The sequence below is a fragment of the Onychomys torridus genome, chromosome 14 (assembly GCF_903995425.1).
Source record: "Onychomys torridus chromosome 14, mOncTor1.1, whole genome shotgun sequence".
Classification (NCBI taxonomy): Eukaryota; Metazoa; Chordata; class Mammalia; order Rodentia; family Cricetidae; genus Onychomys; species Onychomys torridus.
In genome coordinates, this window is record NC_050456.1 from 71,628,644 (window position 1) to 71,772,822 (window position 144,179).

The 144,179-nt window shown below is 49.0% G+C and overlaps 1 protein-coding gene across 4 annotated transcripts; it reads right to left on the reverse strand.

Moving 5' to 3' along the window:
* Positions 1 to 9,469: 9,469 nt before the first annotated feature.
* Clmn (calmin) lies at positions 9,470 to 105,693 on the reverse strand. 4 transcript variants are annotated; one of them, XM_036205484.1, is made up of 14 exons: positions 105,536 to 105,693; positions 41,753 to 41,814; positions 37,060 to 37,155; positions 34,573 to 34,656; positions 29,715 to 29,807; positions 28,421 to 28,611; positions 25,995 to 26,188; positions 24,912 to 24,994; positions 19,392 to 21,032; positions 15,298 to 15,494; positions 12,155 to 12,215; positions 11,445 to 11,515; positions 10,894 to 10,986; positions 9,470 to 9,675 (listed from the first exon to the last, which is right to left on the reverse strand). In XM_036205484.1, the coding sequence occupies exons 1-14, from the start codon at positions 105,615 to 105,617 to the stop codon at positions 9,504 to 9,506; spliced, it is 3,120 nt and encodes a 1,039-aa protein (XP_036061377.1). In that variant the 5' UTR covers positions 105,618 to 105,693; the 3' UTR covers positions 9,470 to 9,503. The 4 variants fall into 4 exon arrangements, with proteins under 4 accessions (XP_036061377.1, XP_036061376.1, XP_036061379.1 ...); XM_036205483.1 differs by having other exon boundaries at positions 19,392 to 21,035; XM_036205486.1 differs by lacking the exon at positions 10,894 to 10,986.
* Positions 105,694 to 144,179: the final 38,486 nt, after the last annotated feature.

The window sequence follows — 144,179 nt, forward strand, 5'->3', positions numbered from 1 at the left end:
TAGCATGGGCAGACTATCTGCCTGCCATTATTCCCCAAACAATATGACAACTATTTATATAAGCCCATGTCATAGTATCATAGTAACCCTGAGGTGGGCAAATATCACACCACTGTATTTTCAACCTGTGCATCCAAGGACTGTGGCCTCTGACCAAAGTCCGAGAACCAGCCTCACACAGACACTTGGGCATGCCACACTGTTGTCTTTCCTTCTTGGAACTTTGCTCAAAAAGATTCAGGACAAGTGGATACAACTGAACGTCTTAGTTAGGATTTCTGTTGCTGTGAAGATACACCATGATCATGGCAACTCTTATAAAGGAAAACATTTCATTGGGGCTGGCTAACAATTTCAGAGGTCTAGTCCATTATCATCATGGTGGGAGGAAGCATGAGGGTGCACAGACAGACATGGTGCTGGAGAAGGAGCTAAGAGTTCTACATCTTGATCCTCAGGCAACAGGAAGTGAACTGTGTACCACACTGAGCATAGCTTGAGCATAGGAGACCTCAAAGGCCACCCCCATAGTGACACACTTCCTCCAACAAGGCCACACCCCCTAATAGTGCCACTTCCTATGGGGGCCATTTTCTTTCAACCATGACAAAAGACAAGCATGTTTCCTGTGAGGGCAGATAGTAAAAGGACTACTTTTAGGAAAAGAAAGATAGTGTCATTTCTGGTTGGAAAGTACACATGCACACACATGTATACACATATACACAGGCACACAAATATGCATGCACACTGTGTGCACACATGGAAAGAAGTCATCAGAGAAAAGTGATCAGTTCAAGAAATTTATATTGAAAAATTTTCTTAAGAATGCATGTGATTTTACAAGGTCATTCATCATAGCACCAGGCCCAATATTCCATGATAGAAAACTATCAAGTAACAAATACTCCAGGGGTTTTCCCACATGTATAAATTACTCAAATATCCATTTATATCTTCATTCACAATAATCAATAAATAAGAGTGCACATTCACACAGCATTTTTTTTTTACAAAGATCCCTTTGTTTTTATAAAGCTATAGCTATGCACACTAAATAGACAAAATAATCCTTGTACCACAAAATAACATTTTGCTTTTGTCCCACTCATTAGTTCTGCAACTTTTAGGTACAAGCCATGAGGTCTTCCGCCATGCCATTAAGAAAACATTAATTCTGTTAAGTATATCCCAGGCTCTGAAAGAACTAAACATCCATTCCCATGTAAGAGGTATTCAAGACAGAACACCATCTTGTCTCCAGGCTTCACAACTTGTCCCAACAGTGCCGGGAGGGAGTAACATTTTCCTATTTGTCTTTGGCCGATATTATCAGCACAAAAGTAAATAATGCAGGTGGTATTGTAAGGTCCAATTTCAAGGGCAGAAGGCAGGTGTGTCCCTCACTGTAGAGCCCACCCTCCCTCCCTACCACACCCCTTTGGGATGCTCTACACAGCTCTCTTAGCTAGTGTAAGAGGAAAATGCTGGGAGGAATGGGAAGATCCAGGCCGTTGCCTATAGCTACTTATTCCTACAGCTAAATTACCGACTTCCAAGGAAATTCCTCCTGGGACACTGTCTAGGGTGTTGACTTAGAACTACCAGGTTCCACTTCAAACCTTGTAACAGTCAGGCCACCCCCTGGCTTACCATGCCCCCCAAGGCACCTTTCTCAGACATCAAACTGATGCAAGCTGTAAGTTTTGGCAGTTCATTCATTTACACAAGTACATTTATCACTTACAGGGACAAAAACAAACAAAAAGACCTTGCAAAGCCTAGAGCTTCAAACCCTGAGAGGACTTTTGTTGTGGTCCTCTACCCTTCCACCCAGAGGGGTAAGTGCATTATCCAAGGTGTTTGTGGCTGAGCCAGGGTGGGACTCCCAGGCCAGGGCTGTCTTAAACTTGGGAACTCCCCAACTTTCCTTGAAAACATATCTCAATCCTCACACGACTCTCAAGAACACAGGCATTTTATGGCTGCTCTTCCCTCAAAGCCTTGCAGTCTCAGTTCCTACTGACTTTTGATGTGCTGGGGGGAAAAAAGCATTCATTGTCACAAATGAAACAAGCCTCCAACTAAATGAGATTTTTCTATTTCTTTTTTAATAACAATGCAAAATTCATGACTTTCAAGCTTAAAGAAAAAAGGATTCTCATGTAAGAGGACGATTATAACTTTATCCAAAGAATTCATCCTCCTCACCACCCACCCTGAGTTTGAATGCTTGAAAAAGTTTATTTGGGGGGCTTGAGAAATGACTCTGTGATTCAGAGCACTTGCCACTCTGGAAGACAACCTGGGTTTGGTTCTCAGCAACCACACGGTGGCTCAAAACCATCTGTAAGTCCAGTACCAGGGGACCCAACACCCTACTCTGGCCTCCATGGGCACTGCACACATAGTACTAACACTGACATGCAGACAAACCATTCATACCCATTAACATAAAAATGAAATCGATTTAAAGTTGATTTTGTGGGTTTTTTTTTGTCCAGTTGTTGTTGTTTTTTTATTTGTTTGTTATTTTTATTTTCTTCTTTTGAGATGGAATTTCACGCTTTCTTTCATCCAGGCTGGCGGCCTTTCTGCCCCAGACTCCTCAGTGCTAAGATTGTAGGTGTGCACCACCATGGATGGCTTTCAATCCTCAATCTTTACTGTGTTCTTCTAAATCCTTCTTTCTCGAGGTTTATGTTTGAAGGAGAAAGCCTGAATTCTTTCTCCAAGAAGCACACGATGGAGGTGGAGACGGGCAGCAACTGGGGGCAGGACACAGTACTGACTGATGCTACTGAGAGGCCATGTGTCTGGTTTTGGATAGTGAGCTTTTACTGCTACAAGCTAGAGGCCAACACTTTTTTTTTCTTGCCATAAATTTACATTTGTAGGTTCACCATGGATTTAATGGGATTTAAGTGGTTGTGCACAGGTTGAGTCAATGTGTGCAAAAACTTGGTGGGAAGGCAGTGGGTAGGGGTAGAGTACAAGGTAAGGAAGGGCTAGCTCGGAGAATCCCACCCACAACTCCCAAGTAGACTGGTGCCCCAGAATCAGAATGTCCTCCTTTGTTTTTCTAAGCAGTAAATCTTACCACAAAAGCCAGAGTTAGTTAGCTGTGACAACCTTATCTCTTGATCCAGTGTTTTGAAGGAAGTACTTCCCTGGACTGTTGGCCAAGTGAATTTACAAGTATACAATGGCTTAACATTTCCTCTTGTAAAAGCTGCTAGGTGATAAGGCAGCGTGGGACCAGAGAGAAGCCAGGCAGAAACTATACTCAAGTGATTGTCAGGGAGGGGGCACAGTCCAGGCAAGGCTGCTCTGTCACTTTGGCTAATGGGTCAGGGAAAATCTCCAAGCAATTTTTAGCCAATGAAAGAAAGACACCAGCACCAATCCTTCAGCCACTTAACCTAGATCCTAGATGTGCTCGTGAGAACACACCTTCTCCAGAAGGATAGACTAGGAGACTCACCTGTCACTTGGCTACAGACCCTGCCTCTCCTTGAGTCCAGATAGGAAAAACAGTGGAGATCCCTAAGGACAGAGTCTCCAAGCAGGAGGGAGAGGGAGGCTAGGCCTCAGACTCCACTCAGCCCTCTGGAGTCTAGGGAAAAGATGAAATCAACATGAAGGCGTTCATATCATCATGCCAATGACATCCATGGAAAGAGACTGCTCTCACTGTGGAACCCAGGTTTTGTTCTTCCAAGGTGCGCCCCTACTCATTGGCTGACTTCTGATGGTGAGATGCACTCCAATGGTGTTCGGAGGCCTCACTGAGGGTGGCTGGAGTTTTATACAAACCTTAATTGGGAAGGAATGACCATCCCAAAGTCACTGGCTAGAAAATCAATGAGGCTTTCTTTCCTCATTTTTTTTTTTTTGCTTTCTGTAGGTTTATTATTATTATTATTATTATTATTATTATTATTAACATCTTACTGGACTGGTATGGCAGCTAGACTCACATGATCCTCCACCTCAGTTCCATCTCTAAAGAAGGCGCTGGACCTTCACATGATCCCCAAAGCCACCAAACAGACTATGACTTAGAGAATCCTTGCCTTTTCAATGCAATTGTTCACAGTGCAGGTAAGCGTTGCTGGACCTGGGCTGAGCCCAACAATGGTCAAACACAGGTCCAGAGAGAGTGATGGAGCACATTTCTCCACTCAGGTCACATCTGTCCAGCAGCCCCCAGACTAAAAGCTAGGGAAACCCACAAGCTTTTAGGGGGAAATTCTGCCCAAACTCCAAACACCAACTGGTGGAGAACCTTGACCCTACACCTGTTCCCTACATGGGAGTCAGGAGTCAGGTGGCGGGTACAGAAAGGCTAGAAACTACGTGACCACACCATGTGTGTCTTGTGAGGATTTTGGAGATCTACGTGTTCTGTGGGAGGAGGTGGTAAAACTGGAAAGGAAGGAGGAGGACCGTGCCAAGCCTCGAACTTCAAACAGCTTTCTCATGCCATCTGATGCTCTCCTGCCCTTGAGGTCATCACAGAGCCTCAGCAGAGTCCTTCAGGAGCCACCCAACCCACCAGCAAGAAAACCCAAAGGCATTCGTGGATCGGGATGGCACACCGAAGCCAAGCACGGTGGTGCATGCCTGTAACCTAGCACTTAGGGGGATGGGGCAGGAGGAACAAGAGTTCAAGGCCAGCCTGTGCTGGCCCATGAGAGGACCAACAAAAACAGAGGACAATGAAACTAAGAGTGTAGAACACATGTGCTTACTTATTTCACCTGTCAGAATAAGTGCAAAGGAAGAGAAAGTCCCATAGCCATGGATAGGAAAAGGTAGACGGAAGGCCACAGACACCACCCATTCAGAGCTGAAATAGAGCCCATTAAGAAGGAAGCAGGGAATGGTCCTCACACCACATGCCTGCAGGGGGCAGCACTGAGGAACCTCCCACTTTGGCACCTTGGGAGTTGGAATGGTGAAGGTAAGGTACAATACAGTGCTAATTCTTAGGTCACCTGCCCCTCCCACACGGCCAGATGACGGCTTTGCCTCCTACTCCTAGAGAACAAGAAAAGGGCAACCCAAGGATGCAAGACTAAGAAGTCAGGATTAACTTCAGGAGGTCACAGGGTGATTACTGAGGCTGCCTTCTTCAAGGCCCAAACTCAGTACTCAGAGATCTCTGGGTCCCATCCTGTGGTTTGTGCACCTGGCCAAGGGAGCATGTGGGAGTCCAAACCCAGCCTTTGTCCTAGCCAGGGGCTGTATCTGCACAGAGAAAGAGAAAATAGCTGTCCTCTGGCAATTAAACCAAGTGTGTATGGTGGGTGGCTTCTGCTTGGAGAGGACAGGATTACTGATCCCAAACAAGTGCACTGCCCAGGCTAACAGCAGCCCTGTGCGAGTCCCTCTTTTCCACACAGGAGTGGTGGGAAGATCCGTCAGGAAATGGACTAAGCCCCAGAGGAAACAAGCAGCTGCAGATAGGGTCAGCGCTCCATAGTTAGGCCAGACCACTGGGAGACACTGGTCTCACCAGATGGTTGTCAGAGCTTCCTGCCAGTCCCCGAATGCATCATCCTTAAACACGAATAGACACAGGTATTTAGTCATAACGTGATGGGTGGAGACTGACCCCAACCAAGAGAACGGAACTTAGAGGAAACAAAGGCAATTCTGAGAGCAGATAAGGCTCCCCACTTGTATCAGCCACAGAGGAGACCTGCACCCCGACTCATTTAAATATAAACGAGCCAGGGAGGCCCAACATTGGCAAAGCCAGGGATTCAGAAAGCAAGCAAGCAAGCAATTGCCAGAGAGTTAAAGAAAATTTCCTTGAGGATTCAGCATAGGTACCAGAGCAAGGACACAAGAGCATCAAGTCAGGTGACCGAGAAGAAACTGGGGATGTCTCCAAGAACGGGGAGAGTTCGTGGCACGGGGATAGGAATGGCATCGGAAATTTTAATAATGTCATTGGGAAGCAGTGGTGAGGGCACCATTTCCACCTGCAGATCTATGCCCAGCCACATGGTAAGGGCAGAAGACAAGACACTTTAAGTCATGAAAAAAAAAAAATCCAAAAATAACTACATTTATTTCTTATATTCCATTTCTCAAAAAGTTGGTGAAGAATGGATAGAGGGGGATGAGGAGGGGACACAGAAGGAAAAGGAAGAAAGGAGGGAAAGAGGAGGGTAACAAGCAAGGATATGTAACCACAGCCTACAACTCAGTTCAGAAGTACAGTCCCCACATGCCCAAGACAGCATTATCACGAAATAGGGATGCATCAGCCACGTGATCTAACTATACTGGGAAAACCCGTATGGGTATTGGTGAGAGGGAATCCCAACTAAGGTATTAACAAGCCTGTAGATGTTTTTAAACTAGTAATGTGTATACATACATACATGCATGTATATATATATATATATATATATATATATATATATATGTGTGTGTGTGTGTGTGTGTGTGTGTGTGTGTGTGTGTGTGTGTACATACATATATATATACATCAAAGTGTTGTATGCCACATAGAAACACAGAGGAAAATATTAGAAGAAATGGCTGAAAGTGAAAGGGGCTACCGCCACAAGCAAGCCTCAGGGGCAGCTGTCCTCATTGCAAACCTACAACGTTTTCTCAATTAACAGATGCTAACAAGGCAGGAGACAGGACTCAGTGGTGGTGGGTGCACACTGCTCTTGCAGAGGACCCTGATTCGGTTCTCAGCACCCACACAGGGGATCTTCTGATTCCTTCTTAGGGCTCCATGGGTACCTGCACACACACACACACACACACACACACACACACACACACACACACACAATTTAAAAATAAATCTTTTAAAAAGGATGTCAAGGGATCGGATGGCTTTCTCAGCAGCTTTCCATATCCACTTTCTTCTATACACCCCTACACTCAAGATTTTTTTTCCCTTCAAAATAAAGTCAACTTCCTGCTGGCCTGAAACCAATGACTCCTGGGCATCTTGCCTATAGATGGTTTAAAGGTTAGAAGCTGTAGGGGGTGAGAAAAGCAGCTTGCAGAGACGTCTGACCATGGTCCAGTCCCATAAAATCATAAATGATTCATATTTGGGTCAACTCTTCTTTGGTACCTCATCTGGGTGAGGACTGCAATATTCGAGGTCATGAAACATCACACGTATAACCTTCATCTGTACTTTTGAACTTCCAATAGGACCGGGAGCTCATTAAGTAATTCACTTTTTATGGAGCTTTGGGCCTTCAACCTGGAATTGTTCCAAGCTCCCCAAAGCTCCCAGGAATGCCTCAATTCTTTCTGGGAGAGGAGGCAGGTGCCAATCAAAATGGTTGAGAGGCCAGGTTTTTGGCTGTCGTGACTCAATGTGCTATATAAATTGCTTAAACATACAAAGTGTTTAAAAATAAGCAAGTCTTTTGCATGCTACAGGAGAATGATTCCCGGACTGAGAATGGTGCTCACGTGTCCAATGCAAGATGGGACTTCCCATCTCCAGTGTCCATTTGGCGACATTTAGTATCACCATGGAAACACACCTCTGGCTGTGACTCTGAAGCTCTTTCCAAAACTAAAGAGACAAGACCCACCTTGAATGTGGTCAGCACCATTTTGTGGGCTGGGGGGGGGGGGGTGGTGGTGGTGGTGTCCAAACTGAACAAAGAGGAGGAAGTGAGCTGAGCACCAGCGTTCATCTCTCTCTGCTTCCTGACTGTGAGTCAGTGTGAGCAGCTGCCTCACGGTCCTGCTGCTATGAACCCCCCCCCCTTATCATGGACGGTTACCCTGGAACCGTGAGCCCCCAACCCCCCTTTCTTCAGCTGTTTCTGTCAGTTTTTCTGTTACAGCAACAAGAGAAGCAAGCAGCCCACAAGCCTTTACAGTTGTCCAGAACATTCTAGAAGGAGCTAGGGATAAGCTTGAAGGTGAGATAAATGGCCTGAAAGTGATGCCTTTGAGTGAGGACATTTTACTTAGGTTTTTCGGGACACTTGTGTACCTGGCTGCAAGTCTTCTACAACAAGGTGACAGTTCTGGAATGGGGGTCACGTGGCCGGGGAACTCATGGCCAGTCTGTTTCTGGTAGGTTGTGTGACCTAGCTCTTGACAGCCTGCTCTGCCTCTCTGAGTTCAGCTAAATAAGATGTCCCCTGGGGCCCCCTCCTCCTGACTAACAGTTTATGATTTTGTTTGTTTGTTTTTCCTGGTTTTTTGAGGCAGGGTTTCTCTGCATAGCCTCAAACTCACAGAGATCCGCCTGCCTCTGCCTCCCAAGTGCTGGAATTAACGGCGTGCGCCACCCCCGCCCGGCTCAGTTCACTGCTTTAGAAGGGCTGCCAGTATGTGGTTTTTGAGAGGCATGCTGAGGGGGGGGCAGGAACCTAGAGACTGCGAAGACCTGAGCCTTTGCACAGAGGAGAGGGCAATAGGATGATGAGCAAAGAAACCATTCTCTTCACAAGCTGCCTGCCCTGGCCTACGCCCTGGTACTTTCCAGAAAACCTTTTCAAGATCTCTGTTACGGTTGACCACAAAGGATGCTGGTGCCAAGGTGTGCATCCTGAGCCCAGAAACCTGCAGCTCCACCATTCATGGGAGCTTATTCTGACCCAACCACTTCCAGCACCCTGGGGCTTCTTATGCTGCCCTGTAAGGACTTCAGAATCTGTACAGAAAACTCAGCAGAATGTGAGGCAGTCTTAGGGCTATCCCAGGCAGCCAGAGCCTGGCTTTTAATGCAAATCTAGACTGACCCCTTTTCCTCTTTCATCTGATGGTGGAGAAGGTTTGAGAAGTACAGCTCTACCTCGATCCAGTCAATGCAAAAGTGAATTAAAAGTGCAACCCTCCAAGAACGTCAAGGTAAAAGAATGTGCCATGGTTCACAACAAAGCTGGCAGAGTGCCCTCTTCTTTGGAGCCTGCCAATGCTCAGGCATAATTTCTGGGGAGCAGGCAGGTGTGCTATTGAACTCCCTCAGGGAACACAATGGGTCATCAGGCTGGGACCAGTTCATGGGAGCCGTATCACCTTCACGCAAACACTCACACATGGAGGAGAACAGGGTACCTTTCTTCCTAGTATGACTCTGTTCTTTCTTGAAATCAGGCAGACCCTCCCCTGAGATAAAAGTAAGTAACTTAAGCTCCATTAGGAGCTCAGAAACCTGCATGTTCACATGCTAAGACCCGGGTTTGGAGTACACATTCATAAGGACTCGCATCTGATCAAACAAGGCACGTACGGAGGAATCCTGTCTGCAGATCCAGCCTCAAACCTGAGCTCGGAGCACAGTCAGGGAGGTAAGCATGCTCTCAAGTCTTAGAGAATCAAGGGGAAACGTGAGCAAAGACTGAACCAGACAGCAACAGGAGGTGGGGCCTGTGTTCCCTCTGAGGTCTTCCATCTCTGCAGAAGCAGCTCGACCCTGAACAGACAGTAAGATGCAGGAGGCAGACTCCACCCTGGCCAGGGTCCTGTCTTTTATTCTCCAGACACATGTTTCAGAGCCGGCTGACATCAAGCTGGGGGAAGAGCAGCAAGCAGTAGACCAGGAGCCAGAGGAAAAGAATGAAATATATCACGTCAGGCTGCTGTACGAACTGTGTCAGAGAGTCGTTGGGTGGGCTCTGGCTTCCCAGGGGCACAGCTTCTCCAGAGGAGTTGGTGCCAGTCCTGCAGAGGGAAAGATAGGGGACAGGATGGTCACTGGTGGGGTCCCTATGAGGGAGGACCACATCCTAAACCTCAACCCAACCGCCCACCTGCAGATGAAGGTTCCCATGATACATCAGGAGGTTCCCATTGTGTGTACATTCCAGGCAGGGGTCCATCCGGGTAGCCCTTGGAATACACACACAGACCCCAGCTATCTCCATGACCCTTAACAGAAGGAACTATCGGGGCCCATGTCACAGATGGCTGCAGTGACAGTTTGGGGGCAGCAATTGTCACAGGCCACACAATTACTTTGTGATAGAGGTACTCCTGAGCCTGATTTCAAAGCAGCCACCAGAAACCAACAGAGTCACCCCAAGTTTAGTCTGTGAAATATTACTTTCAGAAGAGCTGCTAGCTTTGATTTGGGGTCAGAGTTACCTTTCTTTTATGTGGTGGAAGGCAGCGTTTAACACGCCATTTGGCTTTTGCCCGGCAGGTAATGGACAGGGTGTTAGCACAAGAGTGTGGGTGGTGGTAAAAACCAAACCGCAGCCCCAAATGTACCAAGGGAAAGGGGGGAGGGGGCCGACACATAGAAGCCTGAAATATGAGCTTCTCAGGGCCATTTCCAGGCCTTGGATGGGGGCTGCGAGAAGCCCAAACCATCTCCTGACAAGTGACGGGTGAGCTGTGACATCTGCAATAGAGTGATTTATGCCTGAATAACAGACACTGGGCAGAATTCCTCTGGCTTAAAGTTGTCTGTAGGAAAAATAGAAACTATTTGTTGCTGGAGGTAGGAAACACCCCTGCATATGTCAAGTTCTTGTTTCTATCAGAGCCCTACCTGATCAAAGCCACAAGCACTCTCTCCCTAGTTGAAAGCTCCCTTTGGCAGAAATTGAAATTAGCATTTTTATTTTAGGCCTGGGAAGAAAGCAGGGTATCTCACTTGTATTTGTTTTTAGGAGCCAAAAGAATAGAGGTCTAAAGCCCCTGTTCAAGGGGTTGGGCAGAGACTACCAATCCCATCATCTAATTTTTCCAAGCCCATGCAAACCCACAGGGGTGGGGCAATACAATCAAATACTCATGTGACTTTAAGAGGGGTAGGGCCACATCAGAATTAGAGAGATTCTATTCCCATCCCTCAGGTTCTAGGTGGACTGGTTTACGGTAACTTGAGGACTATCAACTAGGGAATCTAGTTCTCCACCAGTAATGAATACTTTCATAGACAGCCTGGCATGTTTGCTTTCCCGCTTCATGTCTGCTCTGATGCCGTAAAACTGTAAAATCAGCTCAGTGAGCTTCTGAGAATTGTACCTGCAGTGGGACAGAAGGGACACAGGGTCAGGTGCTATATATAGGATGGGACCGTACAGCTCTACCTCTGGCAACTGGCTTCTATCTCTGAAGTCTTTGTCAAGCACAGCCGCAGACTCAGAACCCAGACCCGTCTTCCCACTCACACATTCTGAGCTCTGCTCTGCCCCTCTGCCCCTCCTCAAGAAGATCTAACTTGATTCATTTCATTTGGAAGAGTTATTTCCTGGTATTTTCCCAAATTATTAGCAACATGATAAAGAAGCCATAGTAAAAATAATAATAATAATAATAATAATAATAATAATAATAATGGCCCCTGTGATAGGACACACACACACACACACACACACACACACACACACACACACAAACATACACACACATTTAAACAAAGACATATGTTTATTTAGCACATATATATTTAAAACCCAGACTTAGGGAATGAAGCCACCAACCTGTTTAGCACTCTGTTTCTCCTCTCATCCAGATCGGCTGCGTTCCTCAATTGAACATAGCTAAAATGGTCCTACAGTGAAATTTATAAACAAAACCCCGCAACCCAATTAGTAAAGATGAAATCTCTGAAACAGAAAACAAGGTGGTTTTAAGCTTACAAAGCCGACCATGCCACGCTTTTCTCGATACTGCAGACATCTAGTTTCAAAAATCAAATTGCTAAACAAGAAAGACCACCCTGCCCCCCGCCCTTGCCCCCCAGCCCGAGGGTGACTGGGAAGAGGCCCACCCACCACCTAGACAGGCTCTGAAGTAAGGGCCACTGCAGGTCTCAACACTTGCCGATGTCACAAGGATCCTCTAGTGACTGGGCAGCCTTGGTTTAACTGTGATCTTTCTAGAAGTGGGTGTAGGGTTGGGGAAGTGTCTTGGGTCCATTGTTTTTTTTTTTTTGTTTTTTTGTTTTTTTTTTTTTATGACAAAGAGGCCTTTGGGCTTTGAAATCAATGCTTTATTTACACCCCTTCATGCCCCAACTGGATATCCAATTGGACTGTGCTTAACAAGTTTGTTAAGTATGTCTGTCTTCTATCCCAGTGTAAGGTTGGTGCAGGTCAATAATCCCATAGCTCAGGGATGGGAGAGGGAGGATGGACCGAAAAGTACTGAGTAGCAGGGGCCATAGGGAAGAAGAAATTCACATACTAACCAATTCCAAAGACCTATTAGCATGTCGCCGAATGTAAATGCTGGAGTCACTGTGGCTATTCCTGAAAAGCAAAGACACATTTTGAATGGGCACTGCTCAGGGCACAAGTGGTCCAGTCATACTGTCACTCAAGTTACCCCAGCCCGGGACTTTCCACAGCTGGGTTAAAGCACAATTGTGACTTCAGACCCAGAGACGGTTTGTACCTATGCATTCATACCATTGAAACACACAGCCAGGTGTGGCCACAGACACTGGGCCCTCATCGACACCAAAATGCAAATCAGGGTTTTTAATAGAAAGCATATTTCTAAAAATCCTAGAATTTGAGCCAGGACTGGGGTCTTTATATACAGACATCCTCAGGTTTAGGGCCTCATTTGTAAGTCCTCTATGGTGATATTTTATTTGTACTGAAATGTGATTTTATTTGTATGTTAACAAATAAAGTTGCCTGGGGGTCAGAGTTAATAGCAATCCATAGCAGAAGCTGGGCTGTGGTGGTGCACGCCTTTAATCCTAGCACTTGGGAGGCAGAGCTAGATGGATCTCTGTGTCTTCAAGGATACAGCCAGCATGGAGACACACATCTTTAATCTCAATACCAACCATAGAAGACCTGGAGGTCTGTATAGACAGGCAGTGACGAGGAGGTCATGTGGTTGGGTTTACAATCAATGAGAAGGCAGAACAGAAAATCAATAAAAAGACAGAGACAAAGGAAGTGGGCCTCTTGCTGAGGGGAAGGACAGCAGCAGCAGTGAAGGGTAAGAAAGGGTTTTTAGCTCTTAGATACTGCTTTGACCTCTTGGGCTTTGATCTAGGCTTTGAATTTGGCTCTGTGTTTCTATTTAATAAGATGGTTACATCTACAGTCCCCTGCAGGTTAAGGGCAGGTCTGGGCCCAAGGCCTGGAGGTTGGATGTTCTCTCTGCTGCTCTTTGCTATGTGGCTACTTCCTGCCAATCAAGCCCTAGGGAATACCGTCATTTTTCCTTTCATGCATAAGGAGACTGATTTTATCACCAAAGCTTTGGGGCCAACATGGAATGCCCCTCGGTCTTTCGAGCAGAGCTGATACCCTGAAGTGGAGGCAGAAGAATCCTGGGCCATCAACTATGGCTCCTGGGTAAGAGCTGTCAATGCTAGTTGGTATCTGACATCCCTCTGTAGAATGGATCACCCCATCAGCTTCAGGATGCCTTGGGTCCTGGCTTACTGCCCAGCAGAACTAGGTATCTGGTGGGTGCTATGTACCTTCATACAGAGTCATCTCAGTGTCCTTTAAACAAGCTCACTACATGGTTTGCAGGAAGCTGGCACTTTGCCTATGTACACATTCTCAGAAAGTCCCTGTAAGGCAGCTTTGGTATCTTTCAATCTAGGCAGTGTGACATAGTCCTCATTGCTACCACAGCACAGGCATGAAGCAAAATGCAACCTCAGAGTCAAAAGGGACCCTGGGGCCCAGATCTCAGCAGTGTCCAGAGTGACCTGATCCTCCATGGTGCAGTGCTGGGTGCTTTGCACCCCCTTCTTGCCCTCATGTGTGGGTCATGCTTCCTAACTCAAAAGCACATTCCTGGTGGGAGGGAACGATCTTTCTCTCTTTGCTTTGCTGCAGCAAGGTTTCTCTCAGGTATTTTTACATTATAGTCTGCCAATGTGAGCCTTATAGTGAGTGTGAACCTTGACCTTCACTGTCCCAGCAATCAGGTGCTGAGGACCCATCTCCTGACCTCCAGAAGACAGGAGGAAGCACAACTGTTCATGCATTCATCTACCCAAAGACCTGAGCGCCCACTGCTAGCCAGGGCTGTACTAAAATGAACTCCATGCCTTGCCTTTGCCTGGCCTACAGAGTGAGTTCAAAGCCAGCCTAGGCAACTTAGACACTTCCTCAAAATAAAAGCCAAAAGAGGGCTGGGGAAATAGTAGGTAGCCATCCCAGCCTTGGCCTGGAAGTTCCAACCCCCATTGAGGCTTCGGTAATGGTCACGCCCACAAGGCAGAGCGGAGGAAGGAAGCAGGAAGACCCAGGATCGAGAGGAGGTCGCTCTTGGTTCTGGGACCCTGGACGCTGGAGGTAGACCGAACAGAGTTCTCCAGAGAACACCGCCGGACTGTGCCATACCTTTGCTAGACCCTGTAACCTATCCCTTCATTTGTAAGTTACCCCACAAAATAAACCTCCCTTTTAACTACGTGGAGTGGCCTTAATAATTTCACCAATAGATCTGTGGTAGCCTAGTTCACTTGCCTAGCATGCATGAGGCTATGAATTCAATCCCCAGTGCTGCCAAAAATTTTACAGGAAAGAAATGACTATTCTGTGGGGGAAAAAAAAAAGATGCTACTATACAAGAACATATCAAAAATAACCTGTGGGAAACCCGAGATACCTGCTTGGAGGAGGTGTAATGGGGTTGCCCCCCAGAGGCTGAGCTGGAGTGACCCAGTAGACAGAGTTGAATGCAGAGCGACAGCCCTTCAGTTTGAAGGAGCCTAAAGCAAAGTATGAACTCAACTGAGGGTAGATGGCCGGGGCCAGAGGTGTGTGGTATAAGCATGAACGGTCACGTGGGTCCTGTGGGTTCCCAGGCCTCTCTTCCTAGGCCAGTGGAAAGCTATGTAGGGAGTCCAACTGAGCTGTGGCAAGAAAAGCATTTGTAGCCAAGAGGCACACAGAGAGTGGTCCCACTCTGTAACCTCAAGCCAGGGATCAACCTCCCGAAAGTTCTGTTTACCCTGGGGCCAGCAGGTAGAGGCTCCAGGACTCCCTCACATAAATGAGCTCACTTCAGTACTGCCTGCTTACCATGGAGCTTTGGAGGTCTCTGTGCTAACTAGGTCTACCCATACCACAGTATCCTTAACCACAATGTGCCTGAGCCAGATGGGAAGCAGGACCCTGGAGGTAACTGCTACCTATTCTATGACCAGTGACCAGACTCTGTAGGGTGTGGCCAATCAGACCTCATGCCCACGGACACAGACATTTCCCTGTTCTCCTCAGCCAATATCCATGGCTTGGGCTTTGCTTGCACCCTCTGCTGATGCACTGTCTACCCAAGATGCTCCTTCACCCTAAGAGAGTAAGCCCTTGCCTCAGTTTCTAAAGTGACAAGATCTTAGTGACATACCTGGAAGGGATCTTGTGTTCACAGGGGTTTTCTTCAAGGTCATCTGAGGAGCGGACAGTCCCAGGGGCTATAAATAATGAGCTTTCTACTTGGTCCACATGTTTCCTTTTTTCTTTCTTTTTACTGCTAGTTGAGACTTCTGTTAACTTTTCTTCTATTGGTTTTCCGGGGTGTTCTGGATTTGGGGGTTCTTGGGGCTAGAACACAAAATAGCCAAAACACAGGTCAAATTCCCTACTGAAGTAGATGACATTATTCTCCGGGCTCTACTCCAATCCGGCCAGTGTCCCTTCCAATGCTGCTCATCTTACGAACTCCTTCCAACGTGGACGGCCCAGGAGAGAAGCCCATGCCCAAATTCTGCTCCTTGTGCAGAACTCAAAGGCCTCAAATCAATAGAGAGAAACATCGAGTTCTGGAGTCAGGAAGCTCAGTGATATGAAATCCTGTCTGACTCAGCTACTTGACCTTAAGCCACTGATTATCTCTCTTTGAGCCTCAATATCCCAGCTGTCAAATGGGTACAGTCACCATCACCCTCTTCCCTCTTCAGCACGTTCCTTCAAAGGCTATCCCTTATACCAGCCAATGGCTGAACTTTGAGGTGGCCAAGTGCAAAGGTGCTCTATGGTCCTGCAGAGGAACACACACGAGCAAATGCAGAGTCTGGGGCAGGACACTGACACCGTGCCTCTGGTAGAAGGGATCACAGGGCTACATCCAGTATTTACTGCAAAGGGGACCTTCTAGCCACTGTCGTACTGAGCACCTGTTACCCATCAGCCACGCCCCCACTGAAATCTAGAAGTGTGGGGACAGCAGGGAGAACCTCCACACCAGGGGCCAGGTAAGGGATTTGGAGGCCAGGCCAGCTACCCTGAACAAAGTTCAAGGTAGGAACCGAAAGTGCTCTTAGCCTCATGAGACCAGTGTCCTTCATGACTGAGCCTTTCCTAGAGAGGAAATGATGAGAGGATTTTACTCACGTTATTTTATTTTTTTAATGATCAGAACAAGAAAAACTTGCCATTTTCCAGTCTCTGGCTTGCTCAGCCATGGACTTTGCACACCCCCAGGGTGAAGTAGGGGCTGTACTTGGGGACCAAAGTGCAAAGCGGAGTTAGAAGCAGCAGGCAAACAAAGCCATGGGTCAGAGCCACAATGTAAGCTGCGTTGATATCGCTCCCTCTGGATGCAGGGAGGCTGTGCTCAGAGCTAAGGAAGGAAGCCTGACCTGCCCTCCCTACACTCCACCCCTGCTGGCCACCAGTAAGTCTTGGGGCAGGATGAGATTCTAAAACTTCTGAGTGATCATATGATTCCAACCCAGGGCTGCCCCAACTACTATCCGCTATCTAACTATCCACTCTGCACATAGCAGGTGCTCAATCTAATTTTGGCAACTACTGGCAGAAAGCCCATAAAAATGAAGGGCCGGGCACTGAGGATGTGGCTCTGTGAATGGAGAGCTTGCCCAGCATGGAAAAAGACCTCGGTTCTATCCCCAGCACAGCAAAAACCTGGCATAGTGGTTGGTACTTAGAGATGAAAACAGGAGGATTAGACGTTCAAGGTCATTCTTGGTTATAGAGTGGGTTTGAGGCTAGCCTGGGGTACACGAGAGCCTGTCACAGCCAAACAAACATAAGAACAAAGGGCCAGACTTGCATTTTCATTAGCTGCTCGCCCAAGGCCAAGGCCAGGATGTAACTTGCATTCTCATCCACCTACTCGGCCTTTTGTCCCGTGGAGAATCACTCCAGCTGTACTCCATATCTCCAGCTTAGACATCAGATCTGATCTCACTGAAGGTCATGGCCACCCCTGCTGGCTTCTGACAGTTTCCCACAGGAGGCACTGCTGGGCAGAACTGGCAGCCCACATCAGGTTTATCTCCTTCTCTCTGATTTCCTCATGATTCTCTGACTCTTCTTCACTGGGCTCTCTTTTTGTTTGCAGGACCTGCCTAACCTCTACCTGTCCAGCTATTGGCCAATCAGCTTCTTTATTAACTCAATCACAGTGATACATATTCACACAGTGTAAAGGAATATTCCACAAAGAAGTGTGTGGATGGAGTTGTTCTCAGCACCAGGAGAAGGGGACAGCTGTGTCTGGCACCCCTGGAACCACCAGCCCTCTTCTCCGGATCTGCCTTACAACTAACTGTTGAGCACATTGCTCCCTGCCCTGCCCCAATAAGCCATTCATGGCTAAGGACTGACAATCCTCCCCATTGTTCCAGATTGGCAAACCGAACCATAGCAAGCTCTGACGATGGCTATGTGCCATCTCAATCCTAAGCATCTCCAAAGTCTCCCCAGCCTCCCTTGCCTGCAGCCCCCCCAGAGTGTAAGGCTTTCTTAGCCCACCCATGTCTCCCCATTTATCTGCCTGTTTCATTCCCAAAGCAATATGCACTTGACCCCTGCATTTGGCAGACCCTGTAAGGCACCACACTGGTCTCTAGAGTCCAAGGATGCATATGCAGATGCCTACTTACTCTTGGGATAGGGAAAACAAACAAACAAGGAGACAGGAAAGAACTGCCAGTGTGGTTGGCCCCAGCTAAGGCAGCAAGATCTCTGTTAGGGCAGGAGCCGGGAAGACGTGACCTTGGTACAGAGCTCTGAAGGGCGAATGACCACTTGCTAAATGTTGGGAATTTTTATAACCCAGGGCATGGTTATCTGGGAACCAGGGGAAGCTGAATTTGCTGGAAGGAAGGAAGAGAAGGCTGGACAGGTAGGTGGGAGAGGAAAGAGTGTCAAAGCTCATGCTAAGGAGGTGGGAGTAGGGGAAAATGAAATGACAATTGGGGTTTAGGGTCACCCCTCTGTGAGGCAGTTCAGGACTTAACTGGGATAAGAGGTGAAACACTGAGGAAGAGTTGAAGAAAGAGATGGAGCTGATCTGGAATAAGCTGGTTCCATTCCTAGCCTGATTCTGGCACTCAGGGAATGTCTCCCACCCAGTAGCTCTCCCACACCCTCCAGCTTCTCTGGGCCTGAGGAATTTCCCTCTGTGGAACCCTCGGCAGGGCCACCTCCACATTTGATGCCACATTCTCTGTGTCCACCACACTAGGGAGGGTGGCACACCTCCCTTTTTGCCCTCACTTTGCTATGATGCTGGTCATGATGCTTCTTCCAAAGGGCTGAGCCGGTGGTTCTCAACCTTCCTAATGCTGTGACCCTTCTAATACAGTGCCTCATGTGGTGGTGAACCTTAATCTATGCTACTTCATAACTGTAATTTTGCTACTGTTATAAACCGTAATGTAAATATCTGATCTGCGGGACAGGGATATTTCATATGCAACCCCTGAGGAAGGGTCGTTTGATCACACACACACACCCCCCCAACACTGGGGTCACGACCCACAGGTTGAGAACCACTGCTGGCACATGAACTGCTAAAGCCGAGCACAGGTGCTTCTCTTAACCATCTCTGCATCCTACCAGGGCTTGGACACCACCACCTTCCCATACCCCCTCCAGGATTCCCAGGGCTGCAAGGTATTTCTTTGTAGGAAGACCTTCCCTGCTCCCGGGGGCATCAGCCAGGACTCTGTGCACCTATCCCCTCTTGTCCCCTCTTGAGCCACTGGCTAGATAAGAGTAGAAACACAAGAGGCTGACAAGTGTGTGTTCAGCTGCTTGAGCTTAGAATGAGTGTCCCCTTTCCTGTCTATACGATCCCTAGCAAGTCAGAGGAATCAAGAACATGGCCTGACACAGCCAAGGCTTCTAAGAACCATGCCGGAAACCAACGTGAGTTCGCCCTGTTCCCCAGGTGGCCGCAGGAGATGACCTGATAGTTCACCGTGAATGGCTCCTTTTATACGATCATCATAGCTACTCTGCTAAGGCCCTCACACACAATCTCATTTGTCCTAAGAAGACCTCTGAGTAGGGTGTGGGCTGGGATAAGATAATTATGCCTGGGTACAAAATTTTAGAAATGGCTTCCATTTGGGTGTCAACCCAGTACTTGTTGGAGCCTTCTGGAAGGACATAGAATTCTATGTCTTCTAGGTTCTGTAAGGGAAGGCTTACAGTGGGAGAAGCTCTGAGTTCCCAAACCTCAAGTACCTGCTGGCTCTCCACAGGGCCATTCTCTTTGGTTTCCCTCTGTTGGTGGTCCTTGGGGGAGGGTGGTGAACCAGATCCTGAGGCTGATGTGGGCCCCTCAGAATTCTCATCAACATGGGACACCTGGTCACCAAGGCTGGGGTGGCCGTTGTCAACAGGCAAGGAGAAACTGCAGCTGCTTTGGGAGCTGTGGGCCTCCTCCTCCTCCCTGGAATCCTGCAGATAGCCCTCTTCTGGCTCCCCTAGATCGGCATCTTCATTTTTCAAATCCTCCCCACCTTCTGAGTAAGCCTCCAGCACTGCAGCCAGGGGCACCTCATAGTGCGGGTAATAGAACAGGTCATGCGGGATGACGGAGATCTTGGAGAGTGGTGGAGAAGGCTTGAAATCCAACCCTTCTTCGCTGTGACTCCTGAGGGTTTCCAGGCTGACGCTGGCACTTGGAGGGTTGGATGGCATTTCTCCACCGACTCCAGAGAGGTCTTCCACTTCTCCTTCTTCCTCGCTGCGATGCCGGGTGGACTTTCTCTTGGCCTTTTCAAACACTTCGGGTTTCTTATCTGCTGGTGTTTCTTCTGAGGTTAAAGGATGGTCTTGATCTTGTTCAGGGTCCTTGGGAGGAGACTCATGTTTGTCAGGCTTGGCTTGAGATTCGGGGGACTCTGTCTCTGCATGGGGAGACTTTGACTTCCTTTTCCCCAGTTTCTCAGCATAAGTCTCAAAACCCTCCTCCTCCTCAAGTGTCTTCTCACGGGGTGATGGCTCCTCACCAAAAGCCTGGCTAGTAGAAGCAAAATCTGCGAGGTCTCTGTTAAACTTGGAAGCCTTCAGGGGGATGCCTTCAAAATAGTCATCTTTATCCATAGGCTCAACAGTTAGCAGCTGAACCTTGAGCTCAGTGGAGTTGGCCAGGATAGTATGATCTCCAGGGGATGGAGAAGAAGGGCCTTTCTCACCTTGGCTAGCCGGACTCTCTACAGCGCCATTACAGAATGTGGGGTCCTGGGAAGGCTGACTGTGATGAGGCATGCCATCCACACCAACAATATCTCTAGGGCCCTTGTCGGAGGCAGCCTCCTGTGCTGGCCTGGCTTCCTGTTCTGTCTTCTTTTCCTTGGCAACCTCAACCACTGAGACATAGCTATCAGGCTTCGATAGCTCCTTTGCCGCCCTTGGGCTCCCCTCAAAGCGGAAGTCTGAGCCGTAGAAAGGGTCTTTGCTACATGAAGCATCCTTGTGCAAATCAGCCTCAAAGTGGACGGATTTCTTGATTGGCAAGGAGTTGGACCTCCGGCCATCCTTTCTGGTTGATAAGATGGAAGACTCTGGAGCTGGCTCATTGGTCTTCCCTGGGCTCTCCTGAAGGACTTGGTCAATGATCTGGTGCATGAACTCAGTGGCGCTGTCTGACAGAATATGGCTGGGCACACCACCCAGATAGAAACCCTTTGTGCTCTCAGGCTGGTCACAGACGAAGACTTTGGCAGGTGGTGGGTGGCTGCTTTCATGGTTGATAGTGTAGGCCCGCTCTCCGTTCTCACTGAGGAGGAGGACTCGGCTTTCCTGCTCAGAGGGGCTTTCTTTGATTCGGACAAAGGTGGACTCAATGGGGGCTTCTTTGTCTGGATTCACAAAATCTTCCTGCTGAGAAACACAGGACAACATGAAATCACAGGTTCCACCTTTAAGTACGACTTCCAAACCACAACAACCACAACAACAAAAGCCACTTTAACCAGAGTTTTCACAGTGATATCAACCCCTGTCCCGCTGAGATGCAAACATGGCCAGGTAAATAAAAATGTGAAAGACTTTTTTTTTCCCGAAATTACAGGTGCAGAGAGATTATCGACGCACTCAGTGGGGTGTTCAGTGTACCTCAGTGAGCAGTACCTCAGCTGCCTCACTCCTGTGGACCCTACCAGTTGAGGGAGCTAGCCTGCCTGAGGTGAGGAGGGACCAGCCATGTTCTTACTGACCACGTGGGTCACCACAGAAGTCTGAAGTTAGAAGCAGTGTAACATCAACTCTCATCGGAGCCTTGTGATTTTACCCAGGGGTGTCTTCAGTGCAAGAGCCCAGGCAGGGCTGAGAAGCAGGGCATAAGTCAGGGCTGGCTGGGCTTCCAGTAAGTGCAATGGTGGGTGGAGTGGACTGATGTCACCCTCACAATCTGAAGCCAGATGGTAGAAATGAACTAGCATCAACATGCCTCTAGGTTCCTGAAATGGTCAGAATGAGCAACTCCCATCTTGGGTTCAGGAAGGGGCTATATCCTCTGCATGGCTGTATTTCCCAAGGACTCACGTGTTAGAAGCTTGGTACCCAGTATGGCTACAGGAAGCATAGAGGGACCTTTAAAGGGAGAGGCCTAGTGCAAGGTGATTGGGCCACAGGGAGTTCTAACCTCAGAAGGAACTAACATACTTCTCATAGGTCACCAGTTCATTGCAGAGGGAGTTGTTTTCAGAGTGAAGAGCCAAGTGGTTCTCTGGCTTCCTGTCTTGCTCTGTGACCTCTCTGTCTCTCACACACTTTGACTATAATGCCCATGAGGTCCTTTCTAGAAGGTGCTAGCGCTAACTCAAACATTCAATGCTGAGTCAAATCTCTCTCCTCTCTCTCTCTCTCTCTCTCTCTCTCTCTCTCTCTCTCTCTCTCTCTCTTTTTATTTTATGTGTATAATGTTTGTCTCTCTCTCTATATATATGTCAACCATGTGTGTGCCAGGTGCCTACAGAGGCAGAGAGGGTGACAGATGGTTGAGAATCGCCATGTGGGTGCTAGGAACTAAACTTGGGTCCTCTGTAAGAGCAGCAAGTGCACTTAACTGCTGAGCCATCTCTCCAGCCCCAGATCTCTCTTCTTTATATGTTATCTAGCATCTGGTATCTTGTTGAAGCAATAGAAGACAGATCAACATAGAAAAAGAAAGCCATCTACCTCAGTGGCTACTCTTACTTTGCATAATGTCTCTGCCACCAAAGAAAACAAAGTTCAGGAAATGAGAAAGCAGGAGAATGAAGCCTATAAACAAGGGAAGCAACAATTACCAAAAGTAGACCTACCTATGACTCAGGTTTGGAATTACAAAAGAGAAGGCTCTAGAATAACCAATCTAAACTAAAAAATATACAAAAGACATTCTTTGGAAGCAACTGCAGATAGAAGCCTGGACTTGAAGAGGAGATAGAAAGCTCTCTCCAAGGGTAAAGGTACTTGTCATGTAAGCCTGAGAATCTCAGTCCCATCTACACTCACAAGCTGTCCCCTGACCTCCATGTACTCCCCTGAATACACAGACCCCTGACCCTCCCCTACAATGTATACAACAACAATAACAAAATAGCAATAATAATAACAATAAAATATATCTTACAGTTAACTTTAAAAGCCTATTCCTACTGACTACTTAGGGAAAAAAACAAAACAAACAAACAAAAAACCCCACAAAAACACTAAAGACTAAGAAAGTAAAATCACTAGCACAAAATAATGTATCCCACACACCCCAGGATGAAACAGGCTGTTATGCGTGAACCAAGACCCTTGCTCCAGCCATCGTGTCCTCCATCTCTCTACTCCCAGTCCTGGAGAAGCCACACTTAGGTTTGCTGAATCTTGACCATGACCTTGAATCATACCACTTACCATCAACTTTTAATTCAGTGGTTCTCAACCTGTGGATCACAAACCATTTGGGCAAACCTCTATCTCCAAAAAATATTAACATTATGATTCATAACAGCAGCAAAATTATAGTGATGAAGTAGCAATGAAAATAATTTTATGGTTGGGGGTTGCTACAACATGAGGAACTGTATCAAAGGGTTGGAACATTAGGAAGGTTGAGAACCACTGTTTCAATTGTTATTAGATTCTGCCACTGGATTAGGAGCTCAGGCCTGGTGAAAATCCTGCTACCTAGTACCCCCAACACAGAATTCTATAGCAATTACTGCTACCACCTCTTGCTGAATGTTCATTCTGAGCCACAGGCAAAACTGGATTCTTCACACAGGTAGTTATTTTTTGCTCAAGCCTGAAATATGGGTGATGCTTTCCACTTTAGAGAGTATCTGATACATCTGTCAGATAGATTAAGGAAGCTGCCTAGGGTCACAGAGCTTCAAGTGGCAGCCCCAGAAACTCCTCTTCAAAATACCATGGCGCCAGAAGGAGTGGAACCACACACACAGATCAGGCAATAATCTAACCCACAGCTCGGAGGGCCACTGGGAGTCACTGCTGCGTAAAGTAAGACTCCAGCCTCAGTGGTATTTTTAAGAGACCCAAGAAGGTGCACTTTGGAGACACAGAGCTCTGGAGTCAGCCGCGGTCCTGTATTAGATGGCTGTGTGACCCTGGAAAGACGGTTAGGTCTCTTTGGGGCAGTGGTATTCTCATCTGAAAAAGAGGATAATGGTGGTGAACCACACAGGATTGTCGGAATGACAGCTGCAGACACGGTCTCCAGCTACAAGATGGTCCCTGTTCCCTGACATTTTTTTATTTCTTCACGTGTGTATTTTTTTCTACCAGTCGCTTAAATCTGCTGGGAATTCCGATGCATCTACTGATGTGTTGACTGTCTTCTGTACTAGAACAAAGCTGCATCACGTTAGGCACCTTATCTGTCCAGCTGATTTTGTCCAATCTTTTTTAAATTAAGTTTTACATAACTGGAGACCAAACCCGGGGCTTTGTGAGCACTAATCAATGCCGTAGCACTAAGCGATGGCCAGCTCCAGTCCAGCTTCTTGCTGATTCCCCGGAGCTGGTGCTAGGCATTCAGTAAGTGGAAGATGGTTCCCACCAAAGGCTGTGGTTGTTATTCTTACTGTCTCAAGGTTAAGTGTTCAGTGAAACCATGACAACTTCCTTCCATGCCCCAAACCTATTTTCAACTGTTATCTGGGGTTCTAAAAGGTAAAAGGCATGGTCAGAGAATAGTGGCACATAGTTGTATTCCCAGAGTGAGGAGGCTGAGGCAGGAGGATTGCCACATGCTCAAGGCCAGACATGACATTTTGAGACATGAGATCCTGTCTCAAAAATTCAACACCCTCCCTAAAATACAAAACACACACACACACACACACACACACACACACACACACACACACTCCACACACACACACGCTCCACAAGCATGCTTTTGAATGGTCATTATCTATTATAATTTTGAGCCTTGGTAAAACTTGGTGAACTGGGCTATTCCACTGGGCATCTACTGGGCATCTAAAGAGTGAAGTCTGGGTGACAAGGGAACATCTTCTGTCCCCTTAATCAAGTTTGGAATGGGAAGAGGTTTGGGTGAGATGTGACGGGCTTTCTGTCCCACTTGGGAACTTGATGTATGTCACAGATGGTTTAGAAACTAAGACAAGGCAAGGGACTTGAGGTCACTTTGCTACCATCAACCACACAGAACGATGCAGCCCAAGCCCCAGCTGTGTCCCCGGGGGACCCAGTGCAAATGCATAGTTTGTGAATTAAAGGTAAGGGAAAGAAACATACAGGTTCCAACTCCGGAAAGCGCTCTAGAAACTGGGCCACATAAGTCACAATGGACTGTTCATCCGGCATGTCCACCATGATGTCTGTTGAGAAAGACACAGCATTAGCAAAGACACATGCTTTCTCCATAGGACCCACAGGGTGTTGGTGAGGAAGGGACACACACATCAGCAAAGGATTTTCCTTTTCCTTTTCTCCTTGAAGAAATTTAGGCTCAGAGAAGGGGACAATACCTTTGGCTAAAGTCCCACAGCTGGCTGAAGGACAGAGGAACCAGAATGGAGAACCCTGGGATCCTAGGCTCAGGATTTTGCCCCTCCTTCCTTGAGTCTTGGTTCACCTCACTGTGAGCAGTCAGCTCACTGCTGGTTCCATGAATAAGTACATCTAGGGACCATGACATCCTGCTACACGGGGTCCCAAATTAATCACCCAATGAGGAACAATGTGACAAAACATAGTTATACACCTTCGAAAGGAATGTACTCTCCTAACTCTGACATTCTGCAGGTGGGAACTGGTCCTTAAGGGATAGTCAAAAGCATGCTGGATAAGTAAGATGTTTACAGTCATACTGTATTAAAAAATGATCCTTCCTTCTTCTCTTCTCGTCCCCCCTTTTTCTTTCTCTCTCACTCCTTCCTTTCCTTTTATCCCTCCTTCCTTCCATCTACAGAGTTGGGGATCTAAGCCATGGCCTCACACTTGCCACTAAGGTATGCCTTTAGCTCCCAAAGAGATCATTTCTAAAGTAACCTCAGTGACTCAAATATGGAAGAACTAGGCAAGTTTAGAATGCCTACAGGTGGATTATTATGCAATATAATATATATAACAGGAAATCATAGAAATATACTACCTAAATATATATATATATATATGAAAAAGAGACAAAATTATATACAAAAATGATATCGATTATGTAAAAATACTATAATTAGATGCACAGAAAAAAGACTATAACATAGGAAATAATTTTTTTCTTCATTAAGCTTTTATTTTTATTTTCTGAGTTTTCTACCTGGAAGAGCAGATGGTATATCTGTAATAATAATAATAAAAGGACAGAGAGGGTCACTGTACCTTCTGGCTCCAGAAGTCTGGGGATATGCAGGATATCATGTGCAATCCTGAAGGCCTTCTCTAGATTCTCCCGGGTAGAATCTTCCAGAGCCTGCTTCATGTCCACCAGGCTGGGGTCAATGGCTTTGATGACAGCCAGGAAAGCCAGTCCACTCCTCCAGCTGCCCGCAAAGTCCTGGACTGCCACGCCATACCTGATGGAAAGGTTAGTAAAGGAACTGGAAGAGGAGGTCTGCACACAGTAGCCTTGCTGGCCTGAGGGGGTTGGGTGCTGTTCATCTCACCCTGTGAAGACACCCCAACCCTGACCACCAGGAGGACCACCCTGAGAATTTTCCAAGTGAAGCATGAGGTATATGTTATCCAAAAGGGCAACAAGACCCTTGGTTCCTAAGTTTCTAAATACATAAAGGAGAGATGTTTACACAGCACACATCACAGATGATGATGAGAAAGGGACATGTGGGGAAGTGCCCTGTTATAGACAGAGCCAGAAAGATCCAAGTTCCTATCTCAGCTGCCCCTCTATGCTTCTGGCTCTGTGGCCTTGGCCAGGTACACACCCTTTCTGAGCCTTTAACACTTAAGTTATACAACGGTGAATATAGGATGACCTCGTGGGGTACTATAATTGGGAAGGGTGACGTTCCCACAAGAATGGTCTCATCTAAAGGTGAACTTAGTGTGTGAAGCAAGAGTACAGAAGCCACATGATGAGTGTCATCCACCAGCATCATGAATACACACAAAATCACAACTTTTTTCCTCATGTGTATATATGTGTGGTAGGCATGTTCGTGTGTGTGTATGTGTGTGTGTGGGGGGGGGTAGGGGGAGGTGCTTGTGTGTGGAAGCTGGAGACCAACATCAGAGAGTCTTTCTTAATTGTCCTCTGTTGTATTCACCGAGGCAAGGTCTCTTACTTGGACCCAGAGCGTACCGACACGGCTATTCTGGCTAAGCCGGCTTGCCCTGGGGATCCCTCTGTCTCAGTCTTCTGAGCTCTGGTATTACAGATGGGCTGCCAAGCCTGTGGGTGCTGGAAATATGAACTTTGGTCCTCATGCTTACCCAAGAAGTGTTTTAACCACCGACCCATCTCCCCAGCCCTAAACCATAACTTTCAAAGTGAGGGGCGAAGAGAATCATGCCAGGTGTGGGTTCTCTTTAGAGTCCATCCTTTCATGTCTTATTCTGCTCATGGAACTAATGAAAATCTAAGACCTTCCAATGCAGAAACAACTTCAGACTCCCAACAGGTTACAAACTCTCTAGGCAGAGCTCTTGCAAGCCTTGGCTCATGTGACCTGATCAGAGTCTCAAAGCCAGGGACCCCAACAGTCATCTAGACAATCTTTAGGAAGGCTGTAAACCAAGCCAAAGCCACCAGGTGCCACATGTACATGGGTACCCAAATGGGGTCACAGAATGAACATTCCTATCTCCCCAGATGCCATGTCTCTTTCACACTCGCACGGCCCCTGGCAATAAACTCTTTAGTTTGATTTATTTTTAAACATTTCTTGGTTTTTCACAGTAATCTATTCTAATCATTCACACTCAACTCCCTCCATCAATCCCCCAAAGGTCTAGCCTCTTCCCAGCCCCTGGGAGGTGTGCAGAAATGTATTAAGTGGCTGTTAGGAGAGGTCCAAGCTGCTCTCCCAAATTCTGTCATGACTGTCTTGGAAGGCAGTGAATGATGTCACCACTTAGCAGGGGGAAGCTTGGACAAGTAAGTGAGACACCAGCAACTACCCCCTAGGGTGTTCACAGAGGAGCTGGGATGTCCCCAAGTGGGTGTGGCCTCCTCTACACTAATCTGGCACCTCTGATGAAGTCCCAAAATCTGCCAGTAAAGGGTCTGATGGAAGACTGCTTTAACTGGGCCTATGAAACAGTAAGAGTGCTTACTGCACAAACCTGGGCACCTGAGTTTGAATCCCCAGCACCCACACAAACACCAGGCATAGCTGTCCATGCGTGTAAGCCTATCCCTGGGGAGCAGAGACAGGAAGGTGCCAGGGCTTGCTGGCCAAGCCTAGCAGACATGGTACGCTTCTGATTTAGTGTGAGACTTTGTCTTAGGAGAATAAAATGGAGAGCTGTAGAGGAAGACACCTGATGCTTGCTCTGGCCTCTGTGTGTGCATGCATGGGCATGGCCCACACACTCACATGCACACACCACACATGAACTGGAAAAGCACATCACAGCCCTGTTTTGACGTTTTATGTGAAACATGGGGCCCATAGACACCCAGCACCTTAGCAGACAGAGTTTGATCTGCCTTACCCCCCCCCCCAAGGTCCATGTGTACCACTCCCCAGGCCTGCAAACAGTCTTGTGGGGTGTGGTATGCCCATGGTGGACACCAGTGGGCCTAAGGCAGGGGAGAGGTTAGGGAGGGAGAGACTGCAGCTTACTTCCTTGTTTTCCTCTGCACCCATGCCAGCAGGGTCTTGATGGCCTTCCTCTGGTCTTTCACTGATACCGCCACACTCCTCTCTGTGGTGGGGGTGGGTGGGTAGGAGGAGTCAGAGTCTGTGCCCCCCGAGCCAGGTGACAAGCTGGAAGATGGGGAACTCCTGCTGAGGTTGCCCGTGAGCTCCTTTATCTAGAGAGAAAAGGGCAAATCAGACCCAGTGATCCACAAGGGACTCCTGGCCAGATGGTCCCTCTGACCTGCATCCATGAGAGCCTGGTTGGAGAGTCCAGGTTGTGTAGACATGGTTCTCAGTATATGAGAAGCTTCTCCTGAGATCCCTGTGGCTCTCACCAGCCACACACACTGGTCCTGACCAGACTCTGTCTGTTCTGTTCCGCTATAGCCTGGCACTCCCAGAATGCATCATGCTCCTTCAGGCTTCACTGTCCCTGTTCACTCTGGGCCCGCTGGCTGGCTGTCCCTTTCCTCCAGCATTGAACTGTTACCACAGTGTCCACGTGAGGAATGCAGGGGCTCAGGCCTGCCCTGCAGATTTAGATGGCATCTCAGCACCATGCCCATGCAATTCGTGTGCATAGTACATCTGAGAAGCATTGCTCAGAGCACACTCCTATTCACACTTCAAAACCCTGCCCTGGTCACTTCCTTGGGTATGTTTTCCTCACTCTGGTCACCCATTTGTGGTAGCCGTCTCTGATTAGAGCTCGTACAAAGCCCTGCTCACACCTCAGTTGTGACCTGCACCGTAGAGTGATATGGAATCCATGTATCTTTGGGATTCCTCCCAGAAGACAGAGCCCTATCTCTCTAGCATCTGCGGTACTGAAGAAACTCAACAGACATCTAATGAACGAATGAAGGAAAACATTTAACACATTTCCTGATGTCCCCAGTGTCTCTCAGGAAGCCAGGTCACAGAGTGACTGAGTCCTGTGTGAACTCGGTACAGTGGACAAAACTCTCACACGCAGCGTATTTTGTGACCACAGCTGCATATAGTGAGGCTCACACAGAAAGGGATCCACAGCTCCATACAGTGCTTGTACAAGTACCTCTGGGCAACACCGGCCCCAAAGCCCTTCTCAACCTTCCCCGTGTGGCTTGCCTTTGTAACTAGACCATGACCCAAGTCTTCACTCCGTGGTTCTCATTCAGAACATGGAGAATCCATGGACACTAAGTCTCAGGGTGTCCCTTGCTGTGTGCGTGCTGTTCTGATGTTAGAGCAACGTTCAATATGATGACTGTGGACCAGAGCGTAGCGGGCTTACCTGGAAGAAGAGAATGATGTTCCATATCAGCCCGAGAACCAGTGAGGGGTTGCCATCCGCTATTTCTGCTGCATCGATGCTAACCAGCTTGACCTGGGAAGAAGCGATTGATGAGCACAAAACTCCAAGGAGTCCAATCTACCACCTCCACTGCCGTCCAAAGCCTGATGCTGCTGACTGCCTGGTGCCATGTGTCACTGTCAAAGATCACCTCTTGGGGGACACCCAATGTGTAAAACTATATTTGATAAAAATTATATATAGTGCTTACTATGTGTGGACCCGGCCCTTAAACCTTACAAGTGCTTATGAGTACTGACTCAGTTTACCCCAACCACAAGCCTATCGTGTAGGCACTTCTCTTACAACTGTGTGTCAGGAGGGCATTCAAAGTTTCTACCATTCTCTTCCAAAAAGGGTGGGCCCAGGATGGCTGCATGCCACATGAATGCCATCAGACCTCTTGATATAGCATACCCTTGACCACCTCAGAGCACCAACACCAGCCACCAGAAGCACAGAAACAGTGAGACCACCACAGCAAGGAACTCTGCATCTGTACAGAATGTTCTACATCTGGCAGTAACATGCCAGCCTGAGAAACTTCCCAGAGGTGACTCATGTATTTCACCTGTGTCTGACCACACAAAGATTTTCCTGGTGAACCCCTAAAGGCTACTTGCAGCCCCTGAACCTGCAGCACCCCAGTACCTAGTTAGGGAGGTTCATTTCCCCAATACCCACAGTCTGCATTTCACAGTCTGTGCCTGTGGAGGCTAGAGGTTGATGTTCTGTCTTCCTCTACCAGGCTCCACCTTATTTTTAAATGTTTATTTACTTACTTATTTTTCATGCAAGTTTTAGCTATCAAGTATCAAAACTCAGGTCATCTTAAGCAGCAAGGGCTTGACCCATCAAGCCACCCTACCAAGCCCATTTCTGCATTTTAACACACACAGGGTTTCCTGTGTGGGCTCAGGATGGAGGGTCAGTGCCTGCCTACAACCATCATTTCATTCTGCAAACAGCATCTGAGCCCGAGGTTCAGCCTTCTGCCAACCTCTCTGGAAAGGGCCAGAGAGCGAGTGGGGTGAGAGAGGGTATGCAGGCCACACAGGACTCTCCTCCGTTTCCTATTGTTGAGCAACACTTCACAAATGTACATAGCTGTCTTCAGGGGCAAGGGGGATGAAGTGAGCTAATCAGAGCAACCTTTTAAAAGCCACACTGCAAACTTTATCCCGGGACACTTTGGGGAGTCAAAACTTAGAGAGGTTGTCATACAGCAGTTTTTCTCTCCACTTTCCCTCTCCATCACGGGTCTTTAAACTGCCTTGGCTCGGGACTCTGATCTTATCGGTTTATTGGGGGCTCTGACAACACCAGTTAGGCCTGGGGTAGCCTAATTGAGACTGACTGCCCAGCTCCCTGGTTGACGGGCCGTTCACAGCCGCTGCCAAGAAGGTAATTGAGACAACACGGGCTCATCGCCGGCAGACCGGAGGCCAGGAAGGAAGTTGTCAATACTGAGAGGAACACAGCCCATCAAACTCGGAGCCAATATTCAGTCCATGTTCCTCCATCATCATTTAAGCCATGTAACCAATCACTTGTCGGGATGCTCCTGTCTGCTCTCCTACCCCCAAGTCCTTCCTGGAAATATCCTCTGGTTTGCCGAGACAGAACATTCCAGTCCAGTGAACCGCAAGAACTTAAAGGGACTGTCATCCTCACCTTCAGGGGACAGTCCTCCTTCTTCCATGGTGGACAATAAAATCACCACACTGCTGCTCTCCAGGGATACCGTCCCCTCCTCTTCCCCCTAACTCAGCTTGTTCTGCCACACTGCATACCCGTGAGATCACTGGGTTAGGGGACCATCCTTTCTCTCCTCTGAGCAGGACAGGTTTAGAGAGGTGACTCGGGAGCTTTCATGACAATGGCTTCCCAAGTTAGTTCCTTTAATGCTGTCAGTGTCCCCATTTCAAAGGTGACAAAGCCAAAGCTTGGCCTGAGTAACTTAACTGGAGAGCCCAGAGCTGGCCCCAGGGGGAGGCTATCTGTAACCCACAGTTGAAGGGAGGGACGGTGTACACTGGCTGGTCCCAGGACCCCAGAACAGCAGGTTTGGTTGCTGTTTGCACCTACTTCCCACCCAGCTGTGGGCACTGCCACCAAGGACCCAGCAAAGCCACTGAGGCCTGCCCTTCTTGGAATCCAGGCAGTGGCACAAAGTGGGGCAGACGAGGCTTCCCAAGTAATTTTGTGTATTCTGGGAGTGGGACACAGCATGCTTCAGGGAGATTATCTTGTCCTTTCCATCATCACCTTCCTCCTAGGTCATCATCCTCCTGCCTGGGAAATGCAGCCAAATGAGGCACTGTGCTACCATCCATCCACGCTGAGATATTTCTAAATGTTGCTATAAAATAAATAAATAATAAAAAGGAAAGTGGGGTCAATGGTCCGTGGTGCTGTGAGGGTACTGGAGCAGACAGCCTGGAAAAGGCTCACACGTGGAGTACAGAAGGGCGGGCCTTCTCAGCCTCTGCCACGCTTCCCCATGGCACCACGTGTACTTTGATTCCTCTATGGCAGGAACACCCTCGTGTGAAGACTCCTCGGGCCACATATCCTCATCTCCATGAGGCTGAGGCTCCGCTTTGTGCCTTGGAGTACCAAATAGCATGTTGCCTGCATGAATGCTCTTTCCTCTGGACCCCAACCATGTCCAAGGCTCATGTGCATCTTATTAACTGATTCTCCCCAATGCTAGGTATAGCCCACATCCACAAAGACGCTCACATGGAAGCCTATGACATGCCTGGGTAACTGTGACCAGACCCACCCATGTGGGCATTAACAGTGGGAGACTATCTCACGGTCAACTAAGGCAGAAGGAGGAGTAACCGAGGCAGGTGCGTGAAGGCCCCGCCCATCTCCTCCCCAAATAAGGGCTCCTTTGGAATTCAGAGGGGACATTGCTTCAGGATGGAACACAGGTGAGTGTTGTCACAAGTCAGTCAAGCCAGTAAAGTGGCAGAGGACAGCCACACCACACTTGGCGGAGGTGGGCACACCATCTCCTCAGCAGCTCTCTGAGGAGAGTTCTGCTTCTGATCCTTCTATTTAGAGAGGTGTATGATTTCCCCACAATCCCTAGAAGTGAGTGGGGAGGCCAGGATTGGAAACTGAGGCCTAGTCACACTCAGGCAAGGCTGATCCTCGCTCAAGTAGAGGCTGACAAGTGTTCCCTCCCACAGAGGGTGCCCTTAAGTGAATCTGGGAAGGACTTGTATTCTAAATGACTTCACTGAGATGAGGCCGACGTTGTTCAAGCCCCCCATTTAGAGCATCCAATTCAGTGGGTTTGGTATATTTGCAGACTTGTGTGAACACCACTGCAGCAGACTGTGGACCACATTTACCATTTCTAAGAGCAGCCCTGGACCCACAAGTCATCATCCTGCATCCCTCTACCTCCTTCCAGGCCTAAGCCACCACTAATCAGTCTACTTCTCCACCACAGGAATTTCACATGGATGGAATCATGTAAGAAACTCTCTTCATGTCGGCCTGGCTTCTGTCACTCAGTAGTACACTGTGCTTGAGCTCCTATGCCATAACACACCCCAGCACCAAATTATTTTTCACAACCAAGTAATATTCCACAGGAGTGCTGATCCATGCGTCAGCTGATAAATTCCTGGTCTGTTTCCAGCTTTAAAGACTCTGATATCAAAGGTGCATGGGGTGTTTTGTGGTCACCATCATCTGAACCTTTGGCATCCAGGACTTTCTCTACTGTGTGGCCACTGGGAGACAGATTCCCTCTCCTCTGTTGTGGCAACTGTTCCCTACTCCACTTGCATCTGGCCTGTGGCTCAGCCCCAGGCTTGACATCACATCATCTTGCTCAGGACAACACTGCAGTGATGAACACCTTCCCCAGGCTGGAGGAGAGCAGTCAGAAAAGCAGGGTCATGCTTGTTTCTGTCCTTCAGCAGGTTCTGAGATGGTCTAGGTACCCAGCTTTTTCCCAGGCTCCATCTTTGATTCTCTGGGTCCCTTCATGAGCTACTGGACATCCTTCACCTGGTTCCCTTTCTGCTGAGATAGTAGTGTACACCTGCCTGTCTTAAACACAGAACCTCAAAGGATCTGCACCTTGGGGAATGTTTACTCTGTCAATGGGTGAGACAGGCTGAAGACTGTTTTTACTCAGATCAATCCAGAAACAAACCTAGGGAAAGGAGGTTTAGCCGGGCGGTGGTGGCACACGCCTTTAATCCCAGCACTCAGGAGGCAGAGGCAGGTAGATCTCTGTGAGTTCGAGGCCAGCCTGGGCTACAGAGTGAGCTCCAGGAAAGGCGCAAAGCTACACAGAAAAAACCTTGTCTCAAAAAACCAAAAAGAAAGGAGGCTTTGGGGATGTCACTCCTGGGCCTCCCCTTCCCACCTGTGAAGGACAAGAAACAGTTCCAAATGCGGATCCAGAAATCCTCATGACAAAGCCAGGCTGCTATCATTCCCTCTGCCACACTGACTGCCATGTCCTCAAGTTCCAAGAGAAAGCTACATTCTAGCAATGAATCCCACAGCTCTGGGACCCTACCAGCTGCTCTCCTCCTCTCAGACTGCCTCCCCACAGACACAAACAGGGTGGGCAGGACATTGGGAGCACATGCCAAAATGGAGCTTCTCCAAGTGCCTTTCCTTCACCCCAAGCTTGGGAGAGATTGGCTATTTCCGCTATTAAAACTTTCTGTACTTCCCTCATGACCACACCAAACTTCTCAGTTCTGCCCTTGCTCCCCAGGGCAAGCTTGTGTTATCGAGGCAGGCTTCAAATACTTACATTGCTATCTTCCAGAAACTTAAGTGCTTTTGCTATGTTGTTCAACCGAAAAATACGATGTGATGAGGATTTGTATTCATGCAGCTGAAAAACAAGAGAAGACACCGGCTAAGCAGGTGCAGGAGCGGTAGCGCCCCAGGACCACAGTGGGCGCCTGTCCTTTACCATTTGCTTTTGGAGAAGGTTAGGGATGGTGCTGAAAACACCCCCACAGGAGGTGTCCAAATGCCATTGTGACACAGGGATCCTGGGGCCTGACTCACTGGAGATGGTGAACACGGAATCTCGACATGGGACATGTGTCTAGTTTTCTCTCCAGCCAGCAGCCTCCCTCTCTAGGGACCTGCAGTAACGTGCTCTCATAGCACACGTGACTCTTTGGTGAGGGAAGCGAGCTTGCTGTCTCTCATCACCGCTCGGCTCAGCCTCCCCAGCAGCAGCAGATGTGGCTGGTTTCTGGCTAAGAACTTTTCCACACAGGGCTTGGGGGAGAATGCACAAAAAAGCCAGCTGCAGGCTGCAGCTCCAATCCTGACAGCGTGAGTTCTGCACAGAGTGCCACAGTGAGCTCATCTCCAGAGAACACACATGCCAGCTCCACCAGAAAGGACTCGCTGTGCTCTACCAAGAGGCAGCGGAGGACTCTTTTTTTTTGCTGAGCTGCAGGGTCAAAGGTCAAGGACATGAAGGTTGTTGCCATGTGCCCTGGCTTCAAAGTGGGAGCCTGACTATTGGGAACATAGGACAAGGAGCCAGAACACGCTTCCTTACGAAGTCTTTGGGGAGCCCCGCAGCTTGTTCACTGAGACCTGCCAAGACGACCTCACCCAGCTTTGCACGGCTGTCTGCCCTGAGTGCACTCATGGCATCTTCTACTTTGTGAGTGTGAATGGGTGTGACAGGCCTCAACCCCATGGATCTGAGAAATTGTGCCGTTTGTTGTCTGTTGGTTTGTTTTTCGAGACGGTTGCTCTGGGTAGCCCTGGCTGTCCTGGAACTCATCATGTAGACCAGGCTGGCCTTGATCTCACAGAGATCCTCCTGCCTCTGCCTCCCGAGTGCTGGGACTAAAGGAGCATGCCAGCACGCCGTGTGAGAAGTCTTGCTTTTCAAGTCAGGTCCAGAGCCAGAGCAGGCTGTATTGTGCTGCATCTGTCACGGCACCTGCGCCCAGCATAAAGGACCACCAAAGCCCAATTAAACACTCAAGCCTTCAGCCAGTTTCTTAACTTAAGCACATCTGGCCTTAAAAAAAGAGGGGGGAGGGCTTTATTTTTATTTATGTGAGCATGTGCGTGTAGGTGCAGATGAAAGGGGAAGTGGAGGCTGTTGGGGTACTTTGGATCCTCTGGGGCTGGAGCTATAGGCTGTGGTGAGCCACCTGATGTGGATGCTGCCAATCAAACTCCAGCCCTGACCTGAGTTCGATCCCAGGAACCCATAGGGAAGGAAAGAACAGACTTCCTCAAGTTGTCCTCTGATCTCTGTATGTACACCTTATTACCCGCATAATCCCCCCGACGTGTGTGCACAAATACACAATAACAAAATAATAATAAAAGAAAAACAGATACTACTCAGTTACATATGTTCATACCATTCATTTTCTTTAAGTTTCATTTGTTTTTATTTTATGTACATGAGTGCATGCATATATGTGCATTGTGTGTGTGTTGTGTCTGCAGAGGCCACAAAAGGGCTTCAGACACCCTTGAACTGGAGTTAGAATGGTTGTGGGCGGCCATGTGGTGCTGAGAATTGAACCTGCATCCTCTTGCAAGAGCAGCCAGTGTTCTTAACTGCTGAGCCATCTCTCCAGGTCTCATGTCACTCTTTATTTATTTTCAATTTATTTATGCATATGTGTGCAGGTGCCCTCAGAGGGCAGAGAGGAGTACTGGCACACTCTGGAGTTGGAGTTAGAGACCATCATGAGCTGTCTGATGTGGGTGCTTGGAACAGAACTTGGGTCCTCTGGTCCTACTGAGCCATCTCACCGGTCCCCCACCTCACATGATAAAGGAATGTCACCCTTCATCATTTCCTGATACTGAATTACACTCTGTGTGGATGTGTGCATGCATGTATACCGATGTTATGGTTGCCTAGAGCCTTCAGGTATTATTGGCCTATACACATCAGGCTATGGGGCTATTGGATGGTGATGGAACCTTTAGGAGATGGGGCCTGGTTGGAGGAAGTTAGGTCTTTGGAGCTGTGCCCTTGAGGATGATATTGGGATCCCTGGTCCCTTTCTTTTTGCTTCCATGAGATAAGAAGCTTCCCTGCAACACGTTCTTATGATGTGCCGTCTTTTCTCAGACAGGACCAAGTGGCCACAGCCACTTCTGAACCCATGAGCCCCAACAAACCCTCCTTGAAATAGCTGACTGGGGTGCTGCGTCACAGTGATGAAAAGGTGACGCCCAAATGAAAACACAGCCTTTGGAAGTACTTCCTTTTGCTTTTCCCCGACACACCACATACCAGATTTCGCCCGGAGAGGACTTCCAGCAAAGCCATCAGGATTTTGCCATCTTGGATATCAACGAACAGGTCCGTAACTTCTAGAGGTGGGTCACACTGTAGGACAGGGGGGACAATCAGCCGATTAGTGACCTGGGTGATCAACAGAACTACTTCACCATGCAGCTCTTGCTCAAGGGAGAAACTTGTGGGACCGGAGAGATGGCTCAGGGGTTCAGAGCAGCGGCTGCTCTTCCAGAGGGCCCGGGGTTCAATTCCCAGTACCCACATGACCACTCACAGCTGTCTGTAACTCCAGTTCCGGGGGAACCTATCACCTTCACACCAATGCACATAAAGTTAAATAATTTTTTTTCTAAAGAGAGAGAAACTTGCAGGCAGAAGGATCGTCTGTGGAGCCAGAAGCCCATCACCCTGGAAGGGACCTCTGGCCAGCAGGTGTGGGGCAGCTCCGCAGGAGAGCTGTGTAAGGGATTCGGCAACAGGGAACTGATTGATTGGCTTCGGAGGCCCACCTCACACGAGATCTCAGACCCCAGGACTGGATCACATTCAGGCTTCTGTTTAAGGAGAGAAAGAAATGGCACGCCCCCGCCCCCCTCAGGCTTCCAAAGCATAAAAGCATTGCAGGTTCAGGGTGATGATAGCTCAGTTGATAAAGTGCCTGCTGCTGCACAAGCATGAGGATCTGGGTTCAACCCCTGGGTGCCCACATAAAAAGCTGTTATCTCAGTGCTGGGAGGGAGGCACAGAGGGACCCCTGAAGCTTGGTGGCCAACCAGCTTTGCTGAAACAGTGAGCCTGGTCCCAGGCAGAGATGCTGTCTCAAAAAACAGGGTGGGTTGCTTCTTAGAAACAATACCTGAGGTTAACCTCCGGCCTCCACACGTACCCATTTTCTACCCATATACATGCATCAGCAGACCCATTTAAAACACACACACACACACACACACACACACACACACACACACACACACATACACACACAATTAGGGCTCATGGGAAACTACCTAGTGCAAGCCTTCACTTCAGATTTGGGGAAACTGAGCCTCAAAGAGGCTGGGTGATCGTCAAATAGCTATTTGGTAAAATCCTGTTTCCTGCATCTTGCTGTCATGAAATGAATGCAATGGAGATCCATGTAAGAGCCAATCTGAAGCCTGCATTTTCCTGTGGCCTTGGTTGGAATTCCCCCTTACCTTTTGTCCAGGTTAAGGGAGTGACTAGATGCTTCATGTATCCTCAGGGACAATGGGAAACAGGATGCAGTGCCCCTTCATAACTAGGCCAGTGGCAGCTCTTCCCAGCACACACCCAGGGGTAAGGAAAATCTCAATACAATGTTAGTTCAGCCAGCACCTTCTGGGAATGCCTCCTTCCTTCTGTGGCCCCTTGGTAGGCCTGCGTTTTACTATTTATTAAGGAAGGTGGCACTTCCTCACCCTTTATATGAGTCCCAGTTCCCTGCCCTAGTTAGCCAAAATATAGGATGAGGCTACCTACAGGTGTTACCCCCCCCCCCCCCGACAAAAAAAAGAAGGTGCAGCCTCCAGGGCATCAGTGAGTCTGAACCAAAAGGCAATGTATTTTCTTTGCAAATCCTGCAGCCTCAGTCACATTCCTGGCCCGGCAGACGGCTTCCTTTTAAAAGACCCCAACAAAACACCCCTGATGAATGGGCTAACAGAATTTCCAGTGAGCCGCCTAACAGGGGTAGAGTCTGACCCCAGGCTAATTTCCATGGCTGTGCCTGGAAGGGTTGCTGCATCGAAGATGACCTTGGCCAGAGTCCACTGCTGGACAGCAGGCAGCTAGACTGAGACCACTGCAGCCCAAACACTCCCTGGACCAACATTGCCCAGGCTTCAGGAGTCTGCTCCGGCAGTACCTCTCACCTCCCCAGGGTTTTCTGCATGACCAAACTCCTTCTGTAAATTAAGGAATTTTTTCCAGAAGCCAGAGACTCTGTAAATATTCCTGACAGCCTTCAAATTGCAGTTAAGCCCAATTCACCAAGGACTTCCTAGGTTTCCTTCTCATGAAGTTGTTTTTAGAAGTCTCGGGGCTGGAAACGGGGCCGTTAATTTCTCTCTGCTTATTACGCATCACATTCAGGTGCTGTCTGATTTATCTTCAGAATGGGTGCTACATGCTACCTACCTGACCCTGCCCCCCATCAAAAGGGACAAGGGAGAGCCTGGCCAAGGATAATGTCCTTGACATGACAAATGCATGTTCAAAGAGGTTCGCACTGGGTGGCAGGTAAGTGTGGGGCATTTGTTACACGACTCTCTGCTCTTCTCAGTATTTATTTATTTTTACTATAAAAAGAAAGAAAGAAAGACTTTCTGGCTCTACCCTGTCCTCTGCTAGGAATTCTCAACCAGGCTGACATGCATCAGGCATTAATTTAGGAGCTCACCAAGCTCAAATTTGGGGACTGGTTTTCCTTTTTTGTCATGTCTCACTATATGAGCAATGCCAACAGTGTACCAACAAAGGATTTACCATATTTCAAGTGTGACCCTTGTCATTTTTCATCTCACAGCCAAGATGCTCGCAGGTGATGTGACAGTGCCATGTCACCCATGCTGAAGGAGGGATGGGACACATGTACCTGCTCAGGACATAGTCAAGTGTGAAAATGAACTGCTTCCGTCAGGAGCTCCACTTCCTGCTTTCTCATAACTGCACTGGTTTCTTCCAGATCAGTGGTTCTCAATCTTCCAAAAGCTGTGACCCTCTAATACAGTTCTTCATGTTATGGTGACCCCCAGCCATAAATTATTTTCATTGCTACTTCCTAAGTATAATTTTGCTAATGTTATGAATCATGATATAAATATCTGATATACAGGATATCTGATATGTGACCCTTGTGAAAGGGTCATTCAACAACCCCCTGGGGGTTGTGACCTACAGGTCAGGAACCACTGGTCCAGGTCATCAATGGTTGTGCTCTTACCTTTGAAGAGGAGAGAAACTCTTGAAATTCCCTACAGTGGGGATACAACTAGCTTCCAGAAGCCTGGGGAGACCGGTGGGGGAGTGTAGATGGAGAACAAGAGAGTGCCCATAGGGAAGAAGAGGTGGTGTTGGTACAAGAAGCATCAAATCATCTGACTTTTTTCCCAAGATGGTCTCATGTAGAACCTGAACTTCTGATTTTCCTGCCTCCCAAGTTGCTGGATTATAGATGTGTATCACCACATCTGGCTTACGTGGTGCTAGGAATCGAACCTAGGGCTTTGTGTATGCTGAGTAAGCACCCTACCAACCGCTCCCCATCCCCATATATCAGCTTTAAAAAAAAAAGTCAAGAAGTATGCTTGCCTCAGAACACTTGGGACAATTATATTCCCAGGGCTCACAGGTCCAGCCTTACGTGCATGGGGAGCTCGAGTTTCTGCAGGCATCCCTCCCTTCTCTCACTGAGTGTTGTTCACTTGTTTGCCTCTTCTTTCCTCTCCTCCTCAGCTCCTCCTGCCTGGAACTGCATCAGCTGCCTTGGTGCCATGTGTACAGCAGCAGCTTATTGTGCAGCAGCAGCTTGTGTGTGCAGCTTATGTGTGCAGCTTGTGTGTGCAGCTTGTGTGTGCAGCTTGTGTGTGCAGCTTGTGTGTGCAGCTTGTGTGTGCAGCTTATGTGTGCAGCTTGTGTGTGCAGCAGCAGCCTGCAGACACAATGTAAAACTCAAGCTGCATGGCCAAAGAACATGAGGAGGAAAGGGAAAGAGAAAAGCCACCGAGAAGCTGTAGAAGAGCTCAGGAAAGCCTTGGGACGTCTGGGCACCCATGTCCTCATCCTCACAGTCTATTCTGGGCTAGGGGAGGATTCAGGGAGACCTGGCAGTGTGTGGCATGAAGCTGGCTGCCTGATACAGAGGATGGCTCTTAACTGCAATGGTCAAGTGGCTTTGCTAAAGGATGTTCACAGCTCTTGCATAAGTCAGTTCAGATGACTAACAATGGCTGCTAGCAGCCCCAGAGTGCACAGCTGCATCGTGTCTGAGCTGGAGAGTGATGGTCTTCTGCCCACGGAAGCACTGAAATTGCTCAACATGGAATACCCTCTACTGTTCACTCATGGTTCTCTTCCCCACCTACCCCGGTAACCACACAGCAGCTGTGTCTGCTTCCCATGCTGAGCATGGACAGCAGGGAGAGGACACCCATAAAGACACAAATGCACAGAGCCACAGGCTCGGGAGACTGCTTAGTGCACAGAGCCCTCGCCATAGAAGTCTGGGGACAGAGTTCCGACCCCCAGAACCCAGATGTGGTAGCATGCATTTGCAATCCCAGTGCACCTAGGTTGCGATGGGAGGTGGAAATGGGAAAATCCACAGCAGCTCATGGATGGGCTAGCCTAGTGTGTACAGCAGTGAGCAAGAGACCCTGTCTCAACAAGGTGGCAGGTAAGGACTGACACCTAAGGTTGTCCTCTGACTTCCACACACTTACATACATGAACACAAACATGTCCACACACATACATACTATGTAGCACACAAAGTCACACACACACACACACACACACACACACACACACACACACACACACGCAGTGTGCAGAGTGGGGTGGGGAAAGGGGAGTCATATCTCCTCTCTGCCATTTTACAGAACATCCGTGTAGTTGCAGATGAACACAGGTGAAAGTGTCACTCCCAGGCTCCCAGACCCTCACTTGCCTTTTCGAGGTGCAGGTTTATCCATCGTGTAAAAGTCCTCTTCTGCACATTTTCCCTCTCAACTGAAAACAAAGAAAGGCCATTAACCAGGGTGCCGAAGAAATATGGGCAAAATCGTGCCCTCCCTTCCCAGGGAGATTCCACATAGGCAGATGGCAGACTGTCCCCTGAAGGGTCCTCTCTAGGGTCCCCAGCATGAGCAGAATGCTTCACAGAAGTGGGGTACCAGGGCCTTATGCAGCACCTCATCCCAGTTTTCCAGCCCAAGCTTGAGCCTCTAAGTACCCTGTGGATTCCCACTGACTGTCAGAGTCCATCCACTTGGCTCTAGGTGAATAAGCTCTGGTGGGAAATGCAATGGTCACACAAGACGTGAGCTACGCAGCTGCTGAGAGGTAGAGGTCCAGAGCCACGGGACGCGGAGATGGTTCAGTAGGTAAAGCCCTTGCCAGGCAAGCATGAGGACCAGAATTAGGATGCCCAGAACCCAGGGAAAGCCAGACATAGTAAAGTGCATCTCTAATCCCAGAGCACCTCTGGCTCAGTCCCAGGCTGGGATGGAGCCAATGGTTAGGGATTGGGATGGGAGCTCTGGGATGTGCTAGGGTGTTGGGAGAAATAGTCTCCCAGTCTTAAGGTCAGACTCCCTGTCACTTTCCAGCTTCCTGGTTCAGGCCTTTCTCCCATCCCCACTTCTGCTCAGCAAGCTGAGGATGAGGGGTCCACTCCCAAGTTTCCAGGTGTTTTGAGATAAGGTCAAGGATGGCTTCCAACCTCGGACCCTCCTGCCTCAGCCTCCATAGTTCTGGGATTATATGCATGTGTCGCCATGCCCAGTTTTGTAGCTTTTACTTTTAGAGCTAAGAATAGAAGATTCTGCAGACACTTGATGCCTAGCCGTGGTGAGTGGACACACCTAAACCGTGGATCCCTTCTGGAAGGGGACAGCACTCTCTCACTATGCTTCTTAGTAAGGAGTGTTCATTGTGCAGGGCACTGGCATCCATCAATTATGTTCTGTTGCTTATTAAACCGTAGGCATTACAACACCCCCTTAGCAACAACAGTTGCTAAGGAGAAACTGTCCTAAGGATGGACAACAGGAAGCAGAGCTGGGAATCACCCCAGGTCTGCCCCCACATCAGCCATTACCCTGGAGACGGGAAGTGTGTGTTCAGTTCTATCACTCCCTGGTACCTGTAACAGCAACAATGGCTTTTAAGAAATTCACAGGCCAGACAGTGGTGGCACACGCCTTTAATCCCGGTACTTAAGAGGCAGACGCAGGCGGATCTCTGTGAGTTCGAGGCTAGCCTGGGCTACAGAGTGAGTTCCAGGAAAGGCGTCACAGATATACAGAGAAACCCTGTCTCGAAAAACCAAAAAATACACACACACACACACACACACACACACACACACACACACACATACACATATGTATGTATATATATATTATATATACATATATATAATATATATATATACATACATGTATATATATATAAAATAATAATAAATAAAAGAAAGAAAAATTCACTGAGTGGGGCCTGGGGAGATGGCTCAGTGGGTAAAATGCTTGCTCTGTAAGTATGAAGACCTGAGTTCAAATCCTCGGTGCCCATGTAGAAGTTAGGTGCCTCAGTGTATCTCTGCAACCCCAGTCTGGAGAATCAGAAAAAGGTGGGTCCTGGGGGACCCTTGGCTAGCCACCTAGATGATACAGCAAGCCTCAAGTTCAATGAGAGACCATGTCTCACACAGGGTGAAGAGTAATAGAGGACAACCTCTGGTCTCCACATGTGCACATCTGGATGGGTACACACCTATTCACACACATGCATTATACACCCCCCATATATATATGTATGTATACACACACACACACACACACACACACACACACACACACATGAACACACATTTTACACACACTTTACAGATGAATAAACTGGGGCTAAATGCCTCTTCCTTCCTCCCCCTCCCTCCTGAGCTCTGTGGTCCTAGCCATTCCAGACCCATTAAAGATCTAGGTGGTGTTCCTCTGAGGGTCATAGCACCAGAATCTATATCTTGATGCATGGTGGCCTACAAGGGCTGCCATCTTGGTGTCCAGCCACCATGCCTCTCAGGAAACTTCACTGGGGTGCTGAGCCAGACAACTCCTAATTTACCCCAGATTACTAAGTTCCGGATTTCAGCACAGTAGAACATACTGGAGATGGTAGAAAACATTTTACATTCCTTTAGCCAGGAGAAATCGAGAGCCAATTTGTCTGCCGCCCAAGAAAAAGGCTTCGCTTTTCCATAATGACTACAGTGCTTTTGGGCTCTTGGCCACATTATTAGGTAGATAGTGGCACCCGTAAATCAGATTTTAATATTGTGCTGTTCATGCTTTTTAATTGAAGAGCCCGCAGACAGTAATTATGCATGTAACTGCTTTCCTCTCATCCATCTCCTTTTCTAAGGAAGGTCACTGACAAGTAGGCTTGAGGTTTAAAGCTCTGATCCCGGCAGGCTGTGCTTCCTGGAGAGGGAAAGGAATGGTTGGCGGAAATAAGAGTTAGGATAAGGAGGCACTTGCTGAGATGCCTGAGTCCCAGAATCCCAGAGACTTCCGAAAGCTGGAGTGGCCCATCTCCAGCTCCAGTTGAGAATTGCCCAGCTCTGTACATAGATCTTGTTCTTTTAGGTGGCTGAAGTTTTCCAGGGTACTTTCTGGGCTGCCATCCCCTGCTCAGTGGACGCTGTGACTACTATTAATCTGCCACTAGCAGGAGTGACACCCCAAAGTGCAGCCTAGCACCAGCACCCTGGCACACAGCTCTTTGTGCACAAGCATGTGCATGCATTTCTCATCCTTGACAGCTCAGAGTGGGGCTGCTGGGTCTTAGTGGTAGGCACATTTAAAATTTTAACAGCCACTTCCAAACTGCCCTCCCCAAAGGGTTTATACTTTCACCCTCATCTGTCTTTAAACAAGTTTATGGGGATTGTAAAGTATTTACACACACACACACACACACACTCAAACACCCAGGCTAGCTTCTCCAGCTGGTCTCAGAGAGAGTGAAGTATAGTCCTGAAACAGAAAAGCATTTAGTAAGAAGGCTAAGAGAGAACTCACAGCTTAACTGCATGTGGGGGTACAAATGTGAACAGGGGTGTCTATTGGTCTACACATGCCCTACCCACTGATCCACAAGCACATAACCTCTTCTACTCATGCATGCATTCAACCAACCACTTATCTCCTTCCATTCCTCCATCTGTCTAGCCGTCTACCACCCACATAACTACCCACCTATTCACCTGCCCAACGTGGCATCCACTTACCCACTCGACCAGCTACCTGCCTATCCATCCACTCACCCGTCCATACCCCCAGCTGATATTTACACAAGGATTACTAGACGCTGGAGCGATGCCAGGCCCTGTCAGCAATGAAGAATTAAGCATTCACAGAATCTGCACTCCAAGAATTCAGACAAGTAGGAGAGAGAAACAAAGATACCACGTGGTATGAATGAAAGGGGAATGGATTAGAAGAGCCCAGGGTGACAGGGATGGGGACAGGGGACGTTGTATTTCATGGCGTACCCTTCGCAGGTCCTACAGGAGAAGTGGGATGCAGGGGGAGTCCTGAAGGCAAAGGCTGTGTATTCTAACACTGCCCTGATTTAGAACCAACCCTGAGGTGGCTTTGCTTCTGTCCCCAACCATCTCTATGGGCAAACCTGAACATAAATCATCTTCTACAAGAGGGGTACGGTGATGACTGATGGCTAGCAGGGGACAGTCAGACACAATCATAAACAGCAGACACATTCCAAACTGAAAGAGGATATGAAGGCCATATTTTCAGTGTTTACCACTGGGACGCATCGCTCAACACACAGGAGAAGAGTCAGGGATCTCCAGACTGCCCACTTCATGTCACACTGCACCACCCTGGGCAAGTTGACACTCTACAGAATGCGGACAGCCATGCCGAGGAAAGCCACGGGAGTGCTTGAAGTCACCCTGAGACCATCCCTAGCAGCCGCTGCCTCCAGGCCAGGTTCCCTGGCCCTAGCTCTTACAGCACACCCTGAACTTAGGGACTTTTGTCTGGTGTCTTGACAGAGGCCCAATGCACTTGCATGGCAGTCTCCATTTCAAATTGTGCCCCCCTCCTTCAGGCATTCCTACTTCAGGCCTGCCAAGACTCCATAAACTTTATATAGTTTCCATAAATCCAACGGCCCCTTTCTTCCTCTCACGTTGTAAAGGCGTAGGAAACCGTTTCTCTGGAAAGGTCTGGCCGGCGCTCAGAGTGGCTGTGGGGCCCAATGTGGGCAACAATGAAGTAATAACAGCGCTGTAAAATTGCTGTCGCAGCTCTGCCTGGCCAGTGGCGCTGCAGGAGAAGCAGGGTGGGGGGCAGAGGGAGAACTCACCAGGCTCAGGACCCCAAAGACTAGGCAAAGAAGGGGCAGGAGACAGGGGAGGCCCTGCTGTCTAGCTCAAGGCCACAGGCCCAAATACCCAGATACAATTCTGCCTCTGGCTTTGCCAAAAATAGATTATCTGAAAATGGAAGGTGGGGCATTCCTCCCCGTCTGCAAGCACCTAGGGGTAGGCAGGCTTAGGAGCTGGTAGCCACTGAGAAGAGACATGTTCTAGGAGTTAAAATAGACTGCTTCACATATCAGCGTGGTCCTCACCCCTCATCAAGGAAATTTCTCTTGGCAATAGACAGAGACCATTACGGAAAACCACAACCAATCAAAACTCGGAGCTGTGGAGTCCAGTTCCAGAGGATATATCTACAAAGCACTTTTGCACCTAGGCTCTGGGATCACTGCGGAGGAAGGGGTGGAAAGACTGTAAGAGAATCACAGAGTTTGATGTTAAATTGTGTCTCCTAGGAATGTGGGAAGCTACATCCGTAAAGTCTCATCATTGTGACTGCCGAAACATGAGCAGAACAAGGATATAACAAAAGACATGCTAACATGGATATGGGGGCAGGGGTGGGGGAGCCCAGGAGGCCTCAACCCTGCACAGAGAACTACAGACAACTAAGGAATGCCAAGAGGGAAGAGAAATAATCTTCCCCAGTTAAGAGCAGACCAACTGGTTATCCAATACCAAATGGTCAACCCTGAACACACACACACACACACACACACACACACACACACAAACAAGTAATATTTTACAGACTGAGAAAGTTGTTTTGTGTATTCAGGAATATATATCTCTGTGTGTGCATATACGTATGTAACTACTAATGAAAAAAGAGGCTATGGATTTGAAAGAGAGAAAGAAGAGGTATATGAGAGGGCCTGGAGGGAGGAAAGGGAAGAGAGAAATGATGGAATTATATTAATCTCAAAAATACAAGAAATAATTAAAACAAAGAGATTGTCTCCATGGTCATATTTCTCCAAAACTTACTTCACATATAGTATTTCCTCTGAAATATATCTGGGAAAAATATTCCTAACCTAAGGGGAACACTTGATGGCTTTTGCTACTTACATAAAATTATAAGATCATTCTAAAAATTTAAAAGTACAGAGAAAATGAAAATCTCTTTAAATCTCATTATTCCCAGACAAAATACAGAAGCATGCTGTGTGCATACACAGCTAACACAGAGATCCTCACTCAAAACAATTTCAATGTGATCATGACTCAGTTTCTCAAAGTACTGCCTATGCTCACTGACAGAGCCCCTGGGGTGATGGTTAAAATGGTAATTTCTGAGCTCCATTCAAAACTTTAAAATTATTATTATTTTTAATGTGTAGTGTCTGTGCACATGTGAGTATGGGTGCCTGTGGAGACCATACAAGGGCATCAGATCCCCTGGAGCTGGAGTTATAGGCAATTGAGAGCCAACTGACTTGGATACTGGAAACCAAACTACGGTCGGCTATAGGAGTAGCAGACACTCGTAACTACTGAGCCATTTCTCTAGATCAAGACGTTTTTCTTTTGAGCCAGGATTCCACAGATCCCAAATTGGCCTTGAACTCCCTATGTAAGATAACCTTGAACTGAGAAAATGGGCATTCACTGTCACATCTGACACTTGTGATGCTAGAGATGGGACCCAGGGTTTCATATATGCTTGGCAACCAGCCCATCATCTGAATCACATCCCAAACCCTGTTGGAGACCTTCAAACTCACATGCTCTGAGGCAGGGGCCTGGGAGTCTGCACATCACCTGCTCGGTGGTTAGAGAGCCTGCATCTGGGAAGAAGAGACAATCATAGATGGCATCTTGTCTTTGGATGATGCAGGAAACACTAATAGGTGTGCCAGGCTGGTGGAAAAGATCCAGAAGTTTCAAGCCTGGCAAGCTGTACCAAAGCCCTTAAGGCCATCTGGCTCTTCCATGGCTCCCAGGCCCACAAGCTCAGGCTTAATTGCCATTTAAGCCAATTCAATGTGAATAGCACCTGAGGAATGGCTTGGATGCACCAGGCAAGGGTCTCTTTCTTCTTCATCCCTGGGCTCTTATGATGATGAAGATGGATGTCTTTACTGGTAAATCTGAGAGATCCCTGACCTGGGGTGAGAGGCAAAGGCTGTGGATGCAAATATTTGTAGGGAGACAGGCTTTGAGGTCAGAGGCAGTGCTGGACAGAAAGAAGGAGATAAAGGGGCCAGCTATAATAGCGTTGTTCCACTCAATGTCCTGAGCAACCTATATGCAGGCAGCTGGGGGATCTGAGCAGGACAGAGTTCAGCGGGAAGACTCATAATGCCACTTGGAAAATACAAACCAGCTTTCCCTCTGCCACAGAGGCTGCTACAGAGGAAGAGATGTATATTGTGGAGCCCACAGATAAGGAATGTGAGGCTCAGGGAACTGAAGTACTGTGGCCACTCTGTGGAACCCCAGGATTCAAACCTAGCCTACACCTTGGCTCCAGGCTGATGCTCACCTATGACTGCATGTGACTGGAAGTTCTGGTTCACACTCACAAAACTGACAGGGCATCAGCTCCTTGCCAAGCTTTGTCTCAAGGCCCCATTTCTCTTCTTCGTTGGTGTCCCTCAGCCATGCCCATGGCCAGGAACATCTGATAAAGCTTAGAATTCTTCAGGTGTGGCTCTCGGTCACTATAACCAAGGAGACTACTCTCAGGAACACACAGCAATGTCTGGAGGTAATTTTGATTCTAACAACTGAGAGAACGCTTCTGGCATCTTCTAGGCCCAAGGGCTGTTCAATATCCCGTGATGCCTGAGACAATCTCCCCAACACAGACTTGTTGGGTCCAGAATGTCAGCAGTGCTGAGGGAGCAAGCTCACAGCTGGCAGCATCAGGCTAAGACATGTGCAGACCTTAGGACTGGCCTTGCTTTTGCCATCCACATAAGCCCAGAGTTATTTTTATAAATTGTGGAGGCCAGAGAGGGTAGAGCCAGCCCAGCTGGCGGAGAGCTTGCGGGAGGGTGATTTGGGAGTCCAGGTCCCTGCGACTCTCTATCTGGAAGGGGAGGGAGGACAGGAGGGTGAGATGCTGGAGTGTCTACACCTGCACCCTGCCACTGTTTCCCACAAATTGCTGTAGTCTGTACAGAGAGTTGGCTCAGCACTAGATAACAGAGATTCTGTCTATCAGAAACAATCACCAGGTTTTTTCTGATACTCCCTGGACCAGAAATCTCTTGCCTAAATGTATACACATTCTGCATCCTTGGGGTCAATTATATTAAAAAAAAAATAGATATTTTTAAAATTCTGTCCATCCTAAACACGAACAGTCTTTTCTTGTCTATACAATACAGTAAAATGACTGCCGACATAGACCCCACATACAGGATGCTAGGCACTACAAGTCAGCTAGAGATGATTACAGAGCATGAGGATATGTTTGCCCTGTGGGAACAAACACTAGACCACCTTATACAAGGGATTTGAGCATCTGACTATTTTGGTATCCATAGGGATCCTGGAACCACCCCCTTAGATACTGATGTACAACTGTATCCAAGATCCTGACGCTCAGACCCTCTCATCACTAGGGCTATTCTTGGTTCACTGCAGACACACTTCCTCACCCCCTTGGCTCAGGTTGGCTTTCCTCTCTTGGGCCCCTTGCCTAATTTGCTGGGAACCCCAATGGCGACTCCTGTCCACGGCAGTGTGTGAGCAACAGTCCTCTATCAGCTCTGCCTCCCTCCTGTGCTCCATATGCTGACTCCTCGAGAGCCCATACCACTTGATGAGGTCCACACCCGCTCCAGATGAGACCGAGCCTAGCTAGCTCCATGGTCCCCCCCCCCCCGTCTTTCAACACCTCCCAAAAACACAACCTCATTACGGGGCCCCATGCTGGTTCGCTTGAGAAATAAAACTCAGAAACAAATTAAATGCCAATTTCTTTTTTAAACAGGAGAGAGGCCAGGCTTTGGGAATACCAGGCCAATGTCCTTTGGTTCCGACTCTTGGGAACTACTTCCCCCAATGGCTCTGGCAGTATTAAAGTCAAGGCCTCCGTGTGGTTTCTCACTAGTCACAACTTCGCATTTAATTTCCTTTGTTTTTTTTCCTCCACGAACATTTGCTCTGACCCAAGTCCCTTTTATCCAGGCTGGTAATAAAATGCGAAACCCTCGTAGGGACCACAGGCCAAGAAGCACAGAAATACTACAGACAAGGGCGCAGGCAAATTTCGTACAAAGGTACAGGGCTCTGGGCACCCTCTCTCAGGATGCTCTTGCTGCCTCTGTCTTCTGTCCCTCCTGCATGCTGGGGACCGTGTCCACAGGCAAGAGAGCAGAGAATAACCGGCTCCAGTTGGTGCAAACCAGTGGTCTCTGTATACATGCCGCCTCGGACTCAAATAAAACTGCCAAGCTCATTCTAACTGGGGACTTAGATCTAATTCTCTCACGGGTCCCAGAGGCCACCAATTAACATACCATGTCCTGCCCTGCTTCGCCCCTGTTTCTCAGCTACTCCAAAACACATAACCTAGGGCTCCAAAGAGCTAGTCCAATTACACACCAAATTAAAATTTAAGATATATATGTCTCTATATGATATATATGTTTTTATACAAGATATATATGTATATATAGGACCAGTGCCTGTAACTCCAATACAAAAAAACCCCAGTTTTCTCTGAGTGTGATTCTGTCTAAGCTCAGTACTAACCCTGAATGCACCCTGATTTATGGCCAGTGCCACCATCATAAAACTGTAAGCAGACAAACAGGGATTTTACATTTGGCCAGATGGGCAGGCCTGGGAGACGGGCCCAGTGCAGGCAGATGACCCCAAAGTGTCCAGCTGTGACCCAGGCAGTCACGTAAGGTAGAGTCAGGCAGGAGCAGACACAGATGACTGAACTCAACCGTAAATAATAAGGCATGGACCCTGCCCTCATGGACTCTCTCTGCAGCTCACGTCTATGATTCCAGCACTCAGGATGCCGAGGCAGGAGCATCACAAGTTCAAGGTGATAAAGTGAGATTCTTTCTCAGTAGAGTGAATGAGGGGAAGGAGGGGAGGGTCTGGGATGGAAGGAGGGCAGGGAAGAGCCGGAAACTGAAGGGAACGCTCTGGTTTGATTTTACTTGTCCTCCCAAAGCTCACATGTTGAAAACCCGGTGCCAGTTGGTGATGATCCTGGGAGGAGACAGGCTCTGTAGGAGAAGGCGGGCCTACTTGAAGACAGTTCATTCACTGAGGACAGGCTCTTGAAGAGAAAAGGGGGACCTTGGCCCTCTTCGCTTTCTGTTTGCTTTGTGGCCACAATGAGGTGGGTGGCTTTCCTGCATCAAAGGATCGGGCTATGAAATTCTGCCTCCCCACAGGTCCAAAACACAGGATGATGTAGCAGGAATCTTAAAATGTTCTTATTAATGAAATTAAACCCGAGGCCAGTTATTGGGGTGACTGCTGGGAGATCAGAGAGACAGAACAAGCCACAGCTACCTCACCTCGCCAGTTCCTCAGCTGGTCTTGTTTCCTCAGACTGGAAGCTTCTGAGTCCTCATCCAAATGAATCTCAGCTGAACTGTGCTGCTCCAAAGCCTGAATGCTTAGCCAGCCAAATGCTTCTAGTTTCTGGTCTTCACGCCTTATAAATCTTTCTGTTTTCTACCATCACTCCCTGGGATTAAAGATTCACTTTCTGGGATTAAAGGCATGAGTCACCAAGCCTGGCTATTACCAATGTGACCTTGAACTCACAGAGATCCGCCTGGCTCTGCCTCCTGAGTGCTGGGATTAAAGGCGTGTAGTACCACTGCTTAACTTCTGTGTTTAATATTGTGGCCATCCTGTTCTCTGACCCCAGATAAGTTTATTAGCATGCACAGTATTTTGGGGAACACAATGCCACCATATTTCCCCTGTTTTTGTCCAAAATTTAAAAAATCTTATAACTAATACAATAAAAACCATCCAATAAGTATATACAATACATACATAGCCAAGATTACATTAACGATTTCTAGTCCATTAACATTTGACAGATTCAGACAAAAAATTTCACTATATATATTTTGACAATGTCCAGTCCAGTAACATTTGATAAACTCAGACAAAAAAATTTTCATTACTTACCCTATTTTTTCCTGTTTTTCTTTATCTATTTATTTATTTATTTTTGTTATTAATTTTTTTCTTTATTATTATGTGTTTTAAATTTTATACATCAGCCATGGGTTCCCCTGTCCTCCCCCCTCCTGTCCCTACCCCCACCTTCCCCCCAGCCCCTCCCCTCCATCCCCATGTCCTCCCGGATCAAGGCACCCCTGGGGATTCATTTACACCTGGTGGATTCAGTACAGGCAGGTCCTGTCACCTCCTTCCAGACTGAGCAAAGTGTCCCTGTGTAAGCCCAAGGTTTCAAACAGCCAGCTCATGCACTAAGGACAGGTCCTGGTCCCACAGACTGGGTGCCTCCCAAACAGAGCAAGCTATTCAATGGTCTCACTTATCCAGAGGGTCTGATCCAGCTAGGGGCTCCACAGCCTTTGGTTCATAATTCATGTGCTTCCATTCGTTTGGCAATTTGTCCCTGTGCTTTTTGCAATCTTGGATTCAACAATTCATGCTCTTGCAGACCCTCCTCTTTCTCAACAGTTGGACACCTGGAGCTCCACCTGGGGCCTGGCTGAGGATCTCTGTATCCACTTCCATCAGTTATTGGATGAGAGTTCCAAGACATCTGTTAGGGTGTTTGGCCATCTGATCACCAGACTAGGTCAGATCAGGCTTTCTCTCGACCATTGCCAGCAGACTACAGAGGATATATCATTGTGGATTTCAGGGGACCTCTCGAGCACTCTGCCTATTCCTGTTCTCATGTGGTCTTCATTTATCATGGTCTATTATTCCTCATTCTCCCTTGTTACTTATCCTATTTAAAACAAGTATTCTTTTTTAAATGTAGAATCAATAATTGACCTTTTATCTTATATCTGTATTCCATCTTTTTTCTTTTCATAATAGATTCAGTAGTCTACCTTTTGTCATTTTTATATCTCCCCCTTTTTCTTTTTACAGTAGATTCAGTGATCTACCCATTTATCCTATTATTCTTTATCTTTTTTCTCAGAGTAGATTCATATCTACCTCATATCTATATTCTCTTTTTTCTTTCTTTTTTAAACAAAAACTCTGAATCTAATCTCCTTGTTCAGCATTTTTCCTGACCATTAAGAATTAACAACTTGTAACCAACCATTGTAAACAATGACAATATCCATAACTCATTAAACGGCCGAAAACCTCCCATCCCACCTCTTGGGAATGTGGGCGTTGCTTTTACTTCCATCTCTAGGGGATTCTGAAAAGAAAATTTTTGGGTTAATTGTCAAGTCCTGTATCATTTGTCCAGTCTGTGCATAATAGAAAGTTCAGGGATTGTTACAAGTCCTTGTTCGAGTAGCCTGTCAGGGTGGATCATCTCAGCTAGCCATCTGGAAATTGTCCTGAGTAGTTTGTAGTCCAAAGTCAATGTTAGTCAGCTTAATGGCTTTATCATAGTCCATGTGGAATCATCATTGTGGGATCCTGTCATCCTTTTGAAGATTCCAAAGTCACTGTTAGGCGTGGTCATGGTTTTATTTATTTATTTATTTTCCCTCCTTTGTGATTTGGAGCAAACACAGTCTGATAAATGTCTGTCTTGTCTTTTGGAACTATGAACATTCTTCCCTAGAAGAGAAAATCTTCACAGCAATTTCTCCATACCATTTGTCTTACCAAATTTTTCCAAACTGACCTTTGCCAATGCTTTCTTGTAACACGATGGTCCTGGCAATTCTTCTCTGAACAAGCAGTAGTAAACCCTCTGTCCCAGGTAGCAGCACCAGCACAATGAGAAGAAGCCGGTAACTCGGAGCAGCAGCTCCTCCCAAGGAAGCCTCCTAGGCCAGCCTCAACTTGGGATCCTCCTGCCTCTGCCTCCTTCAGCAAATCCAACAAGAGTGCCTCCACAACTGGCTGAAGGTAGCTTGGGTCTGAGCAGGGGCCGGCAAGACCACAGGCAAAAATTTTTTGCAAATTTATACCACGAACGTCGGGTGCCAGATGTAGCAGGAATCTTAAAATGTTCTTATTAACGAAATCAAACCTGAGGCCAGTTATTGGGGTGAATTCTGGAAGATCAGAGAAGTAGAACAAGCCACAGCTGTCTCACCTCGCCAGTTCCTCAGCTGGTCTTGTTTCCTCAGACTGGAAGCTTCTGCGTCCTCATCCAAATGAATCTCAGCTGAACTGTGCTGCTCCAAAGCCTGAATGCTTAACCAGACAAATGCTTCTAGTTTCTGGTCTTCATGCCTTATAAATCTTTCTGTTTTCTACCATCACTCCCTGGGATTAAAGGCTCACTTCTTGGGATTAAAGGCATGTGTCACTGTGCCTGGCTGTTTCCAATGTGGCCTTGAACTCACAGAGATCTAGAAGTATTTCTGTCTCTGGAATGCTAGGATTAAAGGCGTGTGCTACCACTGCCTAACCTCTATATTTAATATTGTGGCCATCCTGTTCTCTGACCCCAGATAAGTTTATTAGCCTGTACAGTATTTCAGGGAACACAACACCACTACAGGATGGAGCTGGCACAGTCTGTAAACCTTGCTTCACTTTTCAGATGACTTTCTCATAGCAACATACTCCCTTTTCCCATCCCATGAAGGCTTGTCCTTTGGGCCTCTGACACCATGATCCCCGAGGGACTAAACTTTGTGAAGGCACAAACTTTGGCAACTTGTTTCAAGCTAATGTTTCCATGAAAACCCCATGGCTTCTGAACAATAAAATGAGAAACTTCTAGGTCAATGTTTTCCAAACCACGTCCTACAGAGTATGCCCTAAAATGCCTCTTTCAAAAGAGACCCAGTAAGTTCAGGACATAAGAAGTAGTCTCCCTTACTGTATACATTCATGATCAGTATGTTTACAGCCCCGATAAATCTTGAAAAAATATGGGGCTGGGGAAATGGTTTAGTGGCAAAGTGCTTGCCACACAATGGCCTGAGTTCAAATCCCCAGAGACTATGTAAAGCCTGACATTATAACACGTGCCTGTAATCCCAGGGCTCCTACAAGGGGAAGGAGGCAGAGAGAGACTTCCCAGAAGTCAGTGGGCCTGCTAATCTGGCATAGGCAGTAGAGAACAACAGAAACCCTGTCTCAAGGTAGGGGGAAAGTGTACCCTTGAAGCGGTTCTCTATGTGCTATGGCATACATACATGCCCTCACACACACACACACACACACACACACACACACACACACACACACACACACACAGATATTTAACTCCACTCAAACCGTATTCATTTGAGGCTAGACTTTTCTATATAAACCACAGTGTCCTCACAGAATCTTGCTTTGGGGGAGACACCTCCTCTGGATCCTTACGGAGTACAAAGTGGACGACAACATATGTGGCAGCAAAGTCTACTCAGTGAGCTTCACAGATCCTTTTCCTTTTCCCTGGGACACATTCTCATTCCAGCATCCGCCCCGACCCTTGTGCATGTGGGGTCACATGGTTAGGTTCTGGCGAATAGGATGGAGTTGGGCTGAAGGAAAGCCATTTCTAGACACCAGCTACCCTGCCCTTCAAGGACTGAGAGAGAGTGTAGACCCACAAAGAAAGGGGGCTCTGGAACCCCGAGTCTCCCCATGGGAAGAGGAGAGCTACTGTACAACAGCTGAGTGAAAGGGATGTTCAAACTTCAAGCCCTGGTGTGCCTTGGAAGGCTGGAGTACCTGCTCACCCTCCAGCAACCTCAGACATGTTCCCCTGTGAACAGGGACACCGAGTCTCAGCTGGAAGGGATGGTGGTCGAGTTTGTCACCAGGTGGGAAGGGTACCACACTCAGGCCTCTTGAGACCCTTCAGAGCAAGTGTGTCAGTAGGGGCCCTTCCAGAAGGGCCTGCTTTGTGTGGCTAATGCAGTCCTAGAAGAAAAGTGTCCTGCTAGGCTGTCACTCAAGAACAGAGCTCCACGGGCCCAAAGGCGAGAATCAGCTTCACGTCTGCATGGTCACTCTTAAAAATGGAGATTGAACACACAACCCTGCACTTGCACGTGCAAGCACACACCTTAATTTGTGTTTTGAAGCCCCTGTCCTCACAGGACTCAGGGTATCTCAGCAGGACGTTAGGTGCTAAAACTGGGGAAGTGCCAGGCACCCTGAGACAAGTTTGTATCTAGGACAGCAGACCCAGAGGGGGGTTGGTGGGGAAGGGGAGGAGCGGGTGGGGCAGGCAGAACAGGTCCATATGGAGCACAAAGACAAGCTGGCAAGCTGGCTGTAGTCACTTGAACGACAGAACAACAGTGACCCGGAACTTCCCATTCACAGTTTCTGCCTGCTGACAGAAAGTGACAGGCAGTGTGAATGTAAAGACTACAAACTGTGATGGGGAAGGTGAGAACTGTCACATTTTCCTCCAGCTGAGACAATTCTACATTAATTAGCACAAGACAGGGCCGCCGGACCAGAGGCAGGAGCATGCAGAAGTTCACAGGCTGCAGGTTCCTTTCTGGAGTGAGGTCCTCTCAGGCTTGGCATTCCCTGGGCAGATGCTCACAGCTCACACCACTTCTCAGGCTGGTGATGTGAGTGATAATCCCAAGAGGAGCCTAGAGAAGACAGAGCTGGTGTGGGGCCTGGCCCTGTAGCTGCTGCGGCCTCCTCCTCCCTCTATCTCCTTTACTGCTACACTTTGATTTTTTGAGACAGAGTCATACTCTATAACTGAGGCTAGCCTTGACTTCACTAGGCAGCCCAGGCTGGCTTCCAACTCACAATGGTCTTCCTGACTTAGCCTCCGGGATGTTAGAATAACAGGCATGAGCCACCACATCTGGCCCAAGGCAGATGGGCTTCTGCCAAGCCTCAGTTGAGTGAAGGATCGCTGTGGCTACATCACTGGGAATCTCAGCTGGGACTGAAGTCCTCTATGCTGAGTCTATTGAAGTCCACTGCTGAGCCACCATGAAGGAATTCTTCCTCACCCAGTTTCAGGGAGTGTGGGCACAAGCCTGGCTTGCAGACACTATATCCTTATGCACACACAGTGGCCAGGTAGAGCTCTAGGCCTAGGCTCCAGGGTCTCTGAATAGAGCTTAAATAAATGACCGTCTTCCGGGAGAAAGGGTGGCCTGCCTTCTAGCAGGGTTGCACACAGAGTAGCGTCCCCTACACTATTGTTCCTTTGGCTGTTGGTTTTGGAGGCTCATTGTGGGATCCTTATTGTGTGCCTCACACCTTCTCGAAGCTGGCTAGTCTAGGAGGCAGGTATCATCGTGGTGGGATATATGAGGATATCCTCTCCTTGTCGTGATCCATGGGATAGAACAGTGGGGACTCAGAAGCTGAGATCACTAGATCAAGATTAGGCCTGAGAACCTGGGGATTCAGGCGGAGCTGGATTTCTGGCTGGCCCTTGGGATGGAGGGGTGGTGTGGAGGCCACTTACCACCCTGTGGACTACAAAGCAGAAAGACCCAAAAGGATGCAAGCAAAAGAGAAAAAGATGAGGTGGGAAGATGAGAACCCTGCAAAGGGGTCACGGCTCTGGCCTGTGCCCAAAGCCTGCCACCCTGACCTGGGATGCCCAGGGACCCTGCTATGAGAGGAATGCCAGCTTTTTAGCTTAAACATGTCATTGTTGGTTCTGACAGGTTACAGTGAGAACCATTCTAGCCAGCTTCTTCAACCAGTAAACTTCATGTGGGCAAAGATAAGAACAGCAAGAGAGTCCTGGAGACAGAGCCTGCAATATTTGGTCCTTACTGGATCCCGACTTAAGGCATCCAAGAAATAATAAAATGAGCAATTGTAGTCTGCAAGCTTGCAACTGAAACAAATACCTAGGCTGTTAAATGCCCAAACTAGGGAATTTAAATCAAGCAACAAATGTTAAAGCCAACAGTAAAAAGCCCTTGACAGGAGTATTCTGGTCACCACTTTGAAACTGTGCTAAGGAAGGCAGGGAGAAACAAGGTCACTCATTTAGTGAGTGACAGAACCAGGTTCTGAACCCAGCAGGGCCCCAAAGCTCATATCCCTAACCATTACACAACACTTCCTGCCTCACAGCCCCTTCCTACCCCCACTGAATCAAAACTATCCCAAGTCCTTCCAAACTAGGTCACCACACCCAGCGGTGCCACCAACGACTTTGGTGGGTCCCTCTGGATAGGACGATGTTTTTCAGTCCTGATGTTATCAGCTATCCGAACTATTGCAGCCAATTCTGCAAGGCAAGAGCCCCAGCTTCAAGGCCTAGATGCTGTCAGGGGAGTTTCCTGGGAGACTTTAAGGCAGAGAGGCCTGTGGGAGGGACATTCACCTTTTATTGTAAGCTTGCCTGAGTACTTCATTTTTGTGTGTGTGCATATATTTGATATAAATTTTAATTTGTATTTAAAAATTAATTACTAAGCCAGGCCTGGGAGTGCAGGCCTGCACTCCCAGCTACTAGGAAAGACTGTCTGAGCAATTTAGGGAGACCCAAATTCAGAAAAGAAATGAGAAGAACAGGGAGGAAGCCCAGCAGCAGGGCACTTGTCTTGCATGCATGAAGCATCAAATAAATGAATAAATAATAGTTACTAGTTACTATTCACTCACCCCTGTGCAATTAATTCATTTGTCCTTAATATCACCTATGCAGAAATATTTACATACGTGCGTCTGACAGGAGAATTTTTCTCTTCGTTAAATTGTTAGATAGCTATACTAGAAAAACCCAGAAAAAAAATCCAACAAAAACGGGAGGAAAAAGTCACAGGACAATTTAATCCCTTCCATTCTTCCCTTGATATGTTCCTTATTTTTACTACTTGGTTATCACATATGCAAAGGGATCCTCCACTCTAGGCCTTGCTCTCACCCTTCCTGAACGGTCCATCTCGCTGCCTCTTCATCACTGTATTATCATGGTCACCCTGGAACTTTCTTTGACTTTGGAAGTACAGCAAATGACCTCGGCTTTTAATCAAGTATGTCATCCTGAAGAACCAGACACATTCCAACCTAGTGGGAAGCTGGCATGGTCTCTCCTCTGAGCTGGGCTTAGCTCCGGCTGCAACCCCAGGGCGAAGCCTTCTGCTGTTCTCTCCGAGGAGGAACGTAATTGGTTCTGTGCAGGGGGCAAGGAGGGTACTCAGGGCTGCTGGGGAGCAAATGTAGAGTGGGCTGTGGCCCACGCTGCTCTGGTATCTATGTCTGTCTCCTTCCTCTTCCGAACAGAATTCTAACTTTAAGTCTGCAATCTTCTCAGTTGACAAAAGGATTTCAGGGTGGTGACACACACCTTTAATCCCAGCAGCTGGGAGGGAGGTGGATCTCTGTGAGTTCGAGGCCAGCCTGATCTACAGAGTGAGTTCCAGAGGAAACTCTGACTTGAAAAACAAAACAAAACAAAGCAAAAGATAATAATAGACAATAATAACAATAAATAATAAAATAAAATTTCTTAAAAAAAAAAAAAAAGGAAAGACAAGAGAGAAGGAAGAAAAAGCACTTCCTAGCCTCCCCTGAAGAGGTAACACATGACGATACATCGGAAGTGCAATTGAGGGCATGGAGCTTCCTGGAATGTTCTTTACAGAGAGAGCTGAGGACACTAGGCATCGTTGACTCTAACCTTGGCCTTCCGAGAGCAGAACTACAGAGACAGAAAACCCAGCAGTGACCACTACGGATGAGCAAGAAGAAAGCAGATGGTCCCTCTGTAGCCCTACTGAGTGCCAGGGCCCGCCCCAGGCTGCTCATCTTTGGGCTTCTGTCATGAGATCAACGTTCTCTGAAGGAGCCAGTGTGCTTTGTAACTCACCACTAGACACAATCCTGACACGAGAGAGACTTCTGCCATCATTACAAGTCTATCATTTGTGACTAACAACAGGACTCAAACCAGCCATGTGTCCTTATAACCGGATATTTACATAAGTGCCCCTTGCTCCTTGCTGCTATTAATGACCCAGTAATAATCATTTTGATGCACAAATGCCTGTGGGCTCTTATATTTCACTAACCCTTTAACATCTGCAGACTTCTCACACCTGCTTTTTTCTCACAAAACCAGAGGAAACTAAGATAAGATTCAGCAGTCCAGTCACAGGCAACAGGCTGTCCCTCTCTTAAGTCCCCATAACGTCTATATTCTGCTCAAAAAGCCAGCAGCTTCAGCAAATCATGAGATGAAAGCTATTGGATACAAATAGTGACGGATCCTGGAGGTTGGTGGGAGGCAGCGCCCGGGTTCTAAAACTACAGATCAGCTCTGTCAGAGGTCATCCTCTCACCCCAGGAATTCGGCCTGTCTTCAGCCTCAAGAGCAAAGAACAGAGGAAGGAAGGAGATCCCTCATATGTAAGACTTGTAAATCCTGGATTATTGCTTGGGACCTCAAGAAACACAGGGCTGAGCCAGCATCTCACGAGCATGACCTAAGGCTTGTATGGGGTCAGGGTAAGCAGGCAGGGGTGGAATGGAAAAGGCAGGCAATGGGATAGGTGGCAAGCACCAGGAGATTGTGAAAAGGCATTAGGAGAGGCTGGTCCTCAGAGACAGCACAGGAAATCTGCTCGAGGGACCCCGGGAAGCCAGACGTCACCCCTGACCTCTAAATTTCTGAATGTTACTTGCTGTTTGCCATGTGTCCAGACACGTGCATTTGGTACGTTGCACTAAGTTGATCTCACATCAGGGAAGGGGGTGCAGGCCAAGGGACAATGTCATCTTGGGTTTTAGAGGGTGACGATAAAACACACCATATTAAATTTCAATAAGGTTTACAACTGTATTTGACGGTCATTTTGTGGATGGAGTCCCACTGTTCTAGCGGAAAAAATGACTCTTGTATATTCCCATGACCACCACAATAAAATCAGATAAGGAGCAAAATGGGACTTGCCTCCTAGTCAAGAAAGCTTTTCACACTTTTTATTTTAAAAAGTGTGTATGTATATTCGTGTGTATGTGTTTGTGTGTTGGTGCATATGCATGTGTGGCAGCCAGGGGTCAATGTCAGATACTGTTCCTCAGATGATTATCTACCTTGTTTTTTAAGACAAAGTTTCTCACCTTTTTTTTTTTTTTTTTTTTTTTTTTTTTGGTTTTTCAAGACAGGGTTTCTCTGTGTAACTTTGCGCCCTTCATGGAACTCACTCTGTAGACCAGGCTGGCCTCGAATGCACAGAGATCTGCCTGGCTCTGCCTCCTGAGTGCTGGGATTAAAGGCGTCTACCACCATTGCCCAGGAAGTTTCTTACTTTTGACCTGGGATTCACCAATTTGGCCAGGCTGGGTGGTCAGTGAGCACCCAAGGATCGCGTCTGCTGTCCTAACAGTGGGATGGCAAACATACACCACACCTGTCACTTTTTATAAAGTGTGGGTTCTGATGCATCGAACCCGGGTTCTCATGCTTACGTATCAAAGACTTGGCCAGCTGAGCCAACCCTAGACTAGTCTTTGCCCTCTTCAGAACACATTTGCTCCACAATTGTCCAATTCAGAATATCTTCATGTTCACAGACAGAATTCATCTATAACAGAGTAAGAAGGACCTTGAATATAAACTCCAAATTATCTAAGAGCCTCAGATATAGAAACCAGAGCCTGTACGTAAGTGATGAGATGTCCACTGTGTGAGATGCATGTTTTTAATATTCTCTCTCTCTCTCTCTCTCTCTCTCTCTCTCTCTCTCTCTCTCTCTCTGTGTGTGTGTGTGTGCGCGTGCGTGTGTGTGTGTGTGTGTGTGTGTGTGTGCGCGCGCGTGCGTGCGTCTGTATTGAACATAGAGCCTCACACATGCTAGGCATGCACTCTACCACTGAGCTCTAGCCCCATCCCTGAAGTGTGTATGACTCTCTCCATGCCACAGAAGCAGAAACTGAAGCATGGAGCTGGAAGGGAACATAACATTCAGACCCACACATGGAAAAACCTCTAAAGGTCTTGGACAGACTTCCAATTGCTGGAGGGGTTGGTGTCGCCCAGAGGATCCAGGGCTCCTGCTCGCAGTCTCTCCTCATTTCATTAAGAGCAGCTGGGTGTCTTCTGAGACACAGTCTGTTTATTGTCAGATTTGGGGGCTGGGGTCCCAAACTCAAGGCCAAGGCTGTCTCCATGCTGGAAAGAGATGTCTGCCCTCAGCCCCTGCAGAGGAGCGGGATTAGCAAGGCAAAGTCCAACTTGATTGAAAAATAACTTCCTTCCAGCCTGTTCTCTGGCTTCAGTCCTTTTTCAGTTCTAGCCAACTACGGCCATGAGGCCCAAGACCTGTGGACTCAGGGTGGTCTTTCCTTCTCTGAGGGGCCGGAAATTATCAAACGAACACCAGGGGTGCTGAGCAGGCCATCTGACAGAGCAGCCACTAATTAATGTTTTTAAAATTGAACAAGAAAATCAGGCAGGTGTGAGGAAGGGGTCAAGAGAGCGGGCATTCTGGAGCCGGGTGGCCTGGCTGCCACAGTGATGCTTGGCTGGTTGCTTCCCTCATGGTCCCTGCGGTGCTAATGACAGCCTAGAGCATCAGGGAATTGTCATAGGGACAGAATGAGAGCTGGTGCCTACACATGAGTTCAGAACAGACACATAGCTGTGCATGGAGAGTGGCTGGCTCAGACCTGGGCCTAGTCAGTGCCTGTGCAGCCATCAGCCAACCAAAGGCCATCCCTACAACATATCTGGATGGTGAAGAAGTGGGCCTTTCTCAAAGAGAAGCCGGGCTAATGTGGGTCACATCTAATGAGAAGTTCCTGCTCTGGGTGGCTGATCACACTGTATGCTACAGAGGGACTGGCCATTCCAGAAAAATCAACTATGGGATTAGGGATGGAAGTTTTGTGTCACAGTCTTGGTGGGCCTGGAGTGGCAGTCAGTCAGTCTGTCAAGCATGTCTTATGGGCAATGCCCTGATAATAACCTCCGGTGAGCCTCAGTAGCTGCCAGTACCCATGGGCTGTCACATACTGATGGCAGGAGGGCAGTGCATCTGCCTCATCGGGAAGGGACATGGCAGTTCTCCATTTGGGGTACTCCCTGCCTCTGCTCCATGCAGTCTCTTTGGCTGGCTGGAATTTTCTCCCTTCCCCACAAAGAATCATGGCAGCAGGAGGAGCTGTCAGTCATTCTGAAAGAATTTATAGTAAACTGAGGTTGATGCCAGGAACTCTTACACCTGTCTCTGGTGTCAGAAATGAGGGTGGCGTGTGGAGACTGTTCTGAACCAGGACAATCTGGCCAACTCTAGCCCACTTCCTGGACACACACTTTCCCAGGTTCCACACACCAACCACCAGAATTGGAAAGAACAAAGGAGCAGAGGCACTCACCATTGCATTGAGTGATATGCTTTCCAGGTAGGATCTCATGTGTGCCTTGGTTTACCACATCTGAAAAATGGAAGCCACAGTTGGGACCCACCCAAGATGGGATAACCATTCGGGAGCAAGAATGCTCACAGTTTAACTCCATGGCCTGGACACTCTGCACAATTCTTGTGATGTCTGTGGGGCTCAGGTCAGCTTGGAGGTGACAATTGTCCCTTTGGAAATGTCGTTTCATATATTTCAGGTATTATTATGACAAAGATGGATGGGACTCTCTGGCAGGTGGGAGATGGAGGGCAGTGTTACCTAGCATTGCCCTGTTACATCAGAGAATGACTTAGCTGATAGTTAATACAGCTGCTCAGGCCCAGGGATGTGGAAAGATCCAAAGATGTACTACCAGATGAGCCTGGGAATCTACATGATGACATCATACTGTGGGCTCAGTTTCACCTAAGGGCCTAATTCCCCACTTCACAGCACCACTGTCAGGAAAGTCTTAGGCTGGAGGTTTTACGCCCATCCATGTGATGGGTGATGGTCACAATTGTTCTTTCCTGCTCAGAGTGAAACATTTGGTGTGCTTGGACAGACCCAGCACTGTGACTCATGGTCACCTGGAGACTGAGAAGTGCTCAGTCTCCTTTACACTGTGTGAATATTTGTCACTGTGATTGAGTTAATAAAGAAGCTGGCTGGCCAACAGATGGACAGGCAGAGGTTAGGCAGGACTTGCAGAAAAAAGAGATTGTGAAGAAGAGGAGGAGTCTCGCAGAATGGGGAGGAGACACAGAGAGAAGGAGATAAACTTGTCATACTGAAGAAAGGTACTGAGCCACATGGCAGACACACTGATAAGAAATATGGGATAATTTAAAATGGAAGAGTTAACTAGTAACAAGCCTGAGCTATTGGCTGAGCATTTATAATTAATAATAACTTTCTATGGTTATTTGGGAAGTGGCTGCCAGGACACATAGAGAAACTCTACCTACAGCACATGCTGTGCAGCTGGCCACTACATGCTCATCAGAAACAAGTTTGTCTCCCAACATCAGAGGTTTACTCTGGGTAACTTCAGCACAGTGCACATTAGGAATCGGTTAAGGCACAAATCTGTCTGTAAGAAGCATTTAGAAGACACAAGAAATTCCTGACTTTGTTCTGTTAGGATACCATTCAAATTCACTGAAAATGTGGTATTCTGGTTTTATGTATTTCTACACATGTAAACATTTCCATTGTGTTTTGTTTTGATTTTGATATCTTTCATCTTCCATTAGTTCTCGTCATGTAAATTTCTTCATCATATAAATTTAAATCTACTCATAATACATTAAAAATAAAACACTGGATGTATGCAGAAAGCTGCACTTGGCTGACTGCAGCTGAGTGGAGCTGTGTAGGAATACCACCTGCACACACACACACACACACACACACACACACACACCACATGTACACACATGACTCAAACACTCACCAGCCCCCTTGGGGGTCACTGTGTATTGGGAGCCGTATACATCTACACTGCTGAGCTGGACAAATTCAGATGCTGAAGCATGGGAGTGGGGCTGTACGTGGATACAGGGCCGTGAATGAGGTGGTTAAGGTGGAACAAAGCCTGCAGGTGGCTTGAATCCAATCTGACTAGTGACCTACTATGAGGACTATGGACACAGAGACACCAATGCATGAGGACACCTATACACAGAGATGGCAAGGACACAGCCGACTGACAGAGACCCCAGCATGACAGAGACCTCAGCATGACAGAGAGACCCCAGCATGACAGAGACTCCAGCATGACAGAGAGACCCCAGCATGACAGAGAGACCTCAGCCGAGCCCCGATCTCAGACCTGCAGCCTGCAGGGCTGGGAGCATGCCGTGCCCATTTCTGGTGCCAGGCCCCAGGCCCTGTGCCACACCCTTAGCTCTTTTATGGCTATGTGTCATGTTTATCTTGGTATTTATAGATTCCTTAACTACTTAGCAGGTGTAAAACGGTGTGGTTCTTTTCTTGGGTCCCCATCTTTTTATTTTTATTTTTATTTTTTTAAAGAATCCTACTATTCTTTAAATAGAGGAAATTTCTGAGTGTTCTGCCCCACCCCTTTCTTCCCTGTTCCCTTCTCCCCATCAGTGTGATGATTTTTAGATGAGAATGTCCTATCACAGTAGAAGTGGAGGTCTTTTGTTACGTATCACCAAATCAATTCCTTTAATCCAAAATCTCCCAGGCAATTATGACCCTTACCTCCCTTTACAGAAAGATCTTATCTATGAATGCATGCACAGTTACAAGTGAGCAGAACACAGGCCAGAGCAGTAGTGTGTGTGTGTGTGTGTGTGTGTGTGTGTGTGTGTGTGTGTGTGTGTGTATTCTATGCATGTGGGTGCACATGTGTGTGGAGGCCAGAGGTCAATGTCCAGTGTCGTCTTAAATTGCTTCCACCTTACTTTTTGAGACATGATCTCTCACTAAACCTGCAGCTTGCCAATTCCGCTAGACTAGCTGGCCAGTGAGTCCCAGGGAACCTCCTGTCTGTGCCTGCCCCCTCAGTCCACAAAACTAGGATTACAGGTAGGCACTGTAGTATTTGGCTTAAAAAAAAAAAAATAACATGAGTTTTAGGGGATCAAACTTAGGTCTTCAAGTTTGAGTGTTAAGTACTTTAAAGACTGGGTCATCTCCTTAGTCATGAGCAGTATTTTTTTTTTTTTTAAGATTTATAAATAGTTGTGTATGCGCCTGTTGTTTACACACGTTTGCAGGTGCCTGTGGAGGCCAGAAGAGGGAGTCAGATCCCACAAACTAGAGTTACAGGAGCTGGGAATCAAGCCTGACTCTTCTGCAAGAGCAGCAAGAGATCTTAAACACGGAGCCACCTCTCCGGCCCCTTCGGGAGTATTCTTAGCCACTCGGATATACGGTGGCTATACAGGTGGTTGGGCAAGTGTGCCCAACCCACAGTCCACAGGCCACATGTGCTTCAGAATACCTATGAAAGTAGCTCAACACAAAACTATAAACTTATTTACAATGTTGAGGTTGTTTTTGCTTGGTTCTTTTGCAACTCAAATCGCACAGCTCTTAAGTGGCAATGTCACCTGCCACATCAGAACGTTGGGCACACCTGCGAAAGGAAATGTTGCCCCCACGTTTTCGCTCCCCGTGAGCAACCTCCAAGACCCCAAGACCACAGCACCCACTTGACCAAGTTATGAAGAGCATCCTGGAGCTGCTGACTCCACCATAAACCCAGCTCTAGTCTCAAAGGCACCTGGCTGCACTGGGCTTTATGAGGGTTTGGGGGCGCCCAATGGTCCTGTTTTGTCGGCAACAAAGACTCTCAGAGGAGGCAGTGGCAGCAGGTGGCTCTACAACTCAACCTAAAGACAGCACTAACACCCAGAATCACTCCCAGCACCTCTGTGAGGGCTGTGGCACATGCTGTCCCACGAGGGAGTGAGGGTGCTGAGGCATTCCTCCTGCTGCCGCCAGGCCCGGGAGGGGCTCATTCTCCACCTCCATTTCTCCCAGATCCATTCAGCATAGAACTGTGCAGGCATGGAAATGATTGGAAGGAACGCCAGGCAGCTCCTAGCAGGAGGTCCCTCAATCCACTCACTTAAAAACCAAGCTGAGCGGCATTATGGACCACAGTATGTAGGGAAATCAACTGACTGGGTAGGGGTGTCACTGAGCTCAACAGGAATCAGGCACAAGAGCCTCAGGTGCTTCCTGGGTGGGGGGGGGGCAGGGGCTTGAGGGGGTCCACAGGTAGTAGAGACAAGAAAGCCTCCCCTAGGACTGCCCTGTCAGAGAGAGGGGGGGGGGGTAAATGTGGTGCCTGGTATCTTCTAAGCCCTCTGTCAGCCCACGTTCCTTGGTATGTATGGGGAAGGAGGGACAGACACAGCGGGAATGGGGGCAGTCTGGTAAGAGAGGCTTGCATGCCACCCAGTGGATTCTTTGGACCATGTATACAACAGGGCCATTGCATAGATTCAGTCAATTCCATCCAGGGATGAATTTCCTCTAGGATTTGGGAAGTAGCCCAAAGCCAAAGCTAGAATAACCAGATGACTCATGCTCTGTCCACCCAAGCCAAACAACTGCCCAGGCACGTTCTTCGAAGGGGGGATACTCATTACTGCTTGATCTCTTCTCCCACTTGCTCCTGTATGCAGAACAGACTTGGGGTTGGGGGTGTGGCTCAGCGGTAGAGCCCTTGTCTAGCACAGTGTTCCAAGGCCCTGTGTTCCCTCCCCAGTGCAGAAAACAAGCACCACAAAAAGGGACAGATTTCAAGCAAAGGACACGGACTGAGAATGACAGACAGTTTGTTCTTCTGACACAGACCCAGCAGGTGCCATGGGAAACACTGGGTTCAGAGAGTAATTATCCGCTCACAATATTTTAACAAGACCTCATTAATTCAAATTAGTCTCCTCTCTTTAATAGCTTGCAGGGCTTAAAGGGAAGAGTGAGGAGAGAAGTCTGGCAACTGGCCAAAATCTCTCATCAGCTCTATCTCCATCTATGGCATGTTCACAGACCCTTCCTCAGAGTCTTCTCTCTGCTCCCAGCCTCAGCCACTTAGGCTGCCCAGGCTGCAGGAACTGTGGCTCCATGTTCTAAGCCACAACCCTCCTCTCTTGGTCACACACTAGCTCTGAGGCTGCTCGACCCAGGAGGGATCAGTGAGCCTCCTCCCCTCCCCCCAGCAGAGCCTTGAACCCAGGAGCCTCTGCCACAGCGAGAGTCATGATACCTGAAAATTGGGGACAAATCCATGCACAGAATGAGGGTCTTAGATCAAATACAAAGAAGGTCAAGTTCAAGTCTCCGATGTCCTTTCCCGTGGAGTCAGCTGGCCCTGCCAGTACCTCTGTCCCCATCTCTTCTTAGAAGTCCTTAAACAGTTCCATTAGACTCTGCTTCTGTGACTTGCTACCCAAAATTCTAACACATGGCACTGTCCCCATCTCTAATGAGAAGAATGGGGCCTGGGGCAGGCTCACAGCCACAATGCTAGATGGTCTTCGAGCCGATATTACCCTCGACTCTCTCCCTATTTTCCACTCCCATCTTTTTGGGCCTATGGAAGGAAAGACAGCAACCTGACACTGCTGGTCCTTCTGATGGGAACAGGGACCATGGGACATTCCTGGGGTTAGGAACAGTCATCTGCAGACCTGGGAAACTTACTCCATTCCCTCCTTTCCCATCAAACCCTTTCTTCTTGACTATTCCTAAAGGAGCAGAGGATCCCGGGGGTGCATCAGCAGATGCTGGGGCCAGAAAAGAGAGCCATAGAGAGGATTCTCTGAGCCTGTGTGTGTGTGTGTGTGTGTGTGTGTGTGTGCGTGTGTGTGTGTGAGTGCGTGCGTGCGTGTGTGTGTGTGTGTGTGTGTGTGTGTGTGCATGTCTGTGAGTGTGTGTGCATGTGCGTGCGTGTGTGTGTGTGTGTGTGTGTGTGTGTGTGTGTGTGTGTGTGTGTGCCTGTGATAGGATAATGTAGAACACAGAGGCTGGAACTACAAGCGAGGCCAGCACACAGGGCTGGGACAGGAAGCTGACCCCGTGTTAATGGCATAAACGGGCCTCCTTTCACCCTAAGCCAGAGGCAAGAACGAGAGGTTTGTCTGTGACCTCCATAAGAGATTAACAAGTCTTGCCGTGGCTGGATACCCGCCAGCTCCTTCTACAAGGCCTGGCCTCAGCTACCAGGGCAGAGGAGGACATGCAGGCACAACCCTCTAGTGGCCAGAACATGCACCTTATGAAGAAACTCCCTGCTCCCCACTCCCTGGGGAGCTCTCCTGACACTTCAAGACACAGTAGGGAGGAAACAGTTTGGACCAGTGGTTCCCACAGAATGGACTGGCTGGGTACAAGCCAGGAAACAAGATCTCAATCTGCAGAGACTCCTGTTTTTGTGCCTGGCTAGGGCCGGAAAGGAGTTTCCTTCTAAGCATCCCACCTGATCCCTTGGCTGAGTGCTCCTGAGGACACAGCCTGCTCGCCTCGCCTTATCCTGGGTGTCCCTGCCTGAATGGAGAACACACAGCCCATACCTGCCCCAAACCATGAGCACCTGCTGTCACAGAAACATCAGTTCAGACACATGCACCTGCCTTTACACACACTGTTCATGCTGCCTGGCACACGCCCCACCTGCTGCCAGGGAGAGATATACTCTTCACTCCCCAACACCATAGCGTCCCCATAGCGACATCCTCATCACAGCATCTTCCTGCTGCTGTCTGGCATGCAGCAGGTGTTCAGTGAATACACCATTCACTCCTTTATTTGTTTCTGCCTTTATTTGGTCATGAGAAGGAAGTCAATGAGCCAATCAATGAATCCAGCATTTGTTGAAGACTGTCACTATCGACATGACCTATTATTCTAAGCACAGACATTATCTGAGATCATTACAGCCTGAGGCTCAGGCCACTGTCATGCATAAGAGAACCACATGGCAAAGTGACTAATGTCTTGTAGATATGTATTAAGTCAATGGCTAACAGAACATACAGTCAGGCAAAGTGAGACAGGAAAGACTCTTGGAGGCTGGTGTGACCATCAGCGACGTCCTAGAGGAGGTGGCTTTGAGTCGGGGGTCAAGTGACTGAGCCCCAGCTGATCCCTGTAGTCCAGTTTGAATATCACATTTGCATTGTATAATGTCCTTCCAGTGCTGAACTACAGGAACCACCACTGACCCTGGAGGAGATTCAAGGTCCAGTGACTGTGAACTGCCAGTCATACATTTACATGAAAGGATCCTGCTTGGTTTAAATATTCCTCATTTAATATACACAGCTGCTGACTCCTGAGTTCTGAACTCACATTCACCCCACCCCCCACCCCGCGCTAGCCATTCCCTAGAGTGCCGGAGCACAGCCTACGTAGCACATGCAGGTCCTCACTGAGGCCTTCGTGCATGTCCACACTGTGCTTGGGGCCAACAAGCCTGAGGCCCAACTAACGGGACTGGTGGCTGAAGTTGGGTCATGGCACAGCTGTGACCAGTGTCTGCTAGAGGATGTCAGGTTTTTTTATTTTAATTCTAAAAACTACACTTATTTATTCATGAGAGGAGAGCACGTGCCACAGCAAGTATGTGGGGGGTCAGAGAAAAATATAAGGGAATCGATTTTCTCCTTCTTCCATATAGGTCCCAGACTGAACTCAGATTGCCAGATTAGGGGGCAAGGACTGAATCATTTTTCCAGCGCTCGCTCTCTCTCTCTCTCTCTCTCTCTCTCTCTCTCTCTCTCTCTTTCTTCTCCTCCCTCCTTCTCCCTCTCTGCCCCTCCCTCTCTCCTCTCTCCTCTCCCTCTCCTTCTCCCCACCCCTACCCCCACACCACCACCATGAAAGAACTGTGGTCACAGAGTTTGGAGTTAGAGATGATCTCCCGGAGTTTGGAGTTAGAGATGATCGCCCATCAAGCTGGTGAGTTCTTAAGTACAGCATCCTGGGAGAGCAACCTGAGGGGCTGGAGAGAGGCTGATTAAAAGTACTTCCTGTGCTTCCTGAGGACCAGAGTTGAATTCCCAGCACCCACATCAGATGGCTTACAACTGACTCTTTCTGGGGAATCTGACACCTTGGACCACTTGCATTCATGGGTACACACAATGAAAACAATAAAAATAGATACTAAAAAAAAAAAAAAAAAAAAACAGACTGTAATTGACAACATCCCTGCCATCTCAAGAGTCTGGAGTCACTGAGGTCTCAGGGGACCTATGTTTCAGCAATGTTGAATGGGCCAGTTCTTCCACCCAAGCCATCCTAAGCTGTGGAAGTTGTCTGGATCCTTTATCTGTCACAGGCCTGTCATGGTATAGAGGACCCAGGACTCTCCAGCTTATTCCTACAGCAGGAACCTGGAAGTTGGCAGCAGCCTCTCGCTGCCTGCCTGCTCTCTCTGCATCCAGGATGCAGCCTAACCATCTCTGAGACACTGGCTCTGCCAGGCATCTTTTCCTGTGAGCAGGTAGCATCAAAAGGCCAGATAACAAGCACTAGGGCTGGGCTAGCATCTGTGTCCATGTTCTCAAATGTCCCCAAACATCAATACAAATGCTCCACGCATGCATCTCCCAGTGTGGGGAGCCAGGGATCAAGTGTTAGTCATTGCCTGTTCAACTGAATTAAAGCTCATGTCAGAGCCAGGCTCCAGGGACACAGAGTCACTGTTTTCTCAGATGCCCTATATGCCCTGGGGTTGGCCAGCTACTGTTCTATATAGAAACTTCACCTTTGCCCAGCTGCTCTGCTCCACAAAAGGCAGCCTCCTTCCCAAACAAAAGTCAAGCAAATAAACCCATCACCAACCAGTGGAGCGCCATGCAGCAAGAGCTGGGCTGGAAAACAATCTAGAATGAACAGAGTGGGTCAAAAGGTCTTCCCAGCATCTACTGGGAAGTAGATAAAGAAAGGAGATGCTGTTTCCTCAGCACAGAGCGAGTGCCCTGCAGGTGTGGCACTGAGGGATTCAGAGATGACACATGATCCACTCATGGCTGTGAAGCAGGGATGACTCTTTCTACATGAGCGGGGCAGGTAAGGAGTCTAAGATCACAGGACATGGTGGTCAGTGTAAACTGTCAACAGGATTTAGAATCATCTGTGAGAAGGGAGGGCCTCTGAGTACGTCTGCAGGGGTTATCTTGATTTCATTAATTTAGGTGGGAAGACCTGTCAGATGTGGGTGGCACCATTCCCTAGGCAGAGGGATCCTGGATTGTGTAAGAGAGGAGAATGTGAGCTGTGTACTGGCATGCATGCATCCGTTGCTCTCTTCTCCTGACTGGGGACATAATGTGACTAGCTGCTTCAAGCTTCTGATGCCTTGATTTCTCCACCATAATGGACTATAATCTGGAACTACTGAAATAAATATGTTGCTTTTGTCAGGGTATTTTGTCACAGCAACGAAAATAAATTAAAACACAGTTTGTCCTTCACGTATTCTAAGGAAACCCCTTAGAGTCCAGCAGGTATCTGTAACTGCAGGGTGTTGACTGGCCCCCTAAGGCTCCCCCTGCAGGCCCCCATCCAGGGCCTAGCAGTCATAGGGCTTACTGGGGTCTTGCACCTCACAGGCCTGTGTGATCCAGAAGGGAGAGCCAAAGTAGCCACGTGCACTCAAGGAAGAGTCTGGCTCCAACCAGCTTTTGTGGGAGAAGGCCCTCCTGGACTTGCACTATGAACTAACTCAGAACAGACTTGTTAGTTGGAAGGGCATGGGGTGAGCTGTGTGGAGCCCAGCTGGAAGAAAGGGCCACAGAGGAGTCCGGACACTTTGAGTGTGTCCTATGAGCTGTGCAAACAGAAAGAGTAGCAGCACCCACGTGGGGTGAAGGGGGTGTAAACCTTAAAAAGGGAAGCATGGCGAGGAGAGCTGGCAAGGGGTTTTACAAGACACTAATCATTGGTTCTCAGGGTCACTGGTCAGCAGCCCCATCCACAGATCTTCTGATCCGGATTAAACATGCCACATGAGTAAATCCTCACTCCAGCCTTGCTTACCCATTCAGTGGCCTACCATTTCTAATCAGCCCCTTATAATAGCCTGAACTCAAGCTTGGGGAGAGTCTCAGAACTACCCCAAACCACGCACAGAGGCCATGCCACAGGCAGCCACAGAGAACAGGCCCCCCTCCCTACAAGAGACAGGTGGCACAGTTCATACTCAACCCTCCCAATCCCACACCTCTCGGGACAGCCACCACCTCAGGATAACAGCTGACTTCATGGGTCAACCTGACAAGTCCATGGAACACAAAGATTTGGCCATTATTCTAGATGTTTCAACGAAGGCATTTTTCAAATGAGATGAATACCAAAACCTGTCAGGATGACAGCTGTCCATAATGTGGGTGGGCCTCATCTAATCAGTTAAAGGCCTGAATAGTACCAAGATGGACCATGGATGGAGAAGGAATATTGCCAGCAGGCGGCCTTCATACTTCAACCGAACTCTCAACTCGCTCTTGGGCCTTCTGCCTGCAGACCTACCCTGCAGAGTTTGGACCTGCCATGCCTCCATCATTGCATAAGCTAATTCTTAAAATAAACATGTACAAACCCATGTACAAACACACAGAGTGGTAGCTGCTCCTGCAGCCAATCTGGACTCCTCGGAAATAGGAGTAACCAGTGGCACAGGTGAGCCTGAGAAGGAGAGGAGAGGGCACTGCCCGTGCATCAGACTTCTTGTAGGGAAATGACTTGCTATGGCCCTGACCAGATCAATTTCTCATTTTCACTTCCTGGTGAATCATATTCCAGCAGCTGGCTGGAATCAGAAGGAACAAGCCATTCTCTTCATGCCCAGACAGAACTCTGTTTAACATTTACTTTCAGCCAGCTTGAAGGCAGGGTGTGTGTGTGTGTGTGTGTGTGTGTGTGTGTGTGTGTGTGTGTGTGTGTCCCCATCCCAGTGAAATTCTCCAGCTTTGTGGAAAAGAACAGACTGCTTTAAAGATCTACAGTCTGAGCATCAGAGTTCTCCATAGCAACAGCCCTCCCACCTCCCCAAGCCCCCTCCCCCGCCTGCCTGCCCTACACAGGTCTTTAGGAACCCCAGCTAGCTTTCTCACAGAAACTGGATATATCAAAGGTGGCCACTGCAGAAGCTTTGGCCATTCAGGAACTGCATGGGTTTTGTGTTTTATTATTTAAATTTTTTCACACACTGTATTTTGATCATATTCTTCCCCTCCTCTAACTAACCCTTCCCAGATCCTCCCCACCTCTCCACCCATCCATCTTCATGGTCTTTCTCTCTCAATACAAAAAGGAAAAAAAAGCCAACAATATAAAAACAAACAGACAAAACACCATGGAGTCCATTTTGTGTTGGCCAACTGTTCCTGGGCATAGGGTCTGCCGGGAGTGTGATTGATAGACACAGTGAAACTCCATTGAAGAAAATTGATTTCCCTTTCCCAGCAGGTATCAATTGCAAATAGCTTCTTGGTTAGGAATAGGATCTCAGTGCTGGGGGTTTTGTCTGGCTTGAACCTACAGAGGTCATGTGCAGGCTGTCACAGTCTCTGTGAGTTTATATGTGCAACAGTTCTGTTGTGTCCATATCGGACGATGCTAAAGTGGCCAAAAACCCAAGAGCTGGGGATGATTCAGTGGTTAACAGCATTGTCTGCCCTTCCAGAAGACCTGGGTTCTCTTCCCAGCATCCACATGATGGCTTACGTAACTCCAGTTCCAGGGATCTGGCACCCTCTTCTGGCCTCTATGGGCACTGCACATGCACAGTATACATACACACATGCAGCCCAACACTCATATACATAAAATAAAACAATCTTTTAAACACTTTACCCAAAGGCAATGCTAGATTTGCTAGTAAGCCTCCTATTTCTACCTGGGAACATCTCCAGCCCTAGGCAATCACATTGTCTGTCTTGCTGTCCCTAGAGACTTGGAGCATTTCATATCAGTGGATCCATACCACATGCAGCCTTTGTGACCAGCTTCCTTCAGTTCCTACAATGTTGCAATGTCCATCAGCATTGCAGTCTTATTTACAATAATCCATAGCATGTCAGTGGTAGCATCTCTCAATGTTTTATCCCTTTTGATGGCTGAGTAATATTCTATAATATGGATCTACCACAGTTTAAGGGTCCAGCATGACCTGCAATTTGTGTGATGGACTTTGGAATTGTTGATGGGCATTTGAGGCTATGATTCTGCTATGAGACCTTGTGGGGTTGGGTTTATGTTTTGAGACAGAGTCTACCATGATAACCTCTTGTCAGTGTGTTTGCTGTCTGCCCTCCTCTCTTGTAGTGATCCTTAAGAGCATCTCGGATCAGATCTCTGCACCCGTACTCCTCAGTTCTTGATTTTCTCTCCACTGCTCTGTTTGGAAATGCTCGGCATTTTTCTTTCCTCTTCTAGCAGGCCCATGCTATGCTGACAGCTTCTAGGCTTCCTAGGGCTGCATGGTGCCCCCAATCCTGAAGTTCATCAACATTTGTTCCCATTCTGTCCAGACATGGTGGCTGCAGGCCTGTAATGCACTGGCATGTAATCTTGTGGTCAAGCAGCAAACACTCTGTCACATGTGTGTCACATCTGTTCCTCAGCATCCAGGGACCCCACTCTGGCCATGGGTAGGAGGGAAGCACCCTGTGAGTGTCAGAATGCTGGTTCCTCCCACTGTGTGGTCCCTGTGAGCTTTTCTCCTCTCCATGTAGCTGCTTGGGGAGGAGACCCCTCCCATACCTCCTCCTTGGTCTAGTATGTGTCTGTGGGACTTTTATGAGACAGTCAGTCACTCAGCCTTTCAACAAACACTTACTAAGCTCAGAGAGGAAACAGCCAGGGGTGCTGGCTCTGGGGACACAGCCAAGATGCGCCCTCAGAGGCAAGGTTGAGGAATCTGGTACAGAGAGGTCACCAGGCAGTGGAAGAAATATGTGCAAGGTACAGGTTGTACTGGGGCAGCAGCCAGTGAGCAGGAATACCCGCAGAGCAGGGAGAGGAGGAGGGATAGAGAATGGGGCAAAAGAGAAGCTACAATGATGCCTCAACCTGGGAGGCTCCTGTATCACACACACACACACACACACACACACACACACACACACACACACGAGGTGGGAGACATCTAGCAATTGCTGGCGACATTGTAGGTTTTTACACTGGGAGGGCAGAAGCTAATGGCATGTAGGTTTCAGAGGCCAGTGTACTACTGTCCAGCCACAAAGCACAGAGCAGACCCTACAGAGTTGCCCTGAGCACAAGAGCCTCAGTACTGAGGAGAAGCCTGACTCAAAGGAAGAGGTCACTGGATCTAGAGCGGGGAGACCAGAAGTGACACACACACACACACACACACACACACACACACACACATACACACACACATTCGCATACACATATGCACACCTGCATGTGCACTTTATATGCAGAGGGTCCCCAACCCATGACCACCCGATATCCAGTTTCTCCCTTTCAAGAACGCAGTAGAAAAACCCCGCTTGCATGTAAATTTGGCTCCTTCCCCAGGCCAGCCATGTGCAGCCAGTCACCTCTGGATGTTGAGCTTTGCTAACGCCCACTCCACAGCTGCCCCTAGCTGGGACATGCAAACATCAGGCACAGTGGACACATTTCCTATGGGTGTTGTTTACAGTTCCAGAAGGTTCAATCAGAATGTGGGTCCATTCCAAGTCAAGGAGTACCTACGTATCTCTCCAGTTCAACTCGTATCCTTGGTCCTGTCTAGTTCAGCACAGTACACATTGCAGTATGCTCAGGACATGAAATCAACACATGGTGAGGAGTGACTGGCTGCAGGCAGAGGGAGGACAGATGGACGGAAGTGGAGTTCACATCACCTGATGGTGCTGTGAGCCTTCACTGGGGCCGAAGCCAAGGGGCTAGGGATAGGCCTTACCCTTCCCAAGCCTTCCTGGAGAAAAGCCTCTAATACCTGAGAGACAGGTGACACCACCAAACACCTCAGGTTGTCCCTGTTCTTAATCCAGTCAGGCTCCACTCCAGTGGCTGCTTGAGACTATGTGGGTCCTGTGGTTCAGAGGCTAAGAGGCAGCTAGCCTGCTCACCCCCATGCTCAGGGGTAGGCATCCCAGCTCAGTGGTGCAGCAGGCCAGAAACACAATAGCTGGCCCATATAAAACCCCAAGGTGTCCTTCCCATCTTTGAGGGGGGGGGTGTATTTTAGGATGGAATTTTAAAATAATGTAGCCTTCCAAGAATAAAAGCTTCCCCCCTACATATGTGTGTTAATAATACTATGCCTCCCATTTAGAGCTGTTTCTGCCCTGCATGAGGTCCTTGGCAATGGCTCTCAGATGCAGGGATCAGAATGCTCAGTCTCGCCAACCCACAGGCAGGCACAGGAGACAGAGCTTTTGGCTGACTGTATTCTATGACATTCCTTGCCACATTTTGAAGCTTCCCTGCAAATATCAAGAGTCCTGGCAATCTATAGGTGTTACCATTGCCTTGTAGAAGAGACTCTATCAGATGTGACTACCTTAGGGATCTGGGTGGCTTTCCTGGTTCTCAGGATGAGCCTCGGATAGCAGCAGAGGGGCCTTGGGGAGAGGGAGACAGGAGGGAGCTGACTCAGCAGGCAGAAGGGAAGCAGGCCTCTGACAGGAGAAGAGGGCCAGCTTGAGAAGAGGGCCAGCTTTAAAAACAGAGGAAGGAGTCACATTCCAAGGAACATGTATGGCCTCTACAGGCTAGAGATAGCCAAGTATCAGCTGGCCAATGTCTTGACTGCCACCAGGGACAGTCACAGACTCTGACCTGCAGAAGTGAAAGATAAAATAGCTGTGCCAATAGCCAGAGGGATCCACACACCATCTCATGGTGCCAGAGGTACCAGCTGCCCTTCTAGGGGCCTGCCATACTACCACCCTGGTACTCTGGAATGCAGCAGCTGGTTCTCTCATGGTGGCACAGGGTTAGGGGTACAGAGAAGGTGGGGACATTCAGAGCAGGAGGCTCTGACACCAGAGCAGACACCCCATGACAAACGTGCCCGGATCGCTCACTGGGACCAAGATAGCCACTGTCACTGAGATCAACACCTCCCATTCTCGCCTGGCTTCCACCCGATCCCATCAAATCCTCCACTTCTGCCCAAGAATCACAATAAAAGGAACCACCTCGGCTAGCTAGAGTGGACCACGGGGGTTGTGCTCATCTCTGGTCCCTAGTGACAACACCCACTCGGGGCTAAACACACGTGGGTGCTTCCTGTCCATCTGGGGCTCGGCTCCTATGAAGGAAACCACCTGTCAGCTCCTGGGTGCCAAACGCCTCACAAGTCTGGCAACCGTTCCTTCCAGACTCTTCCACCCACCCGGCTCCGCAGCTAGAAGGCTCCCGTCTTATTTGCCACTAAGCACCTTGACAGCCACAGCCTGTGCCAGAAGGGAAATACACCCAAACACCAGCATGCTCCATGGAAATGTCCCTGGCCACAGCAGCTGCCTCCCCTCCCCAGAGGCTCCTTATTGGCTGGCACAAAAGCTTCTTCAGCAGAACTCTACCAAAGGGATCAGCTCCCCAGGGAGGCTGCAACCTGGTCCACTCCCAAGAAAACAATCTGGCCACGGTTCAGAGCCCCAGAGCTCAGTTCCTATCCTATGTGATCCAGTATCTCTCCAGCTAGGCATAGGTCCTAAGATGTCACCAGAAATGGAGATGAGAGAAAAAGATGGCAAGAGCCCCCTGAGCTGGAGGGACCAGAGGGACATGCCAAGTGGCCAAGAGCAGCGAAGCCATCACAAGGGAGCACTCACATGGCACAGGGCAACATGAGTGGGCACAGGACACAGCAGGGGTGGAGACACAAAGAGGAAAAAGTGCCATTCAAAGTATCTCATACAGACACCCTAAAAGTAAGGACAGGATGCACAGGGTGCCTCCCATGCTTCTGGTACCAGCCGAGGAGTGGTGAGTCTACCCATGACTGAGTTCGACATCACTGCAGGCCCAGGAACAGCTCCCAAAGGCATCCAGGGCCTGGAGACAGTTGAAGAGCCAGCGTGAGGTCATTGAGAGTGTCAGCCCCACACCGCTCCAGTCTGAGCTCAGCATGCCCTCAGAAAAGTCCAGAAAGGAAATGCACCATGTGAACTGTGAGCCACAGTGGGCGGCTGCAGGTGGATGATTTGATTTCTCCTCTATGTTTTTGGTATCATCCATAGACAGCGGCCATGTACTGCTTTGCAAACCAGAACTGATGCTATTTTTACAAGTCTCTAGAGAGTTCACCGCCTCTCCTAGAATGGCTTAAAATAACAGCATAAACTCCACTACCGCCATCTCCAACCAGCTCCATGAGACAAGAGGCACTCTGTCCCCGGGAAGGCGAAGAGAAGCAGAACCCTGACAAGAATGGAGGTGAAGACAGATGATAAAATGCCCCTGGCTGTGGAGATGGGGAAGGGGCCACAGGCCAAGGAATGCATGTGACCCCTACAAGCTAAAGACAGCAAGGAACCAGCTAACTGACACCTTGACGGTCACCAGTGACTGCATCAGACTCTGATCCGCAGACCTGGGTGATGATGTGCAGCTGTGGCTATCTGTCCCAATAAGTAGCCAGAGGAGTCACATATTTACACCTCCCAGGGTACTGGGAGCTATTGGCTCTCAGGGCACCCACTTTTGTCAGGACTTCCTTCCTACCCGTGTGCTCCAGCATGCAGCAGATGCTCCATGAGTCTGATCCTGCTACAGCAGTGGTGTAGGGTTAAGGATGTAGAGAATACAGGGGCACTCAGAGTGGGAAGCTTGGGTGCTTGAGTTCCTAGACCCAAGACACAGGCTCCTCACGCTCCTCACTCACCGTCTCGCCTCCCGATTTTTCCCGTGTTATTAAATAACTTGAAATAGGCTCAGGGAGGAACCTGAGAACACTCTGCTCTCGCACGGTCTCAAGGGGCACCAAGCACCCTCCAAGCTCACCTGCTCACAGATCTCCAGGCTGGCACAGACAAAGCACTTGGGTGCCATGAAAATCCTGCTCTCTCGGGAGTCAGGCCTGACTTGACGGGAAAGCCAAGCGCTCTGCGAGAGGCAGGAGCTCACAGCATCAAGTGCCAGGGAGGCACGAGATAGCTATGACAGCTCTGGTCCCAGCACAGGCCACCAGCCATGTGCCAAGGCCAGGTAACAGGAACCATGGTGAAGTGGGCAATATAGCTGAGGGCAAGGTGAACAGGTCAGAGAATAGAGGGGATGCACATGGGAGACTGGAAAGGAATAGCCTTCAAAATGGCAATCTTGACAGGAACAGGGGAATGGAGATAGCTTCCCTCCCTCCCTCCCTCCCTCCCTCTCTCCCTCTCTCAAATCAAATGCATACACACATTCCAAGCCCCCTCCCTACTACTCCCATCCCTCATCTACTAGGCTGAGGTCTTCATCAGCAACCTCTCTGGATCCAAGCCCCTGGCCCCCAACCTGGTGATGGAGCAGCAGGGTCTACAGGTCCAGGGCAGCTCAGAGGTCAGAACCACCCAGCCCTACTCTGTGGGCCCCTCTGCTTGGGAAATGAAACAACAGAATCATATCGTGAGCAGCACAAGGCTCAGCCCCTGTCCAGTTGTCCCTGGTTGATGATGCGGCCTAGGCTCCCTCCCTCCTCAGGGATCCAGGGGTCTGGGGTCACCCACAAGCCCACAGTCTCCAGGGAACAGCACTGATATCCCATAAGGGGGCGGTGTAGAGAAAGAGGCCAGTGCCTCCTCCTCTTGCCAGCTCTCAGCGTGCTGGTGAGAGCCTACTGGATGGCTACAAGAGGTACTGGTCCCTTTGCGTGGCTGGCATGGAAAGGATGGGGGACGGCGGGGCTGGAGGTCTGCTCCCTCCACAGCGTCCTCAACCCCTGTCCAAGCAGCCAGAGTCCTTAGCACCCTTTGCCGGTCATCGTCCAAAGTGAGGTGAATACGTCCACACTTCTGACAGAGCCAGCATTCATTTAACAAATGTTTTGCCTCTTGGGCATCAGGCAATGAAGAGACAGAAGTGAAAGAGAGCCAGGTTCCACCCTGGGCAGATGCCCAGCAGACGCCACAGGTAGATTGTCAAGTGGAACCGAGGGACAAGCTAGGCAAGAGCTAGAAAGACGGGGGGAGAGGCACGGGCGGGGGGAGCGGTCACAGAGGGCTCTCAGAGAAACAGCCGTGGACCGACTCTTGAGGGACAAGCAGTTTTCTGGGCTGAAAGAGCTCTTGGCACCTAAGGGAAAACACGAGGAAGATAGCCTGATGGGGAGTCTGCAGGGACAAAGGTCATCAGTCTCATGTGGACCAAAGCACTTGGCCACCTACGCTGACAGAGTCAAGTGCTTCCTGGCCTGGGGACCTGCGTTCTTAGTGTTTCCTCTGCCCACAGTACTTCTCTCTCAAACTTTTGCCTTGTGTGATTGCACTGTTCCATCTCCTCAGAGAAACTTTCCCTGCCCCGAGAGTCTCTCCTGTCATTTCCCACTTGTTACCGTAACCAATTACCCTAAACATGGTGGCCTAAAACAGCACAAATGTATCTTATAACCCTGGAGGTCAAATGCCAGAAAAGAGCCTGGCCCGGCTTCATTCCGGACTCCCTTTTGGAGGTTTCAAGGAGTGCTAAGTATTCGGCTTCCCTCTTCTTTCCCTTCCTTCGTTTGTTACAGTTGCTAAGATGGTCTCTCACTGGCCTGGACCTGCTAAGTAGGCTAAGCTGCACAGTCCCGGGAGGCTTCAGCCATGCCTGTGTCCAGCCCATAGCACAGCATGTGGGAGGGGGTGATGGTCTGGATATGAAAGGTCCCCCATGGGCTTACACGCTGAATACTTCATTCCCAGCTATGGCGCTATTTAAGGAGGCTCTGAAACATGGAGGTCTGAGACCTAAATAAAGGAAGTAGGTCACTGGGGGTGCACCTTTGAAGGTTGTACCCGCCCCCAGTCCCTACCTCTATCTCTGCCTCCTGCCCACCATGAAGTGAGCAGTGCCTCCACCAAAGTGCAAAGGGTCAAGTGGTCACATGTACACCCTCTGAAACAGGAGTCAGCCCTTCCTCCTTCACGCTGTTCCCTCTAGTATTGTGAACACAGTAATGTAAGAATAACGGATACCGGGGTTGAGGAGACGGCTCACTGGGTAAGAACACTTGCTGAACAAGCCTGGGGACCTGGGTTCAAACCCCCAGAACAGGTGTAAAAGTCTGGAGCAGAAGCTGAAGAGGTGGCTCAGGAGCTAAGAGTACTAGCACCCACATGGCAGCTCACAACTGTCTATAACTCCTGTTTCAGGGGACCTGACACCCTCACACAGACATACATGCAGGCAAACCACCAATGTACATAAAATACAAATAAATAATTTTTTTTAAAAAAAGCCTGTGTGTAGACATGCACCCAGTGCTTTGGGTCAGGGGACAGGGCTTGTGAGGGCTGGTTGGCCCATCAGCCTAAGTTCTAGGTTCAGTGAGAGACCCTGTGCCAAGGGAATAAGGCAAAGTAGATAAAGCAGGACCCCTGACATCCTCATTGGCATGTACATGTGTGTGTGTAAGCGTGCACTTTTTTAAAAAAGTAACTAATGTAGGTGTGGGTGCACAACTGAAATTCAGGAGGCCATCGGCTGGTAGGTGACAGAGCTGGCACACACCCTGAATTTCTGTCATGACTCTGAAGAGCTCTGTTCTGATGGGAGGTGGAATCAAGTCTCCATGACCTTGCCCAGACCTTCTTAATGAGTATGGTACCCATTTGCCATCCTACCCACCATTCCCTAAGATGGACACATAGCTTGGCTCCTACACTGTCACAAACACCTGGGTGCATCGAAGCCTTGGCCTTACTACCTGGGTATCTTCTGACTGACCACGTGATCATGGTCAAGTCCCTTGTCCCCTGGATGTACAGACTCCCCTAGGCTCCCTGGGGCATAGAGCATTGTGGCTGGGAAGTACACACAGCACTGCACCACACAAGCTGCACAGAGAGGGAACCGGCTGGCTGTCACCCCCTGGTCACCCCCATGGTGTGGGTTGAGTGCTGGGGTGACAGACAGGTGGGCCAACCCTTCAGGCTTTTCATGTAGGTACCAGGATCAGAACCCAGGTCCTCAGGCCTGTGCAGATGTCTCCACCCACTGAGCCATCCCCTCAGTCTGTGTGTGAGTTACTTTCACATCACTGTTATCATGGTCCCTGAGGGAGCGACAGGAAGGAGGTTAGGTTATGGGGGATGCCCCACCCGCAGCGTGTCCTCAGCTCACCCTGCTCTCTGAGGCACCTGTGAAAGAGCACATCAACAGCCAGTGACAGAACACAGTGGACATAACAAACGGTTCCCATGCTGTGTCAGGCCAGGTCCCAGTTATGCCATCTGTCAACTCTACTTCCAGCCAGAGGAGAAGATTAAGATGTAAAGAGGTCAGGACTGGATGGAGGCCCTGCTGTCGGAGCTGGGAGTTGTGGGAGAGATGCTGCTTGCCACAGCCTCCCCACAGTTCCCTTCTCACCTTCCTCCATGACTGAGAACCCCCTCTTTGTGGGGGAACCCCATTAAACAATCTCATTTCCAGTTTCTTGTGATTACGTTTCAGCCAATGAGATCTGAGCAAGAGTGCTACAAGGCAGTTTTCAAAACTTTCCCACAAAACACTGGCATTTACCCCTAATTCTTATCTTACCTTCTTCCAACCTGCTTCCTCAAACACTGACTCAACGGCTGGAGCTCTAGCAGTTACTTTGGACCATAAGGTCACATACTGGGTAGCAGAACTGTGAGCTAGAAGGAGCCTGGGGTCTCTGCAGGTTTTAGGGGGACCTGACCCATGGCTTTGGACTGCATGCATAGGAATGCTCTTCTGAGCCGGGTGGATCTCTGTGAGTTCCCAGCACTTGGGAGGCAGAGGCAGGCGGATCTCTGTGAGTTCAAGGCCAGCCTGGGCTACAGAGCGAGATCCAGGAAAGTCACCAAAGCTACACAGAGAAACCCTGTCTCGAAAAACAAAAACAAAACAAAAAGGAAGGGAACAAGGAAGGAAGGAAGGAAGGAAGGAAGGAAGGAAGGAAGGAAGAGAAGGAAGGAAGAGAAGGGAAGGGAAGGGAAGGGAAGGGAAGGGAAGGGAAGGGAAGGGAAGGGAAGGGAAGGGAAGAGAAGAGAAGAGAAGAGAAGAGAAGAGAAGAGAAGAGAAGAGAAGAGAAGAGAAGAGAAGAGAAGAGAAGAGAAGAGAAGAGAAGAGAAGAAACGCTCTTCTGTTTACAATACTGTGATTTGGGATTCTCTGGAACCAACAGCTAAACCTTATTTAGAAGATCCAGAATGGCTGGCCCCTGGTCTGTCTGAGGCCGAAGCTCATGCTCTTGAACCTCGTGTCTCAGTAATAAAAGAATGTGTTCTTATGGAAGCCGCTGATGAGGGTAAACGTTTATCAGCTGGAGCTTCGGGGACAGCTCTGGGCTGGGGGACCACAGGACTCGGAGTGAAAGGCAGGCCAGCAGACCCCTCCCTGCCACTCTCCTGAAGGTCTGGCTTTACCAGTCTTGAAAGAACCCAGTAAAGCCTCCTTGATAAGGAAGCTCTGTGCTGCAGGAGTTTATGAGGGAGAGATTTCAAAGGTCAGCTTACTTATGACATCATCCATCACAGAACCCCAGCAGAGTGGCCACCTCTGTCCAGTCTGGACCAAATCATACAAGAAAACAGGTCTTTTGAGGAGCCATGCAGCCACCAGCCACAGACCCCAAACAGAAGAGCCGGTCATGCAGAAATGAGGGCTTTAGCGACAGGAATGTGACACCCATACACACCACTTGTGATGACCCCTACATACACACTCTTTTTGCATGGGGGGAGGTGAGGTGCTGGTAGTTCCTTGAGACAGGGTCTCTCTCTCTGTAGCCCTGGCTGTCCTGGAACTCCCTAAGTAGACCAGGCTGGCCTGGAGATCTGCTTGTCTCTGTCTCCTAAGCGCTGGGATTAAAGGCATATGCCACCACACCCAGCTTTATAAAGAAGTCTTATATCAGTGTGTGTGTGTGTGTGTGTGTGTGTGTGTGTGTGTGTGTGTGTGTGTAGGAGTGTGTGTGTGTGTGTGTGTGTGTGTGTGTGTGTGTGTGTGTGTGAGTGCAGCAAGCCTCAGGCACTGAGGACAGTGGCCAAGACTGCATGGCCAGCTGACACCAGGCTGTCACGCCAGCTGTCTCACAGTAGAGGCATGCAATGACCTGCTCAGGCCATGACGCCCACTCAAGCCCTGAGCTCCTGCCCACAAGTCCTGAAGGGAAACTGGGTACCTGAGTAATTCCCTGCGCTGGCTTCCCAGTCCTGTAATTCCTTCCTCCCTGTCTCCCTTTCTTCCTGGAGCTGACAATCTGAACTGGGACAGGAGAGAGGGACCTGCTGGGCACATCTGGCCACTGCTGACTGGAGCCCATGCAGCAAGAGTGACAGCTCAATTCTGCGGTGGGGGAAGGGAGGGGAGAGGTGCACATATTTTGCAGGAATGATATTCCTTGAGTTTTAGCTTATCCAAATGAAAATGGCGGTGGGGATAAAGTATCATTCCTGACGAGTCATGAATGCTCACTGGACCCTTTCAACAGCACGTCATCTTACTCGGTACCACAGCAACAATGGCTCGGTGACTCTGGCATCCTCCTTCCAAGTTGTGGTCTGTGGAGAGCACAGTGCAGGAGCAGAAGGCTCGCCTGGGGACTCTGTCAGACATTCTTATTCTGGGGTGGCTGCAAGGAGCAGGGCTTCCACACCCCCTGGTATTGGGGGAATCACTCTCAACTGGGGGTTAATCTGTGCCTGGAAGGGTATTAAATGGTACTGGGGCCTCTACCCCACCCCATCCCCTACCTCTCAGGAAAAAAGAGCACCCCTGAAGTCATGAAACCCCAAACCTCTCCAGAGGTTATGAAATCCTCCCTGGTGACTAACTCTGCCTGAGGTAAGCATCGGCCTAAAGTCTGAGGGCTCAGCTGGAGAGCACACAGACGGGGTCCCTCCCTGGGAAGCCAAAGGTTCCCACATGGGTGGTGCCCACTGGAGGAGAGCCCCACAGGGAACTGGAAGACCACAGAGTTGTCACGGGGCACTCTCCGAGGACAAGCAAAGAGGGCTGGAAAGCACCTGGCTACCAAAGGGAGGAGCCAGGACTGGAGCTCAGAACTCAGGTTCTGACTCACCACACCCCTTCCTGCTGGGACCATTTCAGCATCTGGGCTCACAGCTGAGTCCCAGATCCGCCCCTCCCTTGTTTCTGAAGGCAGCTACTTCTTACCCTTCAGTCCCTGTTTTCCGCGAGTTCAGCCATTTGGCTCCTCCCTCCAGCCAGACCTCCCTGGGGCCCTTCCACATCTTAGGTAGCCAGAAAACGGTCACTCTGTGACCCAAGCCAGTGGAGGGAGGAGCTGAGAAGGCCATGCTCTGGCGACTGCTCCCTGGGATCTGATTCCCAGGCTTGATGGGATAAGAGGTCAGGGTTTTTTATTGCCTGAAGGCAGAATGAAAATAGTGTTCGAGGCCAGAAACCTACTCCCCAAAGGTGGCAAAATGCAAACCCCAACTTTGAAACCCACCTCAGGGCTGGGTGAGATGGGAGCAGGCAAAGGTACTTGCCAGGCAACCTGAGCGAGAACCCGGCAACACACTTGGTAAAGTGAGAGAGCTGACTCCTGTAAGCTGTCCTCTGACCTCCACCAGGGGGATGGGACATGTGCACATCACCCTGGCCCCTGCCACACACAGAAAATCTATAAAATGGAATAAAAAAAAATCTACCCCAAATGTTGAGCAAGAGCCCAGACCATCACTTTTCTCAGAACCTACTCTGAGAAAATACTACTTCACGACGAGTTAGCCTTTCAGGACAAGCCTGGGGAGGGGGACTCTGTCCGGAAACAGGCCTATGTGTTCCCAGGAAGGTGAAGGAAGTTGCAGCCCACTGCTCAGCAGGGCCTGGTGTGCCCACTCCATAGATGCTGCTGGGCAACTTGGACCAGCCAGTCCCCAACAGGCAGATAAGAACAGAGTCGGCCAAGGCAGTGACTAGAGCCTAAGTGACTGCCAAGAGCAGTGTGGGCTTCATCTCCCACCAGAGGCCAGGAAGGGCCACCCAACATGGTTGTGGGATATTCTGAACCCACTCTGACACTCCCGAGACTGCCAATAAAGTTTACATGGAATCAGAGGGCAGAGCTAGCTACTAGCTGACCAAAATTAGCCATGGAGGTTTTGGAGGCCTGCAAAGGATGCCAGCAAGACACCACTGAGACATAGAGGGAGTCAGACTCACAGAATGAAAGAAAGGTAAAAAGCCACAGGTAAAATGTAGATGAATAGAAGCAGGTTAATTTAAATTATAAGAGCTAGTGGGACAAGCCGAAGCTAAGACCAAGCTTTCATAATTAACAATAAATCTCTGTATTGTTATTTGCAAGCTGTCCCTGTGAGAAACTACTACTACACATGTCTAAGAGGACGCTAGACAAGGCAGATGGCGATCTTACACAGTGCAGCAATGGGCACCTGTGAGATTCCATGGTCGGCAGGTCTGTGAGACAGAGCAGATGGGATGGTGGAATAGGAACAGGAGAAGACAAAGCTGGTGGCCCAGGAAAGTGGCTATGGAGCCTGACAGCCACGTAAAAACAGGAGCAATGGTATATACATGGATAGATGAACAAAACAGGTAACTCCCCTGCACACTGCATAGCCACACCTATCAAGTGCTGTCTCAGGCTGGTGTAGCTTTCCAGCAAGCCCAGAGAGGTAAGTGCCTGGGGAGACCCAGGGACCAGCCCTCAAACCAGAGCTGGCTTCCATGTGTGATGGAGTAAAGACTTCAATTTAAGACAGGACAGCACTGTCCCTTCCCTCTGCCCATCCCCTCACACCCTGATCACCAGGCAGCCCCACTCCAGTGAACCCTTCAGGCAACCTTTTAACTCTTTAACCTTATGTTCAAGCCCTGGCTCCACTGGATGACCCACAGACAGGTGGAGGGGATCTATGGCCACCAAGGTAAAAGTCTAGAGTTCTCAACCCCTTTGCATAACCACCAAGATTTCCTTGTGGCACCTGGGTAGTCAAATCTAGACCTACACGTATATACACCCTGCCTCCAGATTGGTCGGCTGGCAGCACCCACTTGACTTTGCCAGCTGGACCATTGCTGAAGGGGTGTGGCTCATTTGACTCTGGAGCACATTATTCCCTATGGATTTGGTTAAAGAAATAATATGACTTTGGGAATGGTGCCAAATATATATGCTAGGGCTAGGAAGATACCCCAGTCAGTAAAAGTGCTCCTGTAAAAGGCATGAGGACCTGAGTTCAGATCCCTAAAATCCACATATAAAGCAGGGTGTGGGAGTCTACATCTCTAGTCTGAGTGCTAGGAGACAGAGACAGGTGGATCCCTAGAGCTTTCTGGGCAGTCGGCCTAGATGAATAAGTGATCTCCATGTCACAGGGAGAGACTCTGCCTCAAAAAATAAGGTGGAGAGTAATTGGGGAAGACATCAACCTCTGACCTACACACACACACACACACACACACACACACACACACACACACACACCTATGCACTACACACACAAAGAGAAATGCTTTGTGTCATGAGGGTAACAAATGTCAGCCAGAGAACGCTGAACAGGGGTGAAGCTGTGAGGACCTGCCCCCCAGTGTGGGGACTGCCTGTGTACCCTTTCATAATGTCTATGTGGAGGGAGGGCAGCATCCTCCAACTTTATAGACAGAGTCATGCTCCATCAAGAGTGGTAGTTGATGCCAGAGCAGGAAAATGTCTCTCCTCTGGTGGCATTAGAGTTCAGATAGGACAGCATCAGGGATAATCAGGGGAGTAACTCAGGAGGGCCTTCTGGGCACCACACCTCAGGTAAGGAGCCAGAGAGATAGAAGTACCTTGGCCCCCTGTCCTCTGCAATCCCAGCTGGCTCTCTACACGAAAGATACCACCTGGGCAGGAAACTGCATGGCATGGGTACCTTTCTTGATGCCACTTCCTAAACTGGACAGTATACCAGCCATTTCCAGTCATTAGTGTGATGGCTAATATTGCCAACTTGCCAGGACCCAGATCTAGGAGACAAGCCTCTGGTATGTCTATGAGGAGTGTCTAGAATGGGTTAAGGAGGAAGACCCGCCCTGGATATAGGCAATGCCGCTCCATGGCTTTGGTCTTGGGCTGATTAAAAACAAAAAAGGGATCATTTCTCTCTGCTTCCTGGCTAGGGATGCCATGTGATCCGCTGCCTCCTGCTTCTGCCACCATGCCTTCCCTACCACGATGGACTGTACCGCCAAACCATAAGCCAAAAACAGACCTCCCTTCCTTACGCTGATTTTCTAAGGTATGCTCTCATAGCCATGAGAAAAGCAAAGGGTACAACTAGTGAGGCTCAGCACTCCAGAGAGTTCAAGTGACAGAAGGGCAGTACGGATTCAGTGTGACACTGCTCCATCTTATATGAGGGATCTGAAACCATGAACATAGCACCACCCCCTCAGTGCTCAGGCATGACGGTCCTGCTTAGCCTAGTCCTGCTGGGTCCATAACCACACCATGATGGTGCCCACTATGTGGGTAATGCAGCTCTGACCCATCAGAGTACACTGGAGAAACTGAGGTCCAGACAGGAACTTCAAGTCAATGCCAACAGCTTGCCCCTCACAGACCCAAACCCAGTCTCAGTGGGGGACAGGTGGGGCTTCGTAGAGAAAGTATAAGTTTCTGAGATGCTCCTACAGTCAGATTGAGAGCCTGCCATGAATGAGTCCATGATGCCACGAATGAGCCATGATACCATGAACCTTGAACCAGAATTCATAGAGCCTCCATTTCCCTTATGAAAAATAGAGGTGACTCCCATGCTCAGATAGTTACTGGAGAATCAAATATAAAACGCTACAGTGTTCCTGTTACACAGATGCTCAATGATGCCACCAGCCATGTGGTAGCAAATGTGCCATCAACGTCAACGTCACTTTCCCCATCATGGCAGTCATCCACAACCCAGATCCCTGACAGATAGACCTTCCCATCTAGGGGACAGATCTGCCTAGAATAAAGGAGATGGGCATTGGGAAGAGGACATGACCTTTGGGGTACTCTCTGTACTCCAAAGCACTAAGTCACCCCAGTTCTGTACGAACACATCTGGACTATCCTGTGTTCTGTGTGTCCGTGGCTGGGAAGGCTTCTCCTAGCTGAGCCCGTTTGGGAGGAAGTAGATCCCAGACCTTTGAGTGCACAGCTACACTCCCAAGGCAGCCTTAAGGTCTGGTCCATGAGCCTCACTGCCACCAGCTTTAGCCACAGAGAAGCAGATTTCTTTCCTTCTAGCAACTTCCATCCACTCTTCCCATTTCAACCTAAGAATACCTGACAAAGGGCCCTAGTTCGGGACCCTACAGTCATGACTATGGCTGCCACAGCTGTTGCATATCTCAGAAGGGTCAGGTCCTTTTCTACCCTCCTCCATGGCCCCTGAGAGTGCTGTGACTAGACCAACGTGTGTTCTAATAAAGTCAACTCAAGTACCAGAAGGACTCTGGACGGGTTGACTGGAAAACAGTCCGCATTTTGAAAAACAAATAAAAACTGCAGCACGCGCACCTGATGCATTAAGTCATTTTCTATGGTGTCATCCAACGGGTCATCATTGTCTTGTCCCTATCTTGGACTCTTCCCATGATTGGAGAGCACTGGGTTATAATGGACACGATTCATGGTAGCTGTGACATCATCTGTTGACTTACCAGGGACCTCAAAGCTGGACCATCACATCAAAGAGCCTTTTGAATGAGGGGCACAAGGATGTAACTCCCCTTCACTTGAGCTCTCAAGCGGGTGGTCCCATTTTCTGCTGGGATGTTCAAGGGGGATTCTGATGGTAATACGACTGTTATGTTGTAGACTCAGTTAAGGACACTAAGCCTCCTGCATGTCACTCTCGGAAGCCCTCTCTGTTCTGGAGCCAGGAGCACCCCCATCAGCACAAAAAGGAATGCTGGCCTCCAGCCAGGCAAATGGCTGCAGGAGAGACAGAGGCCAAACGTCTACAGCTTTACTCATACGCTCTACAACCGCATCCCCGTGTTCTTTTTGTCCCGAGCTGGCCACCTGGCCACCTCTGGCTCTCTGGAGCGCTCTCCTACGCACACATCTGACCATCTCACAGCCCTTCATTCACCAAGCATCCGCCTCTGCCCATGTCCACTTGACATAGGGGCCTGTCACAGGGCACCTTCCCCAGCCTTCAGCCCCAGGATCACTTCTACCCACAAATGACTTAGGCCTCAATGAGACACTTGGTGCTTGTCAACACTCAACCACATGGCCTAAATCTGAGGTGATACAGCACAAACCTCAAACAAACACTGCCTAAGTGAGTCAGTCACTCGCCTAATCCAGCTGAGCTCCTGTGAAAACACTGACCACCATACCAAAAGAAAGGAAGAAACACCCTTGATTTTTGCATGCATATGGATCTATGTGTGTGGACGTGTGAACATGTTCATATGGGTGCAGGCAAGTATGTGCATGTATGTGTGCATACGTGGTGGGGGCTGGGGGGTGGGCAAAGCCGATCTCAGGTGTTCCTCAAATGGCTTGACAGACAAATAGGATCTCTCACTGGCCTGGAGCTCACCAAGTAGGCTCAGCTAGCCAGCCAACGAGCCCTGTAGATCCAACAGTCTCTGCCTCTCCATTGCTGGGATTATAGGCATGCTGGACTACATTCGTTTTTTTCTGGGTTTCTGGGGACCAAACTCAGGTCCTTTGTAAGGATTTTACCAACTAAGCTTCTCCCCAGCTCCCACCGCTACATGCTGTTTATTTTAAATAAAAGAACAGATGTTGACTCAAATGTCTAGTGACTTGACTGCATTCCCAATTAGCTCCAGGCGGACACCAAGCTGCTAATATCACACATCCGGGACAGAAGAGACCAGCCCACTACAAGGGCAGGTACTTTGGCTAAAAATGTGCAGCTACCACAGGAGGGAAACTCAGACCCTGGGCTGTCTTCAAGCCCTGCTCTTCCCACTCAGCAGGCACAGGCTGGCCTTCCTGGCTTGTTTTGTTGTTCCTGGGTTTGTTTTGATCCCCCGCCCGCCCCCACCCCTGTTGATCAACCTTGTTGAAGCGACCAGGGCTGCAAAATTAAAGGCCTCATCCAAGCAGTGCTGAAGGACCACACATCGACGATTTGTTCTTTCCTGGAACCTCCAAAGGTCGCTCCCACGGCTCTCCTCCTTGCAGTTGGTCTGAACCCCTCAAGCACCCACTAAATGAGCTAAGGTCAGCCTGGCAGCATCTGGTGAAGGCCAGGCAGTTAAGCTATCATCTCACCAGAAGCAAAGATTGCTTTAAAAGCTTGGCGCCTGAAAGCCTATGGCTTCAGGCTGGGGCAGATTATGAAAGTGGGCAGGGTGTCAACACCCAATATTGTAGAACTAAAACAAGGTTCCACTGGCAGCATGCTTTCAGACCCCACTGTGACCAGGCTCCCTGTTAAAGCAGCAACCAGCCTATGCTACTGTCCAATCAAAACTTTGTCTGCCAAGCTAGGCGGGGCTTGCAGCCCTCTGGTAGGTAAGTGAAGCCTTGGGAAAGGAGGACCCTGTGATAAGTGCTCAGCTTCTGTAGCTGCAGCTGACTCAGTCCCTGACTCCCAGGTCTTGGGACACCAGCCACAGGTGAACTAGAGTATGGCTGAGGAAACAGCCATGAAAAGTAGCCAACCCACTCCCGGCAATCCCGCCAGTTCCCGCTAGTAACCCATATTCAGCAGCAGCCTGCAAATCCATCAAAAGGGAACACGACCAGCAGGCATTGCCAGAAGTTTAGTCTCCAGAGTGAGGGAGACCAGAGCACTTGCTTGCCAAGGTTCCGGCCAGCCTCCATGGCTCTCAATATAGCAATGCAATATTGCTATCTACGAAGTTCATTCAGGTTACCAAAATAAGTAACACTCATAATGACTTACATTGACGATTGTTGCGCCACCTTCATAGCTAGACTCTGGGGTGCATGCGGCCTTTGGGCCACAGGTGGAACATGCCTGCAGGCCCTTTGCCTCCAGGAATCACACAATCACCATGGCTCTGGAGGCAGGTACATATGTTGGCACCAGGCTTCCCACTTCATACGAGGTGTCTGGAGAACAAAGACACCATCTGAAGAACTTCCTCCAGGCCACCAGAGCTGGGCTTCCAGCCCACCAAGTGGGATGCCCCTTGACGTCTCCCACCATCCTTGGCAGCACCAACCCCCAGTGTGGGAGAGCAGGCTTCACCTCTACAATAGTTCCTGCAAATTAAAAATGCCATAGATAAAATACAGAATTAGAAGTGGATGAAATCTTCCGGAATACAGAGCAAGAAGCAAAGGGATATTAAATAGGAAAGATAAGAAAATTAAAGATGAAAGGCTCTCTGGGCTGCTATCTAAATAGAGTTCTGGAAGGTCAACGAAAACCAAAGAACAGACATCATGATGGTGTAATCAGAGAGAATGATCCAGAACTGAAGGACCATCTCAGATGGGAAGGATTCAGTAAATATTCAGGGTAATAGACAAAATGAAGCCAGCATCAAGGTGGAGCCCTTAAGACTCAGGGCACCAGGGACAGAGAAGACCCAGAAAGCTTCCAGAGAGAGATAATAGCTTGTCCATGTGGTTCACGAACTGGAGGAGAGGAAACCCATTTTCCAGGTCAAAGGTCTCAGACAACACACCACCCCGGGTACCCATTCTCATCAAGGATGTGTGCCAGTATCCAAAAATTAACACCATCAGAAGGCAGGAAGCAGGAGAGAGGTGAAGGGAAGCATGGATGATGTTGACTGACAGCCTAGGTGACAGCCAGGTCCCATGTATTTAGGGCAATGAGTCCAGACTAGAGTAGGCTGAGGACCAGGATTTACTGAAGAGGTCAGGGCTGCGAGACAGAATTCACCTGGTATCCCAAACAACCAAAGGAACCATCTAGAGCAGGAAGAGTTTGGGGATAAACACATAAGCCCTTAAGTTAGCAACCAGATCAGCAACATGGGTAAGTCCAAATTCCCAAGAAAACAAAAGGCAGAACAGGAGGGGACAGGTTGACCACACCTTCCAACAGACTAAGCTTTGAGCAACGCAGACCTAGTGTAACAAGAGATCCCCACCCCCCAAATAGTGGTGGAACTAGATCAGGAAGTAGGGGTGGTGTTGAAGGTCAAGGAGGAAAAGAAAGCGGCATCCTTACATTTCTTAGGAATCAGAGTGTAAAACTGAAGGAATTGGAATCGCGATGAAGACACGCAAGCATTTGAGTCAGTGACAGAGTGAAATAGCAAAGTCATCAGCTAAAAAACAAGTGTCGAAGGGAAGCCTGCAGGGAAAGGACAATAGGGGGACCCGAGAGGGAAGGAAAGTGGGTGAAGACAGGACCTCATTGATGTTCACATAGGCAAGAGACCTGGGGATTATTATCCTCCTTCGCCAAGCATCAATAGGCTCATACTCAGGTCTGCCAGAGCCCAGATCTAGATTCCCCTTCAGTTCCACATCCTTATGTTCAGACGTGAACGCGGGCATTCTAGTGCCGAGCCTGGCCCAGCTTCCAGTCAAGCCAAGAAACAACTGGAACCCACCACGGCCGCCACCGGGACGGATCCAAGGGCCGCAGTACCGACCTGGGCCATCTCAGCTATGACCCTGATCTGATCCCCTCCGCTCTTCTCCATTTCCTAGCCCATTCATCCTACACGGTGTGTGAGGCAGCTCATGGTACATATGCTCCTGAGAACCTGTGTGAGACCATCACCGGGGCAACAGCCCAAGGCCCTCTGCTTTGATTTGGAAAGTGTGGGGGTTTGTTTCAGATCAGAATCCAGTTGAGATTAGACAGGCTTTCCCTGTCTAAAACACTGGACCTCAGTGCATGTGTCTGTACAGTGCAGGCATACCACCAGCCTCAGAGGGTAACGTCAGAATGGAATGACGTAACAAGCAGACACTGACAGCTTTATAATCTGTCTTCCCCATCACACAACCCAGGATAAAGAGTGAAGGGTTGTTCCCATGGCCACCTCTAGGCACGCCATCATTCAGGTTATAGGAATCATACTCTTTAACTTCTTGAACAGGGAGCCCTGTCCCTGTACTTCTCAGCTGCTCCTGGGATCACCAGTCAGGAACTATGGACTGAGAACTTGGCCTTCGTCTTGAAAGTTAGAGTGACCAGTGCCTGAGTGACAATGAGCATTGTTAGATTCTCAAGAGCCAGGTGACAAGCCTGCCTGAGGCGGTGTATCATTTGCCATTCAATCAGCTGGCCCTTGCTACCTGGCCTGGTCTCCACACTTCCTCCTCCCAACCCCCAGCCCCTGCCTCCTCTTAGAGCCTCTGCCTTAACTTCACCTTTGCAGACTCTACTCAGATTCCTGATTCCAGCACTCAAGAGCCCGGCAGCCAACACTCATGGTCTTGCTGAGCCTCGATTTCAGGTCTAGATTGGCACCACCACCCCAGGGCACAGCGTCCTGCAGTGATGGTCACTCCCCCAAATCCCCCTTTTCACAGAGCAACTCACTGTAACGAATGAAACCACCAGTTCTGATCTCATTCTGTTACTGTGACAAATGCCATGAGTCAAAGTAACTGGGGAGAGAAAAGGGTTTGCTGGGTGGTGGTGGGCGGTGGTGGCACACGCCTTTAGTCCCAGCACTCGGGAGGCAGAGACAGGCGGATCTCTGTGAGTTCCAGGCCAGCCTGGGCTATAGAGTGAGTTCCAGGAAAGGCGCAAAGCTACACAGAGAAACCCTGTCTCGAAAAAAACAACAACAACGACAAAGACAGACAGAGAGAGAGAGAGAGAGAGAGAGAGAGAAAAGAAAAGTGTTGCTTTGGCTTATACTTCCACATCACAGTCCATCATTGAGGAAAGTCAGGAAGTCAGACAGAAATTTGAAGCAAAAACCATGGAGGAATGCTGCTAGCTCACTCACCCCAGCTCATGCTTACCGAGCTTTCTTACACACAGCCCAGGACCACCTTGCCTAGGGATGGTGCTGCCCACAGTGGGCTGGTCCCGCCTACGTCAATTACGGGGGTTAAGATAATTCCCCACAGACTTGCCCACTGGCCATTCTGATCTACGCAATTCCTCCATGGAGTGTTTCCTTTCAGATGACCCTAGGCTATGTCAAGTTGACAAAGCTAATTAGGAAACCACTCCACATACAACCTGCATGGAACATCAAACACATTACGACAGAGCCCCACGCCGTCTTCTGGAACTCTGGTTAGACAGTTCCTAGCTCAACCTGACAACAAAACAGCTCACCCCAAACATGGAGCTTCTCTGGGATCCTGTCATCTCCAGGGACATCATCCCCGCTTTAGCAAACAGTAGAGAGACAAAAGCAGAGTGCCAGACAATGATCACGACCAGCACCATAAACTCTCCATGGAGATGACAGTAGAATCACAGCAACAAGGCCATAGAGCTGACCACGTGCTCTTACCAGGAAGGGAGGCAGTGTGGAGATGGGAGGTAACCCTGAGAATACTCATGAGGCCATTCAGATAGGTTTCCACACAAGACGAGATCAAGATGCCATTTTCTGGGAATGGAAGTCCCTCATAATTTATGTATCTAAACTGGAACTTTTTAACTTAGTGTATATTAATTGCATTAAAAAAACAAATGATGGGTTACAAATTTTATTTCCATTCGTGTCTATCAGGTACTTTGGTCATATTCATCCCTATTATATACCCTTTCTTGTCCTCGCTCCTCTTCATCCTGCTGGTTACCATCCTCTTCCCAAAAAATCTCCCTCCTATTCCCACAGTGTGTGTGTGTGTGTGTGTGTGTGTGTGTGTGTGTGTGTATGAGTGAAAACACATTTTAAAATATAGATTCCACAGATGAGAGAAAACATACAGTGTTCACTTTCCTGAGTCAGACTGCCTTCATCCAACATGGTGACTTCCAGTTAAAACTGTTTTTCTACAGATCCTACATTTCACTCTGGAAAAGAGTGGACACCCAAACACTGAGGTCCATTTTATCCAAGGAAGGAGTTTTTCCCTGGGGACAAGAGTGTCTGGTAGAGGATAGAGGTGTCCAGAGAGTAAGGTTGCAGGACTGAATCTGGCCTGGGGGCCCTGAGGGCAGCAAACCATGGGTCATACAAGGTGCACAGTGGCAGGGAAGCTGGTGTGGCCCAAGTGGGTGTGACTCTCGGGCTAGGACTGGCCTAACCTAGGTGACAAAGTGTATAGTGTCACCTAAATTCAGTTTCTTCCCCCTATCAAACCAGAAGGTTGCCTCTGAGCCCCTCTACCTGCTGCCCCAGATCCTAACGAGAGTGCTCGGAGCTCTGCCTTTGAAGTATGTCATGGTGTAGAGGATTAAAAATAGTCTAAAAAAGAGAGAGGAATATTAAATGGCAAAGGCCCCAGCTGCATGAGAACCTCCCCCCTCCTCCCTCCCCCATTCCTTCCCCCTCCCCGCCCCCCCAGGAGAGGAAAGCAGGAGTGGGGTGCGATGTCATAGGGGCTCTATCAAATTCCACCAGAGCTCTGCAGGAGCTGAAGCAGCTTTTAAAGACCAGGGCTTCTGAAACCCTCCTCAGGGTCTCCTCGTCCTCAAGCACTCTGTGTAAAATCATCTCCCAGCAGCATCAAGTTCCAGGGTGAAACACAAGTGGAATATCAAGTGCATGGGTCCCTCTGGGTCCACTCACTGCCCGGCTCTCTGCCTTTGAATCACGCGTGTGAACCCATTTTACAGTGGGCACAGGACCACGCACCAGCCATGCCATCGGCCCTGTGGTAAGAATGGACACACAGCTTTACCTACAGTAAGCACTCCATGCTCATCTTGTTGGGAGAACTCCTTCGCCGGGGCAGGTGGAAACAAGCATCTACCCCCTCCTTATGAAGTCCCAAGAACAAACTAAAGGACGACCCCAACAAAGTCCAATTTGGGGCGCCAATGACTTGATTGGCTTACTTATAGGCATGGGTGAGTGGTTGCTCACAGGAGCACTGAGTGACCCCAAAGCTGCAAGATGGAGCATTTGGAATGTTAACCTTCTACAAGAGAATGTCAACAGTCAATAAGCCTGTCTTGGGGTCTCCTGCCACTAGTTACAGCCGTTCTGATGAAGATGACAGTTGTTAAGCTTGGAGGAAGCACTCTATAACATGTCCCTATACTCGACTCCCACTGTCACATGCTGCTTTTTTTTTTTTTTTTTTAGTTTGGCTCAAAAAAAAGAAAGAAAGAAAGAAAGAAAGAAAGAAAGAAAGAAAGAAAGAAAGAAAGAAAAAGAAAAAAGTCCCCACTATCCTACAGGAAGTTCTCCAGGTTGCCATGGTACTGACAGGAAGTCTTCAACTCATGCCAATGGTGGACATAAGCTCGCGACTTTTTTCTCCCCAGGGCTGGATACCTCACACAGCTGATCCGCCGCCCTGATTCCCTGAGTGTGCACCCTGCTTTGGAAGAAAGGTGACCCCACATGCCATAGGTGTTAGCGTGGCATCAAGGCCTCACCCAGAACTACTTCTAGACAAAATCTGATGTGTAGCAGTGAGAAGGTACGTGTGGCTAGCATCTACTTCAGATATGAGGCCTAGGACAACTTGGTGGGTCATGTCCAGGATGGAGTAAAATGTCTTGGCAAAAACATTTATCTAACAATGGTCATGACTGGCACCTAAACTGTGTATATTTAACACATAAATCACACTCTTCCCCACTGCCCCTCGTGCACACACGTTTCCTCTTGAATTTCACTGTTTCTCCATTCCTCAACTTTACTCTTTTACCTGAATATATGTAAATATGTTTGGCCTTCTGGTACCTTCATCTTCCCTTCTCAGTCATGGGTACTATCGAGATGAAAGAGTGTAGCTACATGCCAATAAAACTTTATTGATAAAACAAACAGCGAGCCAAATGTCACCTATGGCTGAAGTCTTGGAATGCCTACTTAGCTAGGGAAAATTAATCAGAGAGAAGCAAACATACCAACAGGGAGGAAAACCTGTCAGACTCTCCAAAGGCGGCTTTTGCTTCCTTCTATGACAGACATAATCTACCAGTTTGTTTTTTTTGGTTTTTTTTTTTTTTTTTTTTTAAGACACCAAGAGAAGTGAAAGGAGGTTTCTATGGGAACGGGAGTTTACTTTTAACGGCTCAGCCATTATAAAGACAATCGCTTTATTTTTCTCCTTCCCTTCAGACACAGGGTAGGCGTAACCTATGACCTGTTGGGCAGGATTTTGCCCAGGGCTCTTCTGTTCCAATAAAATATGAAATGACACAGTGTTCTGCAGGCCAGAAGGGCACTTCATAAAAGCCAGGCTGCTTGGGGAATAGGCACTTCCCTAAAATGGCTAATCTAGTCCCATGTTCTGCCTTGCCCAGCAGGCTATGGTGCCAGCAGGCTATGGTGCCAGCTGGCAGCTTGGCTGCTCTGAGGGAGGTTAGGCCCATCGAGTGGCTACCACCTCACAGGTCAGTTGCCAACTTCCCGATGGAGGGCTTGCCTCTACCTATACACACCCCATTTTCAAGATGGGTTTCTAGTTTGCTGGCCCCTGAACACTCTTGCTCCTGGGTACACACAGGCAGGCAGGAGCCTCTGTTTGCTTAAATCATGGGCTGGCCACTAGACCGCTTGGCTTGAATCAGTGGGGGACAAACCAAACCAAGAATGCCCACCATTTACTCCTGAGTGACCTTTCTATAGAAAGCCTGTGACCTGCAGTCTTCTCTGCATCCCCCCGGGGGGTGGGTAATGAGTCGCTGGCACTTGAAAGTGAAGGAATCCAGGACTGCAGCCAGCAGAGCCACGAGTGGGCAGCCCACGCCCCTTGTGCCAAGGGCTATAATGCAAATGGCTTCAGGCAGATAAACAATGCCTAGGCCCAGCCTCTCTTGACACCACCTTCCAGGAGTTCCTCAGAGCTCCCAGTGAGCCAACTCTTAACTTTGCCAATGAGAAAACTAAGAAATCGCAGGCAAAAGATTTCCCCCTGGATCCCACAGTAAATTAGCAACACTATCAGAACCTAGGCTCTGACCATGAGCCTCCCAGGCACGGCTGTGGCTTCCCTAACTACACACACACACACACATACACACACACACACACACACACACACACACCAACAACAACAACAAAAAAAAAAAAAAAAAAAAAAAACACCCCAAGGAAAAACTAGCCCAGACCATGACCTTTCACCTGCAAAGTAGAGATGACTCAGAGCCTGGGGTATGACTGCTATAGAACCAGAAAAGAACATTCACACCACGACTCATACCTGGGAACAAGCACACAGCCCCAGTGACCTAGCAAGGCAGCTCCTCAGGGACATAAAAGTCCACATTTGATTTTTTTTTTTTAATGGAACCTTCCAGGGTACTAACTGCTGAGAGCCAGGGGAGAAGAGCAGAAAGGCCCTTTCCTGGGCTCTTCCCTCTCTGGCCTGGTCCCATAGCACAGAATGTCTAGAAGTGGGAGATGAGCAGAGTGGAGAACGGGCTCTGGGGAGAAGGAAGGAACTAGGGGTGAGGAGGCTGGTGTGGCACCCCCAGCAGACCACAGATGGCCTCAAATACCAGGCCATGCCAACCCAGCCTTTTTCTCACCAGGCATCCATAGACCATGATGACACTACTACTGGTCCAGGGATGGAGCATGCCAATACCCAGGTTGTGGGATGCAGTCCTCCATGGACAGCATGACCCCTATCATCTTAATCAGGTATCACGACGACACTTCACAAGACAGCGTTCCCCTTCCTGCATCCCTGCGATACCAGCCACACACCCCCTCTCCAATGCTCCCATATCCCAATCCCAATCACACACGGTTTCAGGACACGCGCAAGTGAATAGAAGGTGGACTGGCAATTGAATGGGGGGACTCCAGCTTTCATGAGCTGCCACCCACATGAGAGGACAACTCTGTAGTGATGCAGCTATGCCGGGGTGACCCTGCTCACCCCCGCTTCTGTCAATGAGGCCAGTAAAGTCACCGGCCCACCAAGCTCGACTGGGATGAACTTGTTCCTTTGATCTGTCGTTAGTGTCCCATGTGGGGTCAAGAGATACTTGTTCGTGTCTTCTCAGGAAAAGCTAAACCAACACCAGGGTCCCTGCTGCCGCTACCAGGTCAGGAAGCTCTTGCCTTAGTCCCCAAACTCACAGGAGGGCTTAGTAAAGACACAGTGGGGTGGCTGGATGGTGGGTGGATTAGAGGAGGTAAAGCTAGGCCAAAGCCTAAAAAAGCCATTGAGAAGCCCAAACAAGCTCAGGAGAGCCTGCATCTGGGCCCCTGCCAGTGCAAAGATGGGGACAGCAACATCATAGACAAGCAGGGATCTTTCTGGAACACACAAGCAATGCCCTAGAGAGGACAAACCAGTCCAAGTGAAGCTTAGGGTCCGCCTTCAAAGTCCAAATTCAAAGCCCTTCTTGGGACCCTCTCAGCCACACCATGAGGTTAGCAACCTCTTACTCATGTGCTCACGCCCATGGGATGCTTGCCCTCAGCCTCACCTGGGTTCAAATACCAGCCAGATTTGCAAGTCACAGTTCCTTGAGGGGGTTCTGACTGAGGGCGGGGATGTCAGTCAGAGAGGGCAGCCAGCGGGGCCCAGGCAGTGGCAATGATGCTCCTGAGTGCCCCTCTGAGGAGGGAAGGGACAGCCTGGTGTCTGTCCTGACCACCTTACCAAGCCCCCTCTGATAGCTATGTCCAAGCCAAGCTGTTCTAGAAAAAAAATGAGGTGAGAGATGGCGGCATTTAAGGTACCAGACAGCAGGAGAGGGTCACGAAACAGAGATGACCTCCACACAGCCCAGCGTATCAGACAACAGAGCCCTGTCTGTGCTGATGCCTGAGACAGTGTCCTACAAGGTTCGATGTGCCTTGCCCACATTGGCCCAGAGAACACAGAAAACCTGTGGACTGGGGAACAGTGACAGGCTCCTAATGAACAGGAGCCCTCCCAAGCCCTGACTCAACAGCCCTCGTCCAGGGTGGGCCACGCTACTGAAGTAAAGAGGGGAGGACAACCAAGCTACATTGTCCTCCGGGACACTGGAGGTCTCCAGGGGACAGTCTGTGGAGAACCAAGGCCTGAAGCAGGCACCTGGCCACCTCTCACCTCTATGCCACCCACCATGGCTCTCAGGACAACTGGGATCAGCAGGCCAACTCATGGGACATTCCCCCATGTGTCATTTTCTCCTCTGTGAAAAGGCCAACGGCCTGAGCCACTCCCCCACTCCCTTGCAAGGACCCTGGTAAGGTTTCACAGGCAGTCTGTGCCAAAGGATACCATGCTACCCCAGACAGCCTTGGTGACAAACACCTCGATGGCCATCGCGTGCTTGTATCTGACAAGCTCATCTGCTATGATGGAGGAAAGGCCCCCTGAGGGAGGCTGGATTTTCCACCCTCCCCATCTGGCTTCCCTCTACCCCAACGTTCCTCTAGGGAAGGTTTTCCATATCACAATCACAGCCTGGATTCTAGAACCTCACAGGCCTAGGCGGAATGCAAGGACAGAAGCCAACGTGCTTCCTAATAAACATTGGGACCCATGGGGAGGAAGAACCAGCTAACTCCGAGCTGGTCTCTGAAATGCAGCATCCGGGACCTAACCTCAGCTGCCTTCACTGCTGACCCCAGAACCACCTCGTGCCAGGAACAGAAGACTCCAATCAGGTCTGCTGGACCTGACAGTAGCAGCTGCCTGCACATGGGTATCAGGAGCTTCCCTCCATCTCTCTGGCTATAGACCCCGAAGTCCCGCTGTCACCAACTGTGAACCCCCAAGACACCATGGCCACCTTCACAGGGAGCAGTCACAAGCTTATATAGCAAACCCTGTGACAGGCTCTGCCAGCCATCTCCGCCCACAGCCCACCTGAGCTCAGATGAGCAAGGCCCTGAGACAGCCCCCATCTGCTCATCCAGACATATCTGGGCCCCTGGCATCTACCAGCTGGCTCAGCAGATGCTTTGAGATCAATGTAGGATGCCTTCTGGACTTGAACCTTTAGTTGAGACTGCCTAAGAACCACAGGAGCAAAAAGAGATATGTCTGTTAAGGCCCCTAATACAGAGAGACCAGAAAGAAAATAGAAGATTCCTGACCTGAACTCCATTCTCACTTTATCTTAGCCACGCCAGGCAAAGCAGGAAAGTTCCACTCAGCAACTGCACAGAACTAATGTCCACCCCAAGACCCAGCTGGCTTTGTTTGTTTATAACATCCCCAAACTGCAAATAACCCAAAGGTCCTTCGTCAGTTGAATGGAGAAAAGAACGGTGATCTATCCATACAGTGGAATAGTACTCAGCAGTAAACAGGAACTATAGCTATGGAAAATATGGCGTGGATGGATCTCACTAATACCAAGTTGATCTAAAAGGGCCAGATCAAGAGGACACATTGCAGCATTCAACTTCAAGGCCGGTTCCAGAGGCAAACTGAACTTCGGGAATTAAAGACAAAAGATCAGAATAAAGGTTCCTTTGGTGGTGGGTGGGTGAGGTTACTGCCTAGGAAGGAAGATGAGGCAATCATGGGGGGATCTGGGTATCATATATAGGTAGCGATTACCTGAGTGTACCCACATCTAGAAGCATGTTGAGCTTACACTTCAAATTAGTCTACATTATACACGTGTCATACACATGTCATTTGAGTTATATGACCTGAAGTTTGCCTCTTAATAACGAAGTCCACTGCTGTTCAAATTGTAAGTGATATTTGCCTGGAAGTGTGGTAGGGTGGCAATCTCAAGGGAGGAGCTGAGACACCTAATTATAAAGTCCTAAACCTTCCAGGCCCATCTCTAATCGTCCCCACACTGTGTAGTCCGGTCCCTCTGTGTTACTTTGTGGTGTGTTCCTTTACAACAACTGGTCTCCACACTGAGTGCTGATCCTGCAAGAATTGGCTGCCCCCAATAGCATTGGCTAGTACCTGCTCATTAAAATGCCTAGTGATTGCCCAAGGCACACCAACCAGATACCTGTCAGAGAAAGGTATGACTGCCCATCCCAGACCAGATCCTGATTCTTTCCATCAGAGTAGCTCCAAACCTCCTCCTCTGACATAAATCACAGCAGCTAGACAGCAGGAGAGTCCAGAGCAGAGAGTCCCCAGTGCCCACTCCCTGAGGCGCCTGCTGGCTCCTTTTCAGGTCACCTCTGCAGACCTGCACTGTCCTTGCCAAACCTCAGTTGGAGAGGGCCACGTGAGCTCCCAGGAAACATTTTCTCAGGTGTAATGTTTAATCTAGACTCTTCCCCACCCCCAGCAGGGGCTCCCTGCCCTGCTGGCAAAGGGACACCCACAATCCTCCCGCCCTTACCTCTGTCCAGACCTCCCAGCTGGATCCTTGCAATTTCAACCTTGAACTCTCTACACCATCACCCGCAAGCCAGCAGGGGAGGGGCTAAACCAGCCGCACCTGTGCACAGGTCCAGGTGGGTGAAGAGGCCAGAAGTGGACTTATGTCTAGTTCTGCAAAGCCCCCATAGTAGGAAGAGAGCTGGAAACACACTTCTACCCACAGAGCTGGAGGGCAAAGACCTTTTGGGAGTTGAAGGGGTGGGTTTCTTCTCTCTCTCTCTCTCTCTCTCTCTCTCTCTCTCTCTCTCTCTCTCTGTGTGTGTGTGTGTGTGTGTGTGTGTGTGTGTGTGCGCGCGCGCTAAGTTTCCACAGCCAATACTTTCTTTTGAAAGATACTTCATATTCACAGGTGACAGAACCACAGAGCCCATGTCTGACCCAGGGGCCACCAGGAGTTTCTCCAGCTTGTCAACTGCCTCAGGCAAGGGTTTGTGTCTCAGCTCCTCCCCAGACTGTGGGCTGGGTGGGAAGGTCCACACAGCGTGTCCCCACCACCCAGATCCCTGAGGAAGGACCATGCCCCTCACTCAGCTCCCCAGCCTCATAGGTACTTCGGAAAGTGCGAGCCAAGTCTGACAGGGGCACACACAGTGGCACTTTCTCCAGGCCCTGACCTGGGCCACCGCCCCTGAGAGTCCACGCACAAACTTCTCCGAACTACCCGGAGCGGGAGGAGGGGAGAGAGGGTCCCCTGCTGGGATTGGGGTGCACACGTGCGCGTACACACACACACACACACACACACACACACACACACACACACACACACACACACTCACGCCCACGCACCGCCCCACCCCCTGAGCCCTGCAAGCCCGGCCCAGGCCAGCGACACCCGGCTCCGGGGCGATCGAGGGACGCGGCGGGGCCCACGCTTAGCGGAGGCGGCCCCTCCGGAGAGGCCGGGGCCGCGGTACCTTGCAGGTTCTGCACACGGATGTCGCTGATCTGGCCGATGAGCTCCTCACGCTGGAACCAGTCCCACTCCTGAGCAGCCATGGAGCGCGCGCGGCTGGCCGGGGTGGCGGGCGGCAGGAGCGGGCAGGCAGCGAGCGCGGGGCCGGTGGGCGGGCGAAGGGCCGGCCCCGCCGCGGGCGGACGGGCTGGCGGGCGGGCGCGGGCGGCGGAGCGGGGCGCCCGGCGCGCGCTCACTGCCCGGCGGGGGCGGGGGCCCCGGGCGGGAGGGAAGAGGGCGGGGCGGGGCGGGAGGAGCCGGCCTCGGGACAGTCCTTTTTTTTTTTTTTCCTCCCCCACCCTCAGGGTAGGTATTGGTTGGATTGTTTGGTCGCCAACGCACAATGATGAGGCACGGGGGTCGCAGCCCCCAGATTGTGATGTCTCCGGGTGTGGTGGGCCTGGTGACGCAAGCCAGGGTGCTCCAGGAGCTGGTCCAGGATGTCTGCCCCTTCCCCATCCTGCCCCTCTGAGACCCTTCCAGTCGCATTAGGAACCCATCCGATGTCGGGATCACCTCCCTGCTAAAGGCAGCCGAGCCCTCCCTGTCCATCCCTGATCCTGGAGGACCATGGAAAGTGAGTGATGGGCGAAGTAGTGTAGAGATGGAGTTTTCATAGGGGCGGGAGTCTGGGGTGGAAGGAATTCCTTCCTCGATTTAGATTAGAGGCCACTTCCGGTTCTGCCCAGCCAGCCGTTGGGAGAAACAGCCCCCTCCCAGGAATGGGTACCTTTGGGGTCTTGGCCACAAGAAACCTAAGTAAGGTTTTATTGAAACCCCAAGGACAGACTGGGGCCATAGCCTCAGATGTTACTCCACTTGCTTTGTGTGCCCAGAAGCCTTGGGTTTGAGCCCATGCGCAAAATAAACCTGGTGTTTGCACACACCTGTAATCCCAACACTCTGGAGGGGGAGACAGGAGAAGGAGTTCAAGGTCATTCACAGCTACCTGGATGAGTTCAAGGCCATCCTGGGATACCTGAGACAAAACAGTCCTTTGTGGTTCCCCCTCTGGGCCCCTGTGTCTTTAAACCTGAGAATTCTGGATCTTATCTTGTTTGGGGCTCCACTGGGCCTGTGTATCTGCAGCCAGGACTCCTTTATTGGTTAGCAAGCAGAAAATCTGGGAATTTGTCTAAGGTGAGGGATGACCCTCACCAGTGTCTTGCTCCCTGTTCAGGTACTACCCCTTTCTGGACACCTAAAACCACCCAGAAAATAGAGAATGCCATTTATATGGTGAATGGCAGTAGAGACACAGTAGGCAGAGTTTTCTGAGCACTCAAATGTACCTAGGCCTGCTGGCATTACTGCATCCATGGAAAGCCCAGCAACCAGCAACTCACCAATGAGCAAGCAAAGATGGAGGTCCCAGGCCTGTGTCTCCTGGGTAAAGCAGGCCCTGAGGGGGGGATGAGAAACCTTCAAGTCATCTGTGTTTAACCCAATAACCAACGGAGATGAGGATTACAAATCAAAGTGAACTCCAGAAAGGAGGAAGTCAGTTTGGAGCAAGAAGCCAGTGTGGAGGGGAGGTCACTAAGGGTCCCTAAAGCCTGACTTTGGAGCTGAGCCTAAAGGGGAGAGAGACCTGTCCCCATCCCCTGGGGGCAGGCATCAAGCCAGACAGGTAGGCTCAGTGGAGATCATGGCTGCCTGAGGCTCTGGTGGGACCTCCTTGTGCCTGCCATGATTCATAATCATGTGGCCACTTCCCACGTGTGGCTGCCTCCTTTAGAGCCAGGGTTATATTAGCAGGCGTTGTTAACACTGGCCCCATCAAGCCATCACACTTAAATTTGCTTTCTCTAGTTGTTGTGGGCTGAAAATCATTGTCAGCTTTGCTCCGTCAGGAGATGGGTGGCCAAGAACTTGAAACAGTGTGTGGTTGAACATGATCCACAGGGAGCAGCCATCTGTCATGAAACTGTGATGACTATTCTTGGGAATGAAGGGGGAGGGGCCTAACATCACTGACGGAGCCCTTATTATAAATTGGATGTTTCTTTGGATCAAAATGGAAGAAATTTGAGGTGGTTTTCCAAGAGGCCTGGGAGCCAGAGGTTTGACACTGGCCCCTAGCCATACCTGGATAGTCACTGAATGAACAAGATCCCTTCAGGTTCTCTGAGATCTTTGGGAGCACACAAGGTCTCTCTGATCCATCCTTGTGCCATATATAGCCTCACTTGTCAATCATAGTTCTCCACTTTGATCTAATGCTGTGAGTTACTGCAGGTTCTGGTCATACCCAATACTTGTGGTCTGGTGTAGTTTGTCCCTCCTGGGTCCACGTTTGGAAGCCTGGTCCCAGTATGGTGATGTGAGATGCTATAAAACCGTAAGAGGTGTGGCCTAGTGAGAAGTCATAGGTCCTGATGGGAATGTTCCCCTCAGAAGAGATTAAGATCATTCTCAGGGACCCTGGCTATCCTCATCAGATCAAGTGAACTATAAAATGAACAAGTAAGCTATGGGTAGCTGAGTGATAGAGCACTTGCCTGCTAGACACAAGGCCCTGGATCCCAACCCCAGCACCACTAAATAAAATCCCTCCAGTTTAACTCTCTGGCTTTCTGGTTTGTGGGAGGTCTCTCCCTGTCACTTATTCCCACCATGATGTCATCACCACAATGAGATATCATTAGGGGCCTCATCATAGCCACTACCATGATATATGTCCTTTTAAGCCTTCAAGACTGAGGAAAACAAACCTCTCCTGTTTGCTAGTTGTGGAACGGGAAATGGACAGATAAACACGATCACACCCAGGCCTTTGCCTGACTTGTTCCCTTTTAAACCACCCCCAGCTTTTCTCTTGCCCAGCTTATGCCCCCTTAATCACATTCACCTCAAGAGATCCTTACTCATTTCTCCACCCCGGCCTGAAGCATGGTGCCCAGCACAGGGGAAGGTCTCCAGTGCCAGAATGAATGGCCCTTATTGTAGAACAGAACTTGGAAAGCAGGGGGACTGGTATGACCAACAGCTGACCCTCGTGACCAGGTCCAAGCAAACTTCTGAGAAGGCTATCAAGATACGTTTGCATATCTCTCATGGCAAAGCACGTGTTGTGGAGAAGTAGGCATATGTGCCAAGAAGGGGTATGCCTTCCTCAGGCATGTCCAGCTCTCTAGAGGATAGGAACTTACAAGGAAAACTGGGCATTTGGCTTCTCGCATGACTGAACAGTACTCTTAGATTAGGGGGAAGGAAAAGTACCTTTCCTACAGGCTTGGCTTCCCGGGAGTTTCCAACACTGATTTTTCTAGATGTTTCCCAGTTCTTCCAGAGTCTTGGTCATTGTTTAAAACTGACTTCTCCCTAAGGAAGGACTTGGAGAATTGCAGAGTTGCTGGACTGAACTTTGGACAGCACTGAATCCAGCCCCCTCCCTTGGCCCATAACAAAGATTTCCAGTGGACCTGGCCCAGTGACCATCCTGCCCCTTGCTTCTGGGGCCTGCTAGTCAAATGCAGGAAGTTCAAATGCAAGATCCTATCTGTGTGCCTCAGTCTACAGGACCTTCACGTGGATTCCCGAAGTAAAAGAATAAGATAATCTCATTGTTCCTGTGCAGCCCCACTGGGATACATGGCAGGGGGCTCAACTGGAGGGAAGCTGCCCTCTCTGGGAACAGCCATTGTCCGATGTTAGCTTTCCAGTGCTGTGACAAAATACCAGAGGGAAACTTGATGGGAAGGACTGGTCTGGGCTCATAGGTTTGGAGGTTTCATCCACAGTCATCTGGCTGTGTGGCTGTAAGCCTTAGAACGTTGCAGTAGAAGGGTGTGGTAGAAGGAAGCTTCTCACATGATGGAATCTGGGGAGTGGAGGGACTTGGAGACAGCTGTGTCTTTCTAGGTCACACCCCTGGTGACCCACTTCCTCCATCAGACCTCACTTCTTAATTCCCACCACCTCCCAAGGAGGCCATCAGATTACAAATCCATCAAGGGATCAGTTGATGGGTTAGAGCAGAGCCCTCAGGATCCAGTCACCCCTCATCAGAGCCCACCAGGTGGGGACCATGCCTTTAACACATGGCCTTTGGGACACTTCTCAACCAAACTGCAATAGCCTCTTATGGATAGAGATAGTCTTCTTCAGCCTTGGAGGGGATTGCCAGAGGCCAAAGAGGTAGGAATCCTTATTAGAAGAACTTCAAGTCTGCTAAGTAGACTGCCCAAGGTCCCAAACTGAACCTCTTGTCCTGTAGTCCTCACTACCTACTAACAGCTCTCTCCAGTGTGACTGAGGAGGACTTGGGCCATAGGCCACACTAACACTTGGTAATAGTGTATTAGTTATACGTATATGTAGTTAGCGTTTTCCTGCCTGGCCCAGAGTCAGGACAAATCTCTCTCACCCGCCAGGCCCATAGATGTTCAGAACCAACCAAGTAAACACACAGAAACTTACATTGTTTATAAACTGTATGGCTGTGGCAGGCTTCTTGTTATCTACTTCTTCTATCTTAAATTAACCCATTTCTATTAATCTATACTTTGCCACGTGGCTCGTGGCTTACCAGTACCTTATTTCTTTCTTGTCATGGCGGTAGCTGGCAGTATCTCTCCAGCCTTTCACCTCTCAAAATTCTCTTCTCTCTTGTCCTGCCTACACTTCCTGCCTGGCCACTGGCCAATCAGAATTTTATTTACACAGAGTGATATCCATAACACGTATAGACAGGTTGATATAGTTTAAAATTCTTATCTCAATCAAAATTGTATTCATCAGCATGCTAAAACCTTCAGGAGTTTGGGGTAGTAATGCAAGGTGTATTCCCAGAATTCCAGAGACTCAGGCAGGAGGGCCATGAGTTTGAGGCCATCCTTGGCTACATAGCAGAAACCGATCTAGACAAATTGAGTAAAACTTTATGAATTTCAAATGGTGAAACTTTCAAAGTTGGTGGATCTTGCTATTTGACCAGTGATAATTATTCAAAAAAAAAAAAGCCCAAGACATCTCCTAGCCAGGGGTCTGCATTATGATCTCACCCAGCTGCACTGTGGCGTTACCCCCCAACCACCACCTGCATTCAACAGTCCTTGGCTGAGCATCTCCCCATGCTCTGGGTCTGTATATAGTGTGGCCAGCTCCTGAGTTTGACCTCAATGCTGAGATGGGAGCCTTTGATGGATGCACTAAACAGTTAGGTTGTGAATGATGTCAGAGACATGAGCAGATGTTAGGAGGGCTCCAGCAGATGACCTTGATGGATTGGATGCCTCCATCAAGCAGAAGAGAGGGAGTCTTGAGCTATTTAGACAGAAGATTTGGCAGTGCCCGGTGCCTGCTTAAGGAATCTTGTAGCACCATGTCCATATGCCTCTGCTTCTCTAATTCTCTGTCACACCCACCATGGGAGCCAGTCTTCTATTTCTCTACCAAACACTGGAGCAAATCAGCTTTTGAAGAGAAGAGGTTGGTTTGGGCTCATGGTTTGGAGGTCTCAGTCTCTGGCTGGCCCTGCTGCTTTGGGCGAAGCAATGGTAGACGTGCGCAGCAAAACCAGTCACTGCATGCAGAAAGTAGAAAGTGAGGAAAAAGAGAGAAAGAAAGAAGCAAGGAGGGTCGATAGCTTCAAGGGCAGGCTCTTAATGACCTCAGTACTCCTTACTAGGCCCTGCCACTTAAAGATGCCACATCCTCCCAGGAGTACTGTGATGGGAACTACACCTTTATTCCCCAGACCTCCGGGAACACTTAGATCCAAGCTGTAGCGCCCACTTTACTTCAGACTCCTGAAAGACGCCATGAAAGTAAAGGCTAATAAACTGGGTATACAGTTGGTGCTCAAAAAAATGTCAGGCAGGCAGGCAGTTGGTGGCGCACACTTTTAATCCCAGTACTCGGGAGGCAGAGGCAGGCTAGCCTGGTCTACAAAGCAAGTTCCAGAACAGCCAAGAATGTTACACAGAGAAACTCTGTCTGGAAAAAAAAAAAAAAAAGTTAGTTGCATGCATACACAAACAAATCACATTTAAGCTTTAGCAGAGCCTAAGGCAAGTCGGGGTCTCTTCTGTGCCCTAAGACTGTTAAATGCCCATGCTTTCCCTCTCTATATCTCCAGAATTCTGGGGGACATGACTCGAAGATTGTCAGCAAAGAGGTGTTAAGAGTCCAGGAGCAAGCAGCAGGTCCGAGGGCATGGGAGAGTTGTTCAGAGCAACAGAAATGGGCTTTCTCCTGTCCTGGCTCCTTGCTGGCTCTGTGATCCATCCCAAGCACCTTAGTAACCTCTCTTGGCTATGAATTGAGGTCCACAGTCTCCACCTGGGAGAAGGTATGAGCTCAGGGATGTTTATCTACAGGAGGATTCTTGGTTGAGACCCAGGTCATTTCAACAGCTCAAAGAAAAGGATATCTGGAAGATAAAGTGCCCCTGACTTTAAAAGATTGCCTATAATACACAAGATTAATGTATTACCTAAGATTTTATTAATTTTTTGGGTATGCAGAGGTGTTGGTGGGTGGCTAAAAAAAAATCTGCTTCCCTAGGTAGATGGTACCGGATGTCCCAATTTCCACAAATAAAATCCTTCATTTCTCCTGGTTTTGAACAGTCAAAGGCTGCTTCCCTGGAGACAGGACAGCCAATTTTTTTTTTAGACATAAAAACTCTATTTAAGGAGTGTACATTTTCCAGAGAAGCTAATGATGACCCTCAGCACCTGTCCCATGTAATGTGGAGAGAGGGTGCTTGATCTTTACAGAGAGAAACATCCATACCACCAGGTGTTTGCAACCGCATTGCAGAAAGATTTCTGCGTTGCTTTTCAGCATTTGGAAATCAAAAACAAGTTTTTCTGCAGAGAATCTCAGGAAAGACAGTTCAAAAGTCAGAGCCAGTATACATAACCCACGCCCTGGTCTTGTCCCTGGAGCTGGCATTCTCTGCACTGGAGAAGCCATTTCTGGTTTTTTTGTGTGTGTCTGTCATCTTCCCGCAAAGCTGGCATTTAAGACATAAAGCTGCCAAAGACCCAGCAAGTGCATTTATGACCTCATTCACTCTTCCCCCAACTCCTCTGGGGAGTTGCTATTATTTCTTGATTTTAGAGATGAGGAAACCAAGGGCCGAAAACTTTAGCAGTATCCCCAAAGTCACAGAAGTACCTTAACCAGGAAGAGATTCAAGCCTAGGTTTGTGTGTAGAAGAAGCCAGCTTGATCTTTGTGCTCCATGTCCTGTCTGTGGTAACTTTGAACTGGACAGGTTCCCATGTGGAGCTGTTTAAGGCAGAGCCCCTCTTCTAGGGAGCACTTTTGCTGACTTCTGGTCTTAGGTTAATAAGACCAACAGGGCAAAGCTCACCTCCAGTTCAGTAACAAAAGGGCTTTGCGTAGGTCTGAGGGAGATCCCCACATTTAATGCCAGAGGACCCTAGCTAGCCTCACATCTTTGTTAAGAAACCTCAGTGAGGCATTTGTAGAAGATGAATTTGTATGTGATATGCCTGCATTCTGGTTATTCTGCATTATTGCCAGCTTTGTCCTTGTTGGAGCATCATAGGTGCATTCACACAGACTAAGCCTGCTGTGACATCACTGGATGTTAGATTCCTAAGGGACCATCAACGAACATGTAGTGCATTGTTAACAGGTCGTTAATGTGGTGTGTGACTCTGTATGTCCCATGCTGTTGTGTTAATAGATTTGCATGTAGATTCCTTGGGGGGAAAGGAAGAAGCCTCTAAGCCAGTAGCAAGCCCCACCCACTTGATATGATGATTCATCATGCCCCTGTCATCTGTCCTACTGTCTGTCAGCTTTTCCTCCCTGTTCCTCACCCTGCTCCTTGGACTTGAGCTGGATTTCATGGCTTGCTTGAGAACACGAACATGGCAGCTGTGATGCCCATCTGAGGCTGGTCATAAGAAGCCCTGTAGCTCTTGTCTGGATTTTGACTGCCCCTTGGATGAGGACCAGCTTCTATTTATTCATTCATCAATATGAGCCTGAATACCAGGAGGAAAGAAACACAGGCATGTCCCATGAGAAAGGATGAACAGGAGAGAGAAAGCCTTGCCCCACTACCCAGCAGCTACAGCAACTGAGTTAGCAGCCAGACAGGCTCAGGAATTTTGTTCCAGGGCCCATGTCCAGCCCAACTGAGCTGTGGAGGGTTCCAGGCCCAGCAACCACTGAATTACATGAGAGACTTCCAACATCACAGAAGAACATGTGTGAATGCTTTAAAGGGCTAGATACCATCACAAAGTAATAGAAACCAAGATCCCAGCCCCGGCCTCTGTCTCCAGGGTCCTCTGTTCCAATTGCTGATACACATCCCTACACACCCTTCACCACTACCTGCCTGTGTCATTGTCCCTTGATGACCTCCAACCTCCTCCTCCTCGTCTTAAATCATCATTAGAGAAAGTTGCTTCTAATCCTTCTTGGTATGTCCACAGTCCCTACCATGTATGACCCTTCCCCTTCTCCCACTCTGTTCTCCCAGGCTATCTGCTCCTATTGGTTCCTCCAAAGAGCTGCTTATATGCAAACTCTTCAAAGGCTCCCTCAAAGTTTGAGGCTCCCCCAGTTTGAGAGGGCTGGGCATGTAGTTTATGCTGTGGAGTGCTTGCCTGGCATGCACGAAACTCTGGGTTCTAGTTCTAGCAGCCATATAAGCTGCCGTGGTGGCACATGCTTCTGATCTTGGCACTTGAAGGTAGAAGCAGGAAAATCAGAAGTTCAAGGTTGTCTTCAACTACATAGGGAGTTTGAGGCTAGCCTGGGCGACATGAGACCCTGCCTAGGGGCAGGAGAGGTGGATAAAAGATGTGAAATGTGTCTGAGAATGCTCATCACATTGTCCTCTATAGCCTGAGTCCCTTGACTACCATCAGGAAGAGATGGACACATCACAGAATCACATTTATCAAGGAGACAGGAAGACACAGGTCAGTCTTACAACCACACCATGAAGCCAAAGAATCCAGACACAGAAGTGTGAGTTGCGGAAGGGGAAGGACATAAGGGCAGCCCCAGAGTACTGGGGGTACTCAGTTTCTCACAGGAGTCTGTTTACGTGCTTTGGCATGGGCAGTTCTAACAGACCAATTTACCCATTTTCTGGGTGGATGTTCAAATGGGCGTTGGGGGGGGGGCTCCTATCCCACCTACCAGTTGGCTTTCACATTCATCCTTTTGTTCATCTTCTCTTGGTCTTTCTTGGGTGAACTCCTATTGGTTGTTCTGAGCTAGCCCAGCTTTCTTCAGGGAAAAAGCTGTGTCTGTCAGCTGTGGCTTCAAAACAAGCACAGCCATGAAGAAAGGGACTGAAGATGATTAACTCACAATTCTGCATTTGGGATGCACAAGAGCTGGAGTGGCAGGCTGGAGGGCTCCGTTCAGTTAGAACTCAAGGATAAAGACACCAGGATCCGACATAGGTCAGCAGTCCAGGCCTCTCAAGGGCTGGGAGGAGACCAGATGCCTACAGAGCTCAGGCTGTGATCACTAGCCTGCACTGATTCCAGTCCCAGCCCTGCCACCCCCTTCCTGTGCAGCTTTGGGGACATCTGTCCTTGTGAAATGCAGTAACAGTGAGTTTTAGCAGCGGTAAATATACATAGTGCTCAGAGCTGCCCCCTGCACATAGTAGGCATGCAGCAAGGCCCCTCCACTCTCTTGTGTCACAGGCTAATGTCACTCAGAGGCAGGTACAAGGTAAGATCCCTAGTGAGAGAGGATCTTGAGGTGTCCAGTGACCTTGGCATCCTCAGTTCCACAGTGGCTATGGCCTGGGGCAGCTGTGACTGGGTGCCCCTCTTCAGGTGCAGGTGCTGGACCTGCAAGGTCCTCCAGCGTGTCTCAGTAGCCAGCTACATTTTTGAGCTGTTGCTGAGTCTACTAACAAACAGTACTATTACAGTGCTTCCTTTGCTAATTAGACAAACCCTCCAGGTGCCAGGTTAGCAAGCCCTCCACTCTAGGACTTGCCCTAGGGTGTGGGTCAGAGGTAACCAGGCACTATCCACCTCCAACAGTGTGGAACACAGAGCTGAGTTAGAATTGGAGCATGTTGGCGTCAGTTGCTGTGGTGAGGCAGGAGCCCTGCCTGCTTCTCCATCTCCCCAGAGCTCAGGAACTGGCTCTCTCTCTAACCAGCTCTTTTACCCTTGGGGTCATTCCCCAGCCTCAGCAGGAAGCTGGAAGGAAAGATTGGAAGGAGGAGGGACTTGGGGAGAAATGGGGGGGTCAATGACAGCAGGGACTCTGGCACTTATCTGGATTTCCAGGCTGCCTGCCTAATTTATTGTGCTCTGTCCTAAGAACAGGCTAATTTTTTAAGCCCTTCTATTGGAAGACCTGCCCATGGGAGCATCACCTGCCTATATCATCGCAGAAAGCCCATTGGGGAAAACAGGACGCTCTGGCTCCTGTCAGACCTTTGGTCCTGAGGTCAGGCTCAGCCCTCCAGCATCCCCATCCACAAGGGGCATTGTGTGTTCCACAACTCTAGCTGCAGGACCTTTTTCAGCATCACAACAAGAAGCCACTTCTCCCAAGAGGATGGAGCCCTCACCTCAGGGCCACATGATGTAGGGGTGGTTGTCTGTGCTTCACCCCTGAAGCACCGCCCCAGCAGGCAGGAGGTAACTGCTAGGTACCTGCCCCCGCCTGGGGGTTGGCCGAGACAGGGACCTCTCACTCTCTCTTGGCTACTTTGTGATCCTGGATGCTGGATGCTGGATGCTGGATGCTGGATGCTGGACTACAAACCAAGACAGAGTTCTCCAGAGAACCGCTTTGGACTGCGCCTCACCTCTCCTAGATCCTGTAACCAACTCCCTTTGCTTGCTGAAAGTTTACTCAAAATAAACTCCTCTGGACTATCAGATAAACTACATGGAATTGCCTCATTAATTGCCACTATAACATGGTCTCACTGCAGTGTGAGGACAGGTATGGAATCTCAGTTCCACTTGATCCTGACGGGACATGGGACAACTGTGGGCAGAGAGCATCTCTGAGCTCATGGCTCATTGATTTCATAGCAGAATCCATCTCCCAGTCCTGGACTGCTCACGGGACTGTTGGGTGCTAAGTAGAGATACTAAAGGAACACACACATTCATGACAAGGGGGCAGCAAATAAGGGTGTGCCATCTGAACCACAGTCACACTCCGGAGGGAGATGAGGGGAAGGTACTTGGGGTGGGCAGGAATCTAGAGCTGTGGACAAGGGTTGAGAATCCTGAAGATGGAAGGGTATCCACGCGTGGGCAGGGGGAGCCTGGCTGTGAAGATCAAGGCTGGCTTTACAGGGAGGAGGTGGGGACACAGGACACTCAGGCACCCAGACCTTCCCATCTGTCCCCTGTGGAAGAATGTCTCCACTTCCCAGGGCTTCTTGCATCCTCCGTCATTCATTTCCTTCCTTCCCTTCCCACTTTTTTCACCAAGACTCAGTGGTACTCTGTCAGCCACTGTGCAGGAGCACAGGCGGTCCATGCCAGTCCCTGTCTCCACCACCATGGGACTGAAAGAAAAGGGGCAGCCTGACATGCCCCGGGTGGGTGGGGACAGACACAGCTCTAAGAACTCTTGTCACCTGGAGTTAGACTTCTTCCCCTCATGTCTCCATGCTCAGTTCACCCAGGAGACTTGCCTTGGTCTGTGGACATTAGCAAACGTGACCCACGCAGAGACTTCAGTGGTATTTGTGCATTTGGACTTTTGCCTACCTTTGGGCTGCTTGGAATTCTGAGACCAAGGTATGTGGTGATATTGTGTTCCCCAAAATACTGTGCACTCTAATAAATTTATCTGGGGTCAGAGAACAGAACAGCCACTAGACAGACATAGAGGCCAGAAAATGGTGGCACTCACACCTTTAATCCTAGCCTTCTGGAGGCAAAGATCCATCTGGATTGGTGTGATTTTGAATCCTGCTGGCTAGGGGCGGTGCTTCAGGGGTGAAGGACAGAGTTTAAAGCTACACTGGAAACAGTCAGGTGTGGCGACACACGCCTTTTTATCCTAGGAAGTGATGGCAGAAACGTATTTAAGGCGTGAGGACCAGGAACTAGAGCTGGTTAAGCTTTTCAGCTTTTAGCAGCAGTTCAGCTGAGATCCATTTGGATGAGGACTCAGAGGCTTCAAGTCTAAGGAAATTGGATCAGCTGAGGAATTGGCGAGGTGAGGAAGCTGTGACTGGTTCTGTCTCTCTGATCTTCCAGCATTCACCCCAATACCAGGCCCTGGGTTTGTTTTTATTAATAAGACCTATGATTCGTGCTACAAAGGTGTGAAGAGACCGGGTAAGGCAATCACAGAGGCCATGTGGAGGTGCCCCAGCAACTGTGAGCCAGCTTCCACCCATGTGAGGCCTGCTAGATCATCCAGCCTGGGGCATTCAGATATGAGAGCAGTACCTTCCTCGCGGGCAGTACCTGCAAGCCCCTGTTGATGGTTGATGGAGATCTGCCACCCTGGAGACTGGACTTCACTCACAGTCTCACTTTTTGCAGTTCCTTCTTGCGGTTTGCACAGTTCTGAGTCGGCCCTTGAGAATTCTCACCGGGGAGATTGTGGTGGAAGAAGGAAGGGACTATCCTGGTTCTGAGTTTTATGTCGTTGGAGCCTCAGCTGAAGGATAATCAATAGCTCATTTCCTGACCTATAGCCCCATAGCCATGAATGGGCTATGCTTGCTTCAGAATAGCCTTGCAAGCTAGGATCCAGGCCTGTGGATTGCCACTCAGCGGCAAAGGCTGATGCATATACTCACATTCATATTCCCCTCCCCTCTCTCGATTCCTCCCTCCCTCCCTTTCTCCTCTCTCTCTCTCTCTCTCTCTCTCTCTCTCTCTCTCTCTCTCTCTCCCTCTCAATGCAGACAGTCCAAGACAGGGCAGCTGGCCTTTTCTAGTGAAGCCATGTGTCCAAACCTTGCCCACCCCTCTTCCTCCTAATCAGCGGGGATGATGATGCTTCTTAGCTGCTGCTAAATGCAGTGGCAGGTCTCAAGGAGGAAGCAGGCATCTTGTTAGTTTTCTGAGATGCTACCTAGCAGAGGTTCCCAGCAGTCTCTGCCTGGGAGGAGGCCAGCTTCCTCAGGTGGGCTGACCACATGTTGCCTTATTTTTCTTTGGTTTTACCTGTCTTCCAGGTAGCAAAATTAGATTTTGTACCTGTGAGAAAGCTTGAGGGGAAGGCCATGTGGCAGAGTCTGGTACCTTGTTTGTTCCTGAATGCCTCAAGCAGATCCTGGTAATACTCCCTCAAAGGGAAACAGAGTCATGTGTAGAGCACAAAGCTCACAGGGGAGTTCCACGGGGACCCTGTACCGCCATTGGGCATATGAGCTAATTACTCAGACGGCCATCATGACTTCAGGACACCTGCAGTATGCATCCTCGGAGCTCTGAATCAGTTCTGAGTGGACAGTGGACTGATGTAAGGAGGGGAGAATGTGAGTACTGGGGTGTCCACCTCTTTTCCTCGTGGAAGGAGACACCTTCTGAGCTCAGAGACGTGGCCATAAGCATCCAGTCCCAATAACAGGGGCATACAACTAGTACAACAGCCACAGACCCAGTGAGGCTGTCACTGCACTGTATGACACTCTATAGGCTATGTCAGACACATGGCCACTCCCACCTTATACCATGTTTCCATGGGATAGGCATGACCATCTCCATTTTGTAGAGAGGAGACGGCTAATAAACAAATGTTGGTTCTGCCTGTCCAAAGCCCATGCCCACTCCTGCTGATGCCAGCATCTTGACTTATTGTCTGGGGATGGGGTAGCTGGTGGAATTCTCCATCAAGGGGATCATTTTAGTCACTTTTTATATTGCTATGAAACATTGTAACCAAGGCAACTTGTAGAAGAAAGAGTGTATTAGGGGCTCACTAACACTTTCAGAGGCTAAGTCTGTGACCATCATGATGGGGAGCATGGTGGTACACAGGAAGGTATGGCTTGGATCTTGATCCACAAGCACAAGGCAGAGAAAGCTAACTGGGAATGGCATGCGCTTTTGAAACCTCAGAGTCCCCTCAGTGACACACCTCCTCCATCAAGGCCACACTCATAATCCTTCCCAAACAGTCCCACCAACTGAAGACCAATAACATATGAGCCTATGGGGAGGTCATTCTTCTTCAAACTACCACAAGATGCGTTTCCTATAGCCACAGAGCAAATATAGGACCAGCTTAGCCCATCCCCTCATGTGTTACAACTGGGAGGGGGAAGGTATCTCCAATGCAAGTGTTACAGCTCTGTGGAGAAAGGTATCCTGGTAGTCAGGAGCCAAGGAATACCTCAAAGTCATACTTCACAACAAACCACACACAAGAGATTTATAGGGAGAAACCCAGGAGGGGTGGCTGCCTCTGCCTGGGTGAGAAACAGCAAAGAACTGAGTGGGAGGCAGGCTTGTATGGGGTTTCTTGGGGGTGGAGTTTCCCAGGGTGGGGATTGATGGAATTTCAAGTTATGAGCTTGGGGCGAGAACTCAGGGACTGGTGGGGTTTTGAGCTCACAGATTGGTGGGATTTTGAATCCTGAATTTGGGGCAAGCCCAGGGATGGGTATGATGTCGAGCTCAGGAATTGGTGAGATTTCAAGCTCTAGAAAGTGAGCTTGGACTTCTTACCCTACACCTCAGTCCCTGCCGTTTCTGTCTTGAGGGGTGGGGGGCACTAAGAATGCAGGAAGCTGACTTGTCCAAGAAGAGGACAGAGCAGTGACCCCAGAGACCTTCCGAGGGTTCCCCCTGCCTGGACCGCTCTGCTCCACCCTTCTCCAAGAAACCATAAGCCTGATGGGGAACCTCCTGGACCTACTATTTCCCGAGTGGGCCAGCCATGCTGCTGTCCCTTGCTTGCAAAAGAATTCTGACAACAGGAAGCAATTCCTCAGCATCACCTTGAGTGAGTGAGTCAGAAGAAGGCCCCCATATATCACCAGGCTCCTAGGCAGAGACTGTTCTCCAATGCCCACGGTTGGTCTGGAGGTGGCCCTGTTACAGCGAGAGCCTTTGAAGAGGCCGTGAACGCATCAGCAAATGCCTGTGATGGGATGACGCCTGTCACCATGGAGCAGCCGTGGAGGCCCACGCTCTGTGAAAGCATCCAGCGGAAGCATGACCACACACCCTCTCTGCCTAGAGTGAATGGGATATCCTGATTGTTCCTGTCACTAAACTGCTCCATTACTCAAGCCTTCGATTCATCATGTACTTTTAAAAAGCAAAATCCAAGGCCTCGCTTAAACAAGCTTCCTCGTTTACTTAATAATGGTGCCGTATTGACTCACAGGGACATTCTGTAAGGAACATTCCCTTCACAGGCTCCTGCAGGATCGGAGGCAGCAGGCAGGGTCAGGGTGGGGTGGGATGGGAGCAGCAGCCCCAGGATGGCTTGGAATCTCAGAGCCTGTGGAGAGAGCTTCCTGGACTGGCCTGGAAGTCACTTTCAGGCAACTTGGGTTCTTTAGCACGTCTCCTCCAGACCCCCTCCTTGCTGAGGCCAGCAAGACTCCAGCAGAAGTTCAAAGTCTTGTTTCCTCTCAGGACTCTTTGCCCAGTGGCCTCTGTGACCCTCTCTCTGCTCAGGCTCCTGGGACAAAAAACCAACATGCACCTCTACGGAGAGGTAACTGTAGCCACTATGACAGCCAGCCTCTGAAACTCACTTCCTCCCCTCACGTATGTTTCAAGGCCCTCTGATTCCTTTTGACCCCAAGATGGCTCCCAGACTCCATTTTGCCCATCTCTGGACCGGTAATCCATCCTGAAGTCTGAACTGTGGTCAGTGGAAGTTTCCATCAGCCTCGCCAGGGACCACTCTCACCCCACTGTCAGACACACATCCCTCTGAGGTGTGTGGGGGGGGGGGGCGGCAGTCCTCGTGGTAATAGCCATAACTGTGGCCAATTTCAGTAATTTCAGAATTGCCAGGGAATTCCAGCCTGTCGCAGCTGCTCCTTCACACTTCCTTTGATCTCCACTAGTCTCCGTGAGACACAAAATACTGTTGTCATCTTCAATTACTCGAAGGGACAAGGTGGCCTTGACCTTGCCACCAGGCTTCCCCAGCCCACATTAGGCAGCTGCTGTCATGGAGGAAGGCCAGGCTCTTGATGAAGGAACTTCCTTGGGCCCATTCTGGAGGCCGGGGCTTCTGGAGACGCAGCTATGAGCGTGTGTGAAGATGAACCCCAGCATGGAGGGCTGGTGGCCTGGGTAGAGCAGGTTGCTGACACCTCCTTTGTGCCAGTGGACTTCCTCTGAAACTCCTCTGCCAGGATGTATTGATATCTCTGATTAGCAGGTGTGAAATCTGAGTCCCCAAGTATGGTTTGGTCGTCAGGCCATTGGCTCTACCCCCATTCAGCTGCCTCCAGTTCTGAGTATGTTATAACTTCTTGGTTTGAAGCACTGGAAACTAAACCCAGAGCCTGGTGCATGAGAGGCAGCCACTTTATCCAAGCTCTGTGTTAATTTGTTTGTATGTTTTTTTATTGTGAGCCAGACTCATACCAAGTTGCTCAGACAGGCCTTGAACTTGAGACCCTTTGGCCTCAGCTTCCCCAGAATTACAGGCATATACCACTAAGAACAGCTGGGCTGAGTTCCCTCCATTGTTCTCAGCCCTGGCTCTGGATGTGGAATGAAAGCCCAGCTTTCCTTCAGGCTCTCCAAGATCAGAAGCTGAGTCTCCCCTTCCACAGACCCTGTCGGAATGAGGTTCTGTGTTAGTGCACCCCAGTCAAGCTCTGGGCTTTCGCGTCCTTCCCGCACACTGATGAGTCTTCTTACTACACATGGCTGTCTCAGCAACTGTTCGCATGACACCTGTCTTGTCTAGTCCCCAAGCCCGCCTCTTGCCATTCCCTCCAGAGCAGCAGTTCTCAACCTGTGGGCCATGACCCCTTTGGGGTCAAACAACCCTTTCACAGGGTCACCTCAGACCCTCAGAAAACACTGGTATTTATATTAAAATTCATGACCAAGCAAAATTGCAGTTACCAAGCAGCAACAAAAGTAGTTTTATCATTGGGGGTCACCACAACCTGCGAGCATCTCTCTTAAAGGGTCGCAGCATTGGGAAGGTTGAGAACCACTCACTGCTCCAGAGCATCCTTCTTTACAGTCTCCCGGACCTCAAGTGGGACTTGCAGTCCAAGTTGAGGTCTTTATCCCCTCCATCTCTCTCACTTCTCACCTTCCTCCCTTTAAGCTGCCAGTTTACCATAAAAATAAAATAAAATCCATAACCCACCGTGTCTTCCTCGGACAATGGTAGCCACTTCCTTGTTGGTCTCCCCACACCTACCTGACTCCCCATTGAACTCCTTTATCATTTCAGATTCATAACCACCCCCCACATAGATGAGCGCCAACCTGTACGACTTTGCGCTGTGCGTTGGTCTAGCTGCTCCCCCACCACACTACCACTGCCACTCTTGGGTCCTAAGCTCACACCCAGAGACCTTTGCACTGGGGAAGGTTATTTGATGTGAAACCCTGCATCTTTCTTGTCCTACCAGAAATTTCTGTGTACATAGTACTGTAAACCACGTCTCTACTTCCTTGTAGAAGCCAAGGCTGCCTTTATTCCCTTCCTTCTATGGAAAGTCTCTCAAAGTAGTTCTGTGGCCGTGCCCCCTTTCCCCTTTAAAAGTGACGTACCCTTTACCACACTGTTCACACCTATGTTTTATAGGCACATGCACCTGGCGATCTCTGTCCCATATTTAATCATTTCAGGAGGAGCTGGGGTCAGAAGGCACGCAAAGGAAGAGCTGCCTGATTATTCACCTAATGCAGGGGAGTTAAGGGTAACCTGAGGCTCCCTAGCTCCAAGGACCCTCTCATCCATTCAGGAAGGACGCCTTCAGGAGCAGAAGGACAGACGTCCTGTTCCAGCTCCGTCAGCTTCCTTGGGCGAGCTTTCCACTGCCCAGCTTCAATTTCTTCAGCAAACAGTAATGATGGTGTTTACCTGGCCGCCTCCACAAGGGCTGATGTCAGGGAGGCCACAAAGGGCTCAGCTCCAAGGTTCATGCCCAGTGAGACCTCACTACTCTGTGGGCTGCAGTCACACTTGGGCAGCCCTCGTGTGTGGGAGGCACCAAAGAAAGGACTCAGCGCTGCAGGGTGGCTCTCTCCTGCCTGGGACATGGTCTCTTGCTGTGAGATCCCAGACTGAGCTCTGGGGACGGACAGAAAGGGACCAGATCATATCCACCACCTCAATGACACTTCAGGAGCTGGTATGATACAGCGTAGATTTTATTTTATTTTATTTGCTATGTCTCTGCTTTGGTTTTGTCCACCACCACCCCCTACACGCCAATCTAATGGCCATCGCTTTGCATGTCTGTGCTGGCCCCACCTTGGTCAACGTGGGAAAGGGCACGGCTTTGGGACAGTTTCTCCATGTGGGTGTGTAGGAAGGAGACCGGCAAGAGAGTCTTAAGAATGCCCACTGATGTCCTAGGGTGTGGCAAAGAGTAAGTAAACAGGAGGAGTCTGCCCTCAGAGAGCTATAATCCTGTATGGAAGGCTGAACAGACAGTAATAAAATGCCATGTGGCCACGGGTTGTCTGGGTCAGTGTTCCATGGCTGTGGCGAACACCTGGAAAAGTCAACTTTAGAGAGCAAAGATTTGTTTGGGCTCACACTTTCAAAGTTTACAGTCGGTGATCAGCTGGCTCCATCATTCCCAGGTCTGTAGTCGGGGAGAATGTAATGGTGATGGGGCTTGGTGGAGCTGACTGCTCACTTCATGGCAGCCAGAGAGAGAGAAGGAGGGGAGGAAGAGGACCTGAAGACAAGTTATACCCTTCAAAAGCATGACCCCCACCCCCATAGTGGCCTGTTTCCTTTAAACTCACCCTCTAGTTTCCATGGCCTGCCAATAGCATCACCAATTATGACTCTACCAATGGGTATTCCCATTGATAAAGACAGAGCCTTCTCATTTACTGGTTCATCTAATCTGTTCCTGGGTTCATCTATAATGCCAATGCTACAGCTAGTGTGTGTGTGTGTGTGTGTGTGTGTGTGTGTGTGTGTGTGTGCGGTGTGTGTGTGTGGTGTGTGTGGTGTGTGTGTGTGTGTGTGTGTGTGTGTGTGTGTGTGTGTGTGATATGATGGGGGTGGAAAGCTTTACACACGCTAGGCAAGGTACTCTACCACTGAGCTACATCCTAAGATGTTTACTGAGAGACATGATGTAGTTTGCTGTCTTGAAGAAGCATGCTGGCTGCTGTGTGGAGAAAAAGTAGGGCAAGGTGGAGCAATGAGGAGGCCCGTGAAGAAACAATCCAGGCAAGGACTGATAGTGACTTGGGCCAGAGTGGGGTAGTGAAAAGAGACACAGACTCCAGAGCCACTTTGAAGTTGTTGCCTATGGACTTTGCTGATGAAGGGATAAGAGGGATGAGAAAGAGGAGAGAGTGATGGTGGCCTGGATATTTGGGTAGACACTGAGACAAGACAAGGCCAAGGGGCTGGGGTGGATAGTGGGGAGGTGAGAAGAAGGATCATGAATCCAACAAGTGGAGGCTGTCGGGCAGGCTTGGTGAATCTGAAGCTCCGGAGAGAGAATAGAGCTGGAGATACACATTTGAGAGGCATCAGAACACATGTAATATCAAATGCCTTGAGAATAGATAAGGTCACGAAGGAGTGGTGAGGAGGAGAGAGGGGAGGCAAGAAAAGGGGGAGAGGGAAGAGACAGAGAAAAGAGGAGAGACAGGAGGGAAGGAATGGAGACAGGAGAGGAGAGAAGGGGAGAGGTGAGGAAAGAATTGGGAATGAGAAGGCACGACATTAGGATTTCCAGTTTTGTTTGTGTTCCTGTTGATGTGACCAAATGTCTGAGACAACTTGAGGGAGAGACCTTGTATTTCAGTTCACAGTTTCAAAGAAGTCAACTGACAGTTTTCTGGTTCCACGCTTCCACTCTGCTGTGAGACAGAGCATCATGGCGGTGGGAGAATGGCAGGAGAGTCTCCTTGGTGCTCAGAGAGCAAAGAGAGGCAAAGGTCAGAAGTTGGGTGTCTTTTCTTCCCACTTTTCCCTCGTCACCCCATCTGGAGGCCATCCACACTCACGACAGATCTTTCTCATCCCCTCTGTCAGTTTTCTCTGGAAACTCCTTCACAGACCCCACAGGTATCCCTCCAGCAGTCCACTAAGGGCTTCTAAATCCATTCAAGTTGATAATGAAGATTAGCCACCTCAGAAGGAGGGACTCTGGGGGAGAGGAGCAGAGAGAGTGATCAGTTAAGGGGGGAACAGGGTGGGGGCAGAATGCAAGTGAAGAGTGTGCTAGAACACTGAGGAAATGCCAATTTTACATATCAGATGCTCCAGGAAGAGGAGCATTGGCCACAGGATACTGTAGACTGGAAGTCTGAAGGCAGGGAAAAGGCAGTGCATCCCACGCCTGAACTGTCAGAAGCAGGGCATGCACACTGCCCTCCAGGACCCATTACCACAGCCGCTGTGACCCCATTAGCTGTACTTCAGGAATTACAAGGATGGGAACCTCAGGAGAGAATGAAAGCCAGTCATCTATACCCAGAACGCTGGCTTTTGCTGTGAGCAGAGGCTCTGGGGTGCTGTGCTGTGATGACCGAATGTACGTCATTCATCTTCCATAACATAACTTGTCCACAGCTCAGGGTGGGTGGGGCAGAACTATCTAGCGTAATTTTTATATTGAGAAATTCCCTGAATTCCCTAGCTTTGTTTAATCACCAAGACCCCCATTAAAACTGCTCAACTGAGGTAGCAGTGTGGAGCAACGTTCACTGGGGAAGACCTACTTCTCCCAACCCATTAATCATCCATGATCAATGAATTGATTGACTCACTGATGCACACGTCCATTCATTATTCACTCGTTTACAACTCATCCATTCATAAGCCTGGTGTGTGGGCGGGAAAAAAGACAACTGGACTGTGAAGTGCTGGCTACTTTTTGAGTGCCACAAAGAAACTTTTCTGCCACATGTATTCATTTTGTGTGTGTGTGTGTGTGTGTGTGTGTGTGTGTGTGTGTGTGTGTGTTGGGAGGGTATGAAAACAGGTAACTTCTGTACAGTGGGATGTGGGGGGAGGCAGGGAGCCTGGGGCTCAGGAATAGTCTAGGGAGGAGGGAGCAGCTATCAGTGTGAAGGCTTACCTGGGGCTGGGAGGAATTGGCTGCTTCCTCCACGTGGGGACAGAGCCTAGGCCCCAGGACAGGTGGAACAGTGTGAAACCACAAGGCTTTGGAAAGCTCCAAGGAAGGGCAGTAGTCTAGCCAGAGCTGAGCCTGCCTGGGGAATGATGAGGAGCGTTGAGGGTAATTACTGAGCAGACTAAGATTTAGTCATTTGAATAATGTCATTTCCTGGGCGACTTCCCATGCCAGGCTCCTTGAATGGAAAGGACATTATCTCCAGGTGTTTAGAAACCTGTCATCCTCTGTGTTTATGAAGGCCCTACATGGAGGGCCCCTCATGAGTACTCCTCTGTTTCCTACAGTGTAGGCCAGACCCTCTGGTGGGACCCCAAAAGCATGGCTGAACTATCCCTGGATTTCCTGACTATCCCTGGGCTCATCCACAGCAGAGCACGGGCAACAGGCAGGTGCCTGGAAACTTCTCAAATGCAGAACTAAGAGCCCATCCACCCACCCTATCTTCCAGTCCAGTCTCTCTCCAGCCTGGGTTTGTGGAGAGTGCTTTTCTCTCCTCTGAAAGTAGCAAGACCTCAGACAGTGGGATGCATGCTCTCTCTGGCTTCCAGGGTAGTTTAACTTGCCCTGAAGGAATCTCAAGGGAGTCACAGGCCTAGCTATACTCTAGCACTCAGGAGACAGAAGCAGGAGGGTCATAAACTTGAGGTCAGCTGGCTTTCCTGGCAAGATCTTGTCAGGAAAGAAAGGAAGGAAGTGTTGATTGGGCCGACAGGTCAGTCAGTAAATGAGTGCTGTGCAAGCATGAGGACCAGAGTTCAATCCCCAGGACCTCTGTGAAAAAAGCAGGGTATGGTGGCATATGCTTGTAACACTAGTGCTGGGGAAGCAGAAACAAGCCTCCCTGGGGCATGCTGGCCAACCAGCCAGCCTAGACCAGTCAGCAAGTCCCAGGCCACTGAGAGTCTGTGCCTCAAAAGAACAAGGTAGATGGACCTGAGGAGTATCTAAGAGTGAGCAAGAGGCTCCCCCATGCCTCATCCAACCTTTTCACCCAACGAAATCCTACACATCCTTCTCCAGGGTCTAGACTGATGCCTGTAGTCCTCACCCCTCATCAAGGACACTTCTCTTTCCAACAGAGACCTCAACCAATCTAAATGTGGAATTGTGGAGCTCAGTCCTGACAAATATAGCTACAAAACAACTCCAGCACCTAAGGCTCAGGGAACATTGTGGAAGAAGGGTCGGAAAGACTGTAAAAGCCAGAGGATCAGGGAGTTTGCTTTGAGACTGTGTCTCCTACTAATGTCAAAAGCTACACCCACACACCACCATTAAGATTTATGTAAACATGAGCTGGACAAAGACAACAAGAGACATGCTAACGTGGGCAGGGGAAAGGCCTCAACTCCACACAGAGACCTGCAGGCCACTAAGGAATGTCAACAGTGGGGGAGATCACCTTCTCCTAGGAAGAGCATACCAGTTGGCTAGTTATTACCAAATGGTCAACCCTGAAAACATACAAACAAGTGACATTATACAGACTGATAGGCATGTACTTAGGAATGTGTGTGTGTGTGTGTGTGAGTGTACAGATATATACATAATAACAACTAGTGAAAAAAGAAGTCATGAGTTTCAGAGAGAGAGCAAGGAAGGGCATATGGGAGTGTTTGGAGGGAGAAAAAGAAGTGTGTGTGTGTGGGGGGTGATGATGTATTTATAATCTTAAAAAATAAAAAAAAAATTTAAAAGATTGAGTAGGAGACCTCATGAGGACTACCTGGGGTTCCTTCCTGGGGTAGCATGGGCCTCAGGAACAGGGCTGAGCAAGTGACAGGAGGGACATGTGTGTGCTGGGTGGAGTGGAATGTTCATGATTACACCTGTAAGCCCCGATCGATTGCTGCAAGTCCAGGGCCCTCCCCTGAAGCCTGTGATTCTCTCTGAGCAGCCTTGTTATCGCTCTAGTATAGCAGATGGGGGATGTGGGTGATAAGGGCTAGTGGCCCGGATCCAGGGTGGCAAGGATGCCTGGACAGGATTCTCCAGAATGAGGAAAGATAAAGACGTGGAACAGGAACCACTCCCATCAGGAGTTTATTATTTACCTGCTGAACTGGACTCCATGTGGCATGTCTCAAGAGGGAGGAGTTAGGCAGAGATGGGGGTGGAGGTGGTGACCATGCCTTCCCCAGCTGGTTTGTGGGCTCCCACTGGAGGAGACTAGTGGGCCAGAGACCATTTTCTGGCCATTTTACACGTGGGTTGTTAATGCTGGACAAGTGTTCTGCCCTCGGTTTTACTTTGAGACAAGGTTTTACCAAGTTGCCCAGGCTGGCCTCAGATGCATGGTCCTCCTGCCTCAACCCTCTAAGTAGCTGGGGTTTACAGCCTTTTGATAGGTAAGTGCTGGAGCCTGGGACTGGGTCGGCTGCAAAGTCTGGATATTTGCAATAGGACTGAAGGAGGAACTCTAGAGAGGTGGGGTGGGGTGGGGTGGAGTGGGTGTGCCCTACGCTTCTGGGTCAGAAGAGACAAGACTCCCTACTGCTTCCAAAGCAGCGAGTCTCAGGGAGCTGGGAGGAGAAGCCACACAGTCATGCACAAAGCAAGCACCTAGATGCAGGGGACGAAGCAGCCAGAAGATAGGAGTCTCTGAGGAATGCGGTCAGGGAGCCTTGGTTGTTTGCACAGTCTTGGAAAGGAATTCCCTGGGTGAGGAAGGCAGGAGCCTGAGAGATAGCACAGGGTGGGAAAACCCTAGCAAGCTTGCAAGCCACCATTTTCCTAGTCCTAAGGGCAGGCATGCATCATCATTGCCCCAGCTGCATCCCAGCTCCCTTACTGTCCAGGAACACCTAGCTTTAGAACATCCTTGTAAAGGTAGGGGGCTGCCATGGGCTTCACTGCATCCGAAGAGAGTGCTCTACCTCATTCCTGCGTGGCCTTGACTCCTGGAGACGACCTGCAGAGTCATCTCTTATTTGTTTACTACTGTAGTGGCCTCATTTGACTCCAGTGGGTATTCACAAGTGTTACTTAAATGGCAACAATAATAATAATTAGTAGTATCATTATTACATGAAAACCCCAGCTAAGCCTTCAGCATCTACAGCAAAAGTTGTACAACTCAGACCCAGGTGTGTGGATTGCTGCGGAGGATCCGGTAAGCTGATGCCTTTCCAGGGTGGACAGATTTCCCAGCTGCAAAATGATCAGGTGACTTTTGTGCCCTGGGAGGGGGGGTCACTAGGAAGACCAAATAAGATGAGAGATGCCCTTAGGTGTGGACAGAAGCAAGACATGGGTATGATTTAGCCTATAGGTAACACCTCCTCCTCTGCATGGCTTGCCGGGCTCTTACATGATATAAAGGGATCCCTCCCTGCCTGTGGGTAAGGAGCCAGGATGTGAGCAGGGAGGGACCCTCGAAGCTGGCCAGCTAGCTTGTCAGGGCAGCTCCTTGATGCTCAGGGGCAGAGTAGTTCCTACCACACTTACCTTCCATGGTGTTTCATGAAGTGCCTACAATCTAGTCGAGGGGATCTGAGCTCCCATTTGCCATCTTTGGATACCCGAGGATGGATGTTACATGCATCCATGCTTTGTCCAACCCTGTGAAACTGACGTGTAGCAGAGCTGGGGATTTAACACATGCCCACCATTAGCTCCTGGCTCATCCCCCCCCCCTGCCATTTTTCCAGCATCAGTGGCATTGCCTCCCCTGTATGAGCAAGGACACCAGAAAAAAAAAAAAAAAGAAAAGAAAAAAGGAAAAAATACAAGGTTGGCATCCACAAATCTCTTGTTCAGACCCTATCAAGAGTCATGGTCCAATGATGGGAAAAAGTACAGAGACAGCTAGTCAAACTAGTGGAAATGCATGAACTGTGAACCAATGGCTGAGGAGCCCCCATGGTCCTGGACTAGGTGCTCTGAATAAGTGTGACAGTTGTTTATCTTAAATTGTTTAGGGGGCCCCAGACAGTGGGATCGGGACCTGTCCCTAGAGCAAGAACTGGCTTTTTGGAGCCTAGTGCCTATGGTGAGACACTTTGCACAGCCTTGGTGCAGGAAGGAGGGGCTTGGACCTGCCTCAACTGAATGTACCAGGCTCTGCTGACTCCCCATGGGAGATTTTGCCTGGGAGGAGGTGGGAATGAATGAGGGGTGGATTGGGGAGGAAGGCTGGGGGGTGAGAGGAGGGCGGACAGAGGAATCTGTGGTTGGTATGTAAAATGAATAGAAAAATCTCTTAATTAAAAAAAAGAGTTGGGGAGATGGCTCAGTGGGTTGAGTGTCTGTTGTACAAGCACGAGTGCCTGTGTTCGAATCCCCCAAAATCCACGTAAAGAGGTGGGCGTGACTCACTGGCTCATGCTTGCCATCCCAGTGATGACAAGATGGAGGTGAACACAGGTGGATCCTTGAAGTTTGATGGTCAGCTAACCTACTCTACTTGGCAAAGCTTCCTGCCAGTGAGAGCTCCTGCTCAAACAAAAAGGTGGAAGAGACCTGAGAAACAACACCCAAGGTTGGTCTGTCTGTCTGTCTATCTGTCTGTCTTTGTCTCTGTCTCTCTGTCTCTGTCTCTCTCTGTCTCTCTGTCTCTGTCTCTCTCTGTCTCTCTCTCTCTCACACACACACACATACACACAATTTAAAAGAAGATATCTGGCAATTGACACTAATTTGAAATATCCCTAATTTATATCTTGCCTTAGTCTTGTCTTCTCCAAAGAATACAACAATTCCCAAGTTTACATGATAAAGTAGCATCAATCTGATTTTTCTCTAGACACAGACTCCTATTGTGAGCTGAATCCTTCACCAGGGCTCCAGAGCCCAAGTTTTGTTTTTTTTTGTTTTAGTAAGAATGAAGCCGGGCAGTGGTGGCACACGCCTTTAATCCCAGCACTCAGGAAGCAGAGCCAGGCAGCTCTCTGTGAGTTCGAGGTCAGCCTGGTCTACAGAGCAAGATACAGGACAGGCACCAAAACTACAAAGAGAAACCCTGTCTAGAAAAATTAAAAACAAAAAAAGAATATAAATTATGCTGAATTGACTCTATGAATGGGAATTACTATTGCATCTCTCACACCTAGTAGAGTGCCTGAAACCTAGTGATGCTCAGTACACCCTTGTGGAAATGACAAAGGGATAAAGACACACTGGACAGTCCAGCTATTAAATAAACACAGCAATCAATAGCACTTCTTGTGGATCCAGGAGAGAGGCAAGGAGTTTGATTTCAGATTTTCTATTTCTTCTTGAGTCAACTCTAACAGGTGGCTGTTAGTCGGTTTGCTGTCTACCACACTTTGCCTAAGCTGTCAGATGTCTCACAAGATGCTGTCCACTAGTGTCTGCAGCAGCTAGCAGATGTTCCCTCCTCTGTTTATTTGAGAGGTTTTCTGCAGACTGAACACAGCAGCCCCTGTAATTTTAGTATGTCATACTACTAGTCAATTTAGGATACTTTCTAATTCCTTCAGCAATTTCTTCTTTGACTTTGATGTTCTAAACAAGTAGTGAAATTAGAAAGAAGAGCCTGGAATGAGACTGTGCTCACAGACAGTCATGAAGGCAAGAGGAAATGCCAAGAATCCTGATCTCTGCTTAAATGTCTTAGTTCATCATGCATTTATGCATTGTTTTATTATTTCATTTGATGTGTAATGGGCATTTTGCCTGCATATACATCTGTACAGCATGTGTGTGCCCTGGTGTCAGTGGAAGGCAGAAGAGGTCATCAGATCCCCTGGTACTGGAGTTACTGACTGGATGCTGAGTCACCACATGGATGCTGGGAATTAAACTCAACCAGTGCTCTGACCACTGAGCCATCTCTCTAACTATTGTTAGTTGTTTTTTACTCTTTGCTCTTTTGGGGACCTGCCCCATAAATATACGTGGAGTTTTACTACTACTTAAGAATGCCTGGCCTTAGCTTGGCTTGTTTTTTTGCCAGCTTTTCTTAATTTAACACGTATCTGACTTTGGCCTCTGGGCTTTTACCTTTCCTATTTTTGTATACCTTTCTTTCTTACTCCATTGCTGGTTGTGTAGCTGGGTGGCTGGCCCCTGATGTCCTCCTCCTTCTCTCGATCCTTCTTCCTCTCCTCCCAGATTTCTCCTTCTATATATTCTCTCTGCCTGCCAGTCCTGCCTGTCCTTCCTCCTGCTCTGCTATTAGCAGTTCAGCTCTTTATTAGACCATCAGGTGTTTTAGACAGGCACAGTAACGCAGCTTCACAGAGTTAAACAAATGCAACATAAAAGAATGCAACACATCTTTGAATTGTTAACAAAAGCAGTAGAAAAAACTGCAACACTTTAAAATAATATTCCCCAACACTAACACCTTATTTTTATATATATAAAATTTGTTTTGGGCTGAGATGAAAGCTCCATCAATAAAGTACTTGCCTTGCACAAGCATGAAGACCTTGAGTTCATCTCCAGAAGCCATGAAAACAAAACAAAACAAACATGCAATAGCTATGCTTGTGATCTCAATGCAGGGGCTCGCTGGCCAGTCCAGCTAAAACAGAGTTTCCTGTTCGGTAAGAGACCTTGTCTCAAACACTAAGGTGGAAGACATCTCGTGGGAAGCTCTAGATAAGCACACCTGCACACACGTGCACTAATTCATAGGTCACACACACCTACACCATCAGGTGATACGCTTGTGATATTTCAGCCAATGACAGACCTGTATAAGAGGATGGCCCATAAGATGATGCCGCCTAGTGGCTCTATAGCTATTTTAGTTCATATGGCTACACTGGATGGTGTTCACAGGACAAAACCTCCCAACAGGATGTGTCTCAGAGCACATCTCTGTTATTAAAGTTACAGAGGATGCTGCCACCCTCATTGTGGGCTCCTTTCCTCTTTTTTATTCTGGACACCTTTTAGAAAGTGTATTGTTTTCTTCCTCCCTCCCCCTTTCTGCTGCCTCCTCCTCTCTTTTTCTTTGTTCTTTCTCTTTCCTTCACCCTCTTCTTCCTCTCTCTTCTTTCCTCCTTCTTTCTTGCTATGCTGAGGATCTAACCACTGATCTAACAGCCCCCTCCCCAGTCCCCTCAGAGTCATTGGCTAATTCTAACACTCCTCATTAGTTTTACTTTCTGAGAATTTATCATTGTGTCGATTCCTCTGTATTCTAATTTCTAGAGTTGAGCTTTTGCTGAAACTTTGGGAAAACTGTGCCCATTATTTCTCTGTATATATTTTTGTCCCCTCATCTCCCTTCCTAGGAACTTCTGGGTGCACACATATTAACTTGCTAGACAGTGTCCTGCTGTGGGCTGAGACTTTTTCCATTGTTTTCCCAATGTTATTTTCTCAGTTTGGATCATATTGTGTTATCAAGTTCACTGACCACTTAGGCCATTCCCAATCTGCTTTAAGCCTGCTCAATAAATGTTAATGTTTTTATTGCTGTCTGGTTGACATGCAATTAATCACACATACATATTTAAAGCACAGGCTTTGAGCTTGGGCCCAGGTATTGGCATGGAAACATCACTATGGTGCAGATCAATATCTGCTAACCCTCAAAAGTGTCCTGGGCTCTGTTGCAATCCATCCCCTCTCTCACTCTTGATCCCTAGGAACCACTGGGCTGGCTGATTTGCATTTTCTAGGGCTTCAAGTGATTGACAATGCACAGTAGCACACATCTGCACCTCCTGGTTCCCACATGATAATTATATACTAGCTCTGTGCAGGTGTCGGCACTGTGCTCCTGTCCTATGGTTCTGTTATATGGATATGCCAGTCCCTGAGGCCATTAACCTGCTGATGGACACCTGACCTGTTCCCTGTTTCTCTCTACCAGAAATGAAACTGCTGTGAGCATCCATGTGTCAGTCTTTGCGTGGAAATAAGTTCCAGTTTCCTTTGTGTACACACATAAGTGTAGAATGATGGAGTCAGGGTCAAGGCTTTGGAAACTGTCCAATTGTTTTCCAAAGTGGTTGTACCACTTTACATTCCCATCAGCATACACCCACAACAGAGCAAAAAGGTGATGGGATGCTTGAAATACTGGCAATATAATGTGAAGTTTGTAACATGTATGCTAGCCTAAAGGCCAAAGAAGGGACAGTGGAAGCACATTATTATAAAGCTCTCATGTAGTCTGAAGCATTACTATAAGAGAGTGTGTGTCATGATGCAGCTACAGTCAACAGATAAGAAAGAGGCATGGCTTAAAAGACGGTATGGAATCATAGAAAGGTCTTCATCCAAAACATTAAGACAGATGCAGAAAAAAGGGGACTAAAGAGGGATGGGGTATACTTAACCAGCATGATTTAGTGAAAGAACCCCTCACCCAAGGCATCAGAACATGCAGTAGTTTCCAAGATGCTGGAGAACAAATTTTGGTCAGTGCAAAAGAATTCCAGTTGTGCAGAGAATTCATTATGCTGAAGATGTTCAGAAAAAGCCATGGTGGGAGGAATGAAATAACACATGTCTTAGTTAGGGTTACTATTGCTGTGGAGAGACACCATAACCTTGGCAACTCTTGTAAAGGAAAGCATTTAACTGGGGCTTGTCTACAGTTTCAGAGGTTAGTCCATGTCATCATGGCAGGAAGCATGGCGGCATGCAGGCAAACATGGTGCTGGAGAAGTAACTGAAAGTTCTACATCCAGATCTGCAGACAGCAGGAAAAGAGAGAGTCACTGGTCCACCCCCAGTGACAAGCTTCCTTCAACAAGGCCACACCTCCTAATCCTTCACAAGTAGTGCCACTCCATGATGACTAAGCATTCAAACATATGTGTCTATGGGTCCATTGTTATTCAAACTACCACAACATGACCTATTAGCATGGGTCAAAAAAAAAAAAAGGCCTTTAAAGGGAAGGCAGATGCACAGAAAAATATAGTGTATGGAGTGTCATTAAAATAGAAAGTCTAAATCACCTAGGTTTTCACCTGAAGAAACAAGAGAAGGAGAGCCAAAGTGAAGAGAAAGGCAATTAAGATACAATTAGAAAGCAATGTAATTGAAAATCAGAAAGAGAGAGAGAAAAAATACAATAAAACCAAAAGCTTTTCCTTTTAGAACAATGAAACTGAATTTTCTTTAAATGGTTTAAATTTTTTAGTTATTAGGGATGTGTGTGTGCATGAGTGAGTATAGTGCAGTGCCCACAGAGGCCTGGAGAGGGCATTAGATCCCCTGGAGCTGGAGTTACAGGTGGTTATGAGCCACCCAGTGTGGGTGCTGGGAACCAAACTCAAGTTTTCTGCAAGAGCAGCTGCGCTCCTACCCAGTGAGCCATCCCTCCAACACCCACCCCCTTTTTATTTACTTATATCCCCTCCAGACTTGATTTTTAATGCCTCCAATATGTGTGGGACACAACACACACACACACACACACACACACACACACACACACACACACACACACACACACGACTCTGATTGGAGCAATACAGGAGCCCTGTCTTCCTTGTTTGTTCTTCTCCAATTGTCCAAGAATGAAGTAATCCCATGCTCACTTTCAGGAACTCCTGAGAACTGGTTCTAGCGGACTCTGATGAATAAGACCAGTGATTTTTTGTTCAAAAACCTCCTTTGTTTACTGCCAATGGTGTGGTGGAATGAAATGGAGATGGCCCTCCAACTCTAACTGGACTGTCCTTCAGATCCTGCCTCAGTCACTTAGGGTCATGACCTTGGAAATGTACCTTGCAGCTCCCTGAAATGGGCTGATGAGAATCTCCAGATCACCTGGGATTAACGACACATAGCAGCTAGTCCCATAAACTGTTGCCTAGCAAAATAGCCTTCTCTCTCCCTTTCTCCTTTCCTCCCTATTCTGGGAGCAGTCATCAACTCACTCTAGATAAATTAGACTGTTTCAAGACAGTAATACACATGTGAGCCCAGGCTGTCCTGGAATTCAGGATCTTTCTGCTTCAGTCTCCCAAGGGCTGGAATCATCACCATGGGCAACCACATTCAGTTTGAAGTTTTCCTCAGTTGTGTGTATTCTAACAAACCGTGAAGCATCAAAGATCCTGTTGGAGTAGCAAGCCTCTTTCCAGTACTTGTGGCACACCCTCAGTGCCACTCCTGAGAATACAGTGAAAGTAGAAGAGTGGGTTCTGTTCAGGGGCATCAAAGCCCTGAATCCAGCTGTCTCCCACTGAGTCAGCTCATGGCTGAGAAGCACGGTGTCCATTCTTGGCAGCTTTGGGGCCGTATGGATGACTTGCTGGCCTTGGGTGCAGTTCCCTCTGCTGCTGACGCGGCTCTGCCTGAAGCAGCTCTGCCTGAAGCATTCGGTTGAACAGCTAGTGACTGAACAGCAAAGGGTCACCAGGGGCACCGCTCTCGCCAGCTTCCCCAGCACACGTCAGTAACCCTGCTCATACTGACCCCTGTGTCACTTTCTCTGGAACACCAGAGGATCCCTTCCCTGAGCTGCTTCCAGGAATACTGTTTCTCTGTTTCTCCACTGACAGGAAAAGGGGATTACCATCCCAAACATTCTAGAATATAGGTTGGAAACCTTTCTGGGATTTTCCCCCTGCTGTTTACAGTTAGAATTTAGCTGTGCATAGAGTTACTTGAAGGCCTGACTGTGCACAGTGTCCAAGATAGCTCACCCAGCCATAGGGCATCACTGGGAGCTCAGCAAGACATGAGATCATTTGCTGGACATCATGAGATCATTCACGGTGGCTGAGACCTGAGGGATCTCGTTCCAGTACTGAGATTGACCGGAGCATGAGATTGACCCGAGCTTCCCTCCACATGCTTCCATGCCTCTTACAACTTTGCCCATGTACTAAATACATCTCTCACTGCTGTGGCAAAACACCAAAGAAAAACAACTTAAGCGGGGGATGGGGGGTAGGGGGGAGTGGGGGGTATTTGGCTCACAGTTGGAGAGATACAGTCCATCCCAGGGAGGAAGGCCCGGCAGCAGGAGCTAAGTCAGCTGGTCCCACTGCATCCACAACCAAGAAGTGAAGAGAGATGAATGCTGGTTCTCAGCTTGCTTTCTTCCTTTTATGCAGCCGGGGGTCCCAGCCATGGAATGGCTCTGTCCACGGTCAGGGTACATCTTCCCTCTCCAGTTACACCTTCCTGGTAACAACACCCTTACAGATGTGCACAGAGGTGTGTTTCCATGGTGATTCCAAATCCAGTCCAGTTGACAATGAAGATGAGCCATCAAACCCTAGAAATCTTAAAACATCACTAGTGCCACTTCCATGGTAAGTCATTGTAAGCCGGCCCAGATTTGGAGTGGGGGTGACTGCACAGTCTACATCCTGATGGGCAGATGGAAAAGATAGGTTTTTTTTAACACCCCATAAGCCTTTCTGCTGATGCAGCAAACCAAACCAAATCAGACCGAATTAGAAAAAGCCCTGGTTTAATGGGTATAGTGTTCCTGGGTGATTCTCCAGCCCCCTAGAGAGGAGACAGAGATGAGACACCAGAAAACCACATGTCTGTTTCCTGGGATGCAGTTTAAACACCCTGTGGGAGTGGTCTTGAGCCCCTCTGGGGTCGAAGCTGCGTTTGATGGGCTTTGAAGGGGCGGGTTTGGGGAAAGAGATGGGGGAGGGGAGTTGAGGTGGATCTTCCACTAGAACATTCTAGACACTTTGGGTGTAGGATGCCAGGATGCCAGGGGCTGATGTGGAATTCCCACCTAAACAAGAAAATCCCACAGGAGCATCCTGTGGGATCGGACAGGCTGTCAGGGCTATCTTTGGAAAATATAATCAGTCTTGCCAAACATTCACCACAAGACATTCTTGGGCCACTAGCACATTCCTCATAGGCGACACGTGCTTGGTGTTTATCCCCGAGACTCTCAGGATGGTGCACACGACTAACTAGATACCCACCCTAGGGTGTCTCGGCATCACTTTGCAGCACCTGGCCACACCTCGAAGCTTTGGTTCAAACTCTGGGTTTTCTTCTTGCTTCCAACTCAGAGGTGCTGCTGGGCACACTTGGTATATTGGTTAACCCCCGAGCCTCTGTTTTCCTTATTATTCCATTAGTTTTACCTTCTTAGGAACTCCTGGAATTGTTATGAAGGTCTAAAGACACACTCAGAAGTGAAGATGCTTTATAAACTGTAAAGACCAAGGCTACTGACGGAATGGTAGCTCCCTCTCTGTACCCAGTTAAGGCAGGAGAAACAAGCTCAAGCTAATCAGACATCTCCTTTAAGCCACTTGTTAGGGCACAAGCTTAAGGGAGGGCATCCCAGGGGATGCTTTTCTGTTGCTATGGAAGCTGCGTAGGGAGTGGATGAGACTCTGGGATTCTGGCTTTGGTATGTGTTCTGTGAAGGCTGGTCAGTGAATAAATGAAGCAAAGATGAATAAATGAATGGAGGGATGCTCAACCAGGCCTTTTGCTCAGAACACTTTGCAGACCTTTGAAAGCTCAACTGCCCCTTTTAATACTCATTTCCTCCAGATAAAAACAGACAGTAGAAATAAAATAACAGGCAGGTAAAATGTGGGTTTATCTTGTCTTCCATCTTCTGGGACCATAAGAGGCCCTGTCTAATTTCTGGGGTACCTAATGACGCTTCTGTTAGGGCCCCTGCCTGTCTTCCAGGCTGCCTGCCCCTCTCCACTTTGAACACGTTGCAGTGACGGCTCATGTACCAGACACCGGCTGGCATCGGGGACACAGGCTGGCCATTTCTTCAGTGTGCCACCTTCTCTGTGGCTCCCTATGGCTGCCCTCACTTCTTCCTCCCCAGCATCCACATGTCTTGAACCGTGCCAGCTCAGAGGACGCCGGCCGGCCAGTGAGGAAAGATTGGATGAATAAACAAATGCACTCATGTTCCGAGTGAACGGCTTTGGAAAACACTCCGGGCTTGTTCTGGTTCAGTGAAAAGCGAGTGTTTGGCTTCAGTTGCGGTGCATTCCACTCTAGGTTCCAGCGTTGTCCCTGTCCAGGACTCTGCAGAAAAATGTGGGGCTTTTCATGAGTCAGGACTGATCAGATGCTCTGAGAGCTGCAAGGAGTATCTTCACCTGAAGCCTTTATTTATATCTCTTTCCTGAGTTCCCAGAACCCTGGTACTGAGACAAGTGTCCCCAGTGCTGCAGTAGGGGCAGCACGCATGTCCCTCACTTATCTCCTGCTCTAAGGGGGACCTTGGTCTGTGCCCCTTGGCCTCAGGGGGCTGGCCTCAGACAATGCATAATGTTCAGGACTCAGGCAGCCCTGGGCTGGTCACAAGTGCAGCATTGAGCTGCTGTGGAGTCAGGGAAGGGGCTCTGAGGCCTCTTTGTTCTAGGGTTCGCATGGGGTGGTTGCTTGGCTGTCCACACAAGTATGCAAAGACTCCATGACCCTGGAGGTGGAAAATACCTGCCTGGGCCAATCAGAAGAGGGATTAAGTGCAAGGCCGAGGAAGGTGAACAAAGCTGAGCCTGTCCTCAGATGTGCACCTGTAAGCAGCCACCGGGTGTGACGTTCCTAGCCAGCAGCCCCACCACGATGCAGGCCTTGACGGTTCTTTTATTAGGTAGAGAATGGGGAAAAGTTGAGGCTTAGGTACAGCCAAGTGCTTAAGTAGAGTTGGCGAACCTGAGAACCGGAAAATGCTGGTCCCACGGGATCACAGATGACAAGACCATGAGCGAATGGAGGTTACAGAAAGCTCCTGTTTGTTTTGGAAAGCGAGGGGCCTGTGTGTTCTGTGGGAACTCTGCAGGGGGTGGCTAGGTATGGGAAGAATGTAGGCCTTGGATCCTGCCATTTCCAGGCTTAAATCTGGGCTCTAAGTGCTACAGCTGTGTGATCTTTGACTGCTCTGTCCCTCTACAGAAAACATTATACTCATTCCAAGCTTGTGAGAGAGTCCAGCACAGCCACCCCCAGGGTCAGGCACCTGGGTATGTCTCAACCAGTGTTGCCACTGCTATTTCAGGACCTCCAAGCAGGGTCCCTCTGAACTTCCATGCTACCGGACCAGACGTCTCCCAGGCTGGGCTCCAAGTTGCCTCTGTGAAAGATCAGACGGTAAAGGGACAGGGCTAGAGCAGGCGTCTCTACAGCACACCATGTGTTTGTGAGACAAAGCAGTCTTGTCTCACTGCATTATCCTGGGCAATCGTGGGGGATGCAGCAGCTTCTCTGACCCCTGCGCACCAGATCTCAGAAGTTCTAGCCTTCCTAGATGTGACGTCCACAATGTGTGCAGACGTTGTCAGATGTCCCCTGGAGTGGGTGAGGAGAGAGCAGGACCTGCTGCTCAACTTATGTATGCTTGTTGGCCTTTGCAGGCAGCAGCCCAGCTCCCTGGGCCTTCCTCTTCAGATCGGAAGAATCATATCCCGAAAGTGCTCATCCAGCCTGCCTCCATGCCTGACCCTAGTGCTTCTGAGCTCCAAGTTGGAGTGCTCCCCTCTCCAGGAAGCCAATAGACTCCCCCAGACTGGGAAAGGGGCTGGATTCTGCTTGGTCTCCCACTACCCTCTCCTCATTTGGGGCTCAGTTAGAGATGTGGGGGCCATTTGAGGTGCTGTGGGTGGCACATGAAAGACTGCTAGCCAAGGATTTCCTTGATGCCAGGGGCAAGCAGCTCTGCGCAAGGATAGCAGCTGAGGCAGGAGCATGGACTGTAGAACTGGAAAGACATGACAACAGAAGGAAGCCCTGTGAGCAGCTACTGAGTGGCTAGGTGACCTGAGCCTTGCCTTTCACATCTGTAAAATGGGAATAATCACTCCCTATCCAGAGGATTCCTGTGGGTTTGGAGTAAGTCCCAAGTACCTGACACATTCAGTAAATGGTGTCTGTGACAGAGATGGCGGGTGTTAGCCCTAAGGAAGCAAGAGGTGACTGGGCTGTGCCAGGTAGGGCTGATGTGAGCAGCCTGCAAGCAGATGGGCACTCTGGGACTGCTACAGGGCCTAGAGTAGTCTTTGCTCCTGATGACTTCTAGGACAGCAACCACACTGAGCAGGTGTTGAGCTAGCTCATGTGGGATCAACAGTGCCCCCTACTGGATAGTTTATTGAGTGCAGGGGCAGGAGCTGGTCACTTGGACTTCACAGAGCTGTCTGAGCCCATGGCACCTCAGCTGGCTTGACACAACCTTCCAGTCAAATGAAGACTGTCTCAGTGCTAGCTCCTGGCCAGAGAAGCCACTTTCCCACACGCTGCCAATTCCTACCTTTCTTGGTCCAGCCAGGTTCATCCTTGCGTTTTCTCAGATTTAAATCCAGCATCTTCCTCTGGGGGAACAGAAGTAGATGAGGTGGTGGTGACTGGACACCCACCTGCCTTTTTGGCTCTGAGGAGGAGGGGCTTGTGAGCATGCTCAGTCAGCTGAGCAGTCAGTTTTTCCTCAGCAAGAGGGCAGAAGGCCCCCTTCTCCACATAACCAGCACTGTCTCTCCCCCAAGCACTTACTGAGCTTGCCATGGACAGATGTGGGCATGCATACCGGGCACACAGAGAAGCCTCAAGCCAGCTGACTCTCCCTGGGTGGGCTCTACGGTGGTCCGATGGGTCAGAATGTCCATGGGCTTCCCAGGCCTTTTCTGCAGAGGGCAGGGGTTTTCAGCCTGCATGTGTGGATGTGAGATGGCGTCACTTCCTCTTGTGGGGCAGGAACATGTCCTTGCACTGGGAGCTAAACTTTGCCACCCAGGCAGTCCCCAAAGTGCTTAAATGGACTTTTCTGGTGAGAGGGATGACCTCTGGGTCTTCATTTTTCCAAGTGTTGGGAGCTGATCTCTAACACGCATGAAGTCATGAAGCACAGGTTTGCTAAGCCAAAAGAAAAGGGGGCAGATCACAGGCGTTCCGGGGTTTTCAAGGTCTGCAGCATCTCCCGCTGGGGCCCTAGGATCGATCTCTAGGGGCTTCTCTTGCTAGGCTCATCCTCTAACTACCTTGTCCATGCACAAATGAAAGGTTACTCACAAAGCTGCAGATGAGCCATGGGCACTGCAGAGGGCCAAGGCACAGACTGTGCAGGTGGCAAACGGCTTGCCCTCTTCACTAACACTCACCAAGAGCGTCTCATCTCCAGGCTCTCTTCCAGATGACTGACTGGATTCTATCCCAGCCTGCCCATGGACTCAGGGAATTCCTGTCACAACCTTGAGCTGGGCTAGCTGAAAAACTGTATGTGTTGGGGTGGGGGGTGTTCTTTTATTTTATTTTTTCAGACTAACTGTAAAAAACAAAATTGAAGGATTCAGATTGATTTTTGCCTGCACATTGACAAAGATACATTTTAGTATATGTACCATGAAATGTTGGAGGATATTTCTATTAAAACTTATTTGTGATTTTTTTTTGGCATGTATCTAAATCCAAATTCAACTATGCATCTTATATTTGATCTGTTAAATTTGGGAACCCTACAGACAAATAGACACACACATATGTGTGCATGTGCCTTCTCCATACCTATGTCCACTGTGTACAGCTCCCTTGATCCAAATCCACTGACACTCAAGTCCCTTGTGTAAAATGATGTGGCTTTTGAATTTCACCTGTACACACCCTCCCATGCACTTTAATGCTATATAAATATGCTGTCTCACTCAGGAAACCACGAGAATGTACAGATGCAAATATTATAGGCCTAACTACATTGTTTTTCAAATATCTATGACGACACTTGGCTGAATCTGCAGACAATTCCACGTTCCCACAAATAAAGAGGGCCTGCTGTACACATGAAAACCACTGGCATGTACATACATGACTGGTATGTCTAGTGGCTATGGATTCTGACACACACACACACACACACACACACACACACACACACACCTCTGCCCTCTCTGTGGACCAGCACACTGCATCTCCAAGGTGCCTTCAAAGTTGAGTTTATATCCATCCCCTAGGCCTGCAGTTGTTTCCTGGGGGCCACTTCTCCCAGATTCTCTAGGAACCTGTGTTTGCCAGCGGCCATTGCTCCTTCCTGAAGCTCCCATGGAGTTAACAGCTTAGGCCTGGTTTTGGAGCAGAGGCCTGGAGAAGTGGCAGACTCCCCCTCCCATCCAACCACCTTGGCCTCCTTCTCCCTAATGGCTTCTCTGTTACTTTCTGGCCTGTGGGCTGCTGGCTGGTGGGCCTTGTCAGGAGCAGGCCTCTTCCCTCGCATTCCCTAGCTGCTCATAGCTGGTTTACGTCCGGGCAGTGCCTACAGGGCCTGCGGCCTGGATGTTCTGAGAATTTTATTGGCACCTCCATCAAGCTGAGGGCCATGGGGGTCCTTTGGGCCTTTCGTAGCTGCTTTATTGGAGAGGGCCTTCCAGACGCAGCAGGGAGCAGCCGTTTCAGGGGAATCTGGTTTCTCTGCAGGCTCGGGCTTGTTTCCTCTCTGTTTGGCTTGGCAGAGCCACAGCCTGGCCTGTTTTGATCTGCACCTCATG

Coding starts and splice junctions, on each gene's coding strand:
- Clmn (XM_036205483.1), bottom strand. CDS start 105,617: ATGGCTGCTCAGGAGTGGGACTGGTTCCAGCGTGAGGAGCTCATCGGC. Junction 41,815..105,535: donor CCGTGTGCAGAACCTGCAAG/GTACCGCGGCCC, acceptor CTTTGTTTTCAG/TTGAGAGGGAAAATGTGCAG. Junction 26,189..28,420: donor GTGCAGAGGAAAACAAGGAA/GTAAGCTGCAGT, acceptor CCTTTCCATCAG/GTATGGCGTGGCAGTCCAGG.